This window comes from Puma concolor, chromosome D2 (assembly GCF_028749965.1).
Source record: "Puma concolor isolate L17-30 chromosome D2, mPumCon1.1.hap2, whole genome shotgun sequence".
Taxonomy (NCBI): Eukaryota; Metazoa; Chordata; class Mammalia; order Carnivora; family Felidae; genus Puma; species Puma concolor.
Window position 1 is genome coordinate 53,686,769 of NC_141677.1, and position 126,955 is coordinate 53,813,723.

Here is a 126,955-nt window from a genome sequence, read left to right on the forward strand (position 1 = left end):
CAAAAGCGATCCACCCTTATGAGTGTGAAATTGACCCATTTATTTGACTAAATCACTGTCACCCAGATGCACTCAAAAGATTTTTTTTCAAAAAACTAATTCATTGCTTTCTGCCTTAGGAATACCGAAAGCAAAAAATGTTGTCAAATCAGGATGCTGAGAGGTAGGCTAGACACTAAAATTGTAAAAATAACACAAATGCAAACTCCAGAGGTTCAATTCAGGCAATTTATTGTAAACAGGATTACCCTAGCACTCCACCATACTGGCTGTGTCACATGCTCTCTCTTCCACATCAACTAGTTGAAAAGAAGACTTTTTTTTTTTTTAAAGTCACAAGTAACTAATAACTTAGTTTGTTTTCCACAAATCTCATTTGCTAGGCACTGAGAAAACGCAGTATCCGGGGTAGTCTGTTACTGCTCATGGCTTGCAGCCTGGACCCATTTCAGTGAATCCATTAGTATGCCTGAGTGATCCAACAGTAGCTCTAGATCCAATTTGGACACCAGACAATGCTGGAACACACTGAACCCCAATCATAGGTTCCTGGAAGACTACATGAGATTCTGTTCAGATTTCTTCATGTGACTTTCTCATAAAAATGACAGTTACATTTCACCCATTTTTTAAAAAAGAGCTAAAAATTACTCAATAGCACATAATTTCCCACAGAGAAGGTAGGTGGCTTATTTACTCTTACAGTGGTGGATTTAAACACTCAGGGCTAATTGTAGATCCCTCTTGTTTATTTTTGCAGTTTGATGAAAAGCTGCATAGTCTACAAATGCATAAAACCAGAAGGAAGCGATGACTCACGCACCTTCTGATGGACAAAGACAGGCTTCATCACAAGGAAGCTCCTGAAGGTAGGGATAAAAAGACAGTTACAGCACCACATTTATCTGACGGTAGAAATGGAGCCCTGCTTTTGAAAGCAGCCTCCACAGTTGTGATTATATCATTCTTGCCCCAAATGTAGATTATTTGGAAAATGGCAAAAGTGAAAACTTAAGATGTTGTAAGACATGACTCTACAGAAAAAAGTCCTGGCAAATCAACTCCTAGCGAGGTAAAATGTCATTTGAAAATGCCATTCTTTACTTTGCCTGAGTTAGTGAACAGGGCCACTTACGGGTACCAGTGCCTGTATGTGGAAGTATATTCACAATTTCTCTTGAAGCAACTTTTAACAACAGTAAATATTTCAAAACAGCTGTTAAATCTACAGTAACAATTTCATCTAAAATAGTATCTCATGAAAAAAATATTTTTTAAAAGTCCACTCCAGTCGTTATCTGTGTTTGTTATGTTTATATTTATATATTCAAAAAATAACTTAACACTTAAGGCAATATTAGACTGGTAGCAAAAAGGGATTTGAGAGTCTTCTGGAGATCACACCATTTAAGAATCAAGGCTTTATTTTTAATACCTTCAAAAAGGTGGCTTGGTACTTCTCTTTTAAATTCATAATAGGGCAAATATTTTGGTTCATATACTGATTGCAATATCATGGTAGTAAAAAGTTACAAGTGTTTAGAGTAGCTGATGTTGGAAAAGCATGTCACACACTCAGTGGGATCTGAAGTTGACCCTATGTATTAAATAAATACAACAAATGTTGTTGAGGGGAAAAGGTAAAACTGAGGGAACACTGCAAACCGACTATGAACAAGAATGTCAATATAATTCAATCAGAAAGAAACAAATCACAGTAATCCTGAGAAATTCCGTTTGGGACAAAACTGATGTAGGGTAAGTCTATTTCTAGCATTGTAAATAAGTAGGGCGTTCTAGGGTTTTCCAGCATTTTACTAGTTTGAATAAAAAACATGTTCAAATTTTATAAAAAGATTAAAACCATGCCTTATATAATCAGCAATTTCACTAATAAAAGAAAATCATTTTGCTTTTTTCATTATCTGCCAAATGTTAATGTTCTCCATTGATTTACATGAAACCACCAAGTAGAAAGCAAATTTGAGAATCAGTTTTTAAAAAGGTATTACCTTTCTAAAGGTTTTAAAGCCTTTTCTGTCAACCTAGGAGGCTTTTAGAAAAACACAACCAAAAACTAACATATTTTCTTCTGACAAGTGACTATTTTACAGAATATGGAAGGAAGATTCTATAGGAATATCATTCATCATTTTAAGTACTGTTATATAAGGGAAATTTCTCTCAGTAATGAAAAAAATTTTAAAATATTTAAGAGGCATGTATTTAAAAAATATTCTACATCTATAAGATTCTGTCATTTAATTACTTTGGATTTTTAATATTCTACATAATGACATTTGACAACATCTTTTTTTTCTGTTTGTCTGTCTGATAGTGAACCAGAAACTATGAAAGTGGCCAAGGTTGTTTCCCTGGCCCCAGGAAGACCCAGGGATGCATCCACTTGCACTCTCCCACCCTTGGGGAATCTTCAGAGTTTTGCAGCCATGAAGTTAATATGTGGTTTCACAAGGGGAAACAGTGGCAAACCACGCTTGAACTCGGTCATGTTCTGAATCACTTCAGGCTGCAAAGAAGAAAAAGGTTTCTCTCAGTGTTTATGGCCTAAAAAAGCAGACGGAATAAGACATCAACTTTCTTTTTTTTTTTTTTACATACACACTCGTTTCTACCCCACATATTATGATCTGATCTTCCTGGATCATCAGGGCCAGAGGGTCTATGCAAACCTATGGGGAATGTCCCCAGTGGGACCCAGGACCAGAAAGAAGATCCCTGGCTCTTCTCTGGGCACACAAGGGCTGGGACGCCAGAGCTGGCACACACCAAGACCTCAGCAGAACGGCAGAGGCTGACGTGCCCACTCAGCAAGGGCCTGGTCACACTGCCAGTAAATGCCAACCTCTCCAGAGGATTAAAGACATGCAGGCACTGGGGAAAGGGCAAGGTACAGGCGTGGCTGGAGAGGACTCGCTGCAGAGTAACATAACTGCTCAAACTAGAAGCAAAAGCAAACCAGGTCAGAGGCTGAGTCTTTCCGTAGATGACAAAGGCGCCCCCCGCTCTCCTCCCCTGGGAGCTGTCAGATGGCGACCTCAGATTTAGGGAGGAATATAAAGTAGAGGCTCAAACACGTGGTGACCTGATACTTCTAGTCTTACGTGTCCTGCTGAACAAGCTCCTTCTATGTGGGAAGTCCTCTAACCATGCAATCTAAAATGACATTTGCATGTCTTACTTGTGGCAAGGCTGGTGCTTGTGACAAATTTATATCATTTTGACATGGGAACTCTCCAACGACAGGACCTGTGAGAAAATGAAAGGTTTACTTCTTACCTAATAAATACTGGCATACAAGAGCAATTGAAAACAACAACAACAACAACAACAACAACAACAAACTGAAACCGGACTCAGCTCATTAAGAAACTGTACCAGGCCCATGTCCTCCCAGGCTGCCTGCTCCCCAAGACCTTGACTGCTGGCTCTACGTCTTATCCAGACTCTCCCCAACGATGGCTCATCACGTTACCGTGGCTATGAAGCCTCGCCCACAGCAACTTTAGTGCCCACGTCTGCACTCACTGGTCTCTGAGGCTCTGACCACCAGGAAGGATCCAGTAAAACAACCCAGAAGGCCAGGTGAGATATGACTGTGGAGTAAATCTTGGCCATTCAGAGATAGAAGATGGAAAGACTGAGCGAATGAACTATTTGCTCTTCCTCCTCACATGCAGTGGTTCCACACAGCTTCTCTGAAGACGTCCTACCAGCAACTAGCTGTGTTTTCTTGTAAAGCCAGGGCCAGGATGGCATTGTGCCACCTAACGCTGGCTGTTTCCTTCACTGCCTCATTTCCCTTTTCCCCATATTTTTGCTTTGATAGATAGAGTAGACCCTGTCTCCAGTTGGTCCCCTTCTCTACCTATTTACTTTCTGGTGCTCTTTAAGGGATGTGTCTATGGCAAGGGACAGCCATTGTGTGCCCAAAAACACACTTTACAAAAAGTCCATATTCAATACTTACAGGAATCCATTTCCCTGGCAAGAACATGGACGGATACTTTATGTCTCCTTGGGGCATCTACTGCCAACATTTCCTAGGAAGAAAGAACAGCAAGGTCACCCTTCTGCCCCACTAAGGAACCTAAAATGAAGTACTCTTTTACCACTATGAAGAATCAGCTCTCACATAGCCAGAAACAGAAAAGATGTTTCCCCTCACTTAGAGTATTTCATTTAAACTCTACGAAAATTAGGTTAGGTAGGCAAGAATTACTATTAGCCCCATTTTACAAATGATAAAATGGAGTCCAAGGATATTATGTGATGCATTCAAACTCCTACAGTTAAGAGGTAGCTGGGCTGGGATTAAAAACCTAGCCTAATACTCATCGAGGTGTGATGCAGGGCCACATCCAGTGATCGCTAATGACTACAGAGGCGAAGGCCTGAGCTCAGTCAAGGGACGAGCACAATGCCTGCTCCTCTAGAACCTTCTTAGATTCTTTTTTTTATTAAAAAAATTTTTATTTTTTTTTATATTTGAGAGACAGAGCGTACGTGCAAGTAGGAGAGGGGCAGAGAGATGGGAGTCAGAATCTGAAGCAGGCTCCAGGCTCTGAGCTGTGAATACAGAGCCCAACGAGGGGCTCAAACTCATGAGCAGTGAGATCATGACCTGAGCCGCAGTCGGACGCCTAACAGACTGAGCCACCGAGGTGTCCCACACCTTCTTAGATTCTGTACCAGGGCACTTCTATGGATCTTCATCTAACAGAAGAGAAAGGAAGCTAACATTTATTGAGTCCTGTCTTGCGTCAGGCACTCTCCTGCATTAGCTCACTTGACCCTCTATAAGCTAAGTATTGTGAGGATCCTGTTTTAGAGATACGGAACTCTGAGACACAGGGAAGTATGACGACTTGCTCAAGTCACGTAGTTCACAGTGATGGCATCAGAAAGCAAGGCCTGCTTTTTCTCTCTCTGCTCCAGCAGGCTGCTCTGAAGGAGTTCCCTAGGTCATACCATGAATATCAGGAGTGGTGAGTTGGCAGATCCCATGGAAATGTGTCTCTCGACCTTTTCCTTAATGCTAGACCATTATCTGTCTTTTCCAAAGGGAAAACACAAGGTGTGATGAAACTTCCCCTGGTCATACCCTCAGAGGGAGAGATCATTAGCAAAGCCAAATCAGGTCAATAATGGTTTATGGAGCAGTTATTACAAGCCTGGTCCTGTGCAGCCGCGATGGAAATCCTGATGAGGTTGGACAACAAACCTGACCATGGCTCCCTCCAGCTGGCAGGACAGCCCAGATTCTCCCACAGGCCTGCCCTGGCCTCTCCAGCCCCTTTCAGGAGCTCAGCACAGGTCCGCCTCCAGTAATATATAGCAGCTCATCTGAGATTGTCTGTCTTATTGAGTAAAAAGTTTGCTTCCAAAGGTCTATTCAGGATCCCTTTTCACCCAAGCCTTCATTGCCCTCTTATCAACCTTTATCAGTAGAAGAGTGTAACACCTTCTTCAGTTTCAGACTATTCTCAATTTCCTGAACAATTCTGGACAATCTCCATCTTTCTAAACACAAACCAGCCAATAAGCAAACTGCATTTTTCTTGCAAGCTATATTCTAAGGAACACTGGAGTCCCAGGAAACACTTAATAGGTATTCTGTGGGGGAAAAACAAACAGGTCCATGATGAATCTCTTTAGGGAGTTTTGTTAATCAAAATTAAATGTTGGGCTAAAGAAATCTTTAGTATGGGGCTTCTTAGAACTTTTAAATGTTAACATGCTCTGTAATTCTCCAAAAACAGGAATAAAGAGTGTAGTCTTTCCCACACTTACATGGTCATGAAACCCTTTTTTGTATGTGTCCCTACTAATATCTTGTAGAAAACTAGTGTACCATGGAATACAGCAAGGGAAATGATGTTCTAGACTTAGTTTAAGCTTGGTAACAAAACTCTCATTTTTAAGACAAAATCGACTCAGTCTTATAACTATTCTTACAAATTCAATAATCAGGTACTACTTGTAATTCCAATGAATAATAGACGTTGTGGAGGGAAAGAAAAAATCTTCACTGCTTCTGCAAACCCTAGAGTAAGTTATATCAGGACATCACTCTTTTTAAACACCCACAACTAAGAATGCCTTAAAATGAATCCCTCAGAAACCAAAAAGAGCTAATATGATCACCCTTTCTTGCAAGCAACTGAGAACAGATACCTAACCTCACAAAGCAAATAGTCTTAAGCAATAAATAAACACAACTAAAACTTATAATATCAATGAGGAAAACATTAAAGTATTCTGATTAAAACATGTAAAAACTGAGGCTGAGAATTACTAATGAAGAGACCACAGTAATGGAGATCATTTATTAAATTCTGCTAAGTGCCAATCACTTTATGCACCTCATTTCAATTAATACTCCTACTAATCTCTATTTTGTAAGTGAGGAAACTGAGACTTAGAAGCTTAAGCCCCCTGGCTGAGGTCACAGGGCTATCTCGCCAGCGATGAGCCCTGGGTCTGCATTCAGAAGCCACACATGCTCCCACTGCTGCCTCACATGTAAAAGAACCTTTGGAGAAGGTGACCTGACTAAGGCTGCAGCTCTAAGCAGGGCACTAAGTTCAAAGCAGTAACAAACCACACAGCATATATAATATTTGCTTATGAGTCAAAATCTAAACATACAAATTCAACTTACCTTGTAGAATTTGATGATATCTTCCTTGGTAAGTGTCTTTAAATATGCAACTTCTGTGTTATCTGAAAAAGCAATCAAACAATAATTTACTAATATTTCCATCTTAAGTAGCCCAGAATACTACATTAAATGACAATACATTTCACTCCAATGTTCTTAGGTCTCTGTATTTTTTTTTTTTTTTTTAATTTTTTTTTTCAACGTTTATTTATTTTTGGGACAGAGAGAGACAGAGCATGAACGGGGGAGGGGCAGAGAGAGAGGGAGACAATCAGAAACAGGCTCCAGGCTCCGAGCCATCAGCCCAGAGCCCGACGCGGGGCTCGAACTCACGGACCGCGAGATCGTGACCTGGCTGAAGTCGGACGCCTAACCGACTGCGCCACCCAGGCGCCCCAGGTCTCTGTATTTTTAAGTGATCATCTGTTCTTGCAAGTAGTCAGGGAATAAATATCAAGTAAGGAGTAAGAAGATAGCCTGGCTCTCTACTTCTGAAATACTGGATCTTTAGGCTAGTTGTGTCAATTTTTCTGAGCCTCTGTTTCCTCCTCCGGAAATTGGGGATAATAACTACTTAATGGGTCTGTAGTGAGAACTAAGGAAAATGATGAATGACAGTAACACGATGCTGCACTTACGGCAAATGTTCAATAGATGGTCAGTACAATTACCATTAACAGTGACTCCAACTGCTAAAAAAATTACAGGTAAGAAAACCGAGGCCCTCAAAAAGGTGTCTTGGCCAAAGATCTTCAGGCTGTTGGTGTCACAATGAGAACACAACTCAACCCCCCCCCCCCCCCACCGAACCCCCAACTTCTGGTGTGGCTTAGCGCTCTGCATTGTTGATTTCTGCTCTAGAAGAAACGCCAAGGAAGTCAGTAAGCAGGAGACTTCAGGAAGCACAGCTGTCCCCAGTGTAAAAGCCCCGACACATTTTTGGTAATCCCTACAGGCATCTGTTTGAAGCCCTGTGCCTCCAGGGCAGCACTTATGTCTGCAAATTTTCCTTTTTCTTTTTTCGGTGTTATGGGAAATAGATAACCGCAAGCCTGTGCTCAGAGCCTCAGGGGCATACTGACTAAACACAAAAAGTGAAATTAGATTTATTCTTACTGTATTATTATGAGATACAGGAAGATCCAGCTCCAATTTTGGAGAAGAAAAAAAGATAAAGTTTCTAATAAAAACTGCTCTTATGTTAAAGCGATGGTTCTTTAGAAGTATGACACTCCACACCACCAAATTAGTAACCGGAACATCACCTACAAAACAACCACCGTTTTGTAGAATAGCCTTGGTGACCTCAAATGTTACACTTATATGCCATAAACGTTGGGGCCCTAATTGTGCCTTACCTCTGTCGAAATTGTATTGCTGGGAGATGATTTCCCCCCAATATTTAGCACACTCTGCGGACAGTTTCTTTGGTTTGTCTAGTCGACGAATTGCTAATGCTTGAATGTGTTTTTGAAAAGCCTCTTCTGTCATGTCCTCTATGGACTTCTCCATGGTGATTAAGAAAGCTTCCACTCGGCTTTCTAGGTAGTGAGGAGGCTTTTCTGACTGGATGATGAATCGTAAGCCCTGTATGCCGTTGGCTCGACGAGGCCCGCTGAAGACGATATAGCCTGAAACACAAACACCGGCCAGTCAGGACCCTGGCATTTGAGACTCCGGTCACTTTTAATCCTTCAAAACTTATCCTGTCAGAGCAATAAAATCTACTTTTGGGCTCTATGTTATTCACCTCTGAAGAAACATAAACAATTAGGATATCATAAGTTCCTAAGGGTAGAGCAAAAGGGCTCTCTGAAGAATAGTTAGAAAGTTGGGAGAGAATTCTTTCTCTTGCGGGGGGGGGGTGGGAAGGAAAAAATCTTATTCATCACTCAATCTCCCATCCCATAACTCCTCACTGTCTGCTGGTTAATCATCTTCTCTCTGTGTGAAAGTTATTCCCATCCCTAGTATAAAATGAACTCATTTTCATCCTCTAACCATTGTTCCAGCTCTGTTCCCTTTCATATCCAAGTTCCTTATGTGAATTCATTCCTGGACCAACTACATTCAGACTAAAAACCTCTGAAGACCAACAGAAGGTCACGTTTCCATTGTCATCTTGTGAGCTCACGCATTACCACCCTTTGACATCTTTCCTAAACTGAGCTCGTGGCTTGCCTCCTTCAGCTGCTCTGTCCTGAACCACATCCTCAGACCTGTGGAGCCTTGGGGTCCCACCCCACTTCTGAGGAAGTCACTATCTTCGGCATGACCTTTAGAATCTGAAGACTCTCAGTAATATTTGTCACACTGCACTGTAACTATTCCTTTATAGGTCTGCCCTCCTGATTAGACCGTGAGCTCCTTGAAGGGAAGGACCATCTCTAACTTATCCATTTCCATGTCCAGCATCTACCATGGTGGTTACTTAAAAAATGAAAATACTTGGAAAGACTCACCCAAATCCTTTTTCATTGGTTCCTCCCAGTCATTGCTGGGGTTTCTTTATTTTCTCATTGATTAAACCTGCCAGGATTTCGAGGACTTTTTTTTTTTTAACGTTTATTTATTTTTTGGGGACAGAGAGAGACAGAGCATGAACGGGGGAGGGGCAGAGAGAGAGGGAGACACAGAATCGGAAACAGGCTCCAGGCTCTGAGCCATCAGCCCAGAGCCCAACGCGGGGCTCCAACTCACGGACCGCGAGATCGTGACCTGGCTGAAGTCGGACGCTTAACTGACTGCGCCACCCAGGCGCCCCATTGAGGACTTTTAACAGTGCCTAAAACTGTGCCAGAAACACTTTCTCAACAAACACTTACTGAGTACCTTCTATGGGACCAGGCTTGGGATACAAAGATGATTAAGAGATAATACCTGCCCTCTGGGAACCCAAAGTTTCCCAAATCTAAGCTTCTCTGGATGGCTTGCTTCCCATCTTGCCACCCCTAATAAATAGTCTGCCCTAAGCATCTTCCCTTACCCAAAATGTCTTCTTTATGACATGTACATTCTGTAAACACACTGTCTTCGCCTTAAGAACTGCTTTAAAGTCCATGACATGTTAAGTGCTTATCTTTTAGAAGTGGATTCCCCACAAACAAGGTTTTCACAAGCCTTTGTCAATACAGCAAGCCTGCACCACCATGCAAGAGGACTATCCACGTGGAGCATATTTTCTGAGGACCACGGTTGCTCAAGGTCTATGGTACTAGGCCAGTCCCCACCTCCCTCTCACCCAGCTGCTCCTTGGTGCGCAGGGTGTTGAAGCAAGGCTCAGAGATGATCTGACAGAAGAGCTCTAGAAACATATTCTCTGAGGTGCTCTGCATGTCTGTCTGATAGTATATCTCGATGCCACAGTTATTGTGAACTTCATTCCTCTGCTGATACACAAACCATCCTCCTAGGAAGTTTCAAAAAGAGAAAAAAACTTATTTAGGGTTTAACAAAGTCAATGTTTTATCTGGCTTTTTAAAGCTGTCCAATTTAGTTAGTGTTTTTCAGCAATTCCAAACTGCAATTAAATTATTAAGAATGCGAAATTCTGTTAACTTACCTAAGGGAATCCTAATGCAGCAATCTAAACTTGGCAGGCCCTCAATAAACATTTACTGAATTCAAAGGGCAAAGAACTTACAAAAGACCCATTTTATAGCTAAGTATTAATGCTAAGATCCACAGTTAATACAATGTACAAGTTAGTGTATATACTACATCAGAATCAGCTAATACATATAAGAACCTTAATGGCACCACCACTTATGTTTCAATACCATACAAAACCGTTTTTTAAATTACTAGTTGTGTCTTTATTATCTTGCATTTTCATTTAGCATTTTATTCTGAACACCGTTTACCAACACCCACACTAAAGGTCATTTCACAAATTTACACACATGTGTTCAACACTTAGAGGTAACTTAGTCTAACACCTCACTTTAGAGATGAAGGAGCTAAGCACCTGAGAAGGGGGTGACTTGTCTAAGGACACCAAATTGGAATGGTGAAGACCCAAGACTAAAACTCAGATGTGTTGATCAAATATCTCATCAGAGTTACGACCAGATGATCATGCTTTATGATTTGATAACTTCACTTCATGAGGAATAAATGTGACCAAGCATATATTGTGTTTAGTATTTAGTGTAAGACTCACAAATAAGGGTTTCTCAGAATAGTAATGATGTGTTTGTTCACCCTCATAGATGATAATTTAGACATCAACTGCGAAGGGAGGTAGACAAGTCTGGAGTCGTATTTCACCTATATTTTTTTCTGAGGAGATAAATCTGACCAACAAACTTTCTAATCATATACTGGCAGCACTATGTTATTTCTTATCAGAAGAGGAAGGGGAATACGGTCTATAAAGCTACTGCAACCGCCCCCTCCCAACTTCTAGCTTTTTCATGTCTATCCCCAAATGTCTCCTTCACAATGCCTAAACATTGTCTTTTTAAACTGTAAATATTGTCTCATGGAGAGTTAAGTGAAGGACTGTGTGAGACATTCACATCTGGCTTAGAATGATTTCCTAACACCTAACATTTGGAGAATGGGATGTGAACGGAGGTTTTTTTTCTTTTTTTAATTTTTACTTAATTTATTTTTTAAAATTCACATCCAAGTTAGTCAGCATATAGTGCAACAATGATTTCAGGAGTAGATTCCTTAATGCCCCTTACCCATTTAGCCCGTCCCCCTTCCCACAACCCCTCCAGTAACCCTCTGTTTGTTTTCCATATTTAAAGAGTCTCTTATTGAACAGAGTTATTTTTGAGCACGGGACAATTTGTGAGGCACTTGGAAGGCAAAAGACTTAAGGCCCTAATTAGGAGAGGAGAGAGGAAGCAGGAAGTGTAATAAAAAGAGGTGTGAAAGGCGCCTGGGTGGCGCATCAGTTAAGCATCCTACTCCTGATTTTGGCTCAGGTCATGACCTCACAGTTGGTGAGTTCGAGCCCTGCAGAGGGCTCTGTACTGACAGTGCAGAGCCTGCCTGAGATTCTCATTCTCTCTCTCTCTCTCTCTCTCTCTCCCTCCCTCCTTCTGTCCCTCCCCTGCTCATGCTCTCTCTCTCAAAATGAATTAAAAAAAAAACCAAAAACTTAAAAAAAAGTAGGAAAGACAGATTTCACTTTGAAATTCTGTCTCTGGACTGGCCTCACTTTGCCCAACGCCCAAGTGCTATGGTTTCTGAATGGCAGATTCTGACTGTGCTTCTCTTCCATGCTGTGGTGAGAGAGGAACAAACTAGCAGAAGTTTGAAATGAAACGTTACCAGGTCTGTGATGACTGGCTGTGAAGAAGAGAGCTGTGCTCAAGGTATGTTTGAGCATTCAACAACAATATTCTGAGGTAACACCATGCTCAAGCACCTTTAACAGCTTCTCAAAGGAACCAGACACAGCCCCAACCTTAACAAATGTACAGTCTAACAATGGAGATGGAGGGGGACAGACGTCCATAAGGGAGAGAGTGAAGGAAAGGGAGCACTATTTCAGGAGGATACATAGTGGTAGTGGGGGCACAGACCACGCATGTGTGGGGAACAGCCAGCAATCAAGTTTAGCTACAAACAAAAACAAAAGAACACACACAAAAAAATCAATGCTTTTCATCCCAAGTCTAATTTACTACATACTACATAATTTTGAACAATAACTGAAAACAATGCTTAATCAAAAGAAACCATGGTTAATACAAAGGCAATCCAACACTGCAAACTCCAATATATTAATTATTATCCATTATTTTATGCTAATTCCTTATAAAATATGCATGTCACAAATACATGCTGTTATTTGCACCTGTGAGTTTCCTAAAACTATTTCTGCCAAAGACTCCTATGGACTTCCCATCAGTATTATGATTCTAGTTTCCAATTTCCATAAACAGATTTTATTTCATGCTTCAGAGTCAACATCTCTTTAGCTTTGTAATTTTTCTTACCTCCTAACTCTTCTACATCCAATTACCAGTCAATTCTAATGTCATTCTCATCAAAATAATCACCTACCTCCAATTTCACCTTTTTGACCTTCCTACAGAAAAATTTTGGCAGAATTACCTACCTTTAACCATACTTATATAAACAGTAAAGGATCCCAGTAGATCTTTACTGTAAAATTGTGTTCTCATCCAGGTGACTTCAACCCACCTATAATCACCCATAACATTATGTCAAAGTAGTCCATTACCAAAGTTACAACATTCCAACTTACTGTCAGGAAGCTGAACTTCTCTATACCGAACCAGCTGACTTGGAAGGAGAGGTTTCGTATGAGCATGTTCAATAAGGGTGTCTTCAACCATCTGCATGATTCCTAGTGCAGCCTGTGGAAAAGGACACGGAATAGCACCATACAAAACCACAAATGTATCTTGTTTGTGAAAATAAAAATAGCATATTGGATGGTGGCCAATGCAGTGTGAAAACAACACACTTGTGAAATAAGCTAGTTTATCATAAAGATGGATTCTTAAACCCTAAACACATTTGATCTTATTCAAATGGAAAAAACTGAATTCGTCAATTGGCAATACACTTGGTATGGGAGAGGTGGAGAAAGAGAGACCAAGACCAGCATGAACAATGATCTTGATGCTGTGGGAAAAGGTACTGCCAAAGTTGGAGAGGCACTGGGGATGGAAAGTTGGTCCCAAGTAACTGACCCTGACCACAGATACTTGGGGTTGCAGCAAAGCAAAGGAAGTGAGTATAGGCTTTTTAATAAATAAAACTGACTTTAGTGAAAAATCCTGTCTCTGCCAGTTACTAGCATCTGACCTTGGGCATACTGTTTTGGAGGCAGGATAGCAGAGTAGCAGAGAAGGGTGGGGTCTTGAGAGAGGCTGCAGAGTTCCAGAATGGGAATTCTAGAGAGTCTTCTATGGGCTACACATTTGGCATGCACCATTTCACTTCATCTTTAAACTCTAATGTACAGATAAGGAAACTGAGTACTGAGAGGTTAACACCTTTTCAGAAGAATAAGCAGCTAGTTTGTGGCAGAGTCAGGATTTAAACCCAGGCTGATTCTACACCACGTGCTCTTATCCACTTCACAGTCCTGCTGTCCTGCACAGAGTAGGGATAATTATTTCCATTTCCTCCTGTGACTGCACAAGGCAGGCGAGAGCAGAGCAGGCAATCATGAAAATAGGTCCATAGTTAACCACCATCATTCTCTTCCTTATACCCTCTCCTGTTTTCCTCCACAGAGCAGAGAAGGTTGAGTCAACACTCATGTGCTTATAATCACACTGTGGTGGTGAATACTCTGAAGCCAGGGTAAAAAAAAAATCTCTTACACTGCTCCATAAAAGACCACTAAACCCTCAACCACCCACCTGCTTTGTTATGTTTCCATGGAGAAGGGCTTCAATGTGCAGCCGTGACAGGAGCTGAGGTATGAAGGCCTTAAGGCGAGGAAGGGTGACATCTGTAGAGGTGTAAAAAATAGTGAGCTCTCCCTATGAGGCTAAAACAAACAACACTCTGAGCTAATTTAATACTTACAGAACAGTTAGAAAAACAGTACAGAGAGTTCCGATATACCTTTTTACCGTTTCCCTTAATGTTAGTATCTCTCATAACCACCATATAGTGATCAAAACTAAGAAATTAGCACTGCTTTAATACTATTAACTAATGCAGTCTTTATTTGATTTCAGTTTCTCCTAATACTCTTTTTCTGTTCCACGATATAATCCATGATTCCACTTTGCATTTAGTTATGTGTCCTCAGTGCCTATGTTTCCTCTAGTCTGTGCCAGTTCCTGTCTTTCCTTATCTTTTAAGATCTTAAGATTTCAAAAACAACATTTTAAAATTTTTATTTATTTTTATTTTTGAGAGACAGAAAGAGAGGGAGCATGAGCAGAGGAGGTGCGGCGGGGGGGTGGGGGGGGTGGGGACAGAGGATCTGAAGCAGGCTCTGCGCAGACAGCACAGAACCCACTGCAGGGCTTGAACTCACAAACCATGAGATCATGACCTGAGCTGAGTGCCCCTATAATCTTAAGATTTTTGAAGAATACTGTTCAATTACTTTACAGAGTGCCATTTGAGTTTTTCCAGTGTTTTTCCGTGACTAAACTAAGCTTAACTACCCAACTACTAGGAAGAATACCACAGAGGTAATGTGCCCTTATCAATGCATCACATCAGCAGTACATGATGTTGATATGCTGTCGTACTAGTGAACACTAATCATGTGGTTAAGGTGGTCTGCCAGATGTGTTTACTGTAAAAGGACTATTTTCATCTTTCAGTTATAACAGAGTAACTCATGTATGTTCTACAAGCAATTAGGTAATGCCACTTGCCCATCAATGCCTATTTTCCCCACTGTAATTAATAAATATTTATTTTCAGGGAAATATACTTTGAGACTATACACATATCCTGTTTTCCCTTACTCATTAATTTTAGCACCCAACAGTGCATATTGCCTGTATCAATTATGGTATCACAATACTGATTTTCTACTCCCCTCATTCCTTTTACATGTATTGATTCAATTCTTTAATAAGAAAGAGCTGTTCCTTCTCCACTAGGACATCATACTAATAACTGCTGCAATGGCTGCTAAAAATAGAGACTGAAATTCAAAGAGAGACACAGGAAGGGAATTAACAAGTGGTTACTCTGGGTGTATCATTTCATACATGTTATCTTATAAAGTATGTACTACTTATCCCTGTTTTAAAGGTGAGAAAACTGAAGTGAAGAGCATTGAAATTTCTTGCCCAAAGGCATCATGCTAGTACGTTGTACAGCTGCATTTGACCAGTGGTCTAATTCTAAAGTGCATACTTGTTCTCCAGACCCCTTGACCACTCTCTGCAGACCTCGGCCACAACACTTACTCTCTCTGCCTACACTGAAATGAGCTGAACACATTTATGCTTTGCCACTAGACTGTAACTCCTTGATCCAAGAAACCCCATCTAATTGATCATTTTTTTATCTCAAGCCCCTGAAGTCTAGGGCCTGGTGTGTAGCAGGCAGTCAGTAAAAGCTGCTGGACCCACTGAACTCTGAGGTCCCTGCTACTCTGGCACCTGGAGAGTCGATGGAGTGTCAACGAATGTCTCCACATTAAGCCACATTGGGGGTACTGAATCACCGTAAGAGTATACATGTTCCAAAACAGAATGATGGCTTATTTGAGCAGAGACTGCCAACCAAAACAGTGCTTTCTCTTTATATAAAAAAAATTTTTAATGTCTTATTTTATCTTTGAGACAGAGAGAGACAGAGCATGAATGGGGGAGGGGCAGAGAGAGAGGGAGACACAGAATCCAAAGCAGGCTCCAGGCTCTGAGCTGTCAGCACAGAGCCTGATGAGGGGCTTGAAGCCACAAACTGTCAGATCATGACCTGAGCCGAAGTCGGACACTTAACCCACTTAGCCACCCAGGCGCCCCACATTTTCCAGTTTTTAACTGAACAGATCTAAAGATGCCTGAGTACTCTTCCTATGTGACAAGACTTTCAAGCTCAGCCCTTTTTTCTTCTTCTTAAAACTTCAATAATAACAAGGTAAGTGTTCTGGTCAAAACCTTCAGTCATCTGCAGAAATCTATGAACAGTAATAACTAACTGCTATGGGTCCAGGCTGAAAGCAGCAAATGTGGCTTAACAGCCTGAACACGAAAGCCACTTCAAAGGCCACCACTGTTTTCATTTCGATAAAAAGGATGCACAGCTGGCTTTAATAAAACTACAAGTTATTAGAAATATTACAAAGCATAAACACTAGACATCGAGATAGATCAAAATGATTTTAGGAAAAAATGTACAGGGTTATAAGTACAAAAATAGTCTCACCATCCAGGGCTTCTTTTAATTCATCTTTAGTCCAGGCCACTTCAGTCATCAGCAAGCGGAGGTAGTACATGGCATGCTGGTGAGGCTGCTCAGCTCGGAAATTGTTAAGAGATCGCATGTACTAGTCAAGAGAGACACGGGTCCATTCATTTTAGAAGTCCTTTTACAATCATTTAAAAAGATCAACTATAATCAAACTTCATTTTGCATAAATCATGTGTTACTGGGATGCACGAGTATCTGCTGCTTTCTCCTTTTGAAGTGAGGTAATTTATTTTTTATTTTTTAATATTTATTTTTGAAAGAGAGTGAGAGAGCAGGGGAGGGGCAGAGAGAGGGAGAGGATCCGAAGCAGGCTCCACGCTGACAGCACAGAGCCCCATGCGGAGCTCGAACCCATGACCTGCCAGATCATGACCTGAGCCGAAGACACCCAACCGACAGAGCCACCCAGGCTCCCCTTGAAGTGAGGTAATTTAGAATGGGGCTTACTCCTCTCTGATCCTTAAATTAAAGGGCATGTTTTCCTTTCTCTAGGCTGCTGCTTTATCCCCAGCATCTGACTTGTGTCCTAAGTGTCTTCACTATGAGACATTTTTTCTCTCTCAGAGAGTCATCCCTAGTATTCAGGGCTTCCAGCTTTTGGTATCCTTTGATTCTGTACCATAAGGCCATTCCAAAAGTCTCCATAAGCAAGCAACATGTCCACTTACATACATAAAATATTGGATCTTCATCCGAAAACTACATTTGAAAACGTTAATTTTTTGGAGGATGTACAATTAAAGTCACAGTTTGGCTTTTAAAATAGCTATCCATCCCTTATTTCCATTATCAGGCTTACTGTGAGTTGAGTTTAAGTGGAAGACACATCAAGCCTAAACAGTCTGCCCTAATGTGACAAGGTTCTCATGGTAGGCAGACCTTAGCCAGCAGAACCATGTGTTCTTCTAAAGTAAAGGCTTGATAAAACTTTCAAGGGGTCCTTCACAGCCCTCAGGCTTCTCTCTGAAAGTCAGTGCTGCAACCTCTCCAGCTCTTGGGGGTCAGGTGTCCCTGAGTCTCCCAGGCTTTCTTTCTGGATAGAGCACAGGCTTTAACAAAGACAGGGTGAGAGGACTGGCACATGGTTAATAGGGCTTTTCCTCCTCTTTTCTTTTTTTTAGAGGAAGAGAGCACACTCAAGTAGGGGAGAGGGGCAGATGGAGAGGGGGGGAGGGGGAGGGAGGGAAAGAGGGGGAGAGAGAGAGAGAGGGAAAGAAAGAGAGACAGAGAGAATCTTAAGCAGGCTCCATGCTCAGTGCAGAGCTTGACACAGGGCTTGATCCCACAACCCTGGGATCATGACCTGAGTTGAAATCAAGAGTCTGACACTCAGCCTACTAAACCACCCAGCCATCCCCTCATTTTTCTTAAAATGTTCATTATGTGGCAAAATTACAAAAATGAGTTCAGAACACTTACCGCCTCTTTGATAATTTCAAATCTTTTTTCATCAATCTCAAAGGTAGCCATTTTCTCAATAATCTTCTTTAGCAAAATCGGCTGCTTGTCATTGTAACCTTTCACCGAGAGCTACAAAAAGAGTTCAGGGTATTAGAAGTCTAAAAACATCACCAAAAAAACTTCCAAATAAACACCATAAGCTTGATTTTTAAACATTTAGAAAACCCCAAAGCCCAGCATATTAAAATAAAAATGAAATAAAGTCGACTAATTGATCTTCTCAAATAGTTTAACACTTAGGAAGAGAACATTAACCATCTTTATTTACTAATAATCTAAAAGCCTAATTTTGCTGTTCCTAACCAAAGTCAACAGTAGGAAAACTCACCTGATGCCAAACTAATGCAAAACATATCACATCATTGACATTCAAGCTCCCATTAAATCAAAATTACAGAATGTGTTTCAAGTTTAATCTTCAAAAATAATTTCTAAGGAATAGCAGGCTTAAGGTTTTTGTAGATGTGATAAGAAGGTTAAAAATCACAGGTAGTATTATCTAGCCAACTGTTAGGTATGTCCCCAAATTGTTTATATTAAAATATTTTAATATTTTAAAAATCATTTCTGGAGAAATCAGGCAGCCCTAATTTTGTGCATGTGTATACATTCTTGTGGCATTTTGCCATTTTTGTCATTCAATGTTGCCCAAACAGGATCCATACAGATGCTTGTTTGATGAATTCTGCTGATGTATCAAAAGCCAATGATGCACAGTGAGGACACACTGTACTATCAGGATTTTACTGTGGGACAATATACTCTAATGATCTCCGAAAGCACTGCATTCGAAAAGCAGGGGAGGCCTATTATTTTATTTCCACATGGTGGCATCCACAGCAATAGAGGGCGCACTGCATGTGGAAGGTCTATGAAAGCCTCTGCCTTATACAGAATGACAGGCAAGAACCTCAGCAGGAGAGAAGGTCATTACGGCCATGGTGAGCACATCACGTACCATGGGAAATAGACTGACAACTAGTAGAAAGCTCATTTTGTCATAAATTAAAAATTATTTATTTTAATGGTAATATGCTACTAAAGGTCAAGAGCAAAAAATAAACAGATTATTACTTTTCTATTTGGAGTTTATTTTGATCTCTGAGCTTCAAATTTCCCTAGACTCTGAAAATGGTTACATACACGCTTATACGTTAAATAAAAGCCACCAGAAAATTTACTTGTGTAAAGAAAGAAAAGCACAGCAAAATACAATTTTAAAACCCTAAAACCTTTTGTATAAGAATTTATAAAGAGGAGTACACAGCACATGCTCTCACTGCAGTTGTTACTAAAACATACAGTATTTTTTCAAGAAAAGTGAAGATGAATGTGTGCCATACAAGGGATGTTAATTTGAAAATGAGATAAAGGTTTGGAAACACATCAGAAATAGTTTCAGGAGCAAGGATCTAGTTATTTCTTGGGATGTTTTTAATAATGTTTATTTTAAAACACACTTAAAAGTAGTTAATGGTGCATGCTACAAAATAAACTAAATGAAAAGATCAAATGTACTTGGACACAGGAGCTTTCTACTGCTGTCAGCAAAAATAAAGGAAGCTTATATTTGAGTAAAATTCAAGCACCACAACAATAACTACAGATATTTTTCACTTACAGATAGATGTTAATACACTCAAGCACATGGAAAGGACAACATGCTTTCAGAATTAATAGGTTAAACATTTCAAGCAGGGGAACATGCAAATAAATGTAGCACACATACATGTTCACAAGTTGCACTAAACACTACTAAGTCATTCATTAGTGAAAGCAATACTAATTTCAGTTCTTCAATCACTAAAAAAGGTGCAAGGAAAAAACCATCAACCTTCTTGTTTAAAAATTTAGAAGTTAATAGTTTTCCCAAGCTCAACATAATGCTTAAATGGTGTGGTGCCTTTTCTTTGGTTTTCATTTTACTTACAAGTATTGCATTCATTCCTGATGCAATGCCATAGCTCAAACCTGAGAGGCGTGCTGCATATGTATACTCTTTTAAATCATCCTTCAATAACCTGATAAACAGGTATGTCATGTTGCAATGGAGAGGATCAGCATAAATGTAGCGACTAACAAAAAGAAAAACAAAAGAAATGCTTTGATACCTCAAGCAGTGGCATGGTAATGAAGAAACATGACCGAAGAGTATGGATATGCAGCCTCATGATCTGAATTTCTAGGGAAACAGAATAGGCCAACCTTATGTTTTAACAATGGCAGGAAGACTTCATTCTGTTGTCAAAGACCAAGATTTCACATAGAGAATGGATGAGATCTAAACCTAAGTCAGGGTCCAATTTTGTTTGAGGAGAAAAATGTGACAATCTGATGAAAGAAGTTAAAAAAAAAACAACAAAAAAACAGAACAGAAATCAAGGAGAATTTGCATAATGTGAATGTAATGCTGAATACTTAGAATAAGAGTGAACTTAAAAATTAAATGAGAAAATATGATTAGCCATAAATATTTTTAAAAAGAAATTAAACTCATACCCTCAATCAAAAACGCTTCCATCAAATCAATATAAAAAAATGTTGATGAGTGGAAGGCTCTAAGACGTGGGTACTTACATACATCCCATAGATGGTATTTTGGAGGTCATAGCTCAAGCCTGCTAGCTCTGCTGCATATGCATACTCGTTGAGGGAGTCTTTGAGGAGCTCAAGGTACAAATAGGCCATGTTACAGTGCAAGGGGTCCACATAAGCAAATGGGCTGGAAGAAAATGTTGACAGTAAAATAGCTGATTTATTACTTCCCAATGTGATGTGGCCTTTCGAGATGGATCAAGAAACTGAATTATCGGTTAATATAATTTCCTGAAGATATGGTTTGAATTTTTGAGTCTGTTCTTCTCAGGAGGGGGAAAAAAACAAGATGTCTGAAAAAGAAGCCTGAAATATGCCAAGTGTGCTGGTGGTGGTGAGGAGGGAGAAGCAACTGTTGACCCCAGATGGTGTGGCCAGACTGATGAGTCAGAAATGCAGGGCAGGTAAGGAGTGGGAACAGGCCATGAGGCATGCCTGTGTTGAGGGGCTCATAGAAGGAGGCATGGTGGGGCCCCTGGCTGGCTCAGCTGGTGGAACATGCGACTCATGATCATGGGGTTGTGAGGTCAAGCCTCACGCTGGGCGAAGAGGTTACTTAAAATGAATAAATAAAAATAAAAAGAAGGAAGGCATGGCCGGACAGAGCTCATCTGGCATTTTCATGTCCTCCTCCAAGAAAGCCATACCCTTGGCGGACAGGAGTATGAGACTGAGAAGTTTGTATGCTGTGAAGTTTCTGAACTTAAAAGAGAAAGTTTATGGACACCTGTGAAATGTTAGCTTATCTGAGTTTCTACCAAAACCAATAAAGCTAGAGCACTGTCAGTAAAATAATTGATAATTCCCACTATATAACTGCAGCCCGAGCTAGGAAAAAATATTAAAATTAAAAACAAAAAACAAAAAACAAAAAAACCCAACTTAGGTGAAGAAGAACCACCAAAAAGAGGAAACAATAAGAGAGTGCAAGAGCTAAACAGGGCCACAGAGATCCACCTAACTTAAATCATCTCCCAAATAAGAAACAGTTTTCCTTATGTTGTCACCTGGGCTGGTAGTGGCAGAATTAGGATTCAAATCCAAGTCAAGTGATCTACTCATTTGATTATAGGACACTGCTCACCTTTATGACAAGCAAGCAAGAGTCATTCACTCAACAAATATGTATCACACACTTACTATTATAATACATATAAGCACGTATAGATCAGAAGAGCCCAGTGCTAGGCTCTTCTCTAGGTACTGAGAATAAAGAAGAAACAAATCAGGCAAAGTCTCTGACCACACAGAGTTTAACAGTCTAATTGGAGGAGAGAATAAATTTTAATATGTCAAGTGGGGATAGTGCTGTGAAGAAAAATTAAGCAGAGTAAAAGGAATAGGAATGAAGGGTGATGATGGTAGGATAGGAAGATTGCTAATTTACATACGATAGTTAATCAATGCCTCTCTCATAAGGTGACATGTGGGCCTAGACCTGAAGAAAGCAAAGGAGCGAGCTCTGGGGACATCTGGGTGGGCAAGTTGAGAAAACAGCCAGTGCAAAGGACCCGAGGCCAGGTGCCTGCTTGGCTTGTTTGGCGGCAAATTAGTTTCACTCTATCTGTAGCACAGTAAATATAACCAATGTACTGTAGCAAAGCCAATAATTTTATCAAAGCTGATAATGAAGCAAAAATAGGAGAAAGAGGCTTAGCCGCTTAGAAAATTAAAAACCAAAGAGATGGGTGCCTGGGTGGCTCAGTCAGTTAAGTGTCTGACTCGGCTCAGGACATGATCTCATAGTTCATGGGTTTGAGCCCTGCGTCCGGCTCTATGCTGATAGTTTGGAGCCTGGAGCCTGCTTCGGATTCCGTATCTCCCTCTCTCTGCCCCTCCTCCACTCACACTCTGTCTCTCTGTCTCTCTGTCTCAAAAATAAATAAACACTAGAAAAAATTATTTTAAAAATCAAAGAGAAAACTCTGTAACTATATAAACTTTCTCCATCTGGGAAATCTAAATGGATGTCCTGTCACTGAACTTTTTTAAGTACTGTATTCTATATGATGACAAACAGCAGCTCAGAAACACACAGCACAACTCTGAAAAGCAAAATTATCAAATAAAAGGGACTCTAGAAAGGGCTTAGGCCCACAGGCACCTATATGGCAATCTTAGGTAGAAGTGAAAAGCCAGAAAAAGCCAAATCTGGGAGCTCAAAGCCATATGGCTCAAGCTCTGAATGTAATTCCAAGACATATCCTAAAATGCTACGTGCGCAGCAGCTGTACTGGTGAGGTGTAAAAGAGAACATGATTCAACTGCAACGCTTAAATTCTGGTTCATTTGTTCATTTAAAAAATATTGTTTTGGGGGCACCTGGGTGGCTCAGTCAGTTAAGCGTCCGACTTCAGCTCAGGTTTGTGGGTTCAAGCCCTGTATCAAGCTCTGTGCTGACAGCTCAGAGCCTGGAGCCTGCTTCGAATTTTGTGTCTCCCTCTCTATCTGCCCCTCCCCCTCTCACACTCCATCAAAAATAAACAAACATTTAAAAAAAATTTTAATAAATATTATATTGTATTCAGGTGCTATATGCTTAAATATGGATCAGAGTTTTTAAAACTGTAACTAAGTACGCATAACATAATCCAATTTCTGAAAAGATTAAAAAGTACACACACATAGAAAATGTCAAGAAACCTAGCAGTGTGACCTCTAGGAAGACCAGAACACAGAGAGAGGGTCTTTTGGGAAGCAGAAATTTTTAATTCTAACAACAGTATGGGCCAGTTAGAGAATGCAAAAATATCAAATAGTTTCTCAAAATGTACCGTAAAGAAATTCATAATCACAGAAGTCAAATGGCACAGTGGCGACAAGCTGCTTGGGATGTTACAAACATCACTATGAGTATCAAAAAATAAACGAGCTTTACCAACAATAAGCCATAGCTGGACAGTTCATGTTCAGTATAAAAAATAAACAATCTCAGTGCAGCTCCAGACAAGTCTACAAATCTCCAGCTTCTTCAATGCTTACATCCCTGCAATCTCAGCAGTTCATGCTGGCAAAATACCAACTTTCTATTCAGAGATTCTCGCCCCCTTTTCCAAAACATTTAAAACGCATTGCGTTTTAATTTCATGTCAAGTCTTCCAAATAAAATTTAGTGAACATTATTACATGATGATAGGTTTCAAAAATGAACTATTGGGACTTCATCAAAATAAAAAGCCTCTGCACGGCGAAGGAAACAATCAGCAAAACTAAAAGGCAACCGATGGAATGGGAGAAGATATTGGTAAACAACGTATCAGATAAAGGGTTAGTATCTAAAATCTATAAAGAACTTAACAAACTCAACACCCAAAAAACAAATAATCCAGTGAAGAAATGGACATGATGATAGGTTTATTTCATAAACACACACCACTGAATTTTAAATAAAAAATTATGAAGTGTAAACTCACAAAGTAAAATTTGAACTGGGTGATACACTTTACAAATAAAAGGAGACAGAGATGAACTCCAGATTTATACTGAGAAATCATTCCAACAGTAGTATTCATAAATGTTACTAAACATTTTTTTAATGTTTAGTAAAAAACATTCCTTTTTAATTAAATTGTTTTTAAGTAACAAAGCCAGGAATAGAGAAAACAGTATCTAAGGGCTTCTGACGTTTAAAGGGCTGGAAAAGACTCAAAGTCATTTAGAAACTACTACCTCTTCCTCTGGGGAAATTTCAGGAATACAAAACCAAAACTACAACAGAACACACCCAAATGTGAAATTTCTCAACGAAATTTCTGGGTGAGTCTACAGCCTCCCCAGGCTCCAAAGTCCTGAAAGTTAGGAAGGCCCTTCTAGTGGCTAGCATAAATCATGTCAGTTAAAGGGTGTGTTCATCAATGCAAAGGAAGAATTGACAACCTTGGCTTTCACGATATCCCTTACCAGCAGCAGCCTTCCCTGGCCCCAGCCACAGAACTCTAGTTTCTTTTCCTTCTATACATGGGTCCGTTGACATGAAGAAAACTTTTAGGAATGCGACTGTTGATTTTTATAAGAAACTCTGTAGCTAGATTCATTTTACATACCTGAAGAATTCAAAGTTGAGACAAGCCTTTGGCAAGAAAAACTTATCATCTTGTTTGAACCAGAGTTTGCTCATAGCTGTATCCTGTGATGGAGAAACAATTTGGTTAGGGAAATACGGGCTCATTCTGCAAAAAGCTCAATCAAATCATACTTCAAGAGGAGTAGGACAGAGGCACTGCTGAGAATTTTGTTCTGCAGAGGCTGCTGTCTTATGGCCTTGAAACAAACTCAGAGGGTCACCAGGTGGGAAGGTGAAAAGAGAAAACTGCTGATCCTGGTAGCAGAGAGAAATCACCCTTCTGTCTCCCCGGGTGCGGGGGATGGGGACACAGTAGAGGAAGGGATAGGCTGGAGAAGCCAATTCCAACTGTCCTGTCCCTGTATTTTTGAACATTGGGAGGCAGACGCAGGGGTCCTTAGGGGGGTATAGCAGCCAGCCTCCAAGGTGAGCTACAGCAATCCTTGCCTGCTGGCATTTACATCTTGTATAGTCCTCTCTCCCACAATGAACCAGGATTGGTCTACGTGACCAACAGACTATGACAGAAGTGATGGCAGGGTAGCTCTGAGATTAGATCCTAAAAGACATTGTAGTTTCCATCTTGATCACCCACTTTCTCTCTTGAATTACTCACTTTGGAGGAGGCCAGCTTCCAAGTCAAACAACTCTATGGAGAGGCCCATGTGAAGAACTAAGGCCTTCCAACAACCACACAACTGAATTTAGAAGAAAATCCTTCAGCCCTAATTGAGCTGAATGACTGAAGCCTCACTCAACAGCTGGACTATAACCTAATGAGACCCTGAGCCAGAACCACCCAACTAAGCCACTTCCAGATTTCTGATCCTCAGAAATTGTATGCAGATAAAAATAAACATTAAGTTGCTAAAATTTGGAGGAATTTGTTATGATGCAGTAGTGGATAACACAGTCAAGAATGAACAAATAACCCACTACCTTAACTCTCTACTTCACTCATACGATACTAAAAACTCCTGAAACTCTGATGAGAGATGTAAAGGTTCTCCGTAGTTTACTCTGAGAAGACCTATTTAAAACAAAGCGCCTGGGTGGCTCAGCCGGTTAAGTGTCCAACTTCGGCTCAGGTCATGATCTCATAGTTCGTGAGTTCGAGCTCCACATCGGGCTCAAAGCCTGGAGCCTGCTTCAGATTCTGTGTCTCTCTCTGCCCCTCCCCCACTCACACTCTGTTTCTGTCTCTCAAAAAATAAATGTTAAAAAAAAAATTTTAAGAAAAAATAAAACAACAAATAATAGGAGAGGTAAAAAAGCTTTCTCTTTGAATAACCCAAACTATAACTCATTCAAACGTCATTTTCAAAGAAAAATGGTTGTCTAGTTAATAATCTAGTTGCATGAGATAAATTAAATTTCAAGTTTCTAAACACTCTTGTCTCATTGAGTTCATCTAAATGTTAGGTCCTTTGAAGAAAATAAGAAGAAAGATGTGTGTCTACGGTGGTGAGTTTAGAAAGAGAATTTAGGAAAGAGGACGTGTATTAATAATTTGATCCATTTTTCCACACAATTTGCTCAAGGTGTGAAATAATGACACAAAAAGAACATTCTGAAAGAAAGGGGAAAAAAGCGCCCCATTTCTCAATCACCCTTTTCACTGGCTTATTAACTTCCTATATTCCTTGTTCTCATCAATTTCCTAGAGCCATTCTACCAAAATGAGAATTATTTTCAAGGGCAGGAAATCCAACAGCTACCCTTTGGATATGCTCTACTCCAGGATTTAGAGATTTTCTTTATCTCTAACTTTCACGATGCAGTTCTCTAACTTCCACTTCCTACTGGGTCTTCAGTGACTATGGAAAGGAGGCCGATAACTTTCAGTAGATTTGTGGTTGTAGCCTAGATTTATCTTTTTTTTTTCTGGAAAGAAAACAATACCCCTAGATTCTAAATTCTTTAGTAGTTTGTTTGCTTTAACATTTCTAGCCTTTTAATATTTCTTAACAGTTATTCTCTACAACTTTCCGTTAGCTCTTAGGATGTGAGCCCCCCAAAACAACCTAGTACCAAATGCAAGAAATCATCTCTCTATCCCTTCCGTGTAATAGGTGCATCTCCTAAATTTAAAAATCACTGATTCTAAGGGTGTTTGGGTGGCTTAGTCGATTAAGCATCCGACTCTTGGTTTCGGCTCAGATCGTGATCTCACGGTTCATGAGTTTAAGCACTGGATTGGGCTCTGCAGTGACAGTGCAGAGCATGCTTGGGATTCTCTCTCTCTCTACCCCTCTCCTACACTCTCTTCCTAGGACCCCTTCTCTCAAAATAAATAAGCATTAAAAAAAAAAAAAAATCACCAGTTCTAACATGTTACCTTAATAAGAGAAGGGTATGGTGTTGCTTCTTTTTCTAATGATAAAATCTCAAAATTCGTAGGAATAAATTCATTCTTCGTTGGAAGTTTAAATTTTCCATTCAGGTCAGCATTTTGCCATTTCTGGATGAATAATGAAAAACACACACACACAAAAGCAATTAGAGTTGCACTGAAGAGTGTAAAATAGTCCCTTTGCTTAATGTCTAGGCAAATATTAAGGGGATACATCACACAGCTTTCCTTTTCCATTTCCAAATCCACTGATGGCTTTTCGTGAAACTTGAGTTGGTCTCTCTTTTACTAGTCAAGATTTTACACTTACCTGTCTTTCCTCTTTACATATTTCCAAAATGACTAGCTGAGATTAAGGGGCAATCTGAGACTTCAGAACACTCAGAGACTACCTGGTCCATATGAAGATCACGTTTGCTCTAGCTCCCTAAAGAATGGAGAATAATCTGGAAAAGGATATATTCTTGCAATTGATAGATAATAGGTCATTTATAAAAGAATTAAACTTTCAGCTGCACTAAGTTACTTGCATGTATGGCTTGAAAACTAGATTAAAGGGTTTCTTTCAGAGCCTAAATGTCCATCAACTGATGAATGGATAAAGAAATTGTGTTTTATATACACAATGGAGTACTACGTGCAAATGAGAAAGAATGAAATATGGCCCTTTGTAGCAACGTGGATGGAACCGGAGAGTGTTATGCTAAGTGAAATAAGCCATACAGAGAAAGACAGATACCATATGTTTTCACTCTTATGTGGATCCTGAGAAACTTAACAGAAAACCATGGGGGGGCGGGGAGGAAAAAAAAAGAAAAAAAAAAGAGGTTAGAGTGGGAGAGAGAGCCAAAGCATAAGAGACTCTTAAAAACTGAGAACTGAGGGTTGATGGGGGGTGGGAGGGAGGGGAGAGGAGGTGATGGGTATTAAAGAGGGCATCTTTTGGGATGAGCACTGGGTGTTGTATGGAAACTAATTTGACAATAAATTTCATATAATAAAAAATAAATGAATAAATAAATAAATCTAATGAGCAAATATTAAATAAAAAAAAAAAAAAAGGGTTTTTTTCACTTTAGTACTGCTTCCTAAGGCCTGCTCCACCACTCTCCCAATGATCATGTGAACTTCTAAGTGAACCAGTAATTCACGCACAAAGTTAAGGACAAAGTGGATACTTAAGTCTGGATTGTAGGACAGGGTTGATACAACATGTTGATTGTGCTCCATGGGCTAGTTCCAAAAGCTAAGTGGGACAGATCACAGGTCAATGATTGTTGGACTCTAATTTATAAGACTTCTCATTATGTTAAAAAAAAAAAAAAAAAAAAAAAGGGCCACCACTGCCAGTGATGCTGGGTTCAGCGATTTGGTCTTCAGATGATCCAGCACAGCCTTGCAGCTTCTGCAATTCTATTCTGTTTTGGTTTCTACATTTATGTTTTTTGGCACTGGAATGGTGGGAATGTTGGCTGTATTATGAGTAGCAAGTTTCCCGAATGGCTGAAGAGTAGGGGCTGGGAAACACATAGTAAATAATTTCGCTGCTAAACTCCCAGATAAATTTGGGTTGTTTTGGGTTTTGTTGTTGTTGTTTTTCCTTCTGTTTTTAATTAAGTAAGCTCTACACCCAAGGTGGGGCTTGAACTCACAACTCTGGGATCAAGAGTTGCATGCTCTACCAACTGAGCCAGCCAGATGTCTCCCAGATAAATTTATTTTAAAAAATTCCCATTTGGGGCAGGTTTGTTATGAACAGAGCTTGCTGAATAGGGGTTCTCTTTTGCTTTACAATTAATTCATGGGAGATCAGCATTCCTCAGTTTAGCTAGATGGATATTTTCATATACTAAGGGGCTCCAGTGATTTCCTTTTGTATTGTGAATAGGTCAGAGCGATGGTTTTCTTAAACTATCCTTTTTTTCTGTATTGTCATTATACAAGTACATTTAAGAAATGTCCATTATTCAAGTTTAACTAGAACCTAGTCAGAGCAAGGCTTTCTGGTGTTTTCCCACAAATAAAGGACAATATCAAAGCTACAATAACAATGAAAACTAAAAAGTACTAGACAAGTAGGTTAAGACTCATAAACAAAAGCTTCACTACTTATGAGTGGGGTAACATACTACCTAAACACAGCTGTTTTGAAACAAATTCTAATTCCCTTACATTTACAAAAAGAGCAATGACACAATAATGAGGCACACAATATGGCACCTCCTAAAGTGAAGACTGTGCGAATCCCAGAGACTATTCCCAGCTGTACACCCAGCACGACGGTGAGCCCTCTGGAGACCTTGTATCTGTTTTTCATGCTACTTCCATCTCTTCTTGCCTGTTTTGGTGCCTTTGCTTCTCTGTGTACTTTGGACTTCAATGATCTTTGACTGCATGAGGCTGAGGGTCTGCTTTCAGCCCTGATGGTCTAACAGACACATGAGAAGGTGGCCATAGTGCCATTTCTTCACACAAAAACCTAAGCTCTAGCTCTCCATCTCCTTGTCCACACTGCTCAGGACAGCACAGACAGCTGTGGACCGTCACTCTCCACACTGGCCCATGAGTTGATCTAGGGAGCTCATATTCTTGGGTGCCCCTCACAATGCCAAGTTTATTCACAGATGACTGAACCCTACCTTAATGACTTCGTCTGGTACAGCTTCTTGCTTGTACTGGGTTCCATACCACTCTTCCGTGCGATCAGTTTTTCCTTCAAAAGACTTGGAAACTATCGCAACCCTAAAGATAAATGGAAAAAACAAATAAAAAAACCTTATAAACTCATGTTGTATATATGCATTTCTAGAGCCTGACTCCTGAAAATGTTTTTTTAATTTTTATCTTAGAGAGAGAGAGAGAAAGAGCGCGCCTAAGTGGGAGAGAGGGGCACAGGGAGAGAGAGAATCTTAAGCAGGCATCAAGCTCATTGTGGAACCTGACACAGGGCTTGATCCCACAACCCTGGGATCATGACCTGAGCCAAAATCAAGAGTCAGACACTCAACTGACTGAACCACCCAAGTGCCATGAAAATGTACATAATATCCAAGAATATGGTGGGCCTCTAAGACCCAGTAAGTCCTATAATGTTTAGTCAAAACAAGGAATGAAGTATAGAGGTTTCTGGCCATAGTCTCTGTTATCCTTTGGTTAGAGCCCATCATTTTTAATGTGAAAAACTGTGTGCAAGAGTCTTGTGGGTATGCTACCAACTAAAATTTTAAAAGAAGGGTAGCTAGGGAAAAATACTGAACAAACTCAGTTGGAAAATAGTCTTAAAAAAAGCAAAACAAAGTATTCCTTCCCAGGAACAGCTGAGGCCCAGTGTTAACAAAAATGGCAAAAAAAAAAAACAAAAACAAAAAACAAAAAAAACAAAAAAACCCCCACCAAACCAAACCAAATCCAAAAACCCACAAAAACAAACAAACAAAAAAACCCCAAAAACCCTTGTTGGCTCATCCAGATATCCAAAAAACCAAAAACACACTCATATTATTATTTGCTAAGTTTGTGCTCTATGTTTTTTCCCTACCACATACTACCATCATATGCATTTAACACATATACATTGCCCTTCCTATTACATTGCCCTTCCTATTGCTAGAGGTGAAGGAAATGAGACCAAGAAACACCTCTCTATCTTCTGGTTTGTTAAAAGCTTTCATTGATGGGAAAATAGAAACAGCCCAGAAGTCAGAAGGGAAAAAAAAAAAGTTCAGGGAAAAAAGGTAGAGCTAAGTCAGTCCTGTTACTGGTCCCACTTCTCCTTTACGTCTCAATTTCAATAACAAGGTCTAGGTATGCTCCTACTTGTTCTCAGCCATCCTCTCAGAGGTCTGGTTCCAGCCTCTGAATGTCTGCCTCACAGCTGAAAGCCCAGTACTTGCAATGAAAACTCCTCTCTACTGAATACCCAACCATCTTCCAAATCTTTGTGTTCCTGTCCTTCATCACACCTTCCCAACTTCAATGCCTGTCTGAATTACTGTCAACTTCTTATTTATTCTAGATGAAATACTCTACCTGGCTAGCTAGACTTGGTCTTTATCACCTGCTTTAGGGTAGATATAAGCAATCTGACTAACCTGTTAGCATGACTGACTAATCTACCAGCTGAAGGTATTCAAGCTGCCATTGACCACTGCCAGTTCTAGAAAACATGCTAAGTAAGAATATATTCCACAGAAACAAGTGAGAAATCATAGGGTTTAATGGATGAAAGAGTTCTGTTATCATGTCCAGAAGAAATGATCCATGTTTGGCAGTTTGAGAATTCCTCTTGCAGGGTATATGTAGAGTGTATATAGAACTCACAAGGCCACAATTAGCAACTACGTGGATGGAACTAGAAGGTATCTGAGTGAAATTAGAAGAAATTAGAAACTAGAAGGTATCTAAGCAAAATTAGCCTGTAAGACAAAGACAAATACCATATGACTTCACTCATATGAGGAATTTAAGATACAAAACAGATGAACCAAAGGGAAGGGAAGCAAAAATAATATAAAAACAGGGAGGGGGACAAAACATAAGAGACTCTTAAATACAGAGAACAAACTGGGTTGCTGGAGGGGTTATGGGTGGGGGGATGGTCTAAATGGGTAAGGGGCATTAAGGAGGACAATTGTTGGGGTGTCATACATAGGGGATGAATCACTGGAATCTACTCCTGAAATCATTATAGCACTATATGCCACCTAATTTGGATGTAAATTTAAAAATAAATTTAAAAAAAGGAAAAAAATGCAGGCAGAAACCATTAAAAGAAGAAGAAGAAGAAGAAGAGGAGGAGGAGGAGGAGGAGGAGGAGGAAGAGGAGGAGGAGGAGGAAGAGGAAGAAGAAGAAGAAGAAGAAGAAGAACAACAACAACAACAACAACAACAACAACAACAACAACAACTCCTCCTCCTCCTCCTCACAGGGCCACATGAAGGGTATGTAATGTTTCTTAAGGACATTCATTCAATACATGACAGGGTCTGCTAAGACTCAGTCCTAGAAAATGCTTCCACTCTTGCTCACTTCCTAGAGAATGAATGGACTGATTCTAAAGGAGACTTCTGAAAATTGTGTTAGGAAGTTAAATAACCTGGTAGCGAGGTGGTGTTACCATCTTCTCTTCCATGAGATGCTTGATTCTGGAAAAGCTTGTTACATAGATGGCTTTGGTTTCCCTGAATGACAGCCCATGCATCAGAATAATGAAGTAACTGATTATAACTTGTGAACACTGAAGCATTTATTTGGTAGTGGACATGTCCCCTGAAACAAGAAAACTGTAAACTCTGTTCTGAGAGAGAAAGTGAAAAGGTTCACTTTCACATAGGATGACAGAGAGCAGCAGAGGCTGGACACTGCTTAGCAACAGGCAAGTTAAAAGGGGGAGAAGAAGGGAGATTGGTCAGCTGCAATCCTAAGGGACTGAGACAGCTGCATACCCAGGTAAAGCGTATGGGTAACATTTGAAATGTTACAAGGAAGCAAATATGAAATAGATAAACACAGTTCCCCAAACAAGGCAAACTTCAAATACTGGCCTGATAGAGATACCTTTGCAAAACAAGAATTGGTGTGCCACTGAGGAATTTAAAACTGAAATATACAGTGAAAGGCTATGTATCTAAAAATAAATTATAAGAGGTAGGCAAGGGGAATGATAGCAGAGACAGAGTACATACACATCAAATCTACTTAGAAATGCAGAATGTGGAAGCACAAGAACACTTGAGTTATGGGAAAAAGAGAGAAGTTACAATAATCGAAGAATGCCACGGACAGCTGCAATATATTTAACTGCAGACAATTCAGAAAAACTAGCACAGATACTATAGCATCCTTAGACTATCTGCTGGAAATCTAATTATACTAAAAAATAGTCTTGAGTTTTTTGTTTTTTTTTTAATTTTTTTTTTCAACGTTTTTTTTTTTTTTATTTATTTATGGGACAGACAGAGACAGAGCATGAACGGGGGAGGGGCAGAGAGAGAGGGAGACACAGAATCGGAAACAGGCTCCAGGCTCCGAGCCATCAGCCCAGAGCCTGACGCGGGGCTCGAACTCACGGACCGCGAGATCGTGACCTGGCTGAAGTCGGACGCTTAACCGACTGCGCCACCCAGGCGCCCCTAGTCTTGAGTTTTTTAAGTGTGTGTCTGTGGTGGTGGGAGCAATGCTATTCTTTAACTCTATCCACCGAGAGCTGGTTGCTGATACGGTACTGACATGGTCCTTAGAAATAGGAGAGAAATGAACTTTTCTTTTCACACTGAAACTTATAACAGTGAGAAGGAAAGAGTGGCCTAGCATGAATGCTCACCACTGACTTCAAGTCAGCCATTTAGAAATGCTGAGAGGAAATGAATAGCTATTGAAGCTGGACAGTACCCATTCAGAAACAGTAAGTATCCTGACCATAGACATTAAAAGGCAATATGGTTCCCAGGGTATGAATTCTCATTATACTTTTGCAAACAATCCCTGAGAGAGAAGTGGAATGACATCCAAGAACGAGGAGAAGCTTCACAGGCAGTTGTGATGACTTCAAACAGAATTAGTAGAGAGGGCACAGATCTGGCCATCAGAAACTTGGAATCTGGCTGATACTCTGACTCACTTTCTTTGAGATCTTGCCAAAATCACAGTTAAGATCTAAATTAGGCAAGTCTCTGGGCTTCAGTTCCATTATCTTTTAAATAAGGATTCTAAATAGATGAACTCTATCCTTCCACCAGAATTCTACAATATCGTGGTATCAAATCATATTTTCAAAAAATACACCCCAAAGAAGAAAGACAGTACCAAAAAAAAATCCATTGATGAAACTCAAAGTCAAACTTAAAGAGTAGTGTCAGGAAGTAAATAAAAATAAAACTTAAAAAAAAAGTTGGGGGGGGGCGCCCTGGGTGGCTCAGTTAGTTAAGTGTCTGACCCTTGATTTCAGCTCAGGTCATGATTTCACAGTTCGTGAGTTCAAGCCCGGCATCAAGCTCTGACAGATTCTGTCCCGCTCTGCTTGGGATTCTGTCTCCTCTCTCTGCCCCTCCTCCATCTGCTCTTGGTATCTTTCTCAAAAATATTTATCTTTCTCAAAAACAAATAAAAATAAAACTTAAAAAAAAACCCAAAAGAATAGCGACAGGAAGGCCAAAGTGCTGAAGAAATTGAGGTTCATGAAAAATGCTAAAAGACACTTTTTAAAAGGGTTTCTTAAGAAAGAAGGAATCAAAGAAAGTTTAGGCTAAATGCTTAGAGAATTCAACCTTTATTGAGCCCTGACAGCCTGAATCCGAGAAAAACAGGTTTTTTAAAAAAATGTTTATTTATTTTTTAGACAGAAAGAGGGAGAGAGAGAGAGAGAGAGAGAGAGAGACAGCGAGAGAGTTCACGCGTGTGTGCTACCAGGAGAGGGGCAAAGAGACACAGAGTACGAAGCAGGCTCCAGGCTGAGCTGTTAGCACAGAGCCTGACACAAGGCTGGAACTCATGAACCCCGAGACTATGACCTGAGCTGAAGTTGGATGCTTACCCGACTGAGCCACCCAGGCACTCCAAGAAAAACACAGTTTTTACCTGGGAAGAACTCATAAATCAAAATGACCTAAAGCAAAATGTGATACACTGGTCTCAGGATAGCAGATGACAAGACTACTGAATTAGAATTTGAATACTGATTTAGAATTTATGGGTCTTTAAACTGCAAAGGTGGACCAATCCCCTGGCTGAAACCCAGGCCAGGGTTAGTGAGTGAATCAGCCAAAGTGGCTCAAATGAATTCACATCTCCAATGCAGATCATACTCTCTGATGCTTAGGCAACTAATAAATCCCAGTAGGATCAATGCCCAACACCCTTTAGAAATACTGGAGGACAGGAGAAAAGGCAGAAAAGATGGAGATGGATAAATGCTCCGACTTTCACAAAGGGAAAGGAGTGGAGCCTAAAAAAAGCCTAGGCCAGTGGTTTAGATTCTAGTCAGCTGTCAGTCTACTAAACATTTAGACAAGAAGACAGTTATCACTAGGACCTGCATACATTCGGAAAGAACAACTCCTCCCAAAGACTTATTTATGACTTAAGCAAGGCATGTGGCAAAGACTATAGCTTTATTTGTAGGTTTAATATGGCAAAGTGGAAATCCCATCTCACACTACCACATAGATAAACCTTAGTCATTATGCTAAGTGAAATAAAGATATGTTGTATGATTCCACTTACTCTAGGTATGTTAGCAGTCAAATTCATTGAAACAGAAAGTGGAACAGGGGTTACCAGGGGATGGTAGGAGGGAGAAAAGAGGAGTTGTTTAATGGGTACAGTTTCAGTTTTACAAGGTAAAAAAGTTCTGGAGATCTCTTTTACCACACTATGAATATACTACTGAATTGGACACTTAAAAATGGTTAAGACTATAAATTTTATGTTATGTGTTTTTTACCATAATAAAAAAGATGTCCACTGAACATATATGTGTGGTTCTATTTCTGGACTCTGTTTTATTCTAATGATTTCTCTTGGATCCTTAGGCCAATGCACAGTCTTAACTAATGTAGCTTTAGTTAGTCTTCAAATCTGGTAGTTCAAGTCCTCCAACTTTTGTTTTTATGTTCAAGAGTATTATAGCTAATCTAGGTCCTTTGTATACCCATATGTATTTTGAAATCAGCTTACCAATTTCTAAAAGAAAAAAAGGCTATTAGGACTTTAATTGTGATTACATGCAGTCTGTGTTATTTTATTTTTTTAAATGTTTATCTCTGAGAGAGAGAGAGAGAGAGAGAGAGAGAGAAGCAGACAGCAAGGGTGACACAGAATCTGAAGCAGGATCCAGGCTCTGAGCTGTCAGAACAGAGCATGACTCAGGGCTCACACTCGTGAACCTCGAGATCGTAACCTGAGCCAAAGTCAGAAGCGTAACAACTGAGCCACCCAGGTGCCCTAGACAGGAAAAAATTTAATAGCAAGTCTCCTAATCTACAAACAAGGTCTTTAATTTCTTTTGGCACTGTTTTGTAGTTTTATATATGGATGTGTTGCTTATCTTTAAATTCATTCCTAATTATTTTATATTTTTGTTGTTATTGTAAATATTTTTTTATTTTGAAATAATTACAAATCCATAGAAAAATGCAAAAATAGTATAGGGAGATCCCACATACTCTTCACCCAGATCCTTCAGTGGTTATATCTTAATGATAGTACAATACCCAAATAAGGAAGTTGATATTGATAGAATGTGTGTGTATTGTTAGTTCTATATCATTTTATCACATTTATCAAACTGTGTAACTACCAGTAATATTTTTAATTTTCTCATGGTTTGTTGTTAGCACATGTCAGAAAAGTGCAAACAACGGTAACTAGGAAAGACTGATAGAATAGTCTGTCAGAAGGATTTTTCTTCTTCAAAAAGTTCTACCAGATTGTTAATTTTATTAATAAAATGACTGTTGCAAAAAACATACTTACTCAATTTCCAGATCTTCAGGAGAATTTTAGAAATATGTGCTTGACACCAGGGAAAAATTAAAAATGCAAAATATGTGTCAGTTAAGTATATTCTTTGTATTATTTGACTTTGGAAAACATGGGTGAAATTCAATTTTGAGGCAGAAATATCATGGGATAGTTCATAAGCTCTTTAGGGCTGAACCTCCTCTAGAAAGAATATCTTTGTTACTGTAAAAGCTCCTCCAATTTTTGATCTCCTGGTTAATCACTTGTCAGTGAGAGGATTCTGAGATTGTAATGCTTCCCTCCACTTAAAAAAAAGGGTGTCCTAGCCTGGGTGGCTCAGTTGGTTCAGCAGCTGACTTCAGCTCAGGTCATGATCTCATGGTTTGTGAGTTTGAGCCCCGTGTTGGACTCTGTGCTGACAGCCTGGACCCTTGAGCCTGCTTCGGATTCTGTGTCTCCCTCTCTCTCTGTCCCTCCCCCATTCATGCTTTGTCTCTCTCTCTCTCTCTCTCTCTCTCCTGTGTCTTCCTCTCTCTCTGCCCCTCCCCCATTCATGCTCTGTCTCTCTCTCTCTCTCTCTCTCTCTCAAAAATAAACAAACATTAAAAATTAAAAAAAAAAAAAAAAAAAGGAGGGTGTACTCATTTGTTTATGAAGCCAGACATGTAAGCTGATACTTTGGGCATCTGAGTTAGGATGAAACCAGGTTAAGACGATCTATTATTATATTTCATTCATGATAACGACATTATGACTATATTTTCTTTTTTTTAAAGGTCTTCATGTTGGGGCGCCTGGACGGCTCAGTCGGTTGAATATCTGACTTTGGCTCAGGTCGTGATCTCGCGGTTCGTGGCTTTGAGCCCTGTGTCAGGTTCTGTGCTGGCAGCTTGGAGCCTGGAGCCTGCTTCAGATTCTGTGTCTCCTTCTCTCTCTGCCCCTCCCTGATTTGCATTCTGTCTCTCTCTGCCTCTCTCTCTCAAACATGAATAAACATTAAAAAAAAAAAACAAAAAACTAAAGGTCTTCATATTTTAGAGATACTGCCTCAAAATCATCTACAGTGGAGAGAGGATGAGTGAAGCGGGTGAGTAAAGATAACAAAGGTTGGTCACGTAGTGACTCGCTCAAGTTTAGTATTGCTTCAATGGACTATTCTTTTTTTTTTTTTTTTAAACATTTACTCATTTTTGAGAGACAGAGGGAGAGACAGTGTGTGAGCAGGGGAGGAAGAGGGAGAGAGGGAGGGAGGGAAACACAGAATCCAAAACAGGCTCCAGGCTCTGAGCTGTCAGCACAGAGCTCAAAGCAAGACTTGAAATCATGAACCATTAGATTATGACCTGAGCCGAAGTCAGATGCCCAACTGACTAAGCCACCCAAGCGCCCCTTCATTATACTATTCTTTCTACTCTAATCATGCTTCATAAAAAGTTTAAAATCATTTTATTCACAATTCCAAATTTTCAGGTTCTAATCATTATTGAAAACTTAGTATGCAACAGTAAAATATGTAGAATGACTCACCGGACATTTTCTGGTCTGAGTTTATCAAGAACCATCTCTATTAAGTCAGGTCTAAATTCTTCCAGTAAATATTCAGCTGTAAGCACTTCTTCTAAGGGATAATACTTATTAAAAGGAAAACAAACAGATAAGTTAAATGTGCAAGGCAACTATAGAGTCTAATTTATTAAAGCAAACAAATCCCTAACACATTAAATCCATTATTTTATACCCCTCACATCCTCCTTTAACTAAATTTTACTCCACTAGAAACATTTTTCTCTTACCACACCTGAAGCAGTTTCCTGTCGTAGGATAATTTTGTAGTTAATCCCCAAATACATTTACATTATAGAAAGCAAAATCACATTTTTTTTTTCAGGGAGAAAATGTATTTCTGGCTAGAAATTGAATACTTGTTAATGAAGAAAATTTGACAGTGCAATGCTGACATCTATAGGATTCTTAATATAAAGTACATTTTTATGAACAGAATTTCCTCTCAAATTTCTATGAATGAAATCAGAAAAACATTTAGAAAGTTTTTGTGGGGGGGAGATGGCTTATACTTTGGGCTAGTGAAGAAAAATAATGTAGAATATGCTTTTTTTAGTAAGAGCAACTTCCAATATACTGAGACAGCCTATTTCATTCATTCAACAAATATTTAACAAACATCTACTCTGTGCCAGGTAAGACAGATGATGTCCCTGTTCCCTAAGGAGTTTATATTCTTTTTTTTTTTTTTTGCATACAATAATCAGTTAAATAATAACAATAATAATTCATTTGGGGATTAAGACTCAAGTTTGAACTAAAATACAAAACAACAATTAACATGTAAGTCAGGAGAGGGAGTGATCAGAGTTTTAAAGTTTTGTTTTTTAATTCCAGTATGGTTAATATACAGTGTTCTATTAGTTTCAGGTGGACAATATAATGATTCAACAATTCTGTATATTTCTCAGTGCTCATCAAGATAAGTGCACTCTTAATCTCCTTCACCTATTTTAGCCAAGGAGCTTATATTCTGATTGGGAGGGAGAAAGACAATAAACGAATACTATCATTATAGTGATAGGGACTATGAATAAGAAAGGGGCAGAGCCATGACTGGGAGGTCAGGGAAGGTCTCTGTGAGGAAGAGACACCTACCCAAATGATAAGAACCCAGCCATGCAAAGACAAGAGACAAGAGTGTTCCAGGTAGAGAAAATGGCAAATACACAAGACCCCAAAGGGAATAATAAACTGAATGCTTGAAGATTAGGCAGGAAGGCAGGCAGCCAGTACAGCCAGAGAGGATTGTGAATGGGGAAAGGTGGGTTGGGGAGTGATACAGAATATGGTCGGAGAGACAGGCTGGGGCCAAATCACCTTGTAGGCCAAGGTGACATTTTAGATTTTATTCCAATTCTGATGGGAAACTACTGAAGGACTTGACACAGAGAGGTGAAACAATCTGATTTTGGTTTTCAAAAGATTATTGGGACTGGAAAAATAAACTGTAGCGGGGGACAAGCGGGAAAACAGAGATAAGGAGATCCCAGGTAAGAGACCATGATACAGTCAAGGCCAAGACATGACGGTAGCTCAGACTAGGTGGTAGCAATGGAAATGGAGAAAAGCAGATGATCTATACAACTTTCACATAATTAGCAACTGACACATTGTAGAACTGAAAAATATTTAAATCCAATAAGCAGAATGCCTATGTAATGAAAAATACTATAGATAATTTTTAGGATGATGAAAATCATGATTTTAAGCATGTTTTGACATCAAAGTTTGCCTGGTTGCTACAAAGTCTAAAGTTTTATCCTGCAGCTTCAATTTTTATCATTCATGTAGTACTGAAGATAATATATGCAGGATCACAAAAATACTCTACATACCAATGTATATGTAAAATAACAAACTTACATGCAATATTCCTGCAATCTTAGAGGTATAGCCCCGTGGCCTCTCTTTATCTTTAAACCGGAATGCAACAGCATTCAAGTCCTAAAAAGAAAAATTAACCCAATTACACATAAGTCACCCATCATTTAGAAATACTTTCTTAAAAAAAAATTTTTTTATTTAACTTTATCATAGTTTCTTTATCCATATTTAACTTTATCACAGTTTCTGAAAAACTGGCTATGCTTGATTTAGAAATGTATAGAATATGAATGAAAATAACCAATATAGAGGTGTCTGGGTGGCTCAACAGTTGAGCGTCCAACCGCAGCTCAGGTCATGCTCTCACAGTTTGTGGGTTCAAGCTCTGCATTGGGCTCACTGCTGTCAGCACAAAGACTGCTTAGGATCCTGTCCTACCTCCTGCTCTGCCCTCCCCCACTGGTGTGCACACATGCACTCTTTCTCTCAAAAATAAACCAACATTAGAAAAAGGAGGGGGGGCACCTGGGTGGCTCAGTTGGTTAAGTGTCCGACTCGTGATTCCATCTCAGGTTACGATCTCATGGTTTGTGGGTTCAAGCCCCACATCAGGCTTTAGGCTGACAGCACTTGGAGCCTGCTTGGAATTCTCTCTCCTCTCTCTCTGCCCCTCCTCCCGCTTGCACATGTGCTTTCTTTCTTTCAAAATAAACTTAAAAAAAATTTTTTTAAATAAATAAAAAATAAAAAAGTAATTTAAAAATAACCAATACAGACTATGATTTCTTTAACCTAAATTGTTAAACTATTAGAGAATTAGGAAAACTGTGGAAGAACCTTGCAAGATCAACAGTTGCACAGATGTTGATTTTGTTGATCCATTCAGAGAAATGCATCCAGGTTAGAAGTTACTGTCCAAGCAGCAAGTATTCCTTTAAACTTTTATCTAAGTAAAAAGGATTTCTCTTATCCTAAAATACATTTCAGAATCTCAATAGGTCTTAAATATAAAGTACATATTTTTAAAAATAAATAAAAGACAGCGAGGCCTTTCCATACATACAACAATAAAATCACTTTTAAGAACACAATTACACAGGGGCACCTGGGTGGCCCACTTCGTATCGTGTGCCCCCCTCTCTCTGCCCCTCCCCTGCTTGTGCGCTCTCAAAAATAAACAACAACAAAAAAAAGAACATAATCATACATAAAACAATTCACTATTTCCTTTTTAAGTTTATATATTTTGAGAGAGAGAGAGAAGGGGGATGGAAGGGGGAGAGAGGGAGAGAGAGGGAGGGAGAGAGAGACAGGAAGGGAGAAGGGGAAGGGGGAGGGGAGATGAAGAGAATCCCAAGCTGACTCCATGCTCAGCAGGGAGCCCAATGTGGGGCTTGATCTGGTAACCCTGGGATCATGACCTGAGCTGAAATTGAGAGTTGGATGCTCAAATGACTGAGCCAACCATCCAGGCGCCCACAATTCATTATTTTTTTGAAAGTATGCTAGAGATTTTTGTCACCAGATCTGAAAACGACAGAGGCTCATGAAGCTTCAGGCAAACAGTAATGTAAGCCCTTACAGATACAAGCTCAAGAAACGACTGGCTTTCTTCTGAGGGATAGAAAGGCAGTTTCTTTTCTCCTGCAAAGAAAGGTTATGTCATGCCTTAGCCCTTAATTGTGCCCCAGGTAGCCAATCAGAGTAGTATAAGCATTAACTAAAGCTACTATGCACGGCCAGATTTTTTAGAGTTTAAATAACAACAAAACCCCCAAAAACTTTACAAGTTTCACTAGGCTTTAAACTTAATTCACATATCTATGTTTTCTGAAACTTTTCCTTAAGAAAAATTTTGGTGAAACAAAATTACCTTGCACTCTTGGAAAACCCATTCTTGAGGTCCTTCTGCACGTAACTTCTGAATGTATTGAAACATGTGCAAAATTATATCTTCAACATGTACTGAAAAAAAGGGGCACACTTAAAAATCATTCAGTCCTTGAATGCTTCAAAGTACTGAGCTCACTCCTAAGGTACAGTCAGGTAAGTAGAAATGGAATCCTCACTTCCCTGAGACTGATTTTAGGGTGCCAGACACATGGCCCTTCAGACTCCAGGGTATATGACAGAAGGAACTTTGGGGAAGTTAATGAGCCAGTGAAAAGCCAAGTACACATTTCACAAGTGCAACATAATGATCAGTTGTTAAGGAGGAAAAATCATCCATGAAATGAAGGCCAAGTTGCACATGAAAAATACAAAGGATGAATTGCATGAATTAAAGGTTCCATGGCTTTACAACATAAAACAGATCCACAGCATATAGAAGTTAAAAAATATATATATAATAAGAAGTCAATTTCATTCAAAATCAAAAAGGTCAATACTTACATAATCCTTCCTCAGTCAAGTCCACATTAATGATAAAAAACATAAAACCTCGGGCTCCTTCCTTTTGCCCACCAACAAGAGTATTTACCCAGCCTGTAACATTCAAAGGAAATCAAAACAGGATTGTATGTGTGGGTTCTTTTAAGGCAAAGAATGTTATTTTTAGTCCATACTATATGTCTGCAAGATATCAGAATGGACCACTTACAGAAAAGATCAGAAAAACTTACTTTAGAAAACCCGTTTCAGGCACTGTAAAGACTCAAGGGATTTTTTGGGTTGGGAGCTTTCCTCAGGACTCTTCAAATCAGTTCTCCAAGCAAGAGTAGACTATTGTGCTTAAGTGTTATGTAAAATCAGAGCCTGAGTTGAGAGGGGTCTTGGAAATCATCTAATGACTAAATTTCAGTATACCCTCTGGTGTGATGGATAAGAGCAGGCAAGTAAATAATGTGTACTGTCACTTCACATAGATGGTAAAGAATATCCAAACTGAGCTTTTACTTTTTAACCTCTCTGTTCTTTAAAACATGTACCACAATATCTTTTCAAATATCTAACTTTCACTGCTCAATACTGAAGGGTAAAACAAATTCAGCAGGGGGGAATAAAACCCAGGAGTGCCTGGGTGGCTCTGTCGGTTAAGCATCTGACTCCTGATTTCGGCTCAGGTGATGATCTCACGGTGCTGAGATTGAGCCCAGCATTGGACTCTGCGCTGGCACGGAATCTGCTTAAGATTCCCCCTCTCCTAGGGGCGGCTAGGTGGCTCAGTCGGTTGAGCGTCCGACTTCGGCTCAGGTCATGATCTCACAGCTCATGAGTTCGAGCCCCGCGTCAGGCTCTGTGCTGACAGCTCGGAGCCTGGAGCCTGCTTCAGATTCTGTGCCTCCCTCTCTCTCTGCCCCAACCCACTTGCATTCTGTCTCTGTCTCTCTCAAAAATAAATAAACATTAAAAAATTATTAAAAAAAAAAAAAAAGATTCCCGCTCTCCTTCTCTCTCTGTCCCACCTCCACTTGCATGCATGCACACACGTGTGCTCTGTCAAAACTAAAAATAAGTTAAAAAATAAAAATAAAAGCAAAAAAAACAAAAGCACACTAACAACCACCATCTCACTCTCCCATAAACCCAAAACAGTCTCATCCAAAAACGTTCTTTCACACAAAAATATTTAGGAGAAAATGAGAGCCATAGTAAAAAGATGTGGAGCAGTACACCAGTGGCCAAAGACTTACCCTTTGATTTAAGTTCTGATAACAGACTTCCAGGACCTTCATGCCCAATGAGATGACCAAGATAATGGCCAGGATTTGACTTGTAGTATTTCTGAAGGTCAGGTATGGGAAATGTCACATAAAGATTCCTAATATCCTTAATGGGTACTATTTTGTAAAGTTGCTAGAAAAAAAAGACCACAAAAGATTAGCTATACACAACTCCCAATGAATAAAATATTTACAAACTATAAGAATACAGATTTTCATGGAAGAATCCCAAATCCAAAAGAGAATCAATTGCCAGAGTAAACTGTATTGACCACAAAGAAATAAATGGCCTGAGCCCCTTCTTCTTCTTCTTTTTTTAATATAAATTTTAATTTTTAAAATTTATTTATTTATTTTGAGAGAGAGAGAGAGGAGGAGAGACAGAGGGGAAGAGAGAGACTCCCACATAGGCTCCGCGCTGTCAGTGAAGAGCTTGATGTAGGGCTCGAACTCACAAACCATGAGATCATGACCTGAGCCAAAACCAAGAGTCGGATGCTTAACGACTGAGCCACCCAGGCGCCCCTGGCCTAGGTTCCTTCTAAGTGGAATTTCATTACAGTTGGTGTGCAGCCCATGTCCAGTCCCCTACACCATGCAGCTCAATATGCTTGCCTTCTGACCGTGGATAACAGTTTCTACTGTATGTCAAAGCTATAACTACCAAAATTACTTTTAGCATGCAAAGATCAGATATATATTGGTATCTTTTTGGTGATTCATATCCCTGTAAATGTGAAATTGATTTGATTATCCAAACAGATGTTAAATAAACTATATAAATAAAACTTTCAAAATTATTCATCTACTGTTTGGTAAACTAGGCATATATTATGTCCATAAAGTAAAACTATATATCTCAAATACAATTTATATATATATATATCAGAATATATATATTCTCTCTATATATATCAGAATATATATATTCTATATATATATCACAAATACATTCTGATACATTCATATATATATCAGAAATACATTCACTTACTTTAAGATGTTCTTCTTGGAAAGGGTGTTCAGGAAATTCTGGCAATGGGACATTTTTGTTCTCTACTTCAGAAAATAACTTTACTACCAGATTAGTCAGGTCGTCTAAAGATTCTATAAGAAAACAAACAATGAAAATAGAACTTCAACTAATCATAACTTGACAGGTAGTATTTAAAACCTTAAGATCATATATACATACATAAAATCACTACATCAAAATACTTTAAACTTACACAATGTTATATGTCAATTACATCTCAATGAACCTGGGGGGAGAAACAGAACAAAACCCTAAGACCTCCTGAAAAATCTTTAGGACTATTAAGAAGAAAACCTACATTTTTTTTTAAAACTGCATCTGATAAAGTTAAAGCACTCTGTTAAATCTTGCCAGAGCCTATACAACTTCTAAAGCTAAGTAATATGGATAATATCTCACACATGTCTAATAGCTCTTTACAGTTTAAAAAAACTGCTTCACAAATGTTATCTTGTAATAAATTTAAAACAAGTATTAAAAACGATAATAATTGGTTACATTTGGAAAACTATTTGATCTACAATTGCCAAAAGGCACATACTAAACCATCAGCTGATAGGATTATAACATTTACTTCATAAATAGACACAATCTAAGCCCATTGTTAACAGTCAAATGTAAGTGATTTTGTGGGGAAAGAGTATAAAATGGTGAAAAGAATCCTGGGTGGGGAGATTAGAGGACTTGGATCCTGACTCCAGCTTCACCAACCATGTCAACGAACTACTCGGACAAACTGGTTAACTATTTCAGGTTCTGTAAAATGAGAACACTGGGTAAGAGGATCACAAGTCTCTTCCGAGGTCTAACATTACATGATTCTGTATCATAATGTGCCAAATTCACTCAAACACTTGTTAACTGTCGGTAAAATTCCATTCCATGGCTACTTAAGTTATTCTTTATCAGCTACCTATATTCTTTTATAAAGAGTCATGACTTGGGGCGCCTGGGTGGCACAGTCAGTTAAGCGTCCGACTTCAGCCAGGTCACGATCTCGCGGTCCGTGAGTTTGAGCCCCGCGTCGGGCTCTGGGCTGATGGCTCAGAGCCTGGAGCCTGTTTCCGATTCTGTGTCTCCCTCTCTCTCTGACCCTCCCCCGTTCATGCTCTGTCTCTCTCTGTCCCAAAAATAAATAAACGTTGAAAAAAAAAAATTAAAAAAAAAAAAAAAGAGTCATGACTGAAAGGCTTATAAAGCTGTATGTATAATATGTTCACTGCAGCACTGTTTATAACGAAAACTAGAAATGACCTAAACACCCCTGAGCATGTGAATGTTATGACATGTCTATACATTAGAATTTTATGGGATCATTAATAAGAGAGAGAAGTCTATGCATTCATATGAAAATATCTCAAAGCTCTATTAAGTGAAAACTGCAGGCAATCTCTTTTTTTTTTTTTTTTTTTAAGATTTTATCTTTAAGTAATCTCTATACCCAACGTGGGGCTCAAGCTCACAACCCTGAGATCAAGAGTCACATGCTCTACCAACTGAGTGAGCCAGGCGGCCCTCAGTTATTTTTTTAACAGGCATATATATATGTAAGTATATTAACAAAATTCCACTTTTGAAAGTATAACAAGAAATGACTTAAGGTGAGATCTTTGAGGAGAGGATATTGTCATCACAGGACGGGAGGGAAAAAAACCCTGATTTCCATTTTATACCCATGTGGGATAAAATTTTTCCCCTGTACACTTACTTCTATTATTCAGAAAATTAAAGGGCACCTGACTGGCTCAGTCCATTGAATAAGAGGCTCTTGATCTCAGGGTTGTGAGTTTGAGCCCCACGTTGGCTATAAAGATAAAATCTTAAAAAAAAAAAATCAAAACGTGAAAAAAGGTTATCTTTTTATAAACAAGATAACCAACTACTCACCTTGATTCTGTCTCCTCAAGAATAGGTTATTTATAAATGGTATAAACATTCATCACTTGTTACTGTCAGGAAGCATTTGGATCAAGTAAGAAATTTCCCTTGATATTCTATGACCCATTTTGAACTTTTTCCATGAACTCTTTAGAGAGCACTTAACCACTATTTGAGATTTGCCTTTCTATAGTACAAAATTCTCTTTGAAACTTATGAATGCGGGCATTTGCAATTTATTTATAAAATGTACATATTTTTGCTTTAAAATTTTTGACATGTATGCAGGACCTCGAAATGTCCAGAGCCAAATAAAAGGCAGACCAGTGGCTGCTTGTTACTTGACATGTGTAGTCAGGAATGGAATGCATATATTTAGGGCAAGAGATGTAAGAGATCTCTTTATCCACAGATGGAACATGGGACTTGAAACACGGTGGGCAGTAAGCAAAGGTTTATCAACCTGAAGTGCTGAGAACAGCAAGGCCCTTTGCAACAAGGTCCTACCAGGTGTGCCCTTGAAGTATTTCTACCCTAAAAGCATAAGTTCACAATGTAGCTTTATAAAGGTAAAGCAGCCATACAATACTGCAGTCTGTCTTCTCCACTAAGCAGTGAGCTACCAGACAGGGAAGAGAGTCCCTTTTGTCTTTACATCATGGGGACTTGGCAATCCCAGGGTTTGTTCTTGATAGTTACCTATTTGCCAAGTTTCCAGGTAATTAGTGCTGCCACAACTAGAGGGATGGTCCCATGGGAGAACAGAGAAACTTTTTTGTCCCTTTGTGACAGAGATCCTTCCACATGGTTACTCTTTCTCTCCCCTCATCCTAGAAGAAGGAGCGGATTTTCTATTAATCCTCTGAGAGATCCTGTTTCCTCCTCAAACCTTTTACACTGCAAGGACACTTCTCCCAGGGCCCCTGATCAAGTCCACTGAACTGAGCACAAGTCAGTCACTCTAGGAGAGTGATGTGTGTGCAATCGAGGAACTGAAATGTCTGTTTCTCTTAGACACTCTCACTTTCACTAAACAGAGAACACTGAAGGCAGGCTTCCCGCCTGATTCATCTGTTGTCATTATTACTTGTCCAATTAAGTGCTTACTGAAATCAAGTGCTTTTTGTCTCAATACAACATAGACAAAAATACTCCCAGGACTAGGCTCTAAATACCAAGTGATATTTAACACTCTAGACCTAGTTACCGTCAGCAAGCACACAGAATTATAGATATACTTTTTTTTTTTAATTGGCTTTACTTCTTGGACCCATTTTATATCTTGGTTCTTATTACCAACTTAAAGTGTATTTGGTTGTTTATTTCCTACCTACCAAAAGTCACATTTGCCAAAAGTAGAAAACTTACCACAAATACAAAAAGAAGAAAACAAAAGTCGCTCATAATCTCATGATTATGGGAAGCTAAAAATAGCTACCATTTATGGAGCATTTGCTGTGCCAAGCATTATGCTAAACACTTTTTCTGCATTATCTTGATTAAACCTCACAACAGGTATGAGGTAGCACAACTCCATTTTAAAAAAGCAAAAACTAAAGGTCGGAGATCTGAAGTAACTTTGTTAGCTCACAGCCACATGGCTAAGTAGGTGGTATGTCTGGAATTCAAACCCAAGTTGTCAGAGTCTAGAGTGTCAGTTCTAAACTGAGATATCACATTAAATTTCTAGTATATGTTTTTCTATTTTGTCTTATGTATATACCACACATGTCTATTAAAAATATTTTTTTATAAATCCCCAAATGGGATCATACAGCACATAGTTTTTATAGAGTGTTTTCGTTTTCTACTGGACATACATATTTATCATGTGCATATGATGTGTCAAACACTAACTCAGGCACTGGTGGCAAAGAGTGAACAAAACAGTTTCTATTCTCAAGTAAATTACTTTCTAGTGCGGTGGGCAATGAAAATGAATAGTATTTCAGGTGGTAATAAATGTTGTAAAGAAAAATAAAGCAGGTAGGAGAAGAGAAAGTGGGAAAAGAGATGCTATTTTCTATAAGATGACCTATTACATAGCTATAACATCATTATTTAACCTATCTTCAATTCATGAACAATCAGATTGTTTCTAACTTTTTGCTAATAAACACTCTACTGACAGAAACATCCTAGTGCATCACCTTTTTGGACAACTCTAGTTATTTCCTCAGATTGCATTTCTAGAAGTAAAAATAAACTTTTTAAGGATGATGCATCTTGTTAAACTGTCCTCCAGAAAGTCTAGAGGAACTGCATAAATCGTATACACTACCACCAATACAAAAGGGCACTGCTCCTCCATAATGAGTATTACTTGAAAACAAAAACAAAATTATGGTAATTTAACAGAAAGAAACACTTTATTATCTTTAGTTAATCTGCATTAAAATTTTTTTAATGTTTATTTATTTTTGAGAGAGAGGGAGACAGAGTGTGAATGGGGGAGTGTCAGAGAGAGAGGGCGACGCAGAATTCAAGGCAGGCTCCAGGCTCAGCTGTCAGCACAGAGCTTTACGCAGGGCTCAAACTCACAAACTGTGAGATCATGACCTGAGCTGAAGTCAGATGCTCAACCGAATGAGCCACCCAGGCACCCCTAGTTAATCTGTATTTAAAAAGTCAAATCTTTGGGGTGCCTGAGTGACTCAGTCAGTTAAGCGTCCAACTTTAGCTCAGGTCATGATCTCGCGGTTTGTGAGTTCGAGCCCGCGTTGGACTCTGTGCTGACAGCTCAGAGCCTAAAACTTGCTTTGGATTCTGTATATCCCTCTCTCTCTCTGCCCCTCCCCACTCATGTTCTGTCTTTCTCTCTCTCATTCAAAAATAAATAAAAACATAAAAAAATTTAAAAAAAAAGTCAAACCTTTATATGGATGCAGCCCAAGTGTCCATCGACAGATGAATAGATAAAGAAGATACAGTACAAATATACAACGGATTACTCAGCCATATAAGAGAGTGAAATCTTGCAATTTGCAACATGGGTTGAGCTAGAGAGTATTAAGCTAAGTGAAATAAGTCAGTCAGAGAAAGACAAATGCCGTATGATTTCACTCATATGTAGAATTTAAGAAAAAACAAACAAGCGAAGGGGGGAGAAAAAGGTAGAGAGAGAGACACAAATCAAGAAAAAGACTTTTAACTATAGAGACCACACTGATGGAGCTAGGGAGGTGGGGGGTGGGGTGAGAAATGGGTGAAACAGGTGATAGGGATTAAAGAGTGTACTTTTGTTGTGATGAACACCATGTGATATATGGAACTGTTAAGTCACTGTATTGTACACCTGAAATTAATATAATACTATATATTAACCAACTGGAATTAAAATAAAAACTTAAAAAAAAAAACTTTAGGAGCGCCCAGGTGGCTCAGTCGGTTAAGCGTCCAACTTCGGCTCGATCACGATCTCACAGTTCGTGGGTTCGAGCCCCACGTTGGGCTCTATGCCCATGGCTCAGAGCCTGGAGCCTGTTTCAGATTCTGTGTCTCCCTCTCTCTCTGCCCCTCCCCTGTTCGTGCTCTGTCTCTGTCTCAAAAATAAATAAACATAAAAAAAAATTGTTTTATAAGTAAATAACTTTAAAAAATAAAATTAAAAAATAATTAAGTAAATATAAAGTCAAACCTTTGTTGTACATATTTCAAATTGTTTTCCCAGTGTACCATCATCTGCCTCTTTTTTTTTCCCATCTGGCTTTTAATCTCGTTTCTAGTTTTCTGAATTGTTATAAGATCAAATCTGTTCATCTTTTCCTTTATACTACCTTTCTTTGCTTTTATATGTGATTTATATTTCCCTCAGGTCTCCATTTTAAATCACCTATACTTCTTCTTAGAATATAGAGTTAAGGGGCGCCTGGGTGGCGCAGTCGGTTAAGCGTCCGACTTCAGCCAGGTCACGATCTCGCGGTCCGGGAGTTCGAGCCCCGCGTCGGGCTCTGGGCTGATGGCTCACAGCCTGGAGCCTGTTTCCGATTCTGTGTCTCCCTCTCTCTCTGCCCCTCCCCCGTTCATGCTCTGTCTCTCTCTGTCCCAAAAATAATAAATAAACGTTAAAAAAAAAAAGAGATTGACTCGTCCTTTAAAAAAAAAAAAAAAAAGAATATAGAGTTAAAAACAAAATTCCTCTCCACATATTCTCCAACAAGGAGATCATTTTCTAAAGCCTCTCAGCAGATAAAAGGCCGTATCTTCTATCCTTTCAAAGTATATTCTTTTTTTTTTTAATTTTTTTTTAACGTTTATTTATTTTTGAGACAGAGAGAGACACAGCATGAACGGGGGAGGGGCAGAGAGAGAGGGAGACACAGAATCGGAAGCAGGCTCCAGGCTCTGAGCCATCAGCCCAGAGCCCGACGCGGGGCTCGAACTCGCGGACCGCGAGATGGTGACCTGAGCTGAAGTCGGACGCTTAACCGACTGAGCCACTCAGGCGCCCCCAAAGTATATTCTTATATACAAATGGAAAACTTAGATTATCCAATTCTATGAAAAATTTCAAGGATTCTTACCTCGACCTAACACACAAATTGCCATCAAGTTTGATGAATAATAAGTAGAATGGAATTTCAGTAGTTCTTGCCTTACATCAATGCCTTCTTGGTTTGGTCTAGTCTCCAAAGTATATTTGTTTCCTGAAAAGGAAGAAAAACATTTCTTAGAAAAGGAAAAATACATGGACTTTAAAGTTATATTACTCACATTGCTGTAAAGTAAACTTAAAAAACAAGAGTTCAAACTAACAGACATAATGATTAGTTAATATGCCTGAAAGTAAGCTGGATAAATAGGATAGAATAGTACAAATTAGTAACATTTTAAACTATAGAGAGTTTTCCCTCAGGAACTTAAAGTGCTTTATGAAAATTATACACCTTAAAATCCCTATGAGATAGTAGATATTATGAACACTCATAAGACAAAATGAGATCTACATGGCCTCCATTCACACTTACTTTAATTTTCAATTCCCTATGTACTCCATAATTGAAGAGAGTCCTTGAGGGATCTTTTCGGAACTTACCAAGTTACTTGTGGAAAGAAATGTACTATTCTTGGCTGAAGCATTAAATTTGTGATGCGAATTCTCATGGATTTGATCTAGACTGGTAAAAATAGGATGCAATGCTATTTTTGTAAGTCTCAAGCAATGTATATAGTGTACCACTATGAGATCTCATGAAATTTAATAACTAACTCAATTAGGGTGAAGCATGCAAGTCAAAAGCAAATGGTCACAATCTGTAAGCACTACCTTTCTCACAAAAATCTTGCAATTTAGGGACAGAGAGACAGAATTCTAATGACTGCTGTCTCCCCCAAAATGGCACCTTGACTAGAAATATCCTCAAATCCTAAAATATCCTAAAAATCCTAAATAGCTTTTATTTATTTTCATCTGCAGAGATGAAACTATGGCAGAACACATTCTTTATATGTCCCCTCCCCCCAATTGGGTCATTAGAATGGCTGCTGAATTGGCATCTGAAGAGTCCCTCTCCTCCTGAATCTGGGTATCTAGAGAGAGCCACCAGATGGCGTTCCTAAATCCATTGTTTAGCACTGTACAGCTGCATAGTCCTGAGCCAAGATTCATGCCTGAATGCTTGAATCAACAGATCTAGTGGAGAGTGTGTGCAAACAACAGCCTAGCAGGAGCTCATTAACCTTTTTCTAGTCACAAAAGGATCAGATATGCTCATATTCACTAGTAGTAGCTTGCTGGTCAAGTTTTCAGGTTCTTAACAAATCCTCTCAAGTTCACACTAAAGATGTGTTCTACTTGGGGTCCTGAGACATCCCTTCACTTTACCTGAGGGATTCAGGTGTTTTTAAAAGTATTCAGAAGAAAAAGCACTTTTTCCTGGGTAATGGTTTGAAGTTCTCTCATATTAAGATAAAACTAGATGGTGCCTTTCTTTTATACTAATAGAAGATTCCAACAGCCTCAATTCCAGAGGGACTACTCCATACAGCTTCTTTAGTCATTTACTCTGCCAAGCTCAGATTCCTACACAATATGTGAACTAAGAATGACAAACTGAAAGACTCAAATCTGGAGAAATTTAGTTTTATCTTAACAGGCTATAAATGTGATAGTGTGAGACCAAAACCAGATTTTTGTCTAAATGTGATCTGATTTGCCTATTCACAATCAGGTCAATATTCTGGGTTAAAACAAAACAAAACAAAACAAAAAACCCTCAAATCAAAGCTTATGAAGACCAAGATCATGGCCCCATTTAGAACTGAAAAGTTCCTTCAGGTTGACCAGCTCTAACACATTCTGCTTGGATTTTAATGTACCTGAATATCCTACCATTCTAGTTCCTGTCCTTTATCTTTAGACCCACTTTAAAAATAGAGGTAAAGTAGGAACATACCCCAAACATAATAAAACACAGATCATGGCAAAACAATGGCAATGCTATATTAAAACGAGTCAAAGAACCACGACAGAATACTAGACAGCAAAGAGAATGAACAATCTACTGTTTATACACAACAGTATGGATTAAGTTCACAACCTTAAGGTTGAATGAAAGAAGCCAGACACAAAGAGGATACACTTTTTCATTTCATTTATACAAAGCAAAAAAACAGACAAAACTAATCTGGGTTATGAGAAGCCAGACAGAGGTTACCCTTAAGGGATGGACAGTGACTACAAAGAGGCAGAAAGACGGCCAGTGAGGTGCAGTTAACGTTCTGTTTCTTCACTGCCTGCTGGTTCCATATTGTGCTCAGTTTTTGAAAATTCAAGGGTTCATACATAAGTAATAGCAGTACATTAATTTAACTGATTCTTCAAATAGCAGCAAAGGTAAAAACAGCAATAATTTATCAGAACCACACACACTTTCCTGCAAATTTACTTCAACAAAAGGTTAAAAGAAAAAAAAAGAGCCAAAGAAGCCATTATCAACAACAGTCTAGCTCACCTGAGGTCCAAAATCTTAATGATACAGGATCTCTGACCAAACTGCCAAACAGAAGCTCAATCACATTTGCTCAATCTATTTGCTATAAAGAGATACCATTCTATGAATCTACATACTCATTTCTTTGCTGCCTACATGTTTTCAGTTTTTCTAATATGTGATGACAGTAGGAAATTATGGTCCATTTGGGAACACAGCCCAGATCGCTGTTTCATATCCTTAGAGGTACCTGAATTAGAAACAGGAAGAGGTTCTCCACTATGACTCTCTTGGGATCAGGATAATCAGCTCTCAATCCATTGACAGAGAAACATGGATACCAGGTACACATGAGCCAACCAAAAAATTTTCTTAATAATTTTTAAGAATACATACATACATACAAAGCATTTTATTTGGCAAGTGGCTGAAGAAGATGTCAAAGATTCAAAGCATAAGAAAGAACTGACTGGCATACCATCACTGGCTTGAAGAGAGAGGGGACTACATAGCAGGGAATGCAGGTGATATTTAGGAGCTCGGAGCAGCTGAGCATGGAAATGGTGATCTCAGTCTTATGGCCAAAAGGAACTGAATTTTGCCAATGGTTAAGAATGATGTTGAAAGATGTTTTTCCCCAGAGCCTTCAGAAGGAAACTTTATGTGGTATCTTGGTTACAGCCTTGTGATGCCCTGAGCAGGGAATCCCATGCCATGTCAGACTTCTGACCTACAAAACTGTGAGCTAATAAATGGGCGCTGTTTAAAAACACACACACACACACACACACACACACACACCTCTCAAAAACAAATGGGCCAAAGACTCCATCTTGCTATTAAGTTTATTAACCCTTTTATAACAAATCCTTTAAAAGAGTTAACTAAAAACAGGAAGGCTAGCTGGTAGAATTTCTCAAGAAATAGACGACGAAATGACAGGAAAAGCAGGGCATAATGTACAGAACTTCAGAATCAGTCCTTGAATCACCAGGTGAACTCTGTCGGTGTTGGGGCCATGACCCTTAGGTAGCGAGGAACAGGCACTGGCTTTGGTGTTCACAGAGCTCTCATCTAATCCAGCTTCAGCCATCTTCTGGTTGCATGACCTTAAACAAGTCACTTTACTTCTCTTAGGTTCAGTGTCAATTCTGACATTGGTAGGTTTACACCAAATTAGAAAAAAAAAAATGCATGTAGACAAGCTTAAGAGTAATATTTCACATTCAATAAATAGCAAAAATATGAGAGCCTGATGATGTCAAGTGCTGTTTAGGGATGTGGAGAAATGAGAACTCAGCCACTACAAGAGAAAGTGTATTTTAAATCAACCACTATAAGCAACAACTTGACAATATTTATTGAATGTGAAGATGTACATATCCTACTACACAGTAATTCCACTGCTGGACACGTGTACCCTAAAGAACTGTGTGCAAGGACATATGTACAAGAATGCTTATAGCAGCACTATTCCATTAACAGGAAGATAGATAAAAGAGTGATATATTCAGTGAATTTTTCAAATAGCAGCAATAAAAATTTAAAAACTTAACCAGAGGCACATTCACCAATATGAGAACTCTTACAAATATAATGGTGAATGAAAAAATACAAGTGGCAGAGATTACTCACAATAAAATGCCATTTTTGTAAAACTAAAAACTATACAACATATTGCTTAGAGATAAATACATGACTAGAGATATTAAAAAAACAAACAAACAAACATGGTAATAGTAGTCACCAAACAAACTTAAGACAGTAGTTACCTCCCAGAAGCAGGGGGGAAAATGCAAATGAAGAAGGGCACATCACATGCCCAAACTGTATTTGTAACACTCTGCGTCTTTAAGCAGTATGTAGGAATGATCTGGTAAATGGTTTTGAACCTACCTCTTTTATGACAGTTAATGAATCTGTAAAAAGTTTAAAGTACTTAAAACTTCATGTATAACAAAATAAACACACAATAAACAACAGCTACTGCTGTTATGATGTGAATTGTAGGAGAGACTCCTGGCTTCTGAGAATATCACAGAAATGGTGGCACCGAAGTAGAGAAGAAAGCTCAGTAAATGGTCTAGATAACTTTCTTCTACCTAAGAATCCATGGTGGAGAACACTGTGAATATGGCTGGGAAAACAAATACCAGTTCAGTCTCTAGACACATACTGTCCTAATTTAGCGCTAACTCAGCTAGGTCATTTGTATCAAACTGAAATGCTGCTACCAAAATCCTGAATCTTACCTTTCTGGCTCTGTTACCATTAACAGTGAGCTCCAGCAGTGGACTGAGGATATCAGGGTTGCTGACTGGAACCCTTCTACTCTGGGCCTGCTGGAGAGAGCACTGGCTTGGCAGCTGGAAGATTCAGGGTTTCTTGTCCTGACTCCATCACATATCAATTAAACAACCTTGGAAAAGTCTCCCAACATCTCCAAGGGGTCATTTATTTGGTCGGCAAAATAGGGCCAACATGGATACAGGCCCAGTTGTTAAGAGCTAGGGCTCAACACCCCCCCACCCCCCGCCCCACCGCCACCTGCATTTCCTAGCTATGAGATACAGGCAAGTTTCTCAACCTTGCTAGGCCCCAGTTTCCTTATTTATAACATAGAATAATAAAAGCACCAACCTCAGAGGATTGCTAGGAGGATTATTTGAATAATAAAGGCTCAGCATAGTGCCTGTCAGACAATAATTATTTAATATTAACTTGGGTTGTTATGAAGCTTATGAAAAGTGATAATGGATATGAAAAAGGTTTTGTAAATTATAAAGGTCAGTAAATGCTAGCCTACATTTTCATTGCAACAACTACTTTAAATACTATTAAAAAGAAAAAAAGCTTACAAACTCAGTACTAATGTATACAAATACCAAATTTCAAGAAAAAGAATTTATTTTCCTGGAAAATTCTGAAGCCAAGCATATATATCTTATCATGTACGAAAGACTGAGTTTGAAGTTTTAGAAATCTGTTTTAGAAACTAGAGCCGTCTTGGAGCGCCTGGGTGGCTCAGTCAGTTGAGCGTCTGACTTCGGCTCAGGTCATGATCTCACAGCTCATCAGTTCTAGCCCCGCGTCGGGCTCTGTGCTGACAGCTCGGAGCCTGGATCCTGCTTCAGATCTGTGTCTCCCTTTCTCTCTGCCCCTAACCCACTCACGTTCTGTCTCTGTCTCTCTCAAAGTAAATAAACATTAAAAAAAATGTTTAAGTAGAAACTAGAGCCATCTCCAACTGTATGTGTGATAAGGCTCTCATGGAAGGTCAACTTGCTAGCTAAAACCATGAAAATCTTAAGTGTTTTCTGAAAACCCAAGATTCTAAAAGTCATGTTAATATATCTATAGCTAATTACTTGGAAGTACAGTTGACCCTTGAACAACATGGGTTTGAATTCATGGGTCCACTCACCTGTGGATTTTTTCCAATAAATACAGTACTTGTATAAATAAATACAATTCAATAAATACTATAAATGTATTTTCTCTTATGATTTTAACATTTTCTTTTCTCTAGCTTACTTTATTGTAAGAATACAGTATACAATACATAAAACATACAAAATATGGGTTGTTTACATTATTGGTAAGGCTTCTGGTCAACATAAGCTATTAGTAGTAAAGTTTTGGGGGGATTCAAAAGTTACACATGGGGGGGCGCCTGGCTGGCTCAGTCATGGGAGTGTGTAATTCTTGATCTCAGGGTCATGAGTTTGAGTCCTATGTTGGGTGTACAGATTACTTAAAAATAAATAAACTTAGAGAAAAATGGTTACACATGGATTTTCAGCTATGGGAAGAGTCAGCACTCTTAACTCCCACACTATTCAAGAGTCAATTGTATTATACATTTTTTTTTTTTTAAAAAAAAGCTCTTTCTTGGGGATCCTGGTTGGCTTAGTCAGTTAAGTGTCTGACTCTTGATTTCTGCTCAAGTCATGATCTCAAGTTCGTGAGATGGAGCCCCACACTATCAGCACAAGCCTGCTTGGGATTCTCTGTCTCTGTCTCTGTCTCTCTCTTTCTCTCTCTCTCAATAAGTAAAAATAAATAAATAAAAATTAGGGACACCTGGGTGACTCCATCGGCTGCGTGTCTGACTTTGGCTCAGGTCATGATCTCGCAGTTTGTGGATTCAAGCCCCACACTGGGCTCTGCACTTAGAGCTCAGAGTCTGGAGCCTGCTTCGGATTCTGTCTCCCTCTCTCTATCCCCTAGCCCCCAATTCACACACTGTCTTTCTCTCTCCCAAAAATAAACAAACACAAAAAAATTAAAAATAAACAAAAATTAAAAAGCTCTTTGTTCCTGCTACGGCATTCTTCTAAAAATCCTGGAAGGGACTAAAGCCTTTTGAGACATATAAATTTTCCCATAAAATTCTAAAGGGCAATTCTCCTGCACCTGGGTTAGGACATGCAAGGATAAGATGTAAGTTATGAGATGGGACTAGAGATGAAAACCTCATAAATGCCTTAATAAAGCACCTGTATACTTGGTTAATCCAGTTCTAGGTTTCTGTAAATTTCTAATTTTCCATAGACACATAACGCTAGCAAGGAAAAAAAAAAAGACAATAACAATGAAAAACAGTATCCGTGGAAAAACTTAGGGAATATTAAATGAGTAAGTGGGCTGAAACAATTCAAATATTTGTATAACCAAACAAATGAGTCATCATTCAAGGATGCTAGGGAACCAATTCATTATTTTGAAAACTGTAAATGAAGGGAACGAATCAAGCATTTGTCTTGCTTTTCCTATAACAACTGTACCACTGGGTGGTCAAATAGTAGGAGAAATAACAGAATTAGAATTAGGGAAGTGACGCACTGAGGATGAATGGTTGCAACACTAGACATTATATGACCCTGACAGAAGACCACATCACCACCTAGCAAGTCTTGTCCAAAAACCCCATGAATCTGATCAAGCCTCTATACTCACCTGCCAATTTGTGGAAATACAGAGGTCAGAGATAGGAATATGTTAAAATATATTGTTGGGGATGCAAGTAGGAAAATCTAGGCTATGAAAAGCTCTATGCAGCAACCAACCTCATCCTTCAATAAATAAATTCCAGGGTGGGGAGGGGAGGGAGATAAGGATGAACCTATACCTACAGAGTAAAAGATATTTAAGGACCTATCACTCACTAACATTTGAACATTATGTGGACCCTAATCCAAATAAACTTTTAAAATTACAGGTTTTTATGAGACAACTAGAAATATGAAAACTAGATTGGCTATTAGTGATAATATTGTTTTTAAAAGAGTCCTCATCTTTGAGAGGTATATACTGAAATCTTTGTGAGTGAAGGGATATGCTATCTAGGATTTCTTCAAAACAATACAAGGGGGTGAATGGCAATGTGGATCAGTCTGGACGGGCCAGAAGCAGGGCGATGCATACACGAGATTCATTACAGTATTTGCTTATTTTTGTATGTTTTAAATTCTTCATTTAAGAAGGAGGGTAGAGGGGCACCTGGGTGGCTCAGTCGGTTAAGCGTCCAACTTTGGCTCAGGTCATGACCTCATGGTTTGTGAGTTCAAGCCACAAGTCAGGCTCTGTGCTGACAGCTCAGAGCCTGGAGCCTGCTTCAGATTTTGGGTCTCCCTCTTGCTCTCTGCCCTGCCCCCACTCATGCTCTATCTGTAAAAAATAAACATTAAAAATTAAAAAAAAAAAATAAAAGGAAGGAGACAAAGAGAAGAAGGTAAGGGAGGAAAAGTAAATGATTAACTTTTATCAGGATCTGATTTTGTATCATTACCATCATCTCAAGATCAGGAGTCCTTCAGTTATCTTGTTTGCATTTCCTATTTTTCATTTCCAGTCCATTTTCTGGCTCTGTTCCTTCCTTTTCCTATGCAAAGTGTCCTTTGTTATAACTATTCTAACTTGTTTTCTCCAAGAGACACTGGGCTCACTCCTTGGTCCTTTCTTTTTGTCATAGTTCTGGGGGCCAACCTAACATTATGGTAAAGAACACAGGCTTTGAGTTCAGACTGACGTGATATCAAATCCCCGAACCCACAAAGAAAGTTCCACCACCACCCCACCTCCCTCTCCCTGCATGCCCCTCAAGGCCATTCTCTCTCAGTATTCATTTCGACATCTGTCACAGGGCATGATGAAATTTCAGTACTGTGGTAAACATTAAGTGAAATCATATTAGGTAGAATACCTACTCAGTGTGTGGCATTTAATACTCATACAATAAATATCAGTTCCTTTTCCTCTTAAACGGCTCTTCCTTTCTTCTGCTTAAGAAAATCCTACCTACCCTTCAGGAGAATTCAGTTTGCATATCCTCTGAGGTCCTGGAGAATTCATTTCCAGGCAACCCTAAGCAGGCAGAATAGAATAGTGAATAAAAGTAACAGATCTGCGTTTAGAGCATGCCCCAGCACTTAAAGCTGAGTGATCACAAGCAATTTATCTTCTCTCAAGTCTTAGTTTACTCATCTATAAAATGGAAATAATAAGGGTATATACCTACTGGGAATACTGTAAGAATTAAATTAAACAATCCAGGTAAATTACTTAGCACAGCAGTCAATAAAAATTAGTGAGGAGGAGGACAAAAAGAGATAATGATCCCAGAAAACTAAACCCAAGGTTATACTCCAGTGAAATCCTGGGTGTGTCTTAACTTTCCAACACAACTATAAGCACTTTGAATGTAAAGATCCTGGTTACATTTCTTTGCATATTCTAATGTACTTTACATGTAGGGGGGTTAAAAGAAGAATTACTTGTCAACTAAGAGAGAAAGACTCATCTGGGCCAACTTGTAAGACCCTGTTCAAATTCTTATCCTATAGTACAAACTACAAAACATAGTAGAGTAAATAACTAAGTAACAAACCCCCCTTCTTCCACACGCCCTTCCACTTCACCTTTCATTCCACTTATAAAGGAGTGCCTGTTGTTTCCTCTACCTACTTGACTTCCTTCTTTTATTTTCTTTCCAGCTGCTCCCATGTCTGTGGTGTTAGGTTAGAGAAACAGATCACTAAAAAATAACCAGAACTAAGATTTTCTCTTTTCTTTTTCCTTTTGCAAAGTATTTTTTAAAATCTAACTTATTAAACATTATTATAGACCCCAGACTTTTCTCCAACCACTTCACACGGACAACCTCACTTAATTCTCATGTCAACCTGATATGGGAGGAAACTGAGGCCTACACAAGTTAAGCAACTTGCCCAGTGTCCCTGAGCTAGCCAGTGGTAGAGCAAATATTTAAATAGAGTGCTGCCCAACTTAGGAGGCCAAACTTTAAATCACCTAGAATATACTAGTTAGAGGTGGGAATCCTGGCTGAAGTTTGAGGGTAGGAGAGCCATAAAGGGATTCAATGAAGACATGTGTGGAGACAGATTTAACACACAATATCTAGGAAAACAACTTTCAAACAGAGTAACTAACTTGAAACAGAAAAATACTTGCCAGATGTCAGTTTGAGAATGTGAGAACTCTCAGCATGGGAACGAAGATACAAGAAAAAGAATAGTAATTTAAGGGCTTGTCCCACTTGGTTAGACAAAGGTTTGCAAAACCAAACGCTTACCAGAACAAGACAGGTAACCTGCAGCTATCTTTTGACACAGATGTGCTTATGCAGTAAACATACAAACAGTCCCCACACACAAAAGGAGGCCTTCTTCTGCTCATCCTGAAAAGTGTCACCCTCTCAGCCTTTCGTTTTTCCATTTGTGATAAATGGGTAAAAATATTTCACATTTATCCGTAAATTTTAAAACTGTGGAATATTTATAAATGTTTAAACATACAGACTTACACCATGTACACCTATGTACTCACCACCCAGTTTTACCACGCTTCACATTTTGCCACATTTTGTTACAAATCTTTCTCCTCCTAGAGATACAGTCTCTCCTGCCTGTCTCTGTCTCCCCACTCGCAGACATACTAAAGGGAAGTTGGTGTTTAAGCATTCTCATGCACATTTTATACTAGATCATATACACATACAGACATTACGAGATGCACTATTGGTTTGCCTGTCTTCAAATTTTATAGAAAGCTATCACACAAAACACATTCTGCAACTTGCATTTTGCTCAAAATATTTTGCTCTTTACCTGGTTTCATACATGAGTTCTAGCTCACTCATTTTAACTTTTATAGAATACTCTACTGTATGCATAGACCAAAATGTATTAATTTATTCAACTGTTGCTGGACATTTAAGTCATTTCCTACTTTTCACTAGTTCAAAAAATGCTTCATGAGAATTCTTGTGTATGTTCCCTGTGCACAATAACTAAAGTTGTTTCTCTCTAAGAGTACTTGTGAAGAAATGAATTCCTTGGGTCAAAGGGAGTAGGCGTCACTTTATTAGACATTGCCAAATTGTTTTACAAGGTGGATGAACCAATTTATTTTCCCATCAACAGCATATGAGTTTCTGTTTTCCTGCATCCTCACCATAATCCTCAGTTCCGCCTGACTTTGTTGCCGCCAACCAGATAGGTGTGAAATGAATATCTCAGTGTTTTTATTTTTTAATTATTTATTTTTAATTTCCCCCTGATTTTAATGATTTGAGCATCTTTTTTATGTTTATCCAAATACCCTCTTCTGTAAACTCCATATTCATATCCTTTGCTTATTTTTTCTAACGAGCTGTTTTATCCTTTACTTATTTACTTATACAACTTTTTATGTTACATGCTTTGCAAATACCTTCAATGAGTGTATGGATTATCTTTTGCTTTTATGTCTATTGAACAGAAATTTTAAATTTTGATGAAATCAAATTTATCTTTAAACCTATGATTTATCTTTATCTCTAAAAGATACGGTTTGTGATATTAGTATCAGATGTACAATCCAGTGACTCAACAATTCTATACTTTACTCAGTGTTCGTGTAAGTGTACTCTTAATCCCCTTCACCTATTTCACCCATCCCTCTACCCACCTCTCTTTTGGTAACCATCAGTTTCAGTTTGTCCCCTATAGTTAAGAGTCTGTTTTTTAGTTTATCTCTTTTTTTCTTTTAAGAATGCTTTCCTTAAGATGAAAAAAATCTGTATTTTCTTCTACAAGTTGTAAAGTTTCCTTCCCATAATTAGGTCTAATTGACCTGGAATTTATTTTTATGCATGGTATGACATAAGCATCTAATTTTACTTATTTCTACACAGATAACTAGTTTCTCCTCTCCTCATCTATTTGTAATGTACTTCTGTCTTAGGTCAAATTTCTATGTATGTGTGCTATGTTTCTAGGGTCCATAATCTCTTATCTTCCTGTATTCTTGCAATAGTTCCGCCACTGTAACAACTAGAACAGGAAGTCTTGGTATCTGGGAGAATTAGTCCCTTCTTTGTTGTTCTTAGTATCTTAGTTATTCTTGGCCCTTTACTCTTTCTTATTAATTTTATAATCAGATTATCAGGTTCTTCAAACAAACAAAACAAAACTAGGGCTTTCAATTGGCACTGCATTGAATTTAGATAAATTTGGGGTGAACTTACATTTGTGTGATACTGAGGTTACCCATTCATGAACATGGTTTATCTCCCCATTTACTCAGGTATTCTTTTATATCCACTATATATTTCTCACACCTCTTGTTAGATTCATTTCTAAACACCTTAAAGCTACTTTTATACTGTAAATGAAATTTTTTTTCCTGTAATGTTTTTCTAAATTAATTACTATGGATACAAAAATACAATTTTGGTGTTTCTTGCCTTTAGGCAACCTGGGTGAATTATCTCAGTGTTCAGGAATAAGTTTTGCTTCCTTTTCTACCTCTTTTTCTTTTTTTTCTTTTGCTTCCTTTCTACCTCTTATATAGCACATTGCCTTCTCTTGTTTTACTGCAATGATACAGCTGAATAAAAAAGTTATTACAGGGTATTCCTGTTTTGTTTTCACCTTTCAATGGAAATCCTTTTGAAACCTCATCAATAATTTTCATGTTTGATGCAGGTTTTTATCAGCTCCAGGGTTTTTTGTTGTTTTTGTTCATGAACGAGTGCTGAGCTTTATCAAATGTCTTTTCTGAACCTACTAAAATGACTGCCTAACACTATGGACTATTTACACTGTGGGTTGGAACCCATTTGATTGTAATGAAATAAATTTAATGTATTGACAGACCAGAAATTGTTTTTTTTTTTTTTTAAAGAAACAGAATATAACAAGGTATACCAAGATATTAGGCAGATACTGTTTGGTAAAAATGTTTGTTTTAGCTGCTTACACAAACACACGTATATGTGCTCTGAGTTGCTAAGTAAAACGTGCTTCTTACAGTGGGTTGTATACAAAAGAGTTTGAAAGCAACTGATCTATACTATTTTGAAGCATGAAAAACCCACTAGAAAGGACAAACATCTTATCGCAAGGTTTTCTTAAAAATAAATAATGCTTGGCTTTTGTTCATTTAAAAATAGCCAGCTTGGGCGCCTGGGTGGCTCAGTCAGTTAAGAATCCGACTTTGGCTCAGGTCATGATCTCACGGTTTGTGGGTTCAAGGCCTGCCTTGGGCTCTGTGCTGACAGCTCAGAGCCTGGAGCCTGCTTCAGATTCTGTGTCTCTCTTTCTCTCTGCCCCTCCCCAGCTCACATTCTGTCTCTCTCTCAAAAATAAATAAATAAATAAATAAAAACATTAAAAAAAATAAAAATAGGGGCACGTGGGTGGCTCAGTGGGTTAAGCATCCGACTCTGGCTCAGATCATGATCTTGCGGTTTCTGAGTTCGAGCCCCAATTCAGGCTCTGTGCTGACAGCTCAGAGCCTGGAGCCTGCTTCAGATTCTGTGTCTTCCTCTCTCTCTCTGCCCCTTCCCTGCTCGTGCTCTCTCTCTCAAAAATAAATAAACATTAAAAAATAATAAAATAATAAATAAAATAAATAAAAATATCCAGCTTTTCCTGATACTTTTATTTTAAAAATGTTTTAAATATATTTTTAATATTTTAAATATTATTATTATTAACATAAGTCATACTCTCTTGATGGAGAAAATGACCTACATTCACAGAAACATCTTAAGTCACTCAAAAGTAACAGAAGTAAATTAAGTATGAATTTTTGACAAGGATTCTTCTTCAAGGATCATTTCTGTAAAATGTTATATGTATAATTTCCAGGGTGAGGGTATACAGCTTCCATCATATTTTCAAACATATCTGTGACCTTAAAAACAGACAGAATCTCTCTTCCAAAAAGTTTAAAGTTAGTTTATACTTCTAAAATCAGAAGGTAACCTGGCATTTGCACATTTTCTATACTTTTCTATGGAGTCTGGCTCAGTCATCTTTTAGCTGTTTGTATTATTACCTCATACTTTGCTGACTAACTGGTTGGCCTTGTCAGTGGTTTATAAAAACAAGCCTGCCCTCAGAATCCATCCATACATATATGACCATTCAATGTTTCTCTTTACCCATGCCTCCCAAAACCTTCCTCTAGAACACTTTAAGGCTGTTCCTTGTTTGTGACCAGAAGTAATATTACCCACCTTATGCACTGTATTTATTTTTGGAAGATCTGTGGCTGCTTCCTGATTATGCTGATTACAATTTGTCACCAGTGAGGCTGTTTAAAAGAAAGCAACTCCCAAAGAGGAGCTCCAACACGTTCTACACAATAGCAGCATTGTTGGTGTAAGTAATCTAACCTACCAGAGGGACTACTTAAAGGACAACTACCATTTGGATGTAATGATTTTGAAATTTGTTTCTTTTAAACTCACATCCCCTTCTTAGGGTGCCTGGGTGGCTCAGTGGGTGTTAAGAGTCTGACTCATGGTTTCCACCCAGGTCGTGATCTCACAGTTCATGGGTTCGCGCCCTGCGTAGGGCTCCACGCTAACAGTGTGGGGCCTGCTTGGGATTCTCTCTCTTTTCACCCCCCCAAAGTAAATAAATAAACTTTAAAAAATAAATCTCACCTCCCCTTTTTGACATGCCATGCATGCTGATGTTCTCCACAAAGGCTACCTTTCAAACAACTCAGCATTACATAGACATTTTAGGGACCACAGTATTCATCTTAACAATGACATCGATATTGAGTGCCAAGTATTAGAAGTCTAAAGAATATCATTGTTTCTAATCACAATGTATAAAAACTCCTAATTTGGGGCATCTGGCTGGCCCAGTCGGAAGAGCATGTGACCCTTGATATTGGGGTCATGAGTCTGAGCCCCACATAGGGTGCAGAGACTAGTAAAAAAAAAAAAAGAAAGAAAGAAAAAGAAAAAAAAAAGATAAATAAACTGAAAAAAAGAAACAAAAACAAAAACAAAAAACTCCTTTTAATTCTGCAATGCTATGCTAATTTCCTGGCTGCTGTTGGATATATTGGAATGGTATCCAAACTGAAAGAAAGCTGTCTTTATAGTCTTAAAAAACGTTCTCCAAATTAAGTTATATAATATGCATAAATTTGTAAGTACACTAAGCAATCTATTATTTTTATGCCATTTTATAATCCCCAAAGCAGTATTTTAATCATAGCAACCTGTTAACAACGATTACATCTGGTGAGTGGGATTGGCAGGAGATGAGGAAAAGAGAGAGTTTTTGTGTTTGCTTCTTGAATACTTTTGCACTATTTAAATATTTAAATTAAACATGTACTTCTTTCCTAATGTTTATTTATTTATTTTGAGAGAGAGAGTTGGGGGGGGGGGCGGGAGGGACAGAGAGAGAAGGAGAGGATCCCAAGCAGGCTCCACACTGTCAGCACAGAGCCTGCCACTGGACTCGAACCCATGAACGGTGAGATCATGACCTGAGCCGAAAACCTGGAGTTGGACACTTAACCAACTGAGCCACCCAGACACCCCTAAATATGTATTTTTTAATTAAAATCTGAATAACGAAAAAGGGTACAATTTTGAAGTCAAGAATCTCCACGTTTATTTTATTCTACTCCCTGTCATCCCACCCCTAGTCTCCTTCCAGGAGACTGTAGCACTCTATGTAGAACTCTTCAACTTTCCAGCTCCCACACAGCCAGCCCCATGAAGGACAGTAGGCATGTACAGGGAGTACAAGCGGAGGTCATGGGAGCCAGAGGATTCAAGGAGCCTAGAAATGAGCACTTAAAAAGCACTTCTCTTTGGAAGGTAGATTTCAGAATACAAGGATCTATTCTCTCCTCTCTTTGAAATGCTAGTTAACATCTATTCACACCTTTAACAGCTCTACTCCTTAAACACTTAGACCCCTGTTTAAATGAGGGCCGGGGCACCTGGGTGGTTCAATCCCTTAAGTGACCAACTTCAGCTTAGGTCATGATCTCACAGCTTGTGAGTTCAAGCCCCGCATCAGGTTCTGTGCTGACAGCTCAGAGCCTGGAGCTGCTTCGTATTGTCTCCCTTTCTCTCTGCCCCTCCCCCACTTGCACTCTGTCTCTTGTCTCTCTCTCAAAAGTAAATAAACATTAAAAAATAAAAAATAATTTTTTTTTAAATGAGGGCCAGAGTAACCCCTCTGGAGGGCTAAATAATTGCTTAGGTCACTACTACTGCAATTTTAAGAATATCATCCCAAGTTTTATGTATGAAGTCCACTGTCAAGAGCCTATTTGACATCTTTCTTTTTGAACTACTAGCCAAAATGCTAGTCACCTGTTAAAGGGATTATAACCACTTCATTCTTACTGTTTCTGAACTCTGAATTCCATCCTATACCTTGTTATCCAACAAACTTGCTTCATATTTGATCACTCTTTTTAATAACCCATCACTTTTTCCATGAAACTCACATACCTAAGCTTCAGCCTCATCTCAGATCACAAGTCACAAATATAAATGCTGACACAGAGACCAAGCAGACGACCTAAGTGTAGTGGTATGGTAAGAAATAACAGGGAGTAGCAATGATGTAACAACCTTCCCTCAGGATTGGGAGTTTATAAAGAACAGCACAGATAGGAATGGGAGTTCCAAAATCCTCTAACCTGAACTATAAAATACAATACTGTAAAAAGAGGCCAGGGGTTTAAATGAGGTCAGAGAGAACTAATGCATGAAAGCCGCTGTTGACAAACCTGTCCCAAATTTGCTGAAGGGGTGTTTGGGATTCCCCGTAGCTTTTTCCAACTGAAAGAGTCTCCAGGCATCGTTCATCACATTCTTCTCATGTTCTGAATCAACTGCATTCACCTCTCTGTCTTTGCAACTCTCATCAAACAAGGGGCACAGGAAAAACTGTGCAAACCTAAGGGTAGGAAACACAATTAACAATTTGAAAGCTGTTATTTTAAAAGAGTAGCCTTTAAAAATATATTTGAAACTCAACAGACAGGAAGTATGAATTCTACAGAACCAAAAACACTACCATTGCAACCAAGAAAAAGAAATGCAAAATAAGTTTTAAAAAAGTAACAAAAGAAAAATATTGGACATGTATAAATTCAGAGAAGTCGATCTACCCCAGAGATATTAGTGAAAATATACTCAGATCTACCAGACTGCCCCCAACCCCAACACACACTTCGAGGCTGGACTTGGGCTTCTAAGTGGCTACAGATCAGAGGTTCCCATCACCTCCTCTGGTTCAATAAATTTGCTACAACAGCTCACCTGACTCACAGAAACATTTTACTCACTAGATCACCAGTTTATTATAAAAGGAAATAATTCAGGAAGGTCCAGATAGAAAGGATGCACAGGGATGTACATGGGAAGAGGCACAGAAGCTACTCTCCCCAAACCTCCATGCTTTCACCAACCTGGAAATTGTACAAACCCTGTCCTTTTGGGTTTTTATGAACACTTCATTACATAAGCATGATTGATTAAATCATAAGCTACTGGTAACTGAACTCAATCTCCAGCCCCACTTGGAAGGTCTGGGATTTGGAGAGAAAGTTCCAACCTTTCTATAGCAGGGCTGGTTGCCCTGGAAACAAACTGTCAGGTTACCTACGGGCTTCCCCAAAGTCACCTTATTAACATGCCAAAAGACACCTTTAATACTCTCATCACTTAGGAAATTCCATGGGTTTTAGGAGCTATGGGCCAGGAACAGGAAGAAAAACCAAATATAGATTTCTTATTATAAATCAAAATACCACAACAGCAAAAAGTCAACGCAGACTTATAAAGACTGCCTTGCAATCTATTTAAGATTTGCAATTTGGCAAGTCATGAAAATCCCTGTTATATATTGCTAACTCTCCAAAAAAGGAAAAGGCAGGTGACAGTTCTTGGGCAAAAAAATCTTAAACTTACAGTCTGAGGTGCAACTGCACTTAAGACTCAGACATTTTAGGACAAACTAAGTGACCTACTTTTTAAAGGCTCTATTTGAATATTTTTTCTTCCTCTAGAGAAAAACAAACAAACTTTATTAGTGGGGAAAAAATGATGGAATAAAAAAATCTATGACACAGTAGTTTGACTAAGACACAATTATGAGCTTTTATAAAATATTAAAAGAATTTTAAAATTTTAATAAGCAGTGATTCAACAAATAACATGTCATGTAACTCTGGCGTAAGTAACCAAATGTTTTTCTTGAGATTATTCTTTAGTAGTAGTAGTACTAAAGTTTAACTAAAATGACTTTAGTTATAAGTTAACTCTCCTATATCAGGTTACAATTTAAAGCATGATTTCATATAATAAATCTTAAACTTTAGATTCCATTTTATAAAAATTAAGATCCAGAATTCAGATGAAGCCACAAGCAGAGTCTGAATGGGGCCTTAAGAGACTCCTGAGTCTATGGACATCTCAGCAACTGTATTTCACAGTTCAGCTGTCAAAGAGACTGTTATCACTACCTGGTATTTATTTTATGCACACAGTAAATACGATACTGTGCTAAGCACTTCACACAAACCAATCCGAAGGGAAACTCCACCTCTCTATACGCGGGAACAGCTATTTATGGATAGGTAACCTCTTTTACCTATCTCAATACATTTAAGCCGGTAAAAGCGCCTAATAGCTACATACCATAGCTGGATAGGTCCACGTAAAGGGTCATGATAATGACACAGTAGAATCAATATTTTAAAAACATGCTCTTATGTAAGAGGTTTTTTTTTTCCCCCTCTGAGTCAAGTAACAGACATCCTCCATCATACAGAGATTATATGAACATCTGCTGTAGCATTTGTAAAGCAGGAAATTAAATTCAGTGTATGATCCCAGGGAACTCATTAATGGTAGTCTTCTGGGAATACATATAAAAGATGATTACACTTCAAAGCTGCTGCCTAAAGACCGAAACATAATCTAGAATAAGTAAGAAACAGACCACTATGACCTAGCCATGTATCCTGAACCCATGCCTCTGCCTTGTTAATGTTCTTTGCACTAAGGAATAAATTCAAACTATTAGGTTTTCAAAAAATATGTAATGACTATTATCAATATAAGCAAATAAAGCTATCACTAAAACTGCTAAGTCAACGTTAATTATAGACCCATAAAAAAGCTGCAGAATTACACCTTCTTGGCAATATAGAAAACTGTAAAAAGTTACCAAGGAAAAATTACTTTGGATAATTAATCAAATCACTAATATGACAAAAAATTAGAAACTGTTAGCTGTGTAGAAAACTAAGAAATTAAATTGACCTAATGGAGCTTGTTCCAGGAAATACTTTCACAAAATGTCCCCAGGGTTGAAAACAGCAGGTCAAAACATTTTGTGTCACCACAATGAGACATCACCTCACACCAGTCAGATGGCTATTATCAAAAAGGCAAGAAATAACAAGTGCTGACCAAGGATGTGGAGAGAAGGGAGCCCTTGTGTCGGTGGGAATGTAAACTAGTGTAGCCACTGTGGAAAACAGTATGGAGGTTTCTCAAAAAGTTAACAATAGAATGACCATGTGATTCAGCAATTCCACTTCTGGGTATTTACCCCCAAAAAACCAAGAAACAAAAAACACTAATTTGAAAAGATTTACGCAGCCTTATGTTCACTGTGGCATTATTTATAATAGCCAAGATATGGAAACAACCTAAATGTCCATGGATGGATAAATGGATAAAGAAGATATAGTACATATATGCAGTGGAATACTACTCAGTCATTAAAAAAAAAATGAAATCTTACCATTTACAACAAGATGGATGGACCTAGCGGCTATTATACTAAGTGAAATAAGTCAGAGAAAGACAAATACCATATGATCTCACATATATGTGGAATGTAAGAAACAAAAGTCACAGACACAGAGAACAGACTGATGGTTGTCAGAAGAAAGGAGGTTTGGGGGTTCGATGAAAGGAGTCAAAAGATACACACTTCCAGTTATAAAATATTAAGTCACAGGAATATAATGTACACCATGGTAACTATAGCGAATAATATTGTATTGCATACTCAAAAGTTGCAAAAGAGTAAATGTTAAAAGTTTTCATAGTAAGAGAAAAAAATTTTTGTAACTTTGTATGATGACATATGGTAACTAGACTTACACAGTGGGGATCATTTTGCAATGTATACAAATACTGAATCATCATGGTGTACATCTGAAACTGATATAATGTCAATTATACTTCAATTAAAAAAAAATTCTATATCCACTAAGCATAGACTAGAGTAACTAAAGGAGAACAGAATGTTTAAGTTCTACATTCTGGAATAGGAGCATATTTGAAAAGAAATCCATGACACTGTAACAGTTTATTCTTCATCACGTGCTTCAGATATAATACCAATTAGAATGGGAAGGGCTGGGGAGAATTTTATAAGTCCATAAAATACTGTGTAGGGCTGAAGACTGGTTTAAAGTCATGCCATTATTTTTCCTCTACCACAAAATAAATAGACAGTATCACTCATTTTCTTTTCTTTTTTTTTTTTTTTATAAAACGCGTTGAAAAATACTGGTTAAAATACTTTTTGTTAAGCTACAAAGCTGTGAAGACATCTTTGTAAAAATAATAATTATTACTACTATTAGTGTAATAAAGTGCACAAAGTTGAATAATCTATAAGATATCAGCATTACCTGTCTAGGGCACCTTCTAGATGTTCATGGGAAACATCAAAATAGTAATTGGTATGTTCTCCACTAGTAAAGGCATTTGAACTTCCTGCATGCTCACTAAGAAACTGGCTGTATTCATTTTCTTTAGGGTATTTCTTTGTTCCCAAAAATAGCATATGTTCACAAAAATGACTTAAGCCAGCAATATTTGGAGGATCTGACAATGAACCTGAAAGACAAGAGAAAAACACATACAACAAAAGTTTTTTTTTGTTTTTGTTTTTTGTTTTGCAGATGATCTGCAAGTTCTGTTAACATGACAACTCCAACCATACAATGAGAGAAAGTTAAGCACAGGCTGCTCTAAAATGGTACTGTTTAGGTTACAGCCTCAGCTTGTGATATTAATTAGTTAGCAACTTTGGGCAGATTACTTAGCCTCTCTGGACATTACCTTTCTCACACATCACAATGGAGGGAAGGTAAGACTTGAATTCATTGTTTTATAAGAGCAAGAGCTCCTAGTTCTTACATTTTATTGCAGGAGATAATACAATGTAGTGGTAAGAACATAGATTTAGGGTTACCAGCTCTGCTGACTGTGAAATTCTGAGCGCAATACTTTATCTTGACTCACTTTATATATATATACACACATACGTATATATAATCTAGGGAGTTGTGTGAACACAAATTAGATGATATTTGCAAACCACACTACGTTGTACTTGGCAATAATTATTTGTTCAACACTCGATGGTTATTACCTTATTTCCTCAATTTTAAAATGTCATTGAGTTAAAGTTTTTCAGAGAGGAAAATAAGAAAAATACTTATGTACGTATAGACAAGAATCTACTTGATTAAGGCCACATTAAACATGGAGGAAATATCCACACAAGAATCTAGAAAATATGGTATTTCCTAGTATACCAAAACTGTACAAAAGTAAAAGCATCATCACTGTTACTGTAAAGGATGGGAATTAATTTGCCTGCTGCTAAGTCACCCTAGCTGAGAACCTAACAAAATGACTTGGTAAATAAATGTAAGATTATTTGATTTTGACAAATGTAGATTGCTAATTGGACTATTGTACAAGGTAAGGTACATCAAACTGATAATCATGAGGTCTTTATTTGCACACACATGGCAAGTTCTAATAAATGTCAACATTAGATCAAGAAAACAGAACAAAGCTTAATTCACAATTTTAAATTGTACCTATGTGTACATCAAGTGCTGCCGATGACTTATCCGTGGTCGGATCACTGATAAGAAGTACTTTGATACCATTGGCCAGCTCTAATCCACGGTATTCTCGCTTGTCTTCAGGAGATTTGATAATGTGATTTCCTAGTCTCTTGATAGCTGGATTATTCATCTTGCTGTAAGTCTTTTCTTGGAAGCTGAAAATAAAACATTAGTAATTGTTGCATTGTAGCTTTTTCTTTTTTTAAGAATAAAGAATAGGGGCGCCTGGGTGGCTCAGTTGGTTTAAGCATCCCATTCTTGATTTTGGCTAAGGTCATGATCTCACGGTTTGTGGGATCAAGCCCCACAACAGGCTCTGTGCTTCATAGCATGAAGCCTGCTTGGGATTCTCTTTCTCTCTGCCCCTTCCCCAGTTGCATGTGCATGCATGCACTCTCAAAATAAGTAAACATTTTTTAAAAAAGGTTAAAAAAAAGAATACAGAATAATATCAAGCAAACCCATACAATACATCATCAGATAAAAAAATATATCTGGAGGAAACTTTTTTTTATAGCTTATATACTGGGGATAATCATTCCTCTCTTCCCTTTTACCCCTCATTGTTTTGTTAGAGAAATACTAACAATATTGTTTTTGTGGAGTCATATTTGATCTAGGAGAGCACTTGGATGGGGATTTGAGACAGGATAGGTTGAGCGATGAGCTGGTCAGTATGCTGACCTAGAACAGAGTTTTAATTACCAATAACTGCTTTCCCACATGTTTTGGAAATATTTAGTAAAGTAAGATGAGAGGTTGTGTAAGGATTATTACTGGATCAACCAAAAACATTGCTCAACCTGATGACATTCAAAGATACGGCAGATCTGGAATTCATGGGTCTGATATGCACATGCTCAGAACATAGGGGGCAATCCCCAATGAGAAAAAAAAGTCCTGTAAAGTCCTATACAAAATAAGAGATATGGGCTTCACTATGAAGATGGCAAAAAAGGGGCACCCGGGTGGCTCAGTTGGTTAAGCATCCGACTTCAGCTCAGGTCATGATCTTGTGGTTTTTGAGTCAGAGCTCCGCATCAGGCTCTGTGCTGACAGCTTAGAGCCTGGAGCCTGCTTCAGATTCTGGATCTCCCTCTCTCTCTGCCCCTCCCCCACTGGCAGCGCATGCTCTCTCTAAGATAAACAATAAAAAATGTTTTTAAAAAAAGAAAGCAGAGAAAAAACAAAACTACAAACAAAAAGTGGGAAGGACCCAAGTAATTTTTATAATATGGTGAAGAATTGAATGCCAGAGCAACAACAGTCCAGTGATCTTAACAAGAATGCAAGATAAGTTCTCTTACAAACGACTTCCCATCCTCTGAGAGTCCTCTCCTTCCCTCTCTAGGAAAGCTGAGTTACAGGATGTGCTATTAGCACACAGAATTCTGTGGGAGTGTTTGGTATTAGTGTAGAAGGGATTTTCCAGAATCTGAAATATGCATGTTTTTGAGACTAAGAGTAGATGCTATTTGTGTCTATGTTGGGGATCATTTAAGAGACAAAAATCAGCCTGTTATTATCGGTAGGCCAATAAACTAATCAGGTAAAGCCCCAAACATCCGAGACTACAGAGGAAAAATGACCCTATGCTAGCATATTTTCTTTTTACCTGGAAGACAAAAGAAGTAGATCTGACTGCTTCTTAAAGATAGACAGACATCGAGATTTAAAGGTAAATCAGAAGGGGCTAAGTAGGCATTCAATTATTTTCAAGAATTTTTTTGCGCATTAAAATATCTGGAAACTAAGGAAGGGAAAAATCCAGTTTGCTTTTAGCAGAATACCTTCCTCTCTGAAATTATCTAACTATTCTCCTGGGTAACAATTGATAAACCAAAGAGGTTTGTTCCTATTAAGATTGTCCCCTAGATCTCCCTTTAAGAAGACTATTTGAAATTTTAAAAATCAATACTATAGGCCATACTAAATGTATAATACTGGTTAAAAGTCACATAGTACTTGGGTACTACGGCTGGCTCAGAAGAGCATACCAACTTTTTTTTTTTTAATTTTAATTTTTTTTAACGTTTATTTTTGACAGAGAGAGAGAGAGAGAGAGAGAGGCAGAGCATAAGTGGGGAGGGGCAGAGAGAGAGGGAGACACAAAATCCAAAGCAGGCTCCAGGCTCCGAGCTGTCAGCACACAGCCCGATGCGGGGCTCGAACCCACGGATCGCAAGATCATGACCTGAGCCGACGTCGGACGCTCAACCAACTGAGCCACCCAGGCACCCCTACCAACCCTTGATTTCCGGGTTGTAAGTTTGAGCCCCACGTTGGGTGTAGAGATTACTTTAAAAAATAATAATAATAATCACATAGTACTTTACACAGATAGTGCTAACAGTCTTGCTTTATTTACAGTAAAAAAAAAAAGTTCTTGAAAGACAGAGCATAAAAATAATACTAACATTTTGGGGGATATAAGGTCACTAACTGGAAATTTTTTTTTTCTTTTTTTTTTTATTTATTTATTTTTTTTAATTTTTTGTTTTGTTTTGTTTTTTTGTTTTTTTGTTCAACGTTTATTTATTTTTGGGACACAGAGAGACAGAGCATGAACGGGGGAGGGGCAGAGAGAGAGGAAGACACAGAATCGGAAACAGGCTCCAGGCTCTGAGCCATCAGCCCAGAGCCCGACGCGGGGCTCGAACTCACGGACCGCGAGATCGTGACCTGGCTGAAGTCGGACGCTTAACCGACTGCGCCACCAAGGCGCCCCACTAACTGGAAATTTTAAGAGTAATCTGGACACTATAAAGTATTATTAACTACTCTTTTCTACTTCATTAGCCATAAGCCACTTATGTCAAAGACAGATGAAAATATCTGAGTGCTAAGTATTAAAAAAGGTGTTTTATGGTTAAAAGAATCTCAGGGTAACAGAAAATGTTCCACCTAAGCCTTCAAAGAGGGACACGAGAATAATAATCCTGGTTAAGGTACTTCCCAAAGGACAATATGTTTGAACTGCAACAAACGTCTTAGTACAGAGCTGATTTCGAAGACTTTAATTTGGGTTAAGATTAAATAAGGCATGAGACAGCCTCCATTAAGACTCCCAAGAAGAGCAGCAGACAGTAAGAAAGCTTAGTGTGCACCACAGAGAATAGCCTCTGCTCCCTCCCGTAAGGCTCTATCTACTAGAGGGAGGGAGGGTTTGGGATTTCACTAAGTGGGAGCAAAACCCAAAGGCTATTTATTGATTCCATTGCCATTGTGTTCACCTAGCTTCCCCTCCAGTGCTTGCCCCAGTTAGTCTGACCTAGGGGAAGCTAGGGCCACATATGACTAAAATGTGATGATGATGATGATGATGGAGCTCTAAAAAGTCTGTCCAACCCACAGCTGTGATGGGGAGATGAAATACATCTCACTTTGGTAGGACAAGTTGTCTTTTTCTGTGGGAGGTGAAAAATCCATCAGAAGTAAGATAACCACCCTCGACTACAGGCTACATTCTGTACCTTTTTTCAGGGCTCAATTTCCCTTGTCCAGATTTCCTTTTTTTTTTTTTTTTTTTTTTTTGAGGAAAAAAGTATGTACCATCGAGTTCCTCACAGGCATGTACAGAACTTATTTAAATACTGAAGCCATGCCTGATTGATATCCCTAGTATGGTTGAGAGCAAAGAGATGGATTTATTCTCTAGGTCAAACATAAAAATTACTCCAACTACTTTTAGACATTTGAACAAGAGATCAAAGACAACTATAAATTTCTATGCTGGCACTGTTACCCAATCAAATATCATGATTTTTTGAGGAAGTAAAAGCCAAAAGAAACAGTAGCAACATTTTCAAACAAGATCCATCCCCAGCAACCCATATTCAGTAGGCATAGTCTGGACTCCTACAGCATATCTATCAGCACGTCCCACAACAATTTGATTCTCACCTTCTGGAGAACTGAAGGAAATGATCGGGAACTCCTCTGATGATGAATTCATCAACAGCTTGCCTGTCTCTGTATTTATACTCATGAGATCACATCCCAGCTCCCTCATTAGCATAAAGCCTTCACGAGTAATTCTGACTTTCAGATGACAGGCTAGTGCTAACTCAAATGCTTTCCCAGACACTTGATATTTTTAACCTAAGTCAAAATCTTAGGAGCAATAAAATTACTTTCAATTTTAGTGACATTATCATACATTGGAAACTTCATAAGGCACAACATTGTCAGTGTGCAGCATTCTAATAAACTGGAGACAGATTTAATAACTACAGCATCTTTTGTAATTTTGCTCAGAATTTAAAACAATGACTAAAATCACAATAGGTAAAAGCTGGAAGAACCACTACATGTTATCTGGTCCTTTGTAGTTCATGGCCTAGCAGCACCGGTTCTTCCTGAGAGCTTGTTAATGCAAAACATCAGAAACCACCAGAGACCCACTGAGCCAGAATCGGCATTTGAACAAGATCCCTAGGTGGACCAGTCCCCTCATTTTACTTAAAAGGAAACTGAAGCTCAGGGAACTTAAATCACTTGTCCAAGATCATACAGCAAAAAGTTACAATTAAAACTCAACTCTTCCAGTCCTGTGTCCACCCCAGCTCCCCCACAGCCACACGAACATTTAAGGAGGCCTATTTAGGTGCAGACACTACATCATGTATGTTAGCTCTAACAACCAGTACCCCAAAGCCCAAGGGCTTTCTGAAGGAACCCAGACTAGTCATAAGAAAACAGGTCATCAGCTTTAAAGTGTGGTGACAAGGTTGTTCCTGGGGTACTATGGGAGCCAAGAAATGGGCACCCAAGTCTATCTAGGAAGGGAGAAGGGAAAAGAGAGGAGGTAAGTGGAAGCATGCCAAATAAAAGGAAGGACACACCGGAGCAAAGGATGCATCGTGAGAAAAAAAACAGGCACAGAGCAGAAAAACAAGCAGTTGGTGTTAAAGAACTACAACCAGAACTTCCCCTGAAAGAGTATGGATTTTTATCTAGCCGTGTAAAGGCCTAAACTGCATGTTTGCAAAATCAAATTCCCAAACAGGTCATTTCCAAATTCCCATACCAAGAGGAAATTTTTAATGCAAATAATCTTTTACTCCAATGACCTTTTGCAGTCTTTTTTCTCACATCTCTTTAAGGGTTTCACAGCCTATTTAACAGGAGACTGAAAATGTTTACTGTGCCTTTTGCTCTCTACCCACTTCCACAGCCCCAGACATATTTAAAGTTAGATCTCATCTATTTCTAATTTCTAAACGGATGACCTATAAAACCAAACAGGTGAGTGACCAGGCTAATAGCAAAATTATGAATCAAAACCTCCCTTCTGTGGAATCCATCCACCCACTCCCAAAATCATAAGCAGAAGTAGAGCTTGCCTATGGTGCTTCTCAATGGGGAGAAGGCACCCAGAGAGAAAATGCCTGAAATCAAAACTATACCATTAACATCCTTTCTTCCCTGAGAAGGGCAGAGGTAAGACAGAATATCCAAGTAGTGATGGTATGAGCCCTAGGATGCTTCCATATAAGACCACATATTCTCAAATACTATTCATGATACTTGACCTAAAAAATCACAACATATCTCAGGGAAGCATGTACCTATGGCTCTCCAGTTATAGAGACCAGTATACCTAAATCATATACCAGCTAGATCATAAAGGTGGGTATAAACTAAAATCCTGTCAATTAAATCTTACTTTCCTGTGATGAGATGCTTTGCCTTTGTTCCAGGCAGAATGTCATCTGTTCTAACTCTGTGCCCTCTGGAAAGAAGTTTGCTATGAAGAAATAAACCCTTAAATGGATTAAGGGTGGTTGCAATTGAAAGGAATCCTACAGTAGCAGCATTTTAGAGAGAAGTCTTTCGCAAATTTTTAGTTCTGATGCATCCATATCAATGGCTGTTCATTTTAAAAGTGACAAACTTGGGGCACCTTGGTGGCTCAGTTGGTTAAGCGTCCGACTTCGGCTCAGGTCATGATCTCACAGTTCGTGGGTTCGAGCCCTGCATCGGGCTCTGTGCTGATAGCTCAGAGCCTGGAGCCTGCTTGGGGTATTGTGTCTCCCTCTCTCCACCTCTCCCCAGCTTGCACTCTGTCTCTCTCTCTCAAAAATAAACATTAAAAAAAATTTTTTTTAAAAGTCACAAGCTTAACATGGAACAGTTTATAGAGGCTTTATGGAGGTTGAAGCAAATGAACAAAACCTCCATTTTATACCTCTTACCATAGCTACTTAACTACAGGTTTCTTACAGTTGTAGTATGGGGACTAGGGTGTCTCACACCTTCTTCCTTCTTCCATAGGTAGCCTTTAGGCTGTCAAAAAATTTAAGATGCCACAGTACAAAACCCAAACTAGCGATTACTCTCATTTTTTAAAGTGGCATATGCTTAATAAACTGGTCATTTAATTTTCCCAGTCTCCCTAAGTGACAGGCCACAGGGCTGTCGATGGTCATCCTCCTCAACCTCAGAAGAGGAAACAAAAGCTCAGTGATTAAGTGACTTGCCCAAGGGCATTTACATAATTGATTTGTGGCACAGCTGGAACTATAGAAAGAGGAAGCTTGGGAAGGAGGAGCTGAAGGTGGTACTTAAGGAAACATATATCTGGCTTTCTTCCTCAGCTCCCAATTACCACCCCCACAGCCCTGCCCTGACCCCATTCCCCTCCCTGACAATCCCAAATAACAAAAACAAGGAAACAAAAATTAAAATAGGTCAAAATAAATGCTCCCAGGAGAGTCTTCAGTTCTTTTACTTTTTTCTCCCCATAGAAAACAGAGATAGGTAGTGGAAGGAGCCTGGAAGAATGCTTCTAATCTGCCAAAGGAGTCCCTGTACTGAGAACCATATTACCTCATGATACTTTGATAATAAAAAATAAATAGGAAAAGGTATGGCAGGATTAAATGTATAGCAGGTTTAAAGAGAAAGAAGAGTGTGTATAATTGTCTCAAGCATGAAAGCAGATATGATAATAGTTACTATAGTAGATATGGTGGGGTTAAAGCTATTTTTCAGAAGCATACATTAAGCCACGGGAATGGAAAAAAGGAGAAAAATCATAATCATCTTGGTAGATGCAGAAAAAGCATTTAACAAAATTCAACAACGTGTCTTTTTTAAAAAGTCTGCAAAATGGGGTACCTAGGTGGCTCAGTTGGTTGTGTATCCGACTCTTGATTTCAGCTCAGGTCATGATCCCAAGGCCGTGGAATGAAGTCCCTGCTTAGGATTCTCTCTCTCTCCCTCTGCCCCTCTCCCTGCTTGCACACACTCTCTAAAATAAATTTAAAAATTAAAACTAAAAAAAGTCTGCAAACTAGAAATAGGAGGGAGAAAATTCCCTCATCTGAAAAAATATCCACAAAAACTACAGCAATTATCATACTCAGTGGTAACATAATGCAGATACCCCCAACCCCCTTCCTCACAAACAGGAGGTCACTATCCTCTTCTATTCAACAATGGACTACCAATTCTGACCAGTCCAATAATACAAGAAAAAGAAAACACATAAAGATGATAAAGGGGAAAAACAACATTATTCACAGATGACACAACTATGTATGAAGGGGTTCAGAGCAAGTCTCCCCAAAATGTGGCACTTTGGCATGTGGACTATTTTGAGCTGAAGGCTCAAGAGAAACTTTGGCCCCTCATGTACCTACAAGAATCTAAATTGGAGTTCCTTCCCAGAAGTAGAGTTATTATCAGAGATAAATTTTATCTGAGTGACTCATGTATATAGGGGGCAAACATCTAATTATCAAATATCTGTTCTTTCTCCTGCCCTGTGAACTTCCCTCCTCCTCTTTAAGGCCCCAGACCCTATTCCATTCCCTAGCTCAGGATGGCATATATACCTCATTTTACCTTTCTGTCTTTGAACATCTCATCCATGCAGGATGCAGAACTCACAAAATTAAACTGGATTTTCTCATGTCAATTTAAATCTTAGACCAGCCAAAAGAACCTTTGATGGTAGAGGAAAACTTTTCCTCCCTAACTATGTCAATAGAAAACCCCAAGAATATACTAACAGCTTCCATTTTTGGATAGGATAATAACAGGTCATAACCAGATTCACCTTCAATAAATAGGAAAAGCCATGATAAATTAGAAAATCGTATTTTCAAAGATGTTGGAGAGTTGTGGAAGAAATGAGAATTGGATGAAGTACAAATCCCAGATGGGAGAGCCCTCTGAGATGAGCTGATGATCATCACCTGTCTTCTTCTCTGGGGCTATTTGCCAATTTTGAATGTAGACTGAAGATCACACTAGGCCCAAGCAGAAGAACTCTACTCAGAGAAGATAGAGGCTTTGGGGGATGCATGAGTTTGGTGTGACAGATTAAAGGCCCAAGATGCCCCAAATCCACAGCTGATTTTTGCCACAGGACATTTTCTGAGCTATCACTACATACCCACCAGAATGGCTAAAATGAAAACGATGGAAAACACCAAGTGATAGAGAAGTTACAGGGTAACCCAAACTCTCATACACTGGTAGTGAGAATGCAAACTGGTAAAACCATTTTTTAAAAACTGGCAGTCTATATTAAAGCAGACAGTATGACATAACAATTCATACGTTAGATATATACCTGAAACAAATGCATTTATATGTTCATAGCAATACTATTCATAATAGCCCAAACTAGAAATGATCAAATGTCAATTAACAGTGAAAAGATAGACTGTGATATATTCACACAATGGAATAGTATGCAACAGTGAAAATGAAAAGCCTAGAACAAGGCACAAGGAGGATAAATCTCACTAACATAAGGCAGAGTGAAAGAAGCTGTATGCAAAGACTACTGTATACTTCCATTTACATAAAGTGCAAGAACAGGTAAAATCAAGCTAACAAGACTTTTATCAAGATACTGGTTACCCTTGGGGGCAGGGAGCAATCATCAGAAGGAAGTATGAGGGAGGCTTCTAGGATGCTGGTCACACGCCATTACAGAGATATACTCAGTTTGTGAAAAGTCATCAACCTGAACACTTATGATATATTTTAAGTTATTTAATAGAATTTTTGAAAATACCACAAATACAGTAAAATAAAGGAGGAAGGGGATACATGAATTACTCAAGGCTATAATTATCATGCACAAAAAAGTCATCTTGGAAATGGTGCCACAAAGATCCTGAGAAGTAGCTGTCCAAATCTAACAAGTGCTAAACCAGGAAGGCTAAGAAACAATAGTCCAATTAACATGATTATCTAACCCTTCTCAGGTGTGTCCTGAGACAATTATTTCTGTTGATGTCATCTTAGCCACAAGAAATAGGAGGCCCATGTAAGTACAGCATGAGTCAATTTAACTAAGTCAATAATTATGATGTTAAATATTTTAACTCAAGTCTTTACTCATTATGTATGATTTGAAAACCAGTTTTGAGTACTTTATTTTTATTTATTTTTTTGAGTAATTAAACCTCAGAATTTAAAAATAAAACACTCCAAAAAAAAATAAGTAAATAAAATAAATAAAAAAATAAATAAAAATAAAAATTAAACACTCTCAGGGGCACCTGGGTGGCTCAGTCAGTTAGTGTCCAACTTAGGCTCAGGTCATGATCTCACAGTTGGTGGGTTTAAGCCCCATGTTGGGCCCTGTGCTGACAGCTCAGAGCCTGGAGCCTGCTTCGGATTTGGTGTCTCCCTCTCTCTCTCTGCCCCTCCCACACTCGTGTTCCATCTCTCTCTCTCAAATATATATATATATTATATATATATATATATATTATATATATATAATATATATATAATAAAATAAAAAATAAAGCACAGCAACCAAGAGTGGACAATAAATGCAACCCAAATAAAAGCAAAATGATCAAACTTTAAATTCTCCCCTCAACAATTTTCAACATTTACATCAAACAGCTTTTTTGTTTATTTTTGAGAGAGCATGAGCAGGAGAGGTACAGACAGGGACAGAGGATCCAAATCAGGCTCTGTGCTGAGCAGCAAGCCTGGTGTGGGGCTTAAACTCACGAACCACAAGATCATGACCTGAGCCACGCCAATTGAGCCACCCAAGCGCCCCTACATCAAACAACTTCTAAACCAGGATTTGAATTAGGTTCTTTATTTTAATCCTTTTTAATGTTTATTTATTTTGAGAGAGAGCACACACACACACATGTGTGTGTGTGTGTGTGTATGTGTGTGTGTGTGTGAGAGAGAGAGAGAGAAAGAGAGAGAGAGACAGAGACAGAGGGAGAGTATCCCAAGTAGGCCCTCCTGTACTATTAGCACAGAGCCCGATGAGGGGCTTGAACTCACGAATCATGAGATAACAACCTGAGCCAAAATCAAGAATCGGACATTCAACCGAGCCACCCAGGCAGAGGGGTCTCATCTAGTCTTGCCAATCAAGAGTCATGTGCAGTGTTCATATGAGTCTGTTAAACTGACAGAGGTAACAAAAATTGCATCAGACTTGAACAGCCTTTACAGCATTTCTCCTCTAAAATAGGTATAAAAAAAAATCAAGAAAAAAAAAATTCATCAAGGCACAGTGTCTGGTACATAGTAGGCACCCACAAATGTAACCTTATATTATAATCATCATTACTACGGTCCCACAGGGATGAGATGCAAATAGAACCAGCTCAACAACCACCATATTATTACTAGCATTCTTATCACATACTCATGCAAATTCCAGTTGTATGTTGTCATCTCTAGAGGTCAAAAACATTCACTGGACAGGCTGGTAATAGCATGGTACTTTATAAGATTATCAGAAAAACAGGTATATAATTATCCCTTTATAGATGCCATAGGCAAGCCACTGTTTTTGTCAGTGGTTCTCAACAGGTGACAATTTTGTGGGACCTTTGACAATGTGTCCCAATTGAATTGCTGCAACTAAAAGGTCAAACTGGTAACTAGTGAGTAGAGGCCAGGGATGCTGCTAAGCATGTTACAATGCACAGAATAGTCCCTACCCCACAACAAAGAATTATCTGGCCCAAAATGTCAGTAGGGTAAAGGGTAGAAGACCCTAGTTTATAGTTCTAACATTGTCATCCAAAAATAATGGATGAGAATCACTGCGACCAATTTAATCCACTTAAAATAAAACCAGGAGATAGCCTCATCAAAACAAAGAAAGCTATCTGTATTAAACTCCCATCTACTGGTTTGTTTATTTTAAAAATCTAAACCAGGAGCCACCTGGGTGGCTCAGTCAGTTGAGCATCCGACTTTGGGTCAGGTCATGATCTCACAGTTCATGGGTTCAAGCCCTGCATCAGGCTCTGTGCTGATAGCTTGGAGTCTGGAGCCTACTTTGGATTCTGTGTCTCCTCTCTGCCCCTTCCCTGCTCGCGCAGTCTCTCTCTCTCAAAAAATAAGTATTAAGAAAAAATTTTTAAATAAAAAAATAAAAATCTAAACCAGAAAAGGATTAAAGACAGGGAAAAATTGATAAGGAAGGAGAGAGAGGAAAGGTTTGCAGAAACCCTCTGAGTAAGCAATCTTGTGCATAAAGGAATCTGCCTCAAAAAAGGAGCATAGCAAGGACACAGAGACAGATCCTTACTAAATGCTCAGTTAGCATTTTACACAGCACACGCTCTTTATAGGGATTATACTCTCAATTAACCCGATATCTCAGAGGTTATCTCAGGATCTATCATCCTATGCCCATTTTTCCTGAAGGGGGAAATTAAACCTCATAAAAGTAATTTGGTTAGGGGCGCCTGGGTGGCGCAGTCGGTTAAGCGTCCGACTTCAGCCAGGTCACGATCTCGTGGTCCGGGAGTTCGAGCCCCACGTCAGGCTCTGGGCTGACGGCTCAGAGCCTGGAGCCTGTTTCCGATTCTGTGTCTCCCTCTCTCTCTGCCCCTCCCCCGTTCATGCTCTGTCTCTCTCTGTCCCCAAAATAAATAAACGTTGAAAAAAAAAAAAATTAAAAAAAAAAAAAGTAATTTGGTTAGGGCCACACAGGCATCAAAGAACTAGGATTCAAACCCAAGTCTTTAGACACCAAGGAACCATGCTCTTTACTTCTACCAAATTAAAAAATGTATCTTCTGTACCGAGATTACACTCTGAAAGGATACTCACAGAATTGTTGAGTATGGTTAGCTATAGATAGTAGACTATTAGCTGATCTTTATTATTTGTACTTTTCAGAACAGTACAGGAAGAATCCTTGAAAAGATAAAACTTAATGATCTTGAAAGCGCTAGGCTGTGTTTACTAAGTATATAACCCAAAGTGAACATTTTGTTGTTACTTGGAACAGCTACATCACAATATAACAGGACTAATTAATAAGGAAAAAATCTGGACCCCATATCCATTCATTGTCATTGCTGACAAATTAGTTCCCTTAAGAAACTAGTTTGTTGGCTCACAACTGGAACAATTTCCAAAAGAATTTTTTAAACAATTTGTGATGAGAGGTGAAGGCTTTAAGCAGACAATGGAACAGAACCCACAGCCTAATTCCAGAATCTACTTTTCACTCAATTGCTGACCTAATGTGGTCTGGCCTAATGTTGCTGTCAATCTGAGGCTTCATTTTCTTTCTTTCTACACATAGGTTAAGAATTTCAGGGAATTTAGAAAGTAACAGCCTAGACTGTCTCGTTTTTTCATTTTAATTTTTAACAAATGTTTTAAAAAGTTTTATTTATTTTGAGAGAGAGAGAGCGAGAGAGAATGCGTATGCATGTATGTGGGGGAGGGACAGAGAGAGAGAATCCTAAGCAGGCTCTGCTTGGGGCTTGAGCTCTGCTCGGGGCTTGAACTCACTACCAGTGAGATCATGACCTGAGATGAAATGAAGAGTCAGACGCTCAACTGACTGAGCTACCAAGGCACCCCACTTTTTTTTTTTAAACCACAGATGTTATTTATTTATTACGATACAGACTTTGATTTAAGAAAACTCACCCCCCTGGGGCATGTGGGTGGTTCAGCTGGTTGAGCTCAGGTCACGATCTCATAGTTCGTGTGTTCGAGCCTCGCGTTGGGCTGTGTGCTGACAGCTTGGAGCCTGGAGCCTGTTTCAGATTCTGTGTCTCCTGTTCTCTCTGCCCCTCCCCCACTCGTGCGCTTGCTCGCTCTCTCTCTCTCTCTCAAAAGTAAATAGACTCTGTGCTGTCAGCATAGAGCCCAACAAGGGGCTCAATCCCACAAATAATGAGATCATGACCTGAGCCGAAACCAAGAGTCTAATGCTTAACTGACTTAGCCACCCAGGCGCCCTGATATTAAACTTTTAAAAAAAATTTTAATGTTCATTTATTTTTTAGAGAGAGAGAGAGAGAGAATACATGTGGGAGGAGCAGGGAGAGAGGGAGACAGAGGATCCCAACCATCTCTGTGCTGATGGCAGAGAGCATGATGCAGGACTTGAACCCACGAACTGCAAGATCATGACCTGGGCTGAAGTTGGACATTTAACCCACTGAGCCACCCAGGTGTCCCCCAACATTAAACTTTATACAGAAAACAAATATTAAGAATACCGCCTGGGTGGCTCAGTCAGGTAAGCATCCGACTTCAGCTCAGGTCGTGATCTCACGGCTGGTGGGTTCAAGCCCCCGAATGGGGCCCTGTGCTGACAGCTCAGAGCCTAGAGCTGCTTCGGATTCTGTGTCTCCCTCTCTCTCTGCCCCCCCTCCCCATTCTCTCTCTCTCAAAAATAAACAAACATTAAAAATAATAATAATAAGGGGCGTCTGGGTGGTTCAGTCAGTTAAGTGTCCCACTTCAGCTCAGATCATGACCTTGCAGTTCGTGGGTTTGAGCCCCATATCTGGCTCATGCTGACAGCTCAGAGCCTGAGCCTGCTTCAGATTCTGTCTCCCTTTCTGCCCCTCCCTGGTTCACACTCTGTCTCTCTCTCTCTCTCAAAAATAAACACTGAAGAAGAAGAAGAAGAATAGCTAGGAAAACACTGAGAAGAATAACTTTAAGTGGGATACTAGACTTTCCAGACATTAAAATATACTATAAAGTCTCTATGAAAACAGTACGGTACTGGCTCATCACAAAGACAAATTAGTAGCAAAGACTAGAAAAAACAGAAGTAGGCCCAAATATATATAGAAATTTAGTATTTGACAAAAGTAGCATTTCAAGTGGGTAAAAAAACAAACTCTTTAACAAATGGTGTTTGGAACACTGAGTAGCCTTTGGAAAAAAATAAAAGATCCATATCTAACACCACTCAAATTCCCAATGGATAAGGAAACTAAATACAAAAAATGAAACTGTTTAAGTACTAGGAGAAAAAATAATGGAATTCTTCTTTAACCTTGGTATAGGGAAAGGCTCTTTTTTTTTTTTTTTTTTTTTTTGAGATAGAGCAGGAGCAGGGGAGAGGCAGGGAGAGAGAGAGAATCCCAAGCAGGCTCTGCACCAGCATTGCAGAGCCCGGAGCAGAGCTTGAACTCACAAACCCATGAGATCATGACCCGACACGAAATCAAGGGTCTAAGGCCTTACCAACTGAGCCCCCCAGGCGCCCCAAGGCCTTCTAACTTTCTGATTAAAAAATTCCAAGGGTATGAATTAAAGATATAAACTACAGAGGGGTGCCTGGGTGGCTCAGTCAGTTAAGCATCTGACTTTGGCTCAGGTCATGATATCAAGGTCTGTGAGTTCAGAGTCTGGAGCCTGCTTTGGATTCGGTGTCTTCCTCCCTCTCTGCCCCTCCCCCATTCATGCTCTGTCTCTCTCTGTCTCTCAAAAATAAACATTAAAAAAAACAGATATAAACTAAAGATCTCATAGATAAAACTAAAAACTCTGAAGAGAACACAGAGCTTCACAACACTGGATCTGGCAATGATTCTTTGGATATACCAAAAGCACAGGCAATAAAAGAAAAAAATGGCCATCAAAAAAATAAATAAATAAAATGTACCAACCATAAGCAACAGAGCAAAAGGCAACCTGTGGATGGGAAAAAAAAAAAATATTTGCAAATCATATTGATAAGAGTTAATATCCAGAATATACAAAGAACTCCTATAATGCAACAACTGGGCAAAGGTTGAGGCATCTGGCTGGCTCAGTTGGTGAATCGTGGGACTCTTGAGCTCAGTGTGGTGGGTTTGAGCCCCACATTGGGTGTAGAGATTACTAAAAAATAAAATCTTAAAAGAAAGAGAGAGGTGGGGGAGCACCTGAGTGGCTTAGTCGGTTGAGCTTCTGACTCTTGGTTTCAGCTCAGATCACAATCTCACAGTTTGTGAGTTCGAGCCCTACACAGGGCTCTGTGCTGACAGTGTGGAGCCAGCTTGGGATGCTCTCTTGCTCTCTCTCTCTCTGTCCCTTTGGGATTCTCTCTTTCTTCTCCCCCCCCGCCCCTCCCCCACTTGTGCTGCCTTCCTCTCTCTCTCTCTCTCTCTCTCTCTCAGAATGAATAAACTTAAAAGGGGGGGGGAGGACAAAAGGAGTTAAATGAACATTTCTCCAAAGAAAATATACGTAACAACATCGCTCATCATTAGAGATACGCAAATCAAAACCACAAAGAATTACCAATGGATGACTATTATCAGAATTTAAGTATTGGCAAGAATGTAGAACAAATGGGAGTGCTTGGCTGGCTGAGCCAGTAAGGTGTGCGACTCCTGATCTCAAGGTTGTGGGTGTGAGTCCCACACTGGGTGTAGAGATTACCTAAAAGAATAATTTAAAAATATATATATTAGAGGGCGCCTGGGTGGCTCAGTCGGTTGGGCGTCCGACTTCGGCTCAGGTCACGATCTCGCGGTCCGCGAGTTCGAGCCCCGCGTCGGGCTCTGGGCTGATGGCTCAGAGCCTGGAGCCTGCTTCCGATTCTGTGTCTCCCTCTCTCTCTGCCCCTCCCCCATTCATGCTCTGTCTTTGTCTCAAAAATAAACGTTAAAAAAAAAATTAAAAATATATATATATATATTAGAAAAAGAATGTGGAAGAAATGAAACCCTTGTGCACTTTTAGAATGTAAAATGCTGCAGCAATATGGAAAACAGTATGGCAGTGCCTCAGAAAATTAAAACTACTATATAATCCAGCAACTCCACTTCTGGGTATATGCCCCGAGAAATGAAAGGACTCAAACAGATATCTGTACCATGTTAACGGCAGCATTATTTATAATAGCCAAAAGATGGAAGAAGCCCAAGAATCTATTGATGGATGAAAACAAAATGTGGTACATACAATGGAATATTATTCAGCTTTAAAAAGGAAATTCTGATACATGCTACAATATGGATTAACCATGAAGACATCACACTAAGCCAATAACAAGGGGACAAAGACTGTAAAGTCCACTTATATGTGGTACCTTAGTAGTCAGATTCAGAGACAAAGTAAAACGATAGTTGCCAGGGGCTGAGAGAGGAGACTGGGGAGTTACTGTTTGCTGGGTACAGAGTTTCAGTTTGGGAAAATAATAAAGTTCTGGAGATGGATGGTGGTGATAGCTGCCCCAAAATGTGATGTACTCAGTACCACTGAACTATACATTTAAAATCAATCAGGATGAGGAGTGTGCAAAATAAAATAAAAACACTGAGAGGGGCACCTGGGTGGCTCAGTCGGTTAAGCATCAATTCTTAAGGTCGGCTCAGGTCATAATCTCATGGTCATGAGAATGAGCCCCCATGTTGGGCTCTGTGCTGGGTGTGGAGCCTGCTTAAGATTCTCTCTCCCTCTCCCCTCTGCCCCTCTCCCCCCACTGCCTCTCTCTCAAAAACAAAAACACTAACAAACAAACCTAACTGTATTATAAACGAATATAATCATACTAAAGGAGCTAAGAAAGAAATGAACTAACCTAACTGTGGAAAATAGTATTCTGAATGGATACAGTTTCTAGGCTAAGGACAAAAAGAACTGTACATAAATGTTATAATTTAGTTATCAAAAGTGTTCCTTACAGAGGTTTAGGTTAACAATCATGAAATTAGAATTAAGTAAATAAATACGTGTATGTATGCTAGAATCAATCAAATAAATTATGGGTGATGAAATCCAGTGTACTCATGGTTAGAGAAAAAGTTTTAAAGGAAAAAGACTCAAATAAATTTTGTAGTACCAAATTTCAATCAGCAGTATTAATACAAACTCCTGACTGAATATATACAGATACAGAAATATAAATATGTGTATGTGTACGAGTAGCTACACTGCCCACTAAAAGCAATGACACCTCAGTCACAGTGAGTACATCTAGGGCCCAGATCTCGGTCCCTAAACATCATTTTCCAATAAGAGGAATCAAGTGGTTGACTCTAGAGCTAGGGCAAAGAAAATACAAGTTAAGCCTGAAACACCATATAATGTCAAAAGTAAAGATATTCTCTAAAAAAGATGGGGGCTCACCCAAAGGAGCTCCTAATGACCAAAGCTAGAACACTTTGAGTGATAAAATGACAGCAATGAATTTTAATCCACAGAATAAAATAAATACTGAATCCGTATTGCTACAAATAAGTAAATAAACGAGACAGAAAAAGTCTACCTCACAGAATTTCAATTAGTAATAAAGAAGGAAAGAGGGAAATAATCAGTAGGTGCAGTAATAAATGCACAGACAAGATCTACCTACAAGTGGATGCTAAAAGGTTTGAGGTAAAAAAGGATTTGCATAGTCCCAAAGTATCTCCCTCAAGATATTTATTAACTACAAAGGTAAAGACACTATTTTCTTATTCTTGATAATTATACTATGATGATATATAGGGTAAGTGTATTATTTTTGCAACTTTTCTGTAAGTCTAAATTAGTTCAAAATTTAAAGTTTTTTTAAATTAATAAAAATATATCTGTATCCAGATATATCTGCACCTACCCACTACCTCCTCAAAAAAAAATTAATGCAGAAGGATTTCTACATTAGATTAGAGAAGATGTTAGAGCCAGGATTCTATGCTACTAGAAGGCCAAAGCTAGAAAAAAACTAAATGTTTATTAAAGGTTTTCCTAAGATACGGACAAATAAGCACTGGTATATGCTACAACATGGATAAACTCTGAAAACACTATACCAAGCAAAAGCAGACCAAAGAACACATACTGTATCATTATATTTATTTTTAAAATTTTTTATTAAAAAAATTTTTTTAATGTTTATTTATTTTTGAGAGAGAGACGGAGTGCAAGCTGGGGAGGGGCGGAGAGAGAGGGAGACACAGAACCTGAAGCAGGCTCCAGGCTCCAAGCTGTCAGCACAGAGCCCGACGCAGGGCTCAAACTCATGAACCACGAGATCATGACCTGAGCTGAAGCTGGACATTTAACTGACTGAGCCACCCAGACGCCCCAGTATCATTCTATTTATATGAAATATCCAGAATATGTAAATCCACAGAGACAAAAAAGTATGTAAATCCATAGAGACAAAAGGATGGTTGCTTGGGGCTGGAAAAAGAGGAAAATAGGGAGTCCCTGCTAAGGGATACAAGATTTCTTTCTGAGGTGATGAAAATGTTTAAAATTGTTTGTGGTGACAGCTGCACAGATCTTGGAATATAGTGAAAACCACCAAGTGGTATACTTTATTATTTTTTGTGTGTGTGTGACCCTACCACACTCCTGAATGGTGTACTTTAAGAGGATGAATTGTTCAGTATCAATAAAGCTGTTACAAATTACGTGTGTGTGTGTGTGTGTGTGTATGTGTGGTATTCACATATTATATGCATATATATATAAAACATTTACGTATAAAAAAAATAAAATAAAATAAAACATTTACGTATATACACATTTGTATGTATATATATATAAAACATTATATACGTTACTACAACCCCTGGCTTATTCATTACTCTAATATTCACAGAAAGATGTTTTCTATTTTGCTGAATCGTGATAATGTTAGTACTAGTTTGGCCTGCTGGTTTTAAGCACAAATATTCATTTTACCTTAAAAAAAAAGTCTGTTTTAACCATGTATCTAACTGGCCAGATAGTCTTATCTACTCAGCTTCTAGGAATGGAATCTTCCCAGTGTGAGGGTCCCCATCTGCCTTATTTATATGACCTGACCTACAGGTAATATAAAAAATATATATATGTATATGTATATGCATATGTATATGTATATGTATATGTATATGTATATGTATATGTATATGTATACACACATATACATATAATACATACATATACATATATGCACATATGTACATATATAATAAGTATATGCATATAATGCCGTCTTCTTGCTTCTCAGTCTTCCTCACACTGTTAAACTCATCATCTTCTTGAAAGACTGTACACTAATTTTTCTCCTTTCCTGCTCTCTTCTTGTTGGGCATCTGTAGAGACACCTCAAAGGCAGGAGAAGTGACCTGCTACATCTCTTACGCGTGTCTACCTAGCTCAGGCCAACAGTTTTCACTTTCCTAGAAGCAAATTTAACATGCTCTTCTATACCCACCCACTCTCACCCCATCCTCTTGCCTAGGTTCCAGATAAAGGTGAATTTGGAGGCAGCAGAGCTGTCTGAATTAAACTTCTTAAGAGCTGTGGGAATTTTTATGTCTCTGTTAACCATGTACAGTTGCTATAAGGATCAAATAAAATGATGTGATAATTCTTTAAAAACCATAAACAAGGCAGGGGTAGTCCTGATCACACAATCATTTCTGTATCTTCACAGCAATTTATATACATACACACACACACACATATACATATATGTATATTTTTTCCCCTCCTCATTTCCACTACAACCAAAAACCTCCAGTATGACTAAAAACTAATAAGACTGATTTCCTCCAGTCACTTTATAGCAAGAGTCACAAATTTAAATGCTTACAAGGCCAAAAAGGTAACATAAGTGAGTAAAGCAAGAGAAGTGGAATTGTGATGAGAAGGAATACTAGCCCCATCAGAAAGGAAGCAAATCTCAGCTCAGGCCAAGTGCTGCCAGGCAGCAATGTGCGCCCAAGTGTCACCAGGTCTCCTCATTTTCCCTAAAGGAACTGAACTCTCGGGATTTTTAAGTGTTGATACACATTTAAAAGACAACTGCAAAAATATGTGCATGCCACATCTCAGCCTACTGATCCAAAGACACCTGCTTTGCAGGTGAGGTGACCAGACTCTACAATAAAAACAACACAAAGTGAGAAGGTATTGACATTTTAGCACAAGGAAAGAAAAGGAACTGTACACTAGTAGAAGCCAATGTTGCTCAGAAATCAAAACTTATTAGAACAGGGATTTTGAAGCTACTTAATTTGATGTCTAGTAAAAAGAAGCCCATGCAAAGTAACCCATTCAAGATAACAAAGCCAGTCTGTGCCAAAGAGGGCTTGAACTCAAACCTTTTGACCACTAGACAGAGTGACTTTTCCACTACATCACGCTAGCTCCCAAGAGAACAGAATTATAGAGCAAATAAGACATTCTGTCACCGGATGGCAGGATGGAATACAAACTCCGAACCAGGAGTCAAGCTCACTGATCCTGACTGTCCTTCCCAGGACAGATTCTGAGCTTGCGAATGTCACCCTGGGACTCCATGATGCATGATATTCCCAACCTCTTCAGATGGTGGCTAATGATTTATACATGGCGATTTGTATTAGGCATCAGCAGAGCACACAAAAACAGAGTAGCCTAAGGGAAAAACGGAAGATAGGAATTTTCACCAACTGAAGAAAGAAGGAAGAAAACAGAGCTAATGTTTCACTTCATTTTCAAATAGACTTCTTCCATAAAAGCAAATCTTTAGACACAATTAAGAACAAAGGAAAGAAAGAAAAGAGAGGCCATAGGTCTTGTGTTTTTTTGTTTGTTTTTTTTTTGTCAAAGTCCTACAAAGAGTCCCTTTGAAAGTCTGTGGCTTTAACCATTTGCTGGATTATCTGTAAAATCATTTAATTCTCAAGCATTCAGAACCCTAGAATTCTATAGCTGGATGGAAGATTGGAAGCCATGTAGGTCATCTCTCTCAATTCTGTAGACTTATTCTACAAATGTGTAGATTCACATTAAAACTCAGATCTATACTTTTCTGTTTAGGAAATCATTATAAGATCTTTTAAAAAGTTTAAAAAGCTATCTCCCAGGGCGCCTGGGTGGCTCAGTTGGTTAAGTGTCCAACTCTTGACTTCAGCTCAGGTTATGATCTCCTGATTCATTGAGTTCGAGCCCAGCACTGGGCTCTGTGCTGACAGTGCAGAGCCTGCCTAGAATGCTCTCTTTCTCAAATATATATAAAATAAACTTAAAAAAAAAAAAGTTATTTCTCATGTGTTCTTTCTCAAGAAGCTACTGGAGGACATGTATCTCTTGAATGAAGGGACAAACCCAGACAGAACAAAATATGAGATCCAGGATATAGATCCAGTAGAGAAGTAAAGAGAAATTCCAGGCAACCACTTTGCAGCAGACCTGGAGCAAAACAAGTCCAGACTACAGCTGGGGTGGGGAGGGCAATTGTCCAGAAAAAATGTCTCTAAGAAAAAACACAACTATTTTGGTAAGATGGGGGAAGAAGGAAGGATAAGGAAAGAGTTACATCTTTACCTACTATAAAAGCAAGTCAACATGACAACTCCAAAAATTAAGAAATCAAGGAATAGCAGTATATTACTTGGAAATATTAAAATAAATTTCAAAATAAATAGCTTAAAGACTCAAATGTGCTTGCCTCTATGGAGCAGGAAGTAAGGATGGAGTAAGGGTAGGGAACTGCTATTTTTTTTGCTATAAACCTTTTAGTACTATTTGACTCTTAAAACCCTCCCTGTATTACTTTGATATTAAAAATTAATTTTAAGGGGCGCCTGGGTGGCGCAGTCGGTTAAGCGTCCGACTTCAGCCAGGTCACGATCTCGCGGTCCGTGAGTTCGAGCCCCGCGTCGGGCTCTGGGCTGACGGCTCAGAGCCTGGAGCCTGTTTCCGATTCTGAGTCTCCCTCTCTCTCTGCCCCTCTCCCGTTCATGCTCTGTCTCTCTCTGTCCCAAAAATAAATAAACGTTGGAAAAAAAAAAAAACTTTAAAAAAAAAAAAAAAAAATTAATTTTAAAAATCAAGCATATATTAAATAAATTCATTTCAGTTTCCTTATGGGGCAGGATGTTTGATTTCTAGTGAATATGTGATAAGTTATTTTTTCTTCCAAAAAAAAATTAAAGAGCACAAGTACTGAATTCAGAATCTCATTCCTTAAGAAAGTCAATTATGACTTAAGTTTGCCCTACAGCCATTTTCTTTTGCAGATAGAAGGGGAAAAAAATTATGAGTTGCAAGGTTCATTCTGTTAGTCACTGAATCGTTAGGTATTTTTTAACCAGTTATTATTGCAAGAATTTGGATCCTTCATGACAAAAAGCTCCACAATAAGCAGTATTATCATCTTCATAAACTTATCTTGACTGAGACTGTTGTTACACTACAAAAGAAACACACTATTTAAAAAATTAAAACTGTTAAGAGCACCAACTGATTTATAAACACTGACATGTATTAGATGAGCAATCAAAAGAATATTCTTTATTATACATCATTTCACAAAACAATTAAATGACCTCTATTGTCAGAAACTCAATTATACTAGTATCATGACCTTAACTGATTACAAGAAACTGCCTATTTTTGAAGCCACGACACAACTAAGAACAAGGTGAAATTCCTTTTGCGGTTCCAAAAGAAATTAGAGTTTTTAAAAATTTTTTTTTTTTTCAACGTTTATTTATTTTTGGGACAGAGAGAGACAGAGCATGAACGGGGGAGGGGCAGAGAGAGAGGGAGACACAGAATCGGAAACAGGCTCCAGGCTCTGAGCCATCAGCCCAGAGCCTGACGCGGGGCTCGAACCCACGGACCGCGAGATCGTGACCTGGCTGAAGTCGGACGCTTAACCGACTGCGCCACCCAGGCACCCCAAAAGAAATTAGAGTTTTTAAAAACAAAGTCTCAGATTCATGGAGGTAGTAGAAAATTTAAAGATGATCAGGCCCAGCACCCACAACTAACAGCAAAACCAAGACTAGAATCCAAAAACAAAAGGGAAGAAATAACAACCAACACCACAGAAATATAAAGGATTTAGAAAGAATTCCATGAAAAATTACATGCCAACAAATCTGACAACCTGGAAGAAACAGACAGATTCCTAAAAACATACAATCTTCCAAAACTGAATCAGAAAGAAATAGAAAATCTGAACAGACCAGTTACTAGTGATCAATCTGAACCAGTAATCAAAAGACTCCCAGCAAACAAAAGTCCAGGACCAGATGGATTCACAGGTGAATTCTACCAAACATTTAAAGAAGGGGCACCTGGGTGGCTCAGTTGGTTGAGTGTCTGACTCTTGATTTTGGCTCAGGTCATGATATCACAGTTTGTGAGATCAAGCCCTACATTGGGCTCTGCTCTGACAGCAGGGAGCCTCCTTGAGGTTCTCCCTCCGTCTCAGTCCTTCCCCCAGTCGTATATGTGCACTAAATAAACTTAAAAATAAAATAAAAGGGTTAATACCTATTCTCCTCAAACTATTCCAAAGAATAGAAGAGAAAGAAAAGCCTCAAAATACATTCTGTGAAGCCAGAGGTTACCCTGATACCAAACCCAAAGACACTACAAAAAAAAAAAAAAAAAAAAGCAACTTACAGGCCAATATCCCTGATGTACACAGATGAAAAATCTTCAACAAAATTTTAGCAAATTCTTTTCAACAATACATTAAAAGGATCATTCACCATGATCAAGTGGGATTTATTCCAGGAATGCAAGGATGGTTTGATATTTGCAAATCAATCACCATGATACACATCAACAAAGCAAAGAATAAAAACCATACAATCATCACAATCAACAGATGCAGAAAAAGCACTGGACAAAGATCCAACACCTGTTTATGATAAAAACTCTCAACAAAGTGGGTTTAGCAGGAATATACATCAACATAATAAAGGTCATATATGAAAAACCCACAGTTAACATCATACACAATGGTGAAAAACTGAAAGCGTTTCTTCTGAGGGCAGGAACAAGACTAAGGTGTCCACTCTTGCCTCTTTTATCCAACATAGTACTGGAAGACCTAGCCACAGCAACATTAATACTGAAATAACAAAGAGAAACAATCCATAAATTCAGTGATGCAGTCCCTATGAAAATATCAATGGTATTTTTCACAGAATCAGAACAAATAATATTAAAATTTGTATGGAAGCACAGAAGACCCCAAACAGCCAAAGCAATCTTGAGAAAGAAGAACAAAGCTGGAGTTATCACAATTCCAGATTTTAAGATATACTACAAAGCTATTGTAATCCAAACAGCATGGTACCAGCACAAAACAGACACACAGATCAATGGAACAGAATAGAGATCCTAGAAATAAACCCATGCTTATGTGGTCAAGTAATCTATAACAAAGGAAGCAAGAATATACAGTGGGGAAAAGACAGCCTCTACAACAAATAGTGTTCAGGAAACCGGACAGCTACATGCAAAAGAATGAGAGTGGGCTACATTCTTACACCATACACAAAAATAAACTCAAAATAGGTTAAGAACCTAAATGTGAGACCTGAAACCATAAAACTCCTACAAGAAAACGTAGGCAGTAATCTCTTGAACATCAGCCTCAGCAATATTTTTCTAGATATGTCTCCTCAAGCAAGGGACATAAAAGCAAAAATAAACTATTGGGATTATGCCAAAATAAAAAGCTTTTGCACAGCAAAGGAAACCATCAACAAAATGAAAAGGTAACCTACTGAATGGGAGAAGACATTTGTAAGTGATAGGTCCAATAAAGAGTTATTATCCAAAATGTAGAAAGAACTTAAACAACTCAACACCCAAAAAATAATCAATTTAAAAATGGGCAGAGACCTAAACGACATTTTTCCAAAGGAGACGTATAGATGAAAAGATACTCAACATTAACAACCATGAGGGAAATGCAAATCCAAACTACACTGAGATAGGATCTCACACCTGTCAGAATGGCTAGAATCAAACAGAAATAAGTGTTGGCAAAGATGTGGAGAAAAAGGAACCCTCATGCACTGTTGGTGGGAATGTAAACTGGTGCAGCCACTGTGGAAAACAATATGGAAGTTCCTCAAAAAATTAAAAATAGAGGGGCGCCTGGGTGGCTCAATCAGTTAAGTGTCCAACTTCAACTCAGGTCCTGATCTCATGGTACATGAGTTCAAGCCAGCATTAGGCTCTCTGCTGTCAGCACTGAGTCCACTTCAGATCCTCTACCCCCACCCTCTGTCCTTCCCCCACTCATGCGTGTGATCTCTCTCAAAAATAAATAAACATTAAAAAAAAATAAAAATAGAAATACTATATGATCCAGTAATTCCACTACTGGGTAGTTACCCAAAGAAAATGGTAAAAAGATATATGCACCCCCCCCAAAAAAAAAGATATACACACCCGATGTTCATTGCAGCATTATTTATAATATCCAAGATACAGAAATGACCAAAATATCCACTGATAGATGAATGGATAAAGAAGACGTGGTGTGTATATACACGTGGAATATAACAGAATATTACTTGGCCATGGAAAAGAATGAGATCTTGCCATATGCAACAACATGGATGGACCTAGAGGATATTATGCTAACTGAAATAAGTAGAGAAAGACAAATACCATATGATTTCATTTATATGTGGAATTCAAAAAAAAAAAAAAAACCCACAAAGAAACGAACAGCAGAATCAGACCCATAAATACACAGAACTGATGCATGCCAGAAGGGAAGCATGCTGGGGGATGGGCAAAATGGGTGAAGGAGAGCAGGGAATACAGACTTCGAGCTGTGGAATGATTCTTTTGATTCAAGGGGCTGAAAGGTACAGCATAGGGAGTATACTCAATGGTATAGCGTTGCATGGTGACAGATGGTAGCTACACTTGTGGTCAGCACAGCATAAAGTATAGATCTGTCCAATCACTACGTTGCACAACTGAAACTAATGTAACATTGTATGTCAACTATACCTAAAAAAACAGATGTGAATAATCAAATGTTAAATTATGCTTATTATACTCTGTAAAAATATCGATATCAAATTTCAAAAGTTTACCTCAAACATTTAAAAAATGTAGAACATACAACGAATAACTTTTACAGGACAAGGTCTCACGTGAAATGCTTTATTTCTTTTTTTTTTTAATTTTTTTTTTAATGTTTATTTATTTTTGAGACAGAGAGACACAGAGCATGAATGGGGGAGAGGCAGAGAGAAAGGGAGACACAGATCGGAAGCAGGCTCCAGGCTCTGAGCCATCAGCCCAGAGCCCGACGCAGGGCTCGAACTCACAAACTGTGAGATCGTGACCTGAGCTGAAGTCGGATGCTCAACCGACTGAGCCACCCAGGCGCCCCGCTTTATTTCTTTATAATGGCAGGCATAAGCTTCTGTTTTACTCTAGAGCTGACTAGATTCTTCAATTCTATAAAATTAACCATCAGGATTTTAAATGCACTCAATTCCAAGTGGCTTTAAGACAAATAAACATTTGCTTTACTTATCTGATCATCTGTCTTCCCCACTAGAAGGATGGGTATTTTTGTCTCTATTGCTTATTGTTATATCCACAACACCTAAAATAATTCTGGCACATACTGGTTATACTAATTTTTACTTTTGATTTATAATTCATGAAAAATAAAGGAGGATTAAAAGCAGATCTTGTAACACCAACCTGCAAAACTGGTATTAACCCTACAACACCTTTACTATTTAAGCCTATCTTTCCTCTAGCCTTTCACTGGGACTAAACTTCCTCAATTAAAAATCTATTCCTAATAAAACACAAATAAAATGATAACTAATGCTAATAGAACAGTAATAGAACTAATCATGGTGGAATTTCTAAAACATTAAATAAAAACGATTCATCTCTGCGAAAACAAAAACAAGTCTAGAATCCAGTGGACTTCAGCCTTTGTGTGTAGAGTTATTTTCCACAGCACTGTCCTGTCCCTTACGTCCCCTTACGTCCTATGCCTTTTCAAACCACCTTAGTTCCTATGAATAACTCAGAAACACAAGAAATCTTGGAAATACACTCCAACCTCTAATTTCTTTATAATAAGAAAACACACACAAATACTATTTACTGGCTACATTGACATTTAGAACAAGGAAATGGCAAACTAAGCAAAAACTAAATCGAGTTTATGATTAGGGATCCCCACTTCCAGAAGCCCATGTCCCTGGACAAATTCATCCAACAAACACTAAACTCGTACTATATGCCAGACACTGTCCCAAGTGTCAGGGATACCATTATAGGGAATCTTTGCTTCTTCAGAGCTCCTGGCTCCAAATATAACTCTACATATCCTAAAATAGCCTGTAAAGTTGGGCAAAGGATCACCATGTTAACTGAACTGGAACCCATTCTCCCTACTAGACCCTGGGAGCATTCCTAAAAATCCAGACATTTTTTTAGCTGCTGGTGTTAACAGCATAGAGAAAAATGGCAAGGGTTAGAAATAGGATTCTTTCTTCAAATAAGGAAACTGAGGCCCAGAAGTGTAAAGATCACCTACCTTTTAAAATTCTTTATAAGCAACTACCCTTTTAAATCAAGACCTCCTTGAACAAATCTTTATTTTTCCAATATTACCCTCTTCACCTGTATCTGCACTTTTTCCACCCCTCCCTTAGGCATTATTCTCCTACACAAGCTTCTTCTCTCAGCCACCAATACCAATTCCCTATTTCTGCTACCACACTTCTGTTCAAGTCTGCTCTTCCCAACTACTATCTAAATTCTCCAAATTCAATATGTTTTTTCCAAAGTCACCCTGCAGGGTCCCATGAAACTTGGCTTCTAGTCCCTCCCCTTTATTTGCAGGTTACCAGTGAAATGGTCTGGTCTTTTCCCAAGGCCCTAGTCTGCTTAAAACCTCTTTGGCTGGTCCAGACAGGGCGCCTGGGTGGCTCAGTCGGTTAAGCGGCCAACTTCGGCTCAGGTCATGATCTCGAGGTCCGTGAGTTCAAGCCCCTCGTCGGGCTCTGTGCTGACAGCTCAGAGCCTGGAGCCCATTTCGGATTCTGTGTCTCCCTCTCTCTGACCCTCCCCTGTTCATGCTCTGTCTCTCTCTGTCTCAAAAATAAATAAACGTTAAAAAAAAAAAAAAAAAAAAACCTCTTTGGCTGGACACTTCTAACCATTCTGCTTCTGGTATCTTCTGCCTCTGTAACCTCCAGCCTCTCCAACTGTTTCCTCATCCCTAAACGTCAGCATTCCTTAGGATGTAGCTTGGGCCCTCTGTATCTCTACACAGATCTTTCCTATATACCCATCTGTGTCAGTGTCTTCAACCATCATCTCTACAAAGAACTATCAGATGTAGGAAATCAGCTCAGACCTTCTTAAGAAGGCCCAATCATATTTCAAATATTTCAAACCTCTCCTTCACTATTCAGCAATAGCTCCGGACTCAATATCTGCCAACTCACCATATACCATGTTTATCCCTTCCAAAACCATCTCCTTGTCCTGACTCCCCCATCTCTACTACAGATACCAAGCTACCTCTAGGGAGGGAGATAATATAATGGCCAACCCTGTGATTCTTGACTGAGCCCATCTGGCTTCTGGCTAGGCCACTTATTAGCAGTGTATCCTTGAGCAAGTTAACCTCTTTGAGCCTCAATATCCGTATTTGAAAAAAAGAAAAGAACCACAATACCTCTCTCACAGAACTACTGTGGCCATTAAACATATGGGAAGCTCCAAATAGAAGGCGAAACACATAAGAGGCACTCAATAAATATTAGCTACTAAATCTTCTACGGTTCACATTAACAGCAGTATTGAGAGCTTCACAACTAAGCCTACTTAGCTTCCACCGCAGCTTAGTCTTGTTCTAGGCTCTGGACCTATTTCTTATCCTTAAACAGGAAATTTAAGTCACTCCAGTTCAGGACTTATCAACCTGGTTCTGATCTTCAAACTGAACTCTTTCCTTAACTACCAATCTACAACCTAGATCACCATTTTGGTTCTGGGTATTTAAGGACTACTCAGTCTTGTCCACTGCCCTGAGGGGCTCTGAGTCACCTAACTTCCTGATGGTTAACAGCTAGCTCTGAAATGCTAGCCCCACCACTGCAGCTGAACAACCTGTCCTCTTGGCATGCCTTTATAACACCAGCCACCCACCATGCAGTATCAACATTTCACCGAACTGGTCTTCTTCCCACTGCCTGGAGGTGAATGTCTCCCGTAAGAGCTTTCCTCCCCTGGTGGCCCCTCCTACTCAAGCCTCATCTCAGCACTAATCTCAAAGTCGTTCAGGCCCAACACCTTAGGCCTCTTGGGTTCCTCCGTTTCCCCCATACCCAATCAAAGCAGCTAAAATCTTTCACACAATCCTCTGCACTCTCCTTTCCTTGTTTGGACATCTTTATCCTTTATCAGTCTCTGACTGCATTTCAACTGTGCTTCCAAAAAACAGCCAGATTAATCATCAGAAAAACATAGCTTTCATATGTGACTGCACTTCTTAAAAGCATTTGAGAGTCTCCACTTCCTATAGGATAAAATCTACTGTCCTTTGATTATACTGTGAATTTTCCTACTTCTAAGCTTTTACTAACACTATTCCTTCTATTTTATTATTTCCTTCAAAGACATTTACCCAAACCCTATGTTCTCTGTGAAACCCTTTGTGATATCCCTTTGTGAGCAGAGGGGAAGCAGTGCAAATAATCTAAGACCAAGTCAAGTAAACAGACCAGTGTGACTTGGAATGGGGCGAGAGTGATTATTTTGGAAACAAGATCAGAGAAGTGATGGGAGGCCAGGTCCCATGGGACCTTCTTGCTATTATAAGGATGTTTTCTTTAAATATGAGCAAAATTGGGGTGCCTGGGTGGCTCAGTCGGTTAAGTATTTGTCTTTGGCTCAGGTCATGAACTCATGGTTCATGAGTTCGAGCCCTGCATCAGGCTCTGTGATGACAGCTCAGAGCCTGGAACCTGCATCAGATTCTGTGTCTTCCTCTCTCTCTCTGCCCCTTTCCCCCTCATGCTCTTTCTCTCAAAAATAAATTTAAAATTTTTTTTAAAAATTAAAAAAATATGGGGCGCCTGGGTGGCGCAGTCGGTTAAGCGTCCGACTTCAGCCAGGTCACGATCTCGCGCTCCGTGAGTTTGAGCCCCGCGTCAGGCTCTGGGCTGATGGCTCGGACCCTGGAGCCTGTTTCCGATTCTGTGTCTCCCTCTCTCTCTGCCCCTCCCCCGTTCATGCTCTGTCTCTCTCTGTCCCAAAAATAATAAACGTTAAAAAAAAATTTAAAAAAAAAAATAAATAAAAAAAAAAAATAAATAAAAATTAAAAAAATATATATAAGCAAAATGGACATCAACTGCAAGGTTTTAAGCATTTACTAGCAAAGATATAGAACTTGGATTTCAAAAAGATCATGCTAAAGATGGCGAAAAGAACAAGCCATACATAGACAGGAAAGTGAAGAAGCAAGGAAACTGATTAAGAGGCTATTACAGTATCTGGGTAAAAGAGTGTGATTAGAACCAGGGTGGTGGCAATCAGAAGTGGTCTGAATCCAGATGTATATGCTGACTGATGAGGGATATGAAAGCAAGAAAGGAGTTAAGGATGACTCCAAGTTGTTAGCCTAAACAAGTGGAAGAACAGAGGTGTTACTGATATGAGGGAGAAGATGGTGGGAGGAGCAGGTTTTGAACGTGGTAAGTTTAAGACATATATTGGCCATTGAAGGGAAATGTTGAATTGGAAGATTATTACCTAAATCTGAAATTCAGGGGAAAGAGATACATTTGGGAACTCTCAGAATACAGATCAGGCGGGTTTCACAAAATATCTGTGATGTTAATCGTTCTGTAACTGCTCTGCCCCATACAGTAGCCAAGAGCCACATACGATTTGAAATGCAGCTAGGATGACTGAAAAACTGAATTGTTAATTTTCATTGATTTGCATTTAAAAGCACATGTGGCTCATGGCTGCACAGTGAACAAAGCATATATAAATAATATTTAAAACAAAGTGACTGAATGAGAACCCTAATTGAGTAGGTAGAGATGTCCAAAGATTGGGTACTGGGCACACCAACGACACGGATCATTTGTGATAGAAAAAAATAAATAAATCAAAACAACCCAAATCTCCATAAACAACAGAACAGAAAAATAATTAGTGGCATAGTCACATAAGACTGCCATTCAGCAGTGAATGTATACATCTACATGGATCTCGAAACAATGTTAAATGGAAAAAAAAACTCAGAGAAGAAAATTTTCTATTAAGGTCAAATGCAGAAAAAACTAAAAAGTATACTGTTTAAGACTATATTAATAAAGTATAAAGAAAATCAAGAGTATTATTATCTAAATACAGGATAACATTACCTCTCCAAGGGAGGGAAAAGGTTGCAACCAGGGAGGTGAGCAGAGAACTTCAAAGTTACTGGAAATGTTCTATTTCCTAAACTAGATGGTAGGTACACAGATGTTTATTTTGTTATTCTTCTTTATCCTATGTGGGGAATAAGCTTACCAATTCCCTGAGCGTGCACTGATGGATTAACAAGACACAAAGAATTAGAAAGCCATAGGATGTTCACACCCAAGTTTGGGTAAACAAGATCAGGTAAATAGGTATAGGTAAGGCGAGGCAAAGGCCCCAGTATAGAACAAAGGTATATGAGATAAACAAGATTACGTATTCAGGGCAGAAATGCCCCCCAACTTAGTACTATAGCAGAAAGCTTTCACAGGAAGGAAGGACCAAATTAAGTAAACAGGTAAATAGGGCTATAGACCACTGCGGAGAAGTTGCCCAGAGTGGAGCTAATTAGCAAAAGAAAAGTGCCTTGTTTACCCTGAGGGAGCAGGCTCTTTCTTGTCCCCTAGACCAGTTCAGGTAAACAGAGGTGGTGCCTCACATCTGCTGTAAACAACCTTCCCACTACCCAGCGCCAAGATTTTGTTTTATATTAGCCCAAACCCCTAACACCACATATCTTCAAAACCTCCTTTCCCTCACGCCCATGAATTAATGTTCACAGTTTCATTGTCTCTTTGTGCACATTCATCACCGTGTTTGTAAGCCTTCTGATCCTAATAAAAACGGAGCAAGGACCCTTAATCGGGTTGTCTTCCCCCCAACATTGGCCATCTCTCACATTTTTAATCCTGTGTACTGCTTTCCTGCGGGACAAAAAAGAATTCCAGACCCAGAGTCTACAACAATCCTATATACTCTTTCATGTATGATATTAATTAAAAGTTGGGGCGCCTGGGTGGCGCAGTTGGTTAAGCGTCCGACTTCAGCCAGGTCACGATCTCGCGGTCCGGGAGTTCGAGCCCTGCGTCGGGCTCTGGGCTGATGGCTCACAGCCTGGAGCCTGTTTCCGATTCTGTGTCTCCCTCTCTCTCTGCCCCTCCCCCGTTCATGCTCTGTCTCTCTCTGTCCCAAAAATAAATAAATAAATGTTGAAAAAAAAAAAAAGTAAAAAAATATATATAAGGTAGTATATGGCTAAGTGTCAAATAAATGTTTCAAAATCTTGAATAAATCATTAAGCTTAGAAAAAGGAAAGACAATGGTATGACCTTAATAAGGTCTAAAAAAGAATGACGGAAAAGAAAGAAAAGAGAGGGGCGCGTGGGTGGCTCAGTTGGTTAAGTGTCCAGCTCTTGGACAGTGCTCTTGACAGTTGCAAAGCCTATTTGGAATATTCTCTCTCTCTCTCTCTCTCTCTCTCTCTTACTCTCTCTCTCCACCCCCCCCAGTCTACCCCTCCCCCATGCACTGTCTCTCTCAAAATATATTAAAAATAGAGAGAGAAAGAGAGAGAGAAGGCCATTCTAGAATTAAGAATGAACGGCTCATGTACAAGACACAGTAAATTGGTGGGTCTGACTAGAGAAGAGGAAATTTAGGTTGAAAAGTTAGGCTAGGGCCTGCCTATGAGATGCTTAAATGCTGGGTCAAGAAGTTTGGACTTGATCTTGAAATAGCGCAGAATGACTGGTGGTGTCCAAGCAAGACAATGGCATGGGGAAAGTGGTAGGTTAGAATGAATCAGATAAGGATCAACTGGTAGGGAGACAGGAGCCTGGAAAAAATCAGTTATAGAGCTATATACACCCCTATGTTTATTTATTGCAGCAGTGATTACAACAGTCAAGATATGGAAGCAACCCAAGTATCCATCCACAGATGAAAGGATTAAGAAGACACACACACACACACACACACACACACACACACATATATGTACATACAATGGAATATTACTCAGCCATAAAAAAAAAGAATGAAATCCTGCCATATGCAAAAACAGATGGATCTAGAGGGTATAACGCTAAATGAAATAAGAGAAAGACAAATACCATATGATTTCACTCATATGTGGAATTTAAGAAAACAAAGGAAAAAAAGGACAAAAAACCCGACTCTTAAATATAGAGAACTGGTGGTTGCCAGAGGGGAGGTCGAAGAGGTGAAACAGGTGAAGGGGATTAAGAGTACATTTATCATGATGAGCTCTGACTAATGTATAGAATTGTTGAATCACTATACTGTACAACTGAAATATAACCCTGTATGTTAACTATACTGGAATTAAAAAAATACGTATCTAGAATTTGTAGATGTGAGATGTCAGGGAATATAGTCATGGCCTTAACTAGCATGGTGGTTGGAAGATTAAGTGTACTCCAAGAAACTTGAGGATGAAAGACTCAAAAGAGTTTGGTCTTCAGAACAGACAGTGAGAGAAAAATAGATGCAAAGACTACTCCGGTTTTCAAGTTAAACTAAGAAAATGATTAACATCAGGGTGCCTGGGTGACTCAGTAAGTTGAGCAGTCAACTATCAATTTTGGCTCGGGTCACAATCCCAGGGTCCTGAGATCCAGCCCCAAGTCGGGCTCCACGCTGAGTGTGAGACTGCTTAGGATTCTCATTCATTCTCTCTCTCTCTCTCTCTCCCCCCCGCCCCCCCGACCCCGACTCATGCTCTCTCTCTAAAAAGAAATTAAAAAAAAAAAGTTTTTAAATGATTAACCTCAATATTTGCAAAACTAGGGAAATCAACAGAGAAAACTGGTTTTCAAAAAAGACCATTCATTCATTCATATAATAAATATGTCAAGCAAAGTATGATACCTTCCCCTCAGGGAGCAGCTTGTGAGTGCCATTTTTTTTTTTTTTTAACAGTTACACACTTTTTAATGGGCAAAGAGAAACTATACAGTTCTTTGGGAGTCATAAAAGCTTTTATAGCTTTTAATGGTACAAGAGTTTCTTAAGTCCCACTTTTATTTTTTTTTTTTTAAAGAGAGAGAAAGAGAGAGTGCACACAAGAGAGGAAGAGGAGGAAGGGAAGGGGAAAGGGGGAGAAGGGGAGGGGGGAGAGGGAGAGGGGGCAGAGAGAGAGAATCTTAAGCAGGCTCCACACTCCACACAGAGTCCAACTCGGGGCTCGATTCCACAACACTGGGATCATGACCCCAACAGAAATCAAGAGACAGAGGCCCAACTGACTGAGCCACCCAGATGCCTCTCTAAGTCCCACTTTTAAAAGAAAGAGTACTGTAATAAAAATATTGAGCTGCTTTTCAAAACGAATTGAAAGAGGCAATAGAAAACAAGAGTGGACATGTATAGTAAAAGGTCATAAGTGGAATTATTTGACTGAAAGTTTCTTGAGGACAGAATTTATCACTGACTTGCTTTGCAAACCGCCCCCCCCCCCCCCAGTGCTGAGCACACTGTAGTGAATGATCACTACAAAATAGATACTCAAATAATGCTAAAGGAAAAGAGAAGAGTGAGGGCTGACTCAAGAAAAACTTAGTAATGCCTACCAAGCCTCCAGAACCCAGCATACCTGAAGGATCTACCCCTTCAGGTATCTACCCCTGTAAAAAGAAAATGCTTTAGCCTTGTCACCTTGACTGAAAGGTAGGTTGATCATCTAGGGACCTCTTTAGGAGATCTAAAATACCAATATAAAAATAGAAAGGAGGGGGCGCCCAGGTGGCTCAGTCAAGCATCCGACTTTGGCTCGGGTCATGATCTCACTGCTCATGATCCTGCGGTTCGTGAGTTCGAGCCCCGCATAGGGCTCTGTGCTGACAGCTCAAAGCCTGGAGCTTGCTTCAGATTGTCTCCATCTCTCTGCCCCTCCCCTGTTCGTACTCTGTCTCTCTCTCAAATATTAAAATAAAACGTTAAAAAAAATTTTTTAAAGAAAAATAGAAAGGAAATCAATTGTTTTAAAAAACATATGTTGAATTTCTGCTCCCCACACGACTTACTCCCTGGTAAGATTATCCCTAACCTTAAAGGCAGATAGACAGAATGTAACATTTTACTGTCTACGGTTTGGGCTAATGCTAATTAAAGATACTCAAAGGCATCTTTTCCTTTTAGACCATTAAAAAACATTTTTCTGGTTAAAAGTAAAATAAAAGCCTGGGGGCACCTGGCTGGCTCAGACAGTAGAGCCTTCAACTCTTGATCTCAGAGTTGAGTTCAAGCCTCATGGTGGCTTCAAGCCTCATGGTGGGCGGAGAGCTAGTTTGCTTGCTTACATACATACATACACACACAGTGGTTGTACCACTTAAAAAAAAAAAAAAAAAAAAGTAAAAGCCAGGATCTTAATAGCTAGTCCCATATGGCACACTGTTACCTATGCCCACAGAACAGAGAAATGCAAAGTAGAGCAGCCTGCAAAGTGAGATGACCAATGTACAGGTGTTTCAAGTAGCTGCCAGGCACTGGCCTATTACCTCCAGGTTCCCCGAGATAATCACAACTCCAAGTTATCCAATATGGCTAAACAGGGGACAATGAGACTGCTTTTTAAATGAATTGATCTTATACAAATGCTTTCAGACCATCTCTTTCTCAAGAGGTTAGAACAGGGAATGAATGCCTCAACACTGGCAAAGGCAGTATAACATAACAGTTAAGAACTCAGGCTCTGGCACCAGACAGACATGGGTTAAATCCCATGTCTCTTGCAGTAAACAGCCCTGTAACCATCTCTGTTAATACATTCCCTACTATGTACAGAATCGATTACCTTAAGATTTTGAATATGTGGCAGCTTCAGATGTTAGTACTTTCCTTCTTCTTATAACTACACCCCAATCCCTTTGATTTTCCTGTATTTTCCTTACTAGTCTCAACTGCTAATTTTTACTGTAGAGCTGTCTAGATGTTGATCTCATTCATTATCTTTGAATCTCCTGAATTTCCTTCTCTGAGAACAACCTTATCTTGAAGCTCTGGCAGTTCAACCCATGCCCTGAATTTCATCAATGAAACTGAAGAGTAGTCGGAGAAAACTGGATTGTAAATAGAACATATAAACCTCTTTGTTGTATAAAACTTCAAATAGATGATTTCTTTAAAATCCCAAATTCTGGGTGCCCGGCTGGCTCAGTCGGTAGAACATGTGACCCCTGACTCAGGTTTGTGAGTTCAAGACCCACTGCTGGGTGTACAGATTAGTTTAAAATAAATCTTTAAGGGGCACTTGGGTGGCTCAGTGGGTTGAACATCTGACTCTTGATTTCTGCTCAGGTCATGATCCCAAGGTTGTGGGATTGAGCTCCACGTTGGGCTCTGTGTGCTGAGCATGGAGCCTGCTTAAGATTCTCTCTCTCCTTCCCTCCCCCCCTCCCCGCTTACTCTCTAAAAAACAAAATACTTGGGGCGCCTGGGTGGCTCAGTTGGTTGGGCAGCCAACTTCGGCTCAGGTCATGATCTTGCGGTCCATGAGTTCGAGCCCCGCATCAGGCTCTGTGCTGACAGCTCAGAGCCTGGAGCCTGCTTCAGATTCTCTGCCCCCCACTCTCTCTCTGCCCCTCCCCCACTTGTGCTCTGTCTCACTCTCTCAAAAATAAATATTAAAAAAAAATTAAAAATAAAAATAAAGACAGGAACGCATCAAAAATGAACTCATTAAAAAATAATAATAAAAAATAAAAAATAAAATACTTAAAAAAATTTTTTTCTAATCCCAAATTCTGTACACTGGAGAATATGGAGCTAAACATAGCTCCATGCTAATGCAACATATTAGATACAGAAAAAAATCCTGACCTGAAGAAAGCCTGTGGAAGTACTCTGCCTCTGCTCACCACTCCCACTTCTTTCTCTAAACTCAGGGATCTAATTTATGCTTGTTGTAGTGGATTTTGCAAATAGTGGGGGAAAAGAGGAGGGAAAACAGGTTTCACAGATTTTTCATTTGCATCAGGCACCATTACTACCATCCTACTTCAGTAGGGAAAGACTAAGTCCCAACCAGTTTCTCTGCTTCAGGTCTCTCCACTCACTTATAGCCTGCACACAGCCACCAAACTAATTTCCTAAATTAGCAGTTTCATTAGAACACTCCCCACCTCAAAAACTCTTAGCGGCTCCCTAAACTATGCACTGAAAAAGCCCAACTAAAATTCAAAGCCCAGGCTAGCATTATCCCACTTTTATAATACAAGACTTGTCTCCTAATTGCCCCACAGAAATTCTCTGAGGCTCCAACTAGCCTAATCTGCTCACTGTCCATCCCCCACCCCTAACCCCTGCACGCCTAGGCTGATTACACCCACCACCGTCCACCCTCCACACTTTCTGCTTTTCCTTCAAAGGCCAGACCCCCTCCTCTATCTCTGCCCTGCACTATGCTCCCAAAGCACGCACTGTCCGTATTGCCCATCTTCTGACCCTAGCCAAACATATGCTTTTTAGCTGGCTATATATTCTCTTGGCATCTCAATCCGCTCAAACGAAGTCAAAGTTCCTTGGAAAGCAGACTACATACTTACACAGGTCTATCACAGTGCCTCGCACTTAGTAAGTCCTAGATATTTAAAAAAAAACAGAGGAGCTCAAATGATACATCTAAGTAGGGCAAGACAATACTGCCCATCTTTGCCGATTCCCCTCTGTTCACAGTAAAAGGGATTCAGCGTTCGCGACAGGGCTATGTATTTCTAGTATACACGGAGCAGCGAAGTGGAGAGAGCACGCCACCGGATGGCAAAAAAACACCCGCGTCCCCATCCTGGTTTTTGCCACAAGCCCAGCAACTGGGAAATCACACAATCTCTCTGGGCCTCGGTTGTCTCAGGTGTAAAACAATGGAGCTGTTTTGATGGATCCCTAGGTATCCTTCGGCTCCCGAATTCCCCGGGACTGGAAATCCAACACCCATCTACTCACTAAGGCGCAGGCAGGCAAACTTTTACGGTGCCCGACGCAGGCATTTCCATGTAGTAGTGGAAACTCCGTTCTCATGGAAAAAAAGCAGGGCTGAGAGGAGGGTAAGAAGCTGTCTCTGGACTCGGATTCCTTTACCCCATAGCCAGGGGCAGTCGGACTCGGCTTCCTGCCTCTCACAGGCAGACTCCCCGGAGAGTGGCGCGGCACCGCACGGCTCCGGGAGCGGGCCGGGGTGACTCCGTCCGCGCCCCGCGCCCCCCGCACTTGTGACACACGCCCCGTGACCCCGGGTCACAGCCCCCGTCCGCCCTCACCCGCCCCAGGGGCGCCCTCCTCTCCCGGCAAGGCCCCTCGCTCCCGCCCGGCCGGCCGCCCTTCCGGGCCCCGGAGCGGCCTCTGCGCGGTCGTCCGGGCCCCAGGCCGGCGGGACTGGCGGCGTGAGGGGCGGCGGCGGCGGCTTTAAGTGCTGAATCACCACTTTGCAACCCGAGCTCCAAACCACCGTGACCCGCGGGCCCCGGGGGCCCGGTCGCTCCGCTCCGCTTACCCACAGAGGCGCTCCGGGGGCGGCAGGCGGGCGCCGACGACGGAGCGGAAGGTGCTGGGCCGCGCGGAGTGCAGCAGCCACGCTAACCGGTACCGCATACCCCAGCGCAGCCGCCGGGAGCACCGCGGACGCTTCCTTCTGGCGCCGGGAGCCGGCCCTGCCCACTGCGCATGCTCAGTCCGCCGCGCCGCGCCGCTTCCCGGGAGCCGCCGAGCGGCCGGCGCTCCGGGTTTTGCCTGGAACCCGGCAGGGCGGGGGCGGCGGCGGGGACGGCAGGCGTCCCCGGCCCGAGCCAGCGGGCGGGACGGACTCTGGGCGGGGAGCTGCGGGAGACCGGCAACCAGGCTTCCCCAGGCCGGGGGTGTCCCGGCTGGGTCACACAGGGACGAGATGGGAGGGCTGCGAGGTGTATCTGGCTTAAGTGTTTGTAAGGGTCAGGGTCTCAAGAATACCGTGGGAGCACAACGAGCCATGTTTGCGGAGTCGCCCCCATTGGCTTTCGCCCTGGGCAGTGCAGGTGTTAGAAAGAAGCCCGCGGAACAGGCGGCGCGCGGCCCGCGGGCTCCCTCTAGAGCGCGATGCGGACCCTGAGGGGGAGTTAGCAGCTCCTCCAAGAGCCAGGGGGAGATGGGACCCGCAACAGCGAAAAAAGGTTTCCGTGGCCTTTCAAATCCGGAGTAGAAACTCCTACTCTGCATTACTGCTGTATTAACACAACACTACACGTATATATAGTAGTACTACCATTGCCAGTGTACCTTAGTCATTATTTATAACACAAGACTTTTTTCCCTGATGGCTTTACGGAGCTGTGCATCCAAGAACAATCTAATAGTTGTTATGGATCTGACTTTCCATTACATTTCCATTTTACAAGGGTCTTTAAGGCAGAGCGCAATTAGGGATAGTGACTCCCAAGCGTAAGTACCTTTAGGTCTCTGATGTGGCAGATGGAAGTCTGCTGCCAAAAACAGTGCTTTCAATCCTATTATTGTTTCAAATGGGAATTCGGGAGGAGGTTCCCTTAATTAAGCGGATGCTTCGTTAAGGAGGTACAGGGATCTTTTTAAAAATCGTTTCAGCTAAAGGCAAACGTTGGATGGATGGAAACTGAGGTATCAGAGATGAGGAAGTGCAAAATAGGGTAAAATTCCACAATATTACATTCTAGCCTCACCCCACCTGTATTAGTGTCCTGTGGCCGTGATAACAAATTATCACAAAGTTAGTGGCTTAAAACAACAGAAATGTATTCTCTCACAGTCTGCAGGCCAGAAGTCCAAAATCAAGATATTGTCAGGACTGCACTCCCTACAAAGGACATTAGGGGAGAATCCATTCTTTGCCTCTTCCAGCTTCTTGTGGATGCCAGTTTCCTTGACTTATGGCCACATCACTTTAATCCCTGCCTCCATCTTCACATTGCTTTCTCCTCTGTGTGTCTTTTCTTCTGTCTTTTATAAGGACACTTGTCTTTGGATTTAGGGCACAATCACGTAATCCAGGATTATCTCATCTCATCCCTAACTTGATTACATCTGCAAAGATACTTTTTTTCCATATAATGTAACACAGGTTCCTGGGATGAAGACATGGACACATATTTTGGGGGCCACCACTCAACTGAGTACCCCACCTTTCCAGCTTCTACCCCCGCCCTCTACTAACTGCAATTCACACAGCTATCACAGCTAATTAATGCTTACAACAATACTAACTTGTCAGTTGTCTGGCAACTTCCAAGCCCAGTTGAAATAGTGTTGCCTTTACAAAACTTTCCCTCATTTCCATTCCTCACATACCCTATTGAAAGTAACCACTCTGATCTGAGCTGCCACAGTAGATCACCTCTCTCTAAAGGCACTTATTTGAATTTTAACTTTCCACGCTTGTAAGAAGTAGACTTGGAATGATGTCTTAGCCATTTTTGTATCTCACCTGGCAGCCAGCATAGTGCTTAATTAACACTCGTCAATTGCATGTTTCCTGAATCTGATTAAGCCTCTAGATATAACTACCTTTCATAGGAAATACAGGGAATAGACATGTTAAATCACACCATAAGGATACTATCAGCAAAATTTAGAATGTTTGGAACACTACAGGAAAAATGACCTGAATTGCAAAACAAGAGAGAAAGGAGAAACCTATGAATTAAAGGGGACTTAGAATTGACAAGTTATGATAAGCTGTTTATTAACTTTTATATGAAAATGAAAAGGGTCAGGAAGACCAAAGCTAATGGAAGAAGAATCTGGAACACTTAGAGTAGCAAGTATTAAGAGTTATTATTAAGCTATAGTAATTGACATGACAATGGCATGAGGGCAAATAGGCCATGGAAAACTATTTGGTAGTATCTATTAAAGCTGCATATATGCATATGCTATGATCTAGCAATCCAACTTCTAGCTATCTAGGCAACAGAAATGTGAACATGCATCCATAAAAATACATGTTCTAGAATGTTCACAGTAGCACAATCAATAATGGTCCCAAACTGGAAACAGTCCAAATGCCCATCAACAGTAAAATGCACAGGAAAAATAAATTGGGGAATAATCACACAATGGAATACTATACAGCAATGAAGGTGAACAAACAAAAACTAAAAATATGGCTGAATCTCACAAACATGGTGAAAGAAGACAGATCCAAAAGAGTATTTACTATATAAGTCCATTTATATAAAATTGAAAATCAGGCAAAACTAATCCACAGTATAGTACTAGAAGTCAGGCTAGTGGTTAGGGAGAATAAAGGGAGCTTCTCAAATATGTTTCTAAGTGGGTGTATTCAATTTTTGAAAATAAATTGAGCTGTATACTTATGATTTATTCACTTTTCTGTTTGTAGCACTTCAAAAAAACCTTCAAAAGATAATACTTAAATGTTTTTATTTTTATGTTTTTTATTGTTTGAATTTTTTAAATATAATTTATTGTCAAATTGGCTAACAGGCAGTGTGTACAGTGTGCTCTTGGTTTTGGGGGTAGATTCCCATGGTTCATCACTTACATACAACACCCAGTGCTCATCCCAACAAGTGCCCTCCTCAATGCCCATCATATTTAAATGTTTTTAATGTTCATTTTTGAGAGAGAGAGAAAGAGAGAGAGAAAGCACAAGTGGGGGAGGGGCAGAGAGAGACACACACACACAGAATCCAAACCAGGCTCCAGGCTCTGAGCTGTCAGTACAGAGCCCGACATAGGGCTCGAACCCACGAACTGTGAGATCATGACCTGAGCCAAAGTCAGACACGTAACCGACTGAGCCACCCAGATGTCCCTCAAAAGATAATATTTAGAGGCACCTGAGTGGCTCAGTCGGTTAAGCCTCCAGCTCTTGGTTTCAGCTTGGGCCCTGATCTCACAGTTTGTGAGATCGAGCCCTAAGTCAGGCTCTGGGCTGACAGTGTGAAGCCTGCTTGGAATACTCTCTCTCTCTCTGCCTCCTCCCCACTCGGCTCCCTCTGTCTTTCTCTCTCAAACAAATAAATAAACATTTCTAAAATGGGCTAACATAGGGGTGCCTGGGTGCCTCAGTCGGTTAAGTGTCCTACTTCAGCTCAGGTCATGATCTCGCGGTCCGTGAGTTCAAGCCCCGCATCAGGCTCTGTGCTGACAGCTCAGAGCCTGGAGCCTGTTTCGGATTCTGTGTCTCCCTCTCTCACTGACCCTGCCCCATTCATGCTCTGTCTGTCTCTGTCTCAAAAATAAATAAATGTTAAAAAAATTTTTTTTAAATAAATAAAATGGACTAACATAATTAAAAAAAATGTTTATGTTTGAGAAAGAGAGAAAGAGAGTACAAATAGGGGAGGGACAGAGAGAGAGAGGGACACACAGAATCCAAAGCAGGCTCCAGGCTCTGAGCTGTCAGCACAGAGCCCAAATCCAGGCTCGAACTCCTGAACCACAAGATCGTGACCTGTGCTGAAGTTGGATGCTTAACCAGGTACCCAGGTACCCCAACAAATATTTTAAGATATATACATAATATTTAAAAATGCAAAACAAAAAAAAAGACATATTAACCAAATGATATATTTGGTTTTTATTTGACTCCTGAACAAAACTATTATGAAAAAGAAACATTTATGAGACAATCAGTAAAAGTAAGAATAGTGTGTAGATATTTGATATTAAATGATTACGTTACTTCTGGTGGTATGTTAATGGCTGTGGGGTTTTTTGTTTTTTGTTTTTGTTTTTTTTTTTTTAGAGTTGAGATATATACTGAAATAATACAATGCCTGGGAGTCAGTTCAGATAATTCAGTAGACAATGAGGGGGAGAGGAAACAATAGATTCAACAATATTATTGGCCATGAACTGATGATTATTGAAGTTGGATAATGAAAGCTGGGTTGGGAAGGTTATTATGCTATTCTATTTGCTTTTGTGTATGTTTGAAGTTTTCTATGATAAAAAGTTTTAGGGGTTCCTGCTTGGCTCAGTCGGTGACTCTTAATCTCAGGGTTGTGAGTTCAAACCCCACATTGGGCACGGAGCCTACTTAAAAAAAAAGTTTTATAATGTATGTTAGTTTTAAATAAAGGACTATGGTAATAAAACACCTAAAAGCAACATGAATTTTTTGTAATGTTTATTTATTTAGGGGCGTCTAGGTGGCTCAGTTGATTAAGTGTCCGACTCTTGATTTGGGCTCAGGTCATGATCTCATGGTTTGTGGGTCTGAGCCCTGTGTCGGGCTCTGCACTGACAGCATACAGCCTGCTTGGGATTCTCTTTCTCCCTCTCTCTCTTCCCCTACCCACCCTCGCATGCAGGAGCATGCAGGCACATACGATTTCTCACTTCCAAAATAAATAAATAAAATTTAAAAAATTTAAATGTTTATTTATTTTGAGAGACAGATAGAGCACAAGGAGGGGAGGGGCAGAGAGAGAAGGAGACAGAATCCTAAGCAGGGTCTGCACTGTCAGCACAGAGCTGCATTCAGGGCTTGAATTCACAAACCCTGAGATCATGATCTGAGCCAAAATCAAGACTTAACTGACTAAGCCACCCAGCCACCCCCAACATGAATTTTTTAAATAAAATGTTTATATATAAGTGATTTACTTTTTTTTTTTTACGTTTATTTATTTTTGAGAGACAGACAGAACACAAGTGGGGGAGGGGCAGAGAGAGAATGAGACAGAATCTGAAGCAGGCTCCAGGCTCTGAGCTGTCAGCACAGAGCCCGACGTGGGCTCGAACTCACAAACCATGAGATCATGACCTGAGCCAAAGTCAGATGCTTAACCAACTGAGCCACTCAGGCACCCCTATTAGTGATTTATTAATTATAAATTTGTTCTTTAGAACTTTTTCTAAATAATGTATTTGCTAGTCCTTGAAGGTAAGTTTAAGTTACTTTGTGGATAGTGTTTGAAATATTAATGTAAAAATCTATAATTCATAAATTCCACAACTACTACTGTAGTATTTTCTACAACTACTCTTGATTTATCCACTCAACAAATATGGGACCATACCTTGATTTTTTTTTTATTTTTTTTAATGTTTATTTATTTTTGAGAGACAGAGAGACAGAACATGAGCAGGGGAGGGGCAGAGAGAGAGAGAGGCACAGAATCCGAAGCAGGCTCCAGACTCTGAGCTGTCAGCACAGACCCCGACGCGGGGCTTGAACTCACAGACCATGAGATCACGACCTGAGCTGAAGCCGGACCCTTAACCGACTGAGCCACCCAGACACCCCCATACCTTGATTTATATTTTTTAAGTTTACTTATTTATTTTAAGAGAGAGAGAGAGAAAATGCTCGTAAGTGGGGGAAGGGCAGAGAGAGAGGGAGACAGAGGATCCCAAGCAGGCTCTGCACTGTCAGCACAAAGTCCGACATGGGGTTCGATCCCACGAACTGTGAGATCATGACCTGAGCAGAAATAATGAGTAGGATGCTTAACTGACTGAGCCCCCAGGCACCCCCGCTCACCTTGCTTTATATGTTAAGGATACATGAGGAAAGAGCAACCAATTTTCTAGTGGAGTTTACATTATAGTGAAAGAAAGAAACAAGTAAACTAATACTTACATAAAATAATTACACAATATGATTAAAATAAAATTAGGGTAAACAGAGTGGGTTTTCCTGCTGTCTAGCTGTACCCAAGTAATAGTTCTGTGACTTTCCCTTCATCATCACGACTGCCCATGGGTGGGGGGAGGTGGCAAAGATCTCACCAGCTGTATTAAGGGGTTAATTCGTGTCCCGAGCTGTTGACAATAGGAGTGTGCACATGGGACAGTTTAGGTAGGAGATCGGCAAAAACTCAGAGCATAGGGTTTGGTGTTTGGGCTGCATAGGCAGCTGTCAACAAAGAGACAGCTTCTGTGGCCCTTCTCATGGCCTAACTCTCCACCAGAACCTCTCCTAGAATTTCCTATCTCCCTCTCCCTCCCTCCCTCTCTCCCTCTCCCTCTCTCTCTCTCTCTCTCCCTCTCCCCTAACCTCCATCAGCTCCTTCCTAATTCCCTTTAATGTTCCAGCCAGGAGTTTCTCAACTAGACTTTGAAAGTCATGAAGGGGCAGTCATCTCTTCTCCTTATGTCATTGTCTTGCTTCAGACTCTTCTCATGGCTTTCTCTTAAAAGCCTAGTTTGAAAGTTACAAACACTGAATGTTCCCTTTTCTCTTTGCTTTCCTGCTGTAAGAACCCTAATTCTCCTGGATGTCTTTGGTCTCTAGGGAAGGGTTCTGAAGGTTCAGCCAAGAAATAGTAAAACCTGGAGAGTAAAATGTCAACATCTTCTTTTGTTATGTGCGGAAAGAAAGAAATTGAGTTTTATGAAAGAGTTTGGGGGGCTACCTCAGATAGAGTGGTTGGGGAAAGGGGATATTTCCTCTGAGGAAGTGACATTTAAGTTGTAACTTGAAAGGTAAGAGGGAGCAAGCTATAGGAACAGGTGAGGGAAAAGACTCCACACAGTGGAAATATCAGTTGCAACGGGTTGGGAGAGGAGAGTCTGGCGTTATCTGAGATCTACCAGAAGGCCAGAGGACTGGAACCCTCTTCTTTCCTGTTCTCTTGTAACTAACCTTTGCTACTGAGTCTCTACTATTAGAACGCTACAGCAAACCAAATTTGGATTTGGGGAACTCTGCACCTAAACGTTTTGGGATTTTTTTAATAGGCTTATGAGCAGCTCACGGACTGTGTTTTTCCCCTCAGTTTATAAGGACATGCAGATACACCATTTGTTCTCTCTGGCATTCATAACCACAGCCAGAACCTAACATGATTCTGGCAACTATGAAAAAGATAGCTAAAGTAAAGTGCTCCTCAACTGTTTATTTTTTTTTTAATTTTTTTTTCAACGTTTATTTATTTTTGGGACAGAGAGAGACAGAGCATGAACGGGGAAGGGGCAGAGAGAGAGGGAGACACAGAATCGGAAACAGGCTCCAGGCTCTGAGCCATCAGCCCAGAGCCCGACGCAGGGCTCGAACTCACGGACCGCGAGATCGTGACCTGGCTGAAGTCGGACGCTTAACCGACTGCGCCACCCAGGCGCCCCAACTCCTCAACTGTTTAGCAGAGATTTGCATAGATGTTGTTCCAGAGCCTTAATATATCACACAAATAAAAATGTGTATGAGGGGCTTGGAATAATGCTTAGGTTAAATAAAAATTCAGGGCGCAAAATTATACGTTGAATTATGATCTCAATGATTAAAAATATGCTTGTATATAACTGGAAAGAAGTACATCAAAACATTAATAGTGGTAATGATTAGGTTGTGGAAATCTATTATCCACACACAGGAATTCCAGAAAGGAAGAACAGAGACAACAAGTAGAAATGTTCAATGAGTAATTTAAAAATACTTCCCACAACTGAAGGAAAGAATGGCAAGATTGAAAGAATTCATCAAATGCTCACCCCAATAGGTGAAAATAGACATACACCAAGGCATGTCATTGCAGAATTTCAGCACACTGAAGGGAAAGAGGAGATTGCTTAAGTTTCAAGAAAAAAAAAAAAAAGAGGCCACATACAAATGATCAGGAATCGGAATGGCTTTGGACTTCTCAGCAGCAGAAACTAGAAAACACCGTTTTTAAAAACTCTGGGGCATGGGGTGCCTGGGTGGCTCAGTCAGTTAAGCATCTGATGCTTGATTTCGGCCCAGGTCATGCTCAATGGGTTCGAGCCCCCCAGTCACGTTCTGCGCTGACACCAAGGAGCTTGCTTGGGATTCTTTCTCTCTCCCCCTCCCCTCCCTGCTCATGTTCTCTCTCTCTCTCTCTCTCTCTCTCTCTCTCTCTCTCTCTCTCTCAAAATAAATACGTAAACATATAAACATTAAAAAAAATTCTGGGACAGAAATGCCCTCGCCCTAATGGTGGCACAGAGGCTACAGATCTCCCGGTCTTCAGGGAATACTTACAGGTGTACACAAATTGGCAGCTCAAAAGTAACCTGTATAAATCAAAGCCTGGAAGGTTCTCCCCACATGTTTTTCTCTGTGTGAAACCCTTGGACCCCTTTATATCCCAGAGTGTGAATGTATGAAGGATTGGCAATAGTAATCAAGACTGAAGCTTCCAGGTGGAAGAACTCAGAGTCATATTTAATATGTTTTATTTCTTATACAAACCACCCATGTTTTTGGTTGCAAAATCACATCTGCTATAATAATTATTAGGGTAAGTTTTAAAGATATAAAATTTTAGTAATAATCATACATATAAACTAATACTTTTGAAAATAAAAATGCTATGGAGCTGGTGGGTTATATAAAACACTAATTTCTCCAAATTACTAATATTTTCCAAAAGGCTTCAAATAGCAAGTCCGGCAGTAATCCTTCAATTATTCAAAAATGCCTACCTACCTGCTTGGAAGGAAATACAGGGAGAACAAAACACAAATTTACATTTCAATAAAATACAGTTCTGCTCTAAGAGAGTAGGATGCTTATTAAAAATGCTTTTCTTTGTTATCAAAGTAAGAATAAAGCTCTGTGAGGGGCGCCTGGGTGGCTCAGTAGGTTGAGCGTCCAACTTCGGCTCAGATCATGATCTCGCGGTCTGTGAGTTCCAGCCCCGCATCGGGCTCTGTGCTGACAGCTCAGAGCCTGGAGCCTGCTTCGGATTCTGTGTTTCCCTCTCTCTCTGCCCCTCCCCCACTCATGCTCTGTCTGTCTGTCTGTCTCTCTCTCTCTCTCTCTCTCTGTCAAAAATAAACATTTTTAAAAAATTTAAAAAAAGAATAAAGCTTTGTGAAATAATTAGAATAATTTTCCCCAAGGGTTTATTTATATTTATTTTAATTTTTTATAAAGATTTTTTTTTTTTTTTAATTTTTTTTTTTCAACGTTTATTTATTTTTGGGACAGAGAGAGACAGAGCATGAACGGGCAAGGGGCAGAGAGAGAGGGAGACACAGAATCGGAAACAGGCTCCAGGCTCTGAGCCATCAGCCCAGAGCCCGACGCGGGGCTGGAACTCACGGACCGCGAGATCGTGACCTGGCTGAAGTCGGACGCTTAACCGACTGCGCCACCCAGGCGCCCCAAGATTTTATTTTTTTAATATTTATGTACTTATTTTGAGAGAGAGAGAGAGAGTAGGAGTGGGGAGGGGCAGAGAGAGGGAGAGAGAGAATCCCAAGCAGGCTTCACGCTGTCAGCACAGAGCCTGACATGGGGCTCAGTCTCACGAACTGAGAGATCATGACCTGAACCGAAGTTAAGAGGCAGCCCCTTAACCCACTGAGCCACCCATGCGCCCCTATAAAGATTTTATTTTATTTATTTAAATGTTTAATTTATTTTTGAGATAGAATGTGCACACGCAGTGGGGATGGGCAGAGAGAGAAAGGGGGACAGATGATCCAAAGAGGGCTCTGTGCTAACACTAGTGAGCCCGAGGTGGGGCTCGAACTCACAAACCGTGAGATCATGACCTGAGCCAAAGGCGGATGCTCAACCGGCTGAGCCACCCAGGGGCACCTGCATATACTGCTGCTACCACACATGCACACCCTCCCAAAATTATCAATATTCCCCCACCATCAATTTATTACAATTGATGAACCTACATTGAACCTACATCATTATTACCCAAGTTGTTAGTTTACATTAGGGCTCACTCTTGGTAGTGTACATTCTATGGGTTTGGACAAACGTATAATGACATATATCCACCATTATACTATAGTACACAGTGTTTTCACTGCCCTAAAAATCCTCTGTGCTCTGCCTATTCATACCTCCTTCCCCCAACCCCTGGCAGCCACCGATCTTTTTTACTGTCTCCATAATTTTGCTTTTTCCAGAATATCATATAGTTAGTATCATATAGTATATAGCCTTTTCAGATCGGCTTCTTTCACTTAATAATATGCATTTCAGTTTCTTCCATGTCTTTTCACAGCCTAATTGTTCATTTATTGTTAGTGCTGATAAATATTCTATTGTTTGGAGGTACCACACATTGTTTATTCCTTCACCTGCTGAAGGATATAGTGGTAGCTTCCATAATTTTGGCAATTATGAAAAAAGCTGCTCAACATTGTGTGCAGGTTTTTGTGTGAGCATAAAATTTCAACTCCTTTGGGTAAATACCAGGGAGCATAATTGCTGGATTGTATGGTAAGAATATCTTTAGTTTTGTAGGAAACAACCAAAGTGGTTGTATAATTTTACATTCCCACCAGCAATGAATGAAAGTTCCAATTGCTCCACATTCTTACTAGCATTTGGTGTTGTCGGTGTTTTGGATTTTGGTCATTCTAATAGGTGTGTAGGGTATCTCATTGTTGTTTCAATTTGCATTTACCTGATGACGTGATGTTGAACATCTTTTCACATGCTTATTTGCCATCTGTATATCTTCTTTCGTCGGGTCTCTGTTAAGGTCTTTGACCCATTTGTACCCCCACCCCAGATTTATTGAGGTATAATTGACAAATAAAATTACAATATATTGAAAGTGTATAATGGGGGGGGGGGGGGAGGGGACCTGGCTGGCTCAGTCAGTGGAGCAGGTGACTCTTGATCTCAGGGTTGTGAGTTTAAGCCCCACATTGGGTGTAGATTACTTAAAAAGAAAATCTTTATAAAAAAGTGTGCAATGTGATGATTTGATATATGTATACATTGTGAAAGGAGTCCTATTGGTGTGGGCCCATTTTATAATCAGGTTGTTTTCTTATTTTTGAGTTTTTTTTTTTTTTTTTTTAATTTTTTTTTTTTCAACGTTTTATTTATTTTTGGGACAGAGAGAGACAGAGCATGAACGGGGGAGGGGCAGAGAGAGAGGGAGACACAGAATCGGAAGCAGGCTCCAGGCTCTGAGCCATCAGCCCAGAGCCCGACGCGGGGCTCGAACTCACGGACCGCGAGATCGTGACCTGGCTGAAGTCGGACGCTTAACCGACTGCGCCACCCAGGCGCCCCTTATTTTTGAGTTTTAAATGTTCTTTGCATCTTTTGTATAATAGTCCAAAAATGTCTTTTGCTAATATTTTCTCCCAATCTGTGGCTTATCTTTTCATTATCTTGACAGTGTCTTTCACAGAGCAGATAATTTTAGTTTTAATGAAGTCCAGCTTACTGATTATTTCTTTCATTGATTGTGCCTTTGGTGTTGTACCTAAAAAGCCATCACCAAATCTAGAGTCAACTAGATTTTTTCCTGTGTAGCCTTCTAGGAGTTTTGTAGTTTTATGTTTTACCTTTACATCTACAGTCCATTTTGAGTTCATTTTTGTGAAGGGTTTGTGCCTATATTAATTTTTTTTTTTGCCAAAAGCACTGAAATGCATATTATTAAATGAAAGAAGCCAATCTGAAAAGGGTAGTATCTCCACATCAAGATTTTAGCAGTATTTTTGGAATGATTACTGATTATAGATCAAATTATAGATTGTAGAATAAATATTAATTGTGGAATGAATAATGATTAATCAGTAAAAGTTTTTCAAAGCTCAAAATTCAGTGATTTCTGAAGTGATTAATAAGTGCAATTAATGAATAACCACTATCTCCTACTCTAGTTTTGTTTTATGACTTCCCACAAGTATCTAAATCAATTATGTAACCCTGACAATTATACAAATATTGGACGATTGTATTTCTGATGGATAAAAACAGGATGTGCGATAAAACCACTGACAGCTAGACATGGCAGCACACAGGAAGAAAAATCTTCACTTTTGATAGAGAACAAAATATAGCTACATTTAGTCTTACTTGGGGTTTTTGCTTTAGTTTTTTTTTTTTTAATGTTTATTTATTTTTGAGAGAGAGAGAGAAACAGAGTGTGAGCAAGGGAGGGGCAGAGAGAGGGAGACACAGAATCTGAAGCAGGCTCTAGGCTCTGAGCTGTCAGCACAGAGCCTGATGTGGGGCTCGAATCCACGAACCATGAGATCATGGTCTGAGCCGAAGTCGGATGCTTAACCAACTGAGCCACCTAGGTGCCCCTTGCTTTAGTTTTTTTAATCGCTAATGAAAGCTCTTTTTTAATCCACTAGAATATAAATAAATCCAGCGTCTTTACCAGCACAGACTAAGACACTTAAGAGCACAGCGTCAGAATAAATATTTTTATGACCTCTTTCCTGTAGTAGGTTGAATGACGCCCTAAAAGACATCGCTTCCTAATCCTTGTGAATGTTACCTTATACAGCAAAAAAGGACTTTGCAAATGTGATTAAGAATCTTGATGTGGGAAGACTATCCCTGATTACCCAGGTAAGCCCTAAATGTAATCACATGTATTCTTACAAGAGAGAGTCGGAAGGAGATTTGACACAGAAGAGAAAAAAGGCACTGAGGCAGAGATTGGAGTGATATGCCATAAGCCAAGGAGCGCCAGCAGCCACCAGAAGCTGGAAGGCACAAGGAACCGATTCTCCTCTAGAACTTCCAGAGGAGCTGGCCTTGCAGACACTTGATTTTGACCCCGTGAATTTGACTTCAGACTTCTGGCCTCCAGAACTGTGAAAGAATGGACATTTGGGTTGTATCTATTTTTTGGCTATTATGAATAATACTGCGATTGAACGTTTGTGTACCAATTTTTATGTAGATATTTTTTTTATTTCTACGGAGTATATATGCCTAGGAGTAGAATTGCTGGGTCACGTGGTAAGTCTAGGAACTGCCAGACTGTTTTGTGGGTGATTTTAGACTTCTGGCCTCTAGAACTGTGAAAGAATAAATTTCTGTTGTTTTAAACCACCAAGTTTGCAGTGATTTATTATATCAGCCATAGGAAACCAATATACCCCCTGAAATAAATCTGAAATAAAAATGCTTAGATTATGGGGGCCCCTGGGTAGCTCAGCCAGTTAAGTGTCCAACTTCAACTCAGGTTATGATCTCGTGGTTTGTAAGTTCAAGCCATGCAAGGGGCTCTCTGCTGTTAGCATGCAGCCCACTTTTGAACCTCTGTCTCCCTCTCTCTCTGCCCCTCCCCTGCTCACTCGCTCTCTCTCTCAAAAATAAACATAAAAAAATACTTAGATTCTGGAATTCTACATATAATGTGCCTACAATCAAATGTCAGGGTAGAATAAAAACAAAGTTTCAAGCAATTTACTTCCTCTGCACTCTTTTTTAGGATGTGCTCCACTTAAATAATGAAGTAAACCAAGAAAAAGTACACAAATGAGATCCAGAAAACATATCCAACCCAAGAAATAGGCAAAGGCAATTCCTGGGATAAAAAAGGAGGAAACACTGGGATGGCAGCTGGACTGCAGGTCTAAGAGTAAGCAGTTCAATTAGAAACAACTTGAAACTGATAGATTTTTGATGTGTTGAGATGGGGGAAAACTTTACCGATAGGCTACTGAGTGCTGAAGGAAGAATTTGGAAAAGTACAAGGAAAAGTAAGCAAACAGAACCAGGCAGTTATTAACTTTAGGGCAGACAAAAAGAGAACACAATCTCACTAGACTGAAATGCTCAGCTATGAATAGGCATAACAACCTAAATATATTTTGATTTAACAAATATTATAATATTGAATAATATTATAATATTGAATATCGAATATTATAATATGGGGGAGAGAAAGCAGAGGGGATCCTAACATTTCATAACTAAATCCTTATCTTCCATAACAGGAAGTCAATAAATAAAGTCTGAAGTTGAGTAACCAAACGATAACATTAGATACAAATTCCTTACAAAAATGGAAATGTGTAAGTGCTAGGAAAAATAGCTAAAACAAATTGAAAGTGGTTGCTTCTGGAGTAGAGGTTTGGAGGGACAGGGGCAGGGAAATACCTTTTTGTTATAAGCCACTTATGACTACTTAACTCTCAAAACAATGTCTATGTTTTATTTTAAGACAAATAAAAATCAATGAACTTATATAAGAAGTACACACTTTTGAAAGGGAAATGCCAGACCAAACACATGGGCAGTGATGTTGCATTGGTAGAATCCAGGTTAACTATTATTAGAGTATTAAAAATAAGTTCTAATCATAGACAGACTTTCAAAAGAGAAGTACTGATTAGTCTGAGAGGTTTGGGCTCTATTGGGGCAGTGCAAAATAACATACCAGCAAGAGCCACCTGCCTGATGTAACTCTTACAAATGTCCATAAGACCCTGGCTGTCTCCATTAGACTTAGTCTTGAGGACAGGCACTATAATATGGCCTATCTTTTCACCGCCTAGACCAGAGTTAAGTACCCAAGAAGGGTGTGATGAAAGTGGATAAATGTGCACTGAGAACAAGAGATAGGTGGGGGACATAACAGTTAATAATCTGTGATTTGGAATCAGAAATAATTCCCAGTTCTTTCTCTGTCACTCATTAGCTGGATGAGTACAGACAATACACTTATTTGCCCTGAAAATAGTGAGAAATGATAGTCCCTACTTCAGAGAATTGTTCTGAGGATTAAATGAGATAATGCATACAAAACCTTTCATAGAATCTGACACATTGTAGCTCTAGATAAATGGAAGCTGTAACTATTACCAAATGGAGACCCTTGAATTTCTTGCATCAACCCAAATAACTGTTAATGTAAATATTTAGATATTTCCTGAGAAAAAAAGAAGAGATTAACTTTTTTTTTTTTTTTGTCTACTATGTGCCAGGCACTTCATACATATATTATTTTAATCCTTAAAATAATAGTAATCATTGGGGTGCCTGGGTGGCTCAGTCGGTTGAGCATATAGCTTCAGCTCAGGTCATGATCTCATGGTTTGTGAGTTGGAGCCCCGCGTAGGACTATGTGCTGACAGCTCAGAGGCTGGAGCCTGCTTCAGGTTCTGGGTCTCCCTCTCTCTCTGCCCCTCTCTGTTCACACTTTCTCTGTCTGTCTTAAAAATAAACATTTAAAAATTAAAAAAAAAAAAAACAGTAGTCATTATTGTCTCCATTTTACAGATAAGGAAACCAAGTTTGAGAAAAGATTAAGTAATTTCCTTCCAGTACTTATTTATTTATTTTTTAACGTTTATTTAGTTTTGAGAGACAGAGAGTGCGAGTGAGGAAGGGGTAGAGAGACACAAACAGAATCCAAAGCAGGCTCCAGGCTCTGAGCTG

The 126,955-nt window shown here is 39.4% G+C and overlaps 1 protein-coding gene across 3 annotated transcripts; it reads right to left on the minus strand.

Annotated features, from left to right (window-relative positions):
• Positions 1–214: 214 nt before the first annotated feature.
• IDE (insulin degrading enzyme) lies at positions 215–111,563 on the minus strand. 3 transcript variants are annotated; one of them, XM_086680377.1, is made up of 25 exons: positions 111,392–111,563; positions 72,607–72,791; positions 71,404–71,611; positions 67,474–67,643; positions 50,998–51,120; positions 44,555–44,667; positions 43,531–43,693; positions 42,290–42,382; positions 41,769–41,860; positions 39,935–40,015; positions 38,033–38,136; positions 29,685–29,787; positions 27,031–27,153; positions 24,673–24,755; positions 19,965–20,109; positions 17,993–18,103; positions 16,529–16,649; positions 14,044–14,135; positions 12,915–13,026; positions 9,927–10,094; positions 8,044–8,316; positions 6,686–6,747; positions 3,992–4,064; positions 3,203–3,270; positions 215–2,530 (listed from the first exon to the last, which is right to left on the minus strand). In XM_086680377.1, exons 1-25 carry the CDS (start codon positions 111,487–111,489, stop codon positions 2,435–2,437), a joined length of 3,060 nt encoding a protein of 1,019 aa, XP_086536503.1. In that variant the 5' UTR covers positions 111,490–111,563; the 3' UTR covers positions 215–2,434. The 3 variants fall into 3 exon arrangements, with proteins under 3 accessions (XP_086536503.1, XP_086536502.1, XP_086536504.1); XM_086680376.1 differs by lacking the exon at positions 19,965–20,109 and adding an exon at positions 20,612–20,756 and having other exon boundaries at positions 111,392–111,561; XM_086680378.1 differs by lacking the exons at positions 19,965–20,109; positions 111,392–111,563 and adding exons at positions 20,612–20,756; positions 76,540–76,681.
• Positions 111,564–126,955: the final 15,392 nt, after the last annotated feature.

What these genes read in the sequence shown, in the direction of transcription:
- IDE (XM_086680377.1), bottom strand. Translation starts at nt 111,489, where the DNA reads ATGCGGTACCGGTTAGCGTGGCTGCTGCACTCCGCGCGGCCCAGCACC. An exon ending in CTCAACTTTGAATTCTTCAG is followed by an intron (nt 20,110 to 24,672) that starts GTATGTAAAATG and finishes TCTTTTTGTTAG; the next exon opens with TCGCTACATTTATGCTGATC. An exon ending in CAGGAATGAATGCAATACTT is followed by an intron (nt 18,104 to 19,964) that starts GTAAGTAAAATG and finishes CTCTTTTTGTAG; the next exon opens with CTCTCGGTGAAAGGTTACAA.